The sequence below is a fragment of the Pongo pygmaeus genome, chromosome 6 (genome assembly GCF_028885625.2).
Source record: "Pongo pygmaeus isolate AG05252 chromosome 6, NHGRI_mPonPyg2-v2.0_pri, whole genome shotgun sequence".
NCBI classification, from domain to species: Eukaryota; Metazoa; Chordata; class Mammalia; order Primates; family Hominidae; genus Pongo; species Pongo pygmaeus.
This window is the reverse complement of record NC_072379.2, coordinates 12,788,099-12,898,199: the sequence shown is the minus strand read 5'-3', so window position 1 is coordinate 12,898,199 and position 110,101 is coordinate 12,788,099. Positions and strand designations below refer to the sequence as shown.

The 110,101-nt window shown below is 49.5% G+C and overlaps 3 protein-coding genes across 4 annotated transcripts; 1 reads left to right on the top strand and 2 right to left on the bottom strand.

Moving 5' to 3' along the window:
- Nucleotides 1-26,337: 26,337 nt before the first annotated feature.
- On the bottom strand, nucleotides 26,338-40,314 carry LOC129041213 (inactive peptidyl-prolyl cis-trans isomerase FKBP6-like). Its single transcript, XM_063668240.1, has 6 exons — nucleotides 40,083-40,314; nucleotides 39,702-39,823; nucleotides 38,956-39,044; nucleotides 38,061-38,263; nucleotides 36,633-36,752; nucleotides 26,338-26,791 (listed from the first exon to the last, which is right to left on the bottom strand). Exons 1-6 carry the CDS (start codon nucleotides 40,122-40,124, stop codon nucleotides 26,645-26,647), a joined length of 723 nt encoding a protein of 240 aa, XP_063524310.1. The 5' UTR covers nucleotides 40,125-40,314; the 3' UTR covers nucleotides 26,338-26,644.
- Nucleotides 40,315-43,534: 3,220 nt separating this feature from the next.
- On the top strand, nucleotides 43,535-61,619 carry LOC129041212 (28S rRNA (cytosine-C(5))-methyltransferase-like). The gene is given in 17 exon segments (XM_063668239.1): nucleotides 43,535-43,611; nucleotides 43,613-43,946; nucleotides 48,237-48,332; nucleotides 49,501-49,734; nucleotides 49,847-49,869; nucleotides 55,000-55,234; nucleotides 55,378-55,498; nucleotides 56,181-56,354; nucleotides 56,435-56,482; nucleotides 56,485-56,539; nucleotides 59,770-59,908; nucleotides 60,005-60,120; nucleotides 60,476-60,654; nucleotides 60,815-61,025; nucleotides 61,110-61,250; nucleotides 61,326-61,385; nucleotides 61,387-61,619. Coding segments are annotated over 17 exon segments (2,298 nt in total). The 5' UTR covers nucleotides 43,535-43,543; the 3' UTR covers nucleotides 61,451-61,619.
- A 3-nt stretch (nucleotides 61,620-61,622) lies between these two features.
- Nucleotides 61,623-109,293, bottom strand: POM121C (POM121 transmembrane nucleoporin C). 2 transcript variants are annotated; one of them, XM_054496585.2, is made up of 13 exons: nucleotides 109,201-109,293; nucleotides 86,436-86,651; nucleotides 85,979-86,140; nucleotides 84,166-84,246; nucleotides 82,530-82,701; nucleotides 71,520-71,611; nucleotides 70,795-70,868; nucleotides 70,238-70,359; nucleotides 69,689-69,791; nucleotides 69,212-69,388; nucleotides 66,672-68,366; nucleotides 64,167-64,289; nucleotides 61,623-63,740 (listed from the first exon to the last, which is right to left on the bottom strand). In XM_054496585.2, the coding sequence occupies exons 2-13, from the start codon at nucleotides 86,498-86,500 to the stop codon at nucleotides 63,643-63,645; spliced, it is 2,964 nt and encodes a 987-aa protein (XP_054352560.2). In that variant the 5' UTR covers nucleotides 86,501-86,651; nucleotides 109,201-109,293; the 3' UTR covers nucleotides 61,623-63,642. The 2 variants fall into 2 exon arrangements, with proteins under 2 accessions (XP_054352560.2, XP_054352559.1); XM_054496584.2 differs by lacking the exon at nucleotides 109,201-109,293 and adding an exon at nucleotides 87,145-90,672.
- Between the last annotated feature and the right edge of the window lie 808 nt (nucleotides 109,294-110,101).

Sequence of the window (110,101 nt, the reverse complement as noted above, 5' to 3'; positions counted from 1 at the left end):
GGAAGGCTGAGTGAGGAGGACTGCTTGAGTCCAGGAGTTCAAGACCAGCCTGGGCAACATAATGAGACTCCCATCTCTACAAAAAGTAAAAAAAAAAAAAAAAAGTCAGGTGTGGTAGAGTGTGACTGTAGTCCCAGCTACTTGGGAGGCTGAGGCAGGAGGATTGCTTGAGCCTGGGAGGTGGAGGCTGCCATGAGCTATGATTATGCCACTGCACTCCAGCCTGGGCAGTAGAGCGAGACTCTGTCTCAAAATAAAATAGTCATTATGTTGAACAATAGATTTCTTGAACTTATTCCTTCTGTCTACTTGAAATTTTGTATCCTTTGACCAACATCTCCCCAATCCTTTCCCACAGCCTGTGGTAACCACCATTCTACTCTCTGTTTCTATGAGTTCTGCTTTTTAAAATTTTACATATAAGGGAGATCATGTGGTATTTATTTTTCTGTGCTTCTTTTGTTTCACTTAATATAATATCCTCTGGGTTTACCCAGGTAGTCACAAATGATAGAATTTCCTTTTATTTATTTTATTTTAATTAATTTATTTTTTTGAGATGGAGTCTTGCTCTTGTCGCCTAGGCTGGAGTGCAATGGCCGAATCTTGGTTCACTGCAACCTCTGCCTCCTGGGTTCAAGTGATTCTCCTGCTTCAGCTTTCTGAGTAGCTGGGATTATAGGCGTGCACCACTATGCCCAGCTAATTTTTGTATTTTTGGTTAGAGACAGGGTTTCACCATCTTGGCCAGACTGGTCTCAAACTCCTGACCTCAGGTGATCCACCCACCTTGGCCTCCCAAAGTGCTGGGATTACAGGCATGAGCCACTGCACCCCGCCGGATTTCCTTATTTTTAAAGGCTGAATAGTACTTCACATTTTATTTATAAGACACTATTCTGACTCCTTCTTTTTTTTTTTTTTGAGACAGAGTTTCACTCTTGTTGCCCAGGCTGGAGTGCAATGGTGCGATCTCAGCTCACTACAACCTCCGCCTCCTGGGTTCAAGCGATTCTCCTGCCTCAGCCTCCTGAGTAGCTGGGATTACAGGCATGCACCACTATGCTCAGCTAATTTTGCATTTTTAGTAGAGATGGGGTTTCTCCATGTTGGTCAGGCTGGTCTCGAACTCCCAACCTCATGTGATCTGCCCGCCTTGGCCTCCCAAAGTGCTGGGATTACAGGCATGAGCCATCGCACCTGGCCGACAGTCTTTTGACTTCTAATGTTGCTATTGATGAATCTACTGGCAGAATAATTGTCATTTCTTTGAAGGCAATCTTTCTTTTCTTTCTTTTTCTTTTTCTTTTTAAAAATACACACAAGGTCTTGCTATGTTGGCCAGGTTGGTCTCAAATGCCTGACCTCAAGTGATCCTACCTCAGCCTCCCAAAGTGCTGGAATTACAGGCATGAGCCACTGTACCTGGCCAGTCTTTTCTTTTTCTTTTCTTTTCTTTCTCTTTCTTTTTTTTTTTTTTTTTTTTTTTTTTGAGACAGCGTCTTGCTCTGTCTCCGGGTTGGAGTATAGTGACAGAATCTTGGCTCACTGCAACCTCCACCTCCTGGGTTCAAGTGATTCTCCTGCTTCAGCCTCCTGAGTAGCTGGGATTACAGGCATGCACCACCATGCCTGGCTAATTTTGTATTTTTAGTAGAGACGGGGTTTCTCCATGTTGGTCAGGCTGGTCTTGAACTCGTCACCTCCGGTGATCCTCCAGCCTCCTCCTCTCAAAGTGCTGTCATTACAGGTGTGAGCCATCATGCCCGGCTTGTCTTTTCTTTCTGATTGCCTTTTAGGTCTTTATGATGTTTGGCAGTTTCATAGTGATGTGTTTAGGTGTGGATTTATTTATATTTACTCACCTAGAACCAGTACTTTTTGAAACTGAGGACTGATATTTTTCACAGAAGCTGGGACTTGGTAGACATCATCTCTTTGGGTATGTTCTCTCCATCATTTGCCTCTTCTCTCTTCTATGGAACTCCTTGTAGGTGTATGTTGGACCTTCTCATTCTATTCATGTCTTTTATTCTCTCTGTATCGCAAGCTTTTGCTGTGTAACAAATCATCCAACATTTACAAGCTTAAAATAACAATTGTTTATTTAGCTCATGATTCTGTGGATCATTGATTTGGGGTAGACTCAGCTGGGCGGTTCTTCTGTTCTTGGCTGGTTAGCTGTGGCCACTCATGCATACACAGGCAGTTTCCAGGTCAGCTGGGAGCTGGCTGGTCTAGGATGGCCTCAGCTGGCATTTTCTTTGCTTCACATAGTCTCTCATCCTCCAGCCGGCTTGTCTCAGTGTACTCACTAAGGGTTTCAAGAGAGTGAGCAGAGTTGTGCAAGGCCTCTTGCAGCCAAGGCTCAGAAAGCAACATTGCTTCTGTTTCTTTCTTTTTTTTTTTTTTCCTTTTTTTGAGACAGGGTCTCACTCTGTCACCCAGGCTGGAGTATAGTGAATTGAACACAGCTCACTGCAGCCTCAGCCTCCTGGGTTCAAGAGGCCCTCCTGCCTCAGCATCCCCTGTTGCTGGGACCACAGGTGTGTGTTGCCACATCTAGCTAATCTTTTTATTTTAATTAATTAATTAATTAATTTTTTAGACAAGGTCTTGCTCTATTGCTCAGGCTGGAGTGCATTGGTGTGTTCACGGCTCACTGCAGCATCAAACCCCTGGGCTCAGGTGATTCTCCCACCTCAGCCTCTTGAGTAGCTGGGACTACAGGCACACGCCAGCATGCCCAGCAAATTTTTGTATTTTTTCTAAAGAGGGGTTTTGCCATGTTGCCCAGGCTGGTCTCTAACTCCTGGTCTCAAGTGATCCTCCTGCCTCAGCCTCCCAAAGTGCTGGGATTACAGACGTGAGTCATCATGCCCAGCTTTACTTCTGTCACTTTTATTGGTCAAACAAGTTGCAAAGTGGTGGAGAAGACTCTATTTCTAGATGTTAGAAGCATTAAAATCACATGGTGGAAAACTGAATTTAATAAAATAAGAAAGTGACATATATTACACCTTTGTGTTGGTGGCCTATATGTGACAGTGGTTTAGATCATAAACTCTGGGATCAGGCTGGGCACGGTGGGTCACAACTATAATCCCAGCACATTGGGAGGCCTAGGTGGGTGGATCACCTGAGGTCAGGAGTTTGAGACCAACCTGGCCAACATGGCGAAACACCATGTCTACTAAATATACAAAAATTAGCCAGGTGTAGCAGGCGCCTGTAATCCCAGCTACTCAGGAGGCTGAGGCAGGAGAATTGCTTGAACCTGAGAGTTGGAGGTTGCAGTGAGCCAAGATTGCGCCACTGTACTCCAGCCTGAGTAACAGAGCAAGACTCTGTCTCAAACAAACAAACAAACTAACTCTGGGATCAGAGTGGAATTTTGGCCATTTTTGCATGCAATCTACCGTACGCTCTGTCATGGGTACTTTTTTTTTTAACTCTGTACTTCTTCGTGGAGAAATCATGTCATATCTGTCTTCTAGTTCACTAAATCTCTCTTCAGCTTTGGTCGATGTGGTGTTTAACCATGCACTTGGATGTTTAATTTCAATTACTATATTATTCATTTCTAGAAGTTCCATTTGATTTTTCTCAAATCTATTCTTTTTTCTTTTCTTTTTTTTCCCCTTGGGATGGGGTCTCACTCTGTTGCCAGGCTGGAGTGCAGTGGTGTGATCTCAGCTCACTGCAACCTCTGCCTCCCAGGTTCAAGCGATTCTTCTGCCTCAGCCACCCAAGTAACAGACTACAGGCATGCGCCATCATGCCCAGCTAATTTCTGTATTTTTTGTAGAGACGGGGTTTCACCATGTTGCCCAGGCTGATGTTGAACTCCTGGACTCAAGCAATCCTCCTGCCTTGGCCTCCCAAAGTGCTGGGATTACAGGCGTGAGCCACTGCGCTCGGCCAAATCCATTCTTCTTTCCTAGTGTTAGTTCTCGCTCTTGTGTTTTTGATTTCTTTGATCAGTTCATTGTCTCTATGAGATTGTTCTTGGGTCTTTATTTTGCTGTCAGTGTACCTCCCGAGTTTTCATCATGCCTGCTTCCTTCTGTCCACATCAACAGGGCTTTATCAGTGGTAGCCCCACACAGATATCATTAGTCTAGGATCAATACTTAATGTTGATCTCTGAGTTTTAAGATGAAAAGGGTGGAGTTCATTTGAATCTGAAATGTGTGAGCACTGGCCCATGGTAACAAATCCTCAGGAGAGATTTCTTTCTTTTTTAATGTGGGAGAGTTTTTATTTATTTATTTTTTTTGAGATGGTGTCTCGCCCTGTCACCCAGGCTGGAGTGCAGTGGCACGATCTCGGCTCACTGCAGCCTCCGCCTACCGGGTTCAAACGATTCTCCTGTCTCAGCCTCTTGAGTAGCTGTGATTACAAGCTCCTACCACCATGCCTGGCTGATTTTTGTATTTTTAGTAGAGATGGGGTTTCACCATGTTGGCCAGGCTGGTCTCGAACTCCTGACCTCAAGTGATCCATCTGCCTTGGCCTCCAGAGTGCTGGGATTACAGGCGTGAGCCACCGTGCCCAGCCTTTTATGGAAGAGATTTTTTAAAAACAAATTCCACTAGCTCAGGTTGAGACAGGCAGATTTCTTTCTTATCTCTCTGTGCCTAAAAATCTTCTTTCTCAAGCATTTGTTTCACTGAGGGGATAGCTTGGACAGCCTCATTTTAGTTGGCGTCACCATTTCAATCCCTACTTTAGGTTTTTTTGTTTGTTTGTTTGTTTTGTTTGTGTGTTTTTTTGAGACAGAGTCTTGCTCCGTCGCCCAGGCTGTAGTACAATCTGGTGCGATCTCGGCTCACTGCAAACTCTGCCTCCCATATTCAAGTGATTCTCCTGCCTCAGCCTCCCAAGTAGCTGGGACTACAGGTGTGCACCACCACGCCTAGCTAATTTTTGTATTTTTAGTAGAGACAGGGTTTCACCATGTTGGCCAGGCTGGTCTCGAACTGCTGACCTCAAATGATCTGCTCGCCTCGGCCTCCCAAAGTGTTGGGATTATGAGCGTGAGCCACCGTGCCTGGCTTCTTAATTTTTTTTGAGATGGAGGTCTCATTGTATTGCCCAGGCTGGAGTGCAGTGGTACGATCATGGCTCACTGGAGCCCAGAACTGCAATCCTCCCACCTCAGCCTCTAGGGGAGCTGGGATTATAGGCCTGAGCCTCTGCTCCCCAGCTGCATTATTTTAAATTAAGAAATAAGTGGCACGTGCTTGTTATCTCAGCACTTTGGAAAGCCGAGGCAGGAGGAATGTTTGAAATTAGAAGTTTGAGACCAGCCTGGGTAACAGAGCAAGACCCTGACGCTGGAATTAAAACAAAACAAAACAGGATGTGGTTGGTGTTTTGTAACTAAGATGTTTAGAGCAGGATGGTTTTCAGGTTATCTAACTTACTGCTATATTGCTTACACTAGAAGTCCAAATATACACATAAATTAAATATATTTTTTTGAGATGGAGTCTCACTTTGTCACCCAGGATGGAGTGCAGTGGCACAATCATAGCTCACTGCCTCCTCCAATTTCTGGATACAAGGGATCCTCTTGCCTCAGTCTCCCGAGTAGCTGGAACTACAGGCATGTGCCACCATGGCCATGCCCAACTAATTTTTTTTTAATTAAAGAAGTTGGTTTTTTTTTTTTTTTTTTTTTTTTTTTTCCCTGAGACCGAATCTCACTCTGTTACCCAGACTGCCATGCTGACCTCGGCTTACTGCAACCTCCTCTTCCCAGGTTCAAGCGATTCTCCTGCCTCAGACTCCCGAGTAGTTGTGATTACAGGTGTGCACCACCACGCCAGGCTAATTTTTGTATTTTTAGTAGAGATGGGGTTTTGCCATGTTGGCCAGGCTGATCTCAAACTCCTGACCTCGGTGATCTGCCTGCCTCAGCTTCCCAAAGTGCTGGCATTACAGGTGTGAGCCACCACACCTGGCAGAAGTTACTTTTGTAGACGGGGTCTCACTATGTTGCCAGGCTGGTCTCAAACTCCTGAGCCTGAGCAGTACCCCCACCTGGACCTCCCAAAGTGCTGGGATTACCAGCATGAGCCACCACGCCTCGCCCTATATATATTTAAATAATTAGAATCATACATTTCCCGGACCCCCAGTATGAACAGAAGCTCTGCAGAAAACTGTTTGAAAACCAGGCATCCAGTGGGGAGAACCTGGGCTTCTCATCACCCGCTTTTTCATCCCTACCCTAGCACCCTCATGCTCCACAACTTGGGGACAAGCTAGTTGTCTTCTCTGAGCCTTCTTTTTCCCTTCTGAGGGGATAATCTTACTTGGCTTCCTTGGCCACAAGAGACTTGCCTGGGAACATGCATGGAAAGCTCTGTGATGAGCCCTGAGATGTTTGAAGTGAGAACTCTCCAAACAGCCACCGTGGGTATAATCTGGAAAATTCCCTCAGGTGTAACGCTCCTCTGTCCAGCAAGTGAACAAAGGGCTGACTGGTGACAGTTTCTGGACCCTGTGGCAGGCTGTTTAAGCCCAGAAACAAGCATCAGCACAGAGTAGGTCTAGGGCTGGGCACGGTGGCTCATGCCTGTAATCCCAGCAATTTGGGAGGCCAAGGCAGGAGGATTGCTTAAGGCCAGGAGTTCAAGACCAGTCTGGGCAACATAGCGAGACCCCATCTCTAAAAAAAAAAAAAAAAAATTCAAAACATTAGCTGGGCATGGTGGCACTGCCTGGAGTCCTAGTTACTCGGGAGGCTGAGGCAGGAGGATCATCTGAGCCTAGGAGGTAGAGGCTGCAGTGAGCTATGATTGCACCACTGTACTCCAGCGTGGGTGACAGACCAAGACCCTGTCTCAGAGAAAAAAATAAAAAAACAGTAGGGTCTTTCCTAGCAGGACTGATGTCCTGTTTCCCTTCCTACCCGCTCTGGGAGGGCAGCACCAGCTGGCCACACCTGGTGACACCATTCTCTGACCAGCTCCGGGGAGGGACCCCTGGAGGAGGCGCCCACCCCTCCCTGCTGACCCCGATTTCCAAAAAGCCTGTTCATTCATCCCGGGGTTGGGGGTGTGGGGGTGGTCGGAGGAGGACCCCCATCCTGTCCTACACCCCCAGTCCCCGGGGGGGCACAGGATGGGGGACCCTCAGCGGCGACCCCGAGGAGGCCCGGGCACAGGAAGAAAGAAAGACATTTCTGTCTCCCTCCCTCTCCGCCTCGGGTTTCGCCCTTCCCTTCCCAGGGACAATCCTTCACCGTCAAGGCCTTTTGCAAACACACACGCACGCACATGTATTTTTGGAAGAAGGGGAAAAATTCCAAGAGAACCTCCGCTGGGTTAAAAATGAAGTGAAGATTATATTAAGAGTGAAAGGCGAGCGGGGCGGCTGAGGCGCAGACAGAGGCCCCTTTCATGCGCCCGGCCGCGCGCCGCGGGCCGCTGCCAACACAAACGCGGGCGGAACCGAACCCGCGGAGCGCCGGCCGCGCTGCCAGGCCCCATCCAGCCCGCCCCGGCTGGCGCCGCTCCGCGCTTCCGCTCTGCAGACGCGCAGGAATCGCGGGGCGGCCGGGAGGGCGGCGGGGACCCCTGTGCGCCCTGAGCCCCCGGGTGGGGGCTGCACCCCTGCCCGTCTCCCCTCCCTCTGCTCCTGTGCCATCCGTTTTCTTCCAGGCCCTGGCGGATCATGGGTGCCCAGGGGCTCGGAGGCCACCTCCTCCGGGAAGCCCGCCCAGGTTCCGCTGGATTCCCACAGGTGATACCCCTGGGCCTTCCTCGCGGCCCCTGTTGGCCGCAATTCCCCCACCCCCTGCAAGGTCTGTGCCTCTCCTGCAGCCCCGCCACCAACTAGGGCGAGAGGAGCTCGCCCCCACCCAAACGTATTGGTGTGGTTCTGCCACTGGCCCTGGACACCCAGCGCTGGTTCCCCGTGGAAGTCCCCTGGACTGAGTGGAGGCTGGGTGGTCTAGTGATTTGCGACCTGGGGCCTCTGACTCTCATCACGTTGGGAGAGTCGTTGAACCTCACCGGTGAAATGGGCACAGTGAACTCATTTCCCCGAAGTCTCAGGACTCTGTGTAAGGCTGGGGACAGGGGCTGTGGGGGCCTAAGGGCACCTTGGGAACTGCAGGAGCCCGTCCTGCCTCCATAAGACACTCACTCCTGGCAGGGTCCCCTGTCCGGGCACAGCCCAGATCCGCGGCCATCATCCCTCTCCATCTGTAGCTCCCTGCCCCTCACAGAGGATTCATCACTCTGTTCAGAATCCCCCGGACTCGCTGGGGGAGAAGGTCCCAACCTGGCCTCCCAAGACCCTGCCTCCCCAATTCCAGGACCTCCTCACGTGGCTCCTACCTCCAGTGCAGAAGGAGCACTAAACCAGGTGGTCAATCAGGGAGCACCACCGAGCTTCTGATTGGTCCAGGGATGAGCAGTGATGCCTCAAGCTAAGCCAATCAAAGCCTTCCCTGGGAGTGTCTCAAGAAGTCCGCAATGAGATTCTGGGTCTCAGTAGTGGGAAAGGGTGAGGCTGAGGCTGCCCGCTGTCCTGGGGGCCTCACCCTACCGCCAACAGGAAGCCACACGGAGGGAAGCAGAAATGAGAGGCAGCCAGTGAGGGCAGGGAACAAAGGCGAGATCCCGGAGAGACAGATGCTGGGACATCATCCTTGGGTACTGGATCCAACAGTGCCTTCAGACGGAGCCACCCTCGGACAGTCCACAACAGCAGCCAATCCATTCTGTGCGTGTCTGAGCTACTTTAAGTTGGGTTTTTGACTGTGAGAATGAGAGTCCCATCTTGGCTAGGCATCATGGTGCAACAACTGGGGAGATGGAGGTAGGAAGATTGCTTGAGGCCAAGAGTCCCAGAGCAGCCTGGGCAACCTATCAAGACGCTGTCTTTTCGAAAAGAAAAAAAACTAGCTAGGTGTGGTGGTGCGTGCCTGTGGTCCCAGCTATTGGGGAGGCTGAGGTGGGAGGATCGCTTGAGCCCGGGAAGTGGAGGCTGCAATGAGCTATGATGGCACCACTGTACTCCAGCCTGGGTGACAGAGCAAGACCCTGTCTAAAAAAAAAAAAAAAAAAAAAAAAAAGAAGTCTCACCGAATACCGAATACCTTCACTGCGTGAAGGTCACCCCATCTGAAAAATAAAGCCTGGGAACTTGGACTTGGTATTGGTGGCCTTTGCAAGGTGTAAGATGCGTTCCTCTCCTTGGGCCCCCCTTAAGCTTGTGCTGCACATTTCATTTACAAAGGACTTTCCCAAGCATGAATGGAGGTGACCCCACCATACCCCAGGTTTGGGATAAGGAAACTGAGGCTTCAGTAGGAAGTACTGTACCCCACGTCACGCAGGCAGTGGGGGATGAGAATGAACTCAAGCCCGTTATCTGACTCCACCTCTGGCTCTCACCTTCACCCCGCTGCTCTCCCTCTTCCCATGAGGACTGACTGTTCCTGACCTCCGCACTTGGGCGTCTTCACCATGCAGCGTGGCTCAAACGCTTCCTTCTCCTCTCTGCTGATTCAGACCAGCTCAGTGTGTGCCACCTCCCCTAGACGCTTTCTGCAGAAGCCCGTTCTCCTGCCCTGGTCCTGCACCTGCCTCAGGTGTTGACACCTGAGCTCCCGATGCTTAGGGCTGGGTGGCTGCCACCGATCTTGTTACCCAGTGTGCAGAATTGGGTGCTGGAGGCACGAGCCTGCTCGATACCTCTTTTTAAAATTTTTAAATTATTATTATTATTATTATTTGAGACGGAGTTTTGTTCTTGTTGCCCAGGCTGGAGTGCAATGGCACGATCTTGGCTCACCGCAACCTCAACCTACCAGGTTCAAGCGATTGTCCTGCCTCAACCTCCCGAGTAACTCGGATTACAGGCATGCGCCACCATGCCTGGTTAATTTTGTAGTTTTAGTAGAGACGGGGTTTCTCCATGTTGGTCAGGCTGCTCTCGAACTCCTGACCTCAGGTGGATCTGCCCGCCTTGGCCTCCCAAAGTGCTGGGATTACAGGCGTGAGCCACCGCGCCTGGCCAATTATTATTTTTTGAGACGGAGTCTCAATCTGTTGCCCAGGCTGGAATGCAGTGGCACGATCTCGGCTCACTGCAACCTCCGCCTCCTGGGTTCAAGCGATTCTCCCTGCCTCAGACTCCCTAGTAGCTGGGATTACAGGAATCCACCACCACGCCAGGCTAATTTTTGTATTTTTTAGTAGAGATGGGGTTTCACCATGTTGGCCAGGTTGGTCTTGAACTCCTGACCTCAGGCGATTCGCCCGCCTTGTCCTCCCAAAGTGCTGGAATTACAGGCGAGAGCCACCACGCCAGGCCCCTCTTTAGATCTGCTTTTTTTTTTTTTTTTTTTTTTTTAAAAACAAAACAAAACAAAACAGGATCTTGCTCTGTTGCCCAGACTGGAGTGAAGTGGCACGACTATAGCCCACTGCAGCCTTGAACTCCGGGCTCAAGTGATCCTCCCGCTTCAGCCTCTCCAGTAGCTGAAACTACAGGCACACACCACCACGCCCAGCTAATTTTTATTTTTATTTTGTAGAGACGGGGTTTCACTATGTTGCCTCGGCTGGTCTAAAATTCCTGGCTTCAACCAATTCTCCTGCCTCCGCCTTCCGAAGTGCTGGGATTATAGGCTTGAGTCACCACCGTGCCGAGCATAGATCTGCTTTCTGGATGTTTGACAGGCGGAAGGCACAAGGCGTGACAATTGATGGGATTTGGGAAGTAAAGAGCAAGAGAGGACTCAAGCACAGTAGCCTCGAGGTTTCTAGCCACGGTGCTGTCACCAACCACTCTCAGGAAGGTAGGCGGAAGGTTACGCAGGAGAAACCGGAAGGGGTAGTTCTGCGGCCCCGGAAGGGGTAGTTCTGCGGCCCCGGAAGGGGTAGTTCTGCGGCCCCGGAAAGGGGTAATTCTGAGGTCCCAGGGGTGCAGAGCTGAAGGTCCAGGGAGGAGCGGTGAGGCTGGAGGAAGGTGAGGCTGGAGGTGGAGGTTCAGGAGGCTCTTAGGTAAAAGGTGGAGGTTGGGGCTTTGGGAGTCGAGGAGTTTACCCAAGACGAAGCATCTGTGTGGAAGAAAAGATGAGGCTGGGCGCAGTGGCTCATGCCTGTAAACCCAGCACTTTGGGAGGCAGAGGTGGGCGGATCATATGAGGTCAGGAGTTCGAGACCAGCCTGGTCAATATGGTGAAACCCCTTCTCTACTAAAAATACAAATATTAGCCGGGTACAGTGGTGCACACCTGTAATCCCAGCTACTCGGGAGGCTGAGGCACGAGAATCGCTTGAACCCGAGAGGCAAAAGTTAGTGAGCCGAGGTCATGCCACTGCACTCCAGCCTGGGTGACAGAGCAAGACTCCATCTCCAAAAGAAAAAGAAACTACAAACATCATTGAAAGAAACTAAAGAAGACCTAAATAAATGGAAGGAAGTCATGTTCATGGATTAAAAGACTTAATATTATTAAAATTTCAATACTTCAGAAGTGATCTACAGATTCAACACAATCCCTATCAAAATCCCAGCTGTGGCCGTGTGTGGCAGCTCACTTCTGTAATCCTGGCACTTCAAGAGCCAAGGTGGAGGATTGTTTGAGCCGAGAAATTTGAGACCAGCCTGGCAACATGATCTCTACAAAAAATATAGAAATTAGCCAGGCGTGGTGGTGCCAGCCTGTAGTCCCAGCTACCTAGGAGGCTGAGGAAGGAGGATCGCTTGAGCCCAGGAGTTCGAGGCTGCAGTGGGCTATAATCACGTCACTGCTCTCCGGCATGGGCAACAGTGCAAGGTCGTGTCTCAAAAAAACATCCCAGCTGGCTTTTTTTTTTTTTTTTGAGATGGAGTCTCGCTCTGTTGCCCATGCTGGAGTGCAGTGGCGCAATCTCGGCTCACTGCAACCTCTGCCTCCCGGGTTCAAGCGATTCTTCTGCCTCAGCCTCCCAAGTAGCTGGGATGACAGGCACCCACCAGTATGCCCAGCTAATTTTTGTACTTTTAGTAGAGGGGGGTTTCACCATATTGGCCAGGCTGGTCTTAAACTCCTGACCTCGTGATCTGCCCGCCTTATCCTCCCAAAGTGCTGGGATTACAGGTGTGAGCCAAGCCCCTAGCTGCCTTTTTTGTTCGGCAGAAATTGACAAGTTGATTCCAAAACTCGTGGAAAAATACAGTGAACCCAGAATAGGTGAAACAAAATTGAAAAAAAAAAAAAACAAAAAAAAAAAAACGAAGTTGAAGGACTCACAATTCCTGATGTAAAAGACTTACTACAAAGCTACAGTAATCAAGACTGTGGTACTGGCATTATAAGAGACACATTGGTCATAGAAATCGAACTGGGAGTCCAGGAATAAACCCATACATCTATGGTGAATTGATAATAGAGCAAGAGTGCCAAGATCATTCATTTGGTCTTTTTTTTTTTTGAGACAGAGTCTTGTTCTGTCACCCAGGCTGGAGTGTAGTAGCAAGATTTCGGCTCACGGCAACCTCCACCTTCCAGATTCAAGCGATTATCTGGCCTCAGCCTCCCAAGTAGCTTGGGACTACAGGTGCCCACCAATGCTCCCAGCTCATTTTTGTATTTTTAGTAGAGACGGGTTTTCACCATGTTGGCCAGGCTGGTCTCGAACTCCTGACCTCGGATAGTCCACCCGCCTAAGCCTCCCAAAGTACTGGGATTACAGGTGTGAGCCACCACGCCCGGTCTGAAAATAGGTGTTTAAATAAAAACATACACAAATGTTCATAGGAGCTTTATAAAAGGCAAAAAGTGGAAACATGCCAACTGTTCATCAACGAATGAACAGATAAACAAAAGATGTTGAGTAGCGCCATATAATGCAATATTATTCAGCCATAAAAAAGAATGACAGGCTGGGCGTGGTGGCTCACACCTGTAATCCTAACACTTTGGGAGGCTGAGGCAAGCAGATTGCTTGAGGCCAGGAGTTGGAGACCAACCTGGGCAACATCGGAAGACCCTGTCTCTTCGAAAATACAAAAATTAGCCGGGCGTGGTGGCACGTGCCTGTGGTCCCAGCAACTTGGGAGGCTGAGGCAGGAAGATGGCTTGAGCCCGGGAAGTCGAGGCTAGAATCTGCTATGATTGCATCATTGCACTCCAGCCGGGGTGACAGAGTGAGACCCTCTTAAAAAAGAAAAAAAAAATAGGGTGGGGGTGGGCGCGGTGGCTTATGCCTGTAATCCCAGCACTTTGGGAGACCAAGGTGGGTGGATCACAAGTCCAGGAGTTCAAGACCAGCCTGGCCAGCATCGCGAAACCTTGTCTCTACTAAAAATGCAAAAAATTAGCCGGGCATGGTGGTGGGTGCCTGTAGTCCCAGCTACTCTGGAGGCTGAGGCAGGAGAATTGCTTGAACCTGGCAGGCAGAGGTTGCAGTGAGCTGAGATCGCACCACTGCACTCCAGTCTGGGCGACAGAGTGAGACTCCGTCTCAAAAAAAAGTAAAGGAATGACAGAATGACATATGGACATGGATGAACCTGGACAGTATTGTGCTAAGTGAAAGAAGCCAGACCCAAAAGTCTACATATTTAATGATTCAATTTTTTTTTTTTTTTTGAAACAGAGTCTGGCTGTGTCACCCAGGCTAGAGTGCAGTGGTACAATCTTGGCTCACTGAAAGCTCTGTCCTCTGGGTTCAAGTGATTCACATGCCTCAACCCCCCGCGCCCTGCCTCAAGGTAGCTGGGATTACGGGCGCCCAACACCGCACCCAGCTAGTTTTTGTATTTTTAATAGAGATGAGGTCTCACCATGTCGGTCATGCTGGTCTCGAACTCCTGACCTCAGGTGATCCACCTGCCTCGGCCTTCCAAAGTGGTGGGATTACAGGCATGAGCCACTGCATCTGGCCAAATATGATTGCATTTCTATGAACTATAGAAAAGGCAAATCTGGGCTGGGCATGGTGGCTCATGACTGTAATCCCAACAGTTTGGGATGCAGAGGCGGGCGGATCATTTGAGGTCTGGAGTTCCAGACCACCCTGGTCAACATGATAAAAACCCTGTCTTTACTACTAATAAAAAATTAGCCAGGCATGGTGGCGTGTGCCTGTAATCCCAGCTACTCGGGAGAGTGAGGCAGGAGAATCGCTGGAACTCAGGAGGCAGAGGCTGCAGTGAGCTGAGATTCTGCCACTGCACTCCAGCCTGGGCGACAGAGGGAGACTCTGTATCAAAAAAAAAAAAAGGTAAATCTGGAGTCAGAAGTGGGGAGTGACTGTTGTGGGGCAAGGGTTTCTTTTTGAGTTGATGAAAATATTCTGGAATTAGATAGGGTGATAGTTGCACTGTACTTAAAAAACACACTCCCTGAATTGTATACCTTAAAAGAGTAAAATTCAGGGGATGTGAATATCTCATTTTATTTATTTATTTGAAACAGAATCTTGCTGTGTTGCCCAGCTGGAATGCAGTGGTACAATCATGGCTCACTGCAGCCTCGAACTCCTGGCCTCAAATGATCCTCCTGCCTTGGCCTCCCAAAGTGCCAGGATGATAGGTGTGCGCCACTGTGCCCAGCCAGTATCTCAATTTTTTTTTAAATAGGGAAGAATATATAAAGATATTGTCATGTAAAAATGGCTCACTTTCAGCTGGGTGCAGTGGCTCATGCCTGTAATCCTGGCACTTTGGGAAGCTGAGGCAGGAGGGCTGCTTGAGGCCGAAAGTTTGAGACCAGCCTGAACAACATAGCAAGACCTCGTCTCTCCAAAAAGTAAAATAAAATAAATTAGCCTGGTGTGGTGGTGCACATCTCTAGTCCCAGCTACTTGGAAGGCTGAGGTGGGAGGATCACTTGAGCCTGGGAGTTTGAGGCTGCAGTGAGCTATTATTGCATCACTGCACTTCGGCCTGGGCAACAGAGCTAGACTCCATAAAAAAAAAAAAATTGGCTGGGCGTGGTGGCTCACGCCTGTAATCCCAGCACTTTGGGAGGCTGAGGCGGGTGGATCACCTTAGGTCGGGAGTTCGAGACCAGCTTGACCAACATGGAGAAACCCCCTCTCTACTAAAAATACAAAAAATTAGCTGGGCGTGATGGTGCATGCCTGTAATCTCAGCTACTCGGGAGGCTGAGGCAGGAGAATCGCTTAAACCCAGGAGGCGGAGGTTGCGGTGAGCCGAGATCACACCATTACACTCCAGCCTGGGCAACAAGAGTGAAACTTCGTATCCAAAAAAAAAAAAAGTCACTCACTCTTCTTGAGGCATGACTAAGAAAATGCTAACAGTGAGAAGGGCCTAGAATGGGTGAGACACAAGGATGGGTGGGAGGGCACTTGTTGAACCTCAATTTTGAATTGTGTGAATGGATTACGTTTTCAAGACATAGAGAAGTGGAATAAAATGAACGTATCTGGCTCTGGGTGAGAGGAGGAGGCAGGCTTGGAGGACTGTCGCGTTTGGAAGGAGGCACAGGGCTGTGCTTGCGGGTAGAGGATGGTAATGGAGCCCGTGGGGCCAGTGTCACTGGCACAGAGGAAGAGGCATGTCTGCCCTCGAGGACCCAGAGGAGGCAGTGAGGGTGGGTGAAGATTCAGGAGTTGGAGGAGGTGTGAGGGAAGGGGTCTTTGGCCCGTGGGAGGGCTTATTTCCTGCCTGGTGGCTTTTATTTTCCCTGGGCCTGGAGAGAGGCGTGAGGATGCCTGGAAGGGAAGGGGGATCTGGGCGTCAAGGGGGAAGCTGGGAAGGGCCTCCTCGCGGAATCAAAAAGGAGCCAGTGACGCAGGGAAGGGCTGCTGAGTAATTCTGAGGTTGGAAACGCACCTCGGTGACTTTCACGTCTATTCCACGGAGCCGGAGTGAGGCTCTTTGTACGCACCGCGGAACACTGTGCTATTGATGGCTGTGAGCTATCGACTGTGTCCACACAGGGTTGCCCATCTAGGCGCCTGCTTTATAGTCCAGATGCCAGCTGGTGTGGGGCAAGTGGACCTTCCAGTGCCCTTTGAGGAGCGGATGCCAGGAGGCAGGGCCACATGTGTGTGTGAAGAGGGGATGGAGGTACCTGGCCCAGGCAGAAGTGCACAGTGTCCATGAGGGCCAGGGGTGCCCCCTGTGATGGCTCCTTCTCTAAACTGGGTTGGGGGCTGAGCGCGGTGGCTCATGCCTGTAATCCTAGCACTTTGGGAGGCCGTGGCAGGTGGATCACCTGAGGTCAGGAGTTCGAGACCTGCCTGGGCAACTTGGTGAAACTGCATCTTTACTAAAAATATAAAAATTGGCTGGGGGTGGTGGCGGGCACCTGTAATCCCAGCTACTCAGGGGGCTGAGGCATGAGAATCGCTTGAACCTGGGAGGCAGAGGTTGCAGTGAGCAGAGATCCTGCCACTGTACTCCAGCCTGGGTGACAGAGCAAGACCCTGTCTCAAAAACAAAACAAAACAAAACAATAAACCAACCTGGGTTGGGAGCCCAAATTGGTTAGGGGACGTAGAAGGTGTAGGTGACATGGCTTAGGGTTTCAATTCTTCCAGTCGACTGTGATTTTTCTTTTTTTTCTCAGACAGGGTCTGGTTCTGTCCCCCAGGCTGGAGTGCAGTGGTGTGATCTCCGCTCACTGCAACCTCCACCTCCCGGGTTTAAGCAATTCTCCTGCCTCAGCCTCCGGAGTAGCTGGGAATACAGGTGCGCACCACCAAGCCTGGCTAATTTTTGTATTTTTAGTAGAGACGGGGTTTCACTATGTTGGCCAGGCTGGTCTTGAACTCCTGACCTCAAGTGATCCACCTGCCTTGGCCTCCCAAAGTGCTGGGATTACAGGCGTGAGCCATCGTGCCCGGCCTCAACTGTGGTTTTTCTGAATATTATTCACAACTATGTTTCAAAACCTCCCTGCATTTCTAGCAAACGGGTTGCCTTTGGAGGCCCTGGGCTCTCCCGACACCCCCTCTGTGTGTCTGGCAATGCGCAGGTGCACCTGAGGGTGTCATCGAATCTGACGGCCACAAACAGCATGAAAGGAGGGAGCCCCGTCGCCCCTGGTGGAGAAAAGCCACAGAGCATGACTTTGTTCACTCCATGTGCCCCCGGCACTTCCCTGGGTTGGTGACTGTCCTCAGAACTGCGGCCTGCAGGCCTGCCTGGGGTCCCGTGGCAGGAGTGTGACCTGGCACACACTCCAGGGGCCACCATCTACCTGGATGGTGGTCAAGGAAGCCTGCCTGGAGGAGGAGGTGGAGCTTCAGCTGGTTTTTTTCTGTCCAGGTTTGTGTGTGTGTGTGTGTGTGTGTGTGTGTGTGTGTGTGTATGTGTGTGTTTGAGTCAGAGTTTTGCTCTTGTTGCCCAGGCGGGAGTGCAATGGCGCAATCTTGGCTCACTGCAACCTCCGCCTCCTGGGTTCAAGCGATTCTCCTGTCTCAGCCTCCTGACTAGCTAGGATTACAGGCCCATGCCACCATGCTGGCTAATTTTTGTATTTTTAGTAGAGATGGGGTTTCATCATATTGGTCAGGCTTGTCTCGAACTCCTGACCTCAGGTGATCTGCCTGCCTCGGCCTCCCAGAATGCTGGGATTACAGGTGTGAGCCACCGTGCTGGGCCTATGCATGTATTTTTAACTACCTTCTATGCGTGGTTTTTGTATAAGGAAATGAAAATATTTCTTTGAAAACATGAGAAAGGAATATTTTAATACCAGGCAAAGAGGAGAGTTCCTGTAGTTTTATTTGGATTGGGAAAGAGTTCACTCCTGTGCTGAGGGGCCCCTTTTCCATGGCTGCTGGGGCAATGGTGCCTGGACTCCTGGGTCCTGCGCCCTGAGGCTCGTGAGCCGTGGGGCCTCTGCTGTTTTGGAAAGAGGTGGAGATGCAGTCCAGGAGGATCGAGCCGCCGGCGGGAGGGCACGGGGTGTGGGTGGCCACTGTGGACATTCAGGACCCGCAGTGATTCAGTGCGGCTGGAAGGCAGAGAGCAGCTGTTGTGGGGGGTAGCGGGGTGGGCTTCTGTGCTAAATAGAGAGTTTGGACTTGGTTTCAAAGGTTACTGAGGCGACTGAAGGACTTCCAGCTGGGGGGAGGCAGCACTGGCAGGTGGAGAAGGGAGGCTGTGGGGACAGTTTGGCAGTAATCAATCTAGGTGAGAAGTGTTAGCATACCATCCGGGCAGGGCAGAGAGATGGAGAGGAGGAGTGGGTACCTAAAGCCACAAAGCCCAAGGCCTCAGAGACCAGTCGGATGGGGCTGCGGGGAGGAGGAGCAGCAGGACAGTGTCTGGCTCAGGGGCTGAGCAGCAGGTGGAGAGAAATGACCCTTTTTTTTTGAGCCAGGGTCTCGGTCTGTCGCCCAGGCTGGAGTGCAGTGACACGATCATAGCTCACTGCAGCCTAAACCACCTGGGCTCAAGTGATCCTCCTGTCTCAGCCTCCCGAGTACCCAGACCACAGGCACACACCACGACCCCTGGCTAATTTAAAATTTTTAAAAATAGAGACAGGGTCTTCCTATATTGCCCAGGCTGGTCTCAAACTGCTGGGCTCAAGTGATCCTCCCAAAGCTTGGCCTCCCAAAGCTCTGGGATTACAGGCGTGAACCACCATGCCCGGCTGATAAGTGACTTTCCTGTACCTTGTGTGGAGGGTACTGAGGTCCACACTGTGTGTGTGGCGGTCTCTCGACCTGTGTAGGAGGCATTTCAAAAAAAACCAACCAACCCAAGTTTGGCGAGCCTGTTCAGGAACAGACCGCGACTCCGGCCACGTCTGAGAGTTCTCCATCTCATCGCCTACCTCAATGTGAGAGCCCACATGAAGGTCAGCGTCGGCGACTTCACACTCCACTGGCACTCCTCGAGCACCCACAGCGCGCCCATCACAGAGTGACAGAAGCTCCCTTGGGACAGGCCTCATGGGCACCACTGCAGTGATGCTGGGGCTGTCACCTGGCAGGAGAAAGTTCAGGGATCTTTCTGGGATGCCATATGGCCCCTTTTCCAGAATCTACCTTTTCCACTGTACTTGCTTTCCAGAGACTGGCCTCCTGGTGCTGCTCCTGTCTTTGAGATTTCTCTAAAAGCAGCTACCAAACCTCCAGCACCCCCAAGCTCTTTCCCTTTTTGGGAGGCGACTGTCTGGGTCTGAATGGTTCTCCTACCTAGAGGGGCTGTTCTGCCTTGACCTGAGCAGTGGGGTAAGCTCAGCAGGAGGGAGCGGGAAGAGGGGCAGCACGGGACAATGGAGATTTGACTCAAGCCCCCCACACCAATGCCGCTCCGCAGCACATTTATATTTTTATTAATTCCATTTTTTTCCCCCAAGATGGAGTTTTGCTCTGTCACCCAGGCTGGAGTGCAGTGGTGCGATCTTGGCTCATTGCAACCTCCGCCTCCTTGGTTCAAGCAATTCCCCTGCCTCAGCCTCCTGAGTAGCTGGGATTACAGGCACCCGCCACCACACCCAGCTAATTTTTGTATTTTTAGTAGAGACGGGGTTTCACCATGTTGGCCAGGCTGGTCTCGAACTCCTGACCTTGTGATCTGCCCACCTCAGCCTCCCAAAGTGCTGGGATTACAGGTGTGAGCCAATGTGCCTGGCCTTCATTTTTATTTTTAACAATATTTTCTGGCCGGGCGCCGTGGCTCGCACTTGCAATCCCAGCACTTTGGGAGCCCAAGGTGGGTGGATCACTTGAGGTCATGAGTTCGAGACCAGCCAGGCCAACATGGTGAAACCCCATCTCTACCAAAAAATACACACACACAAATTAGCTGGGTGTGGTGGCGCATGCCTGTAGTTCCAGCTATGCGGGAGGCTGAGGTGGGAGAATCGCTTGAACCCAGGAGGTGGAGGTTGCAGTGAGGTGATATCGCACCACTGCACTCCAGCCTGGGCCACAGAGTGAGACCTTGTTTCAAAACAAAACGAAAAACAAAAAAAATTTTGTTATTTAAAAAAATATATAGAGATGAGGTCTCACTCTGTGGCCCAGGCTGGTCTCAAACTCCTGGGCTCAAGCAATCCTCCCGTCTTGGCCACCCAAAGTGCTGGGATTGCAGGCGTGAGCCACTGTGCCCTTAGCTGCGCTTTTAGTTTGAATGGTTGAGAATTAAAGAATATCACATATATAAGATGAAACACTTTTTGGTTTATTACAATATTTATTAAATATTGTTATTTATCTGCTGACATTTGACATTTCTGTCTCTTTCTAGAGTGTTTGCCTCCTGGACACACACACACACACACACACACACGCTTAGCGGTCGCCGTGGGTGAACACACACACACACGCGCACACACACACACATTGCCTTAGCGGTCGCCGTGGGTGAGGTCCCTCTGCTGAGCATTACTGCGCCCTTATCACAACTGAGGGGTCAGAACAGTCCGAGTGCTTAAGGGAAGCTTCTTCACCTGCCAGGAGAGAGCGGGTGCCGGGAAAGCAGCTCCGCCTCTTCCCCCGCACCAGCCCAGTTCCTGAGCCCGTAAAAGAAGGGGCCCCTAGCACTGATTTTCCCCGAGGGCTCAGGGCCCCCTAGGGCTCCCCTCTGCAGACAAGAGGGGCTGGCTGCCATCATTTCCAGGCTCCTGCCGCTGTGCCTGGAGGACTGCCAATGACCGTGCCCGCCGCCTTTCCTGCTCTTGGAGGGCAGGGGTGGTCTCTGTGTCAGCCCCCAATGCCCTTTCCTGGGGACTGTGTCTAGCATTTGGGTGGCAGAGAGAGGCCAAGTGCCCTTCTCAGCAGCGCCCTGGCACCCAGGCTCAGGCCATGGGCAGGGGGCCAAAGTGGGTGATGAAGTTCCCCGGGGCCACCAGGCTCGCCCAGAAAGCAAGGAGTGGGTTATGTCGCCACCTATTGCCGGATCTGCTCAGCAAAGGTCAGCCTACCCTGAGCCCGAATCCTCTCTTCAAAAGGACCCAGGTTCGGGGAGGAAAGGACTCGAGGGCCCAGTGGGAAAAGACCGCGGCTCCAGGCTGCAACCGGGGTCTCCCTCAGCGCTGCCTCTGTCCCCCGGGGCAAGTCCTTCCTGCCCAGGGTCTCATGACCTTCCCTCTGAAGTGACCCTGGAGATTCCACTGCGGGGAGAGGTGGTGCGCCACAAGGCAGGCCCCTGGGGCGGACCTAGCCCACTGTGCCCCGGGTGAGGCCAGAAAGGCAGCCCCTGATGCCGGGATCTGACAAGCAGGGGGGCTCTGGGAAGCCTCTGGGCCCCTCTGAGCCAGCCTCCTCCGTCCTTGCAAGGTGCAGACACTTCAGTGGTCTCCAGTGTTGCTGGGGGAATGAAGGGAAGCCCCGGCAGAGGCGCTGTCACTCATTTACTACACCATCCCACAGGCCACTGGGAGGCTGGCTTCAGGACACCCACGGCAGACACGTTTTGCAAGAACTCTCTCAAATACAAAGATGTACACGAAGCACGTGGGCACGGCTGCCTGTAGGAGAGTGTACGGGACTAGAATAATGAGGGTGTCGTGGACGGGTGCGGCGCTGTGCATGACTGAGGGGCGTCGTTAACTCCATGCTCTGCATCTGAGCTTAAAAAGGGGGCACTCAACCCCGAAATCCACCTCAGGGGAAAGGTTGACTGAGAACTGTGATGCGCCGGACAAGGTCAATGCCACCTGGCGGCCACTTCAGTGCCGCGTGCTGCCCGCCCGCCTGCGTGGGGGCCTCTTCAGCAGCTGGTCTATGGACCTCCAGTGTGGAATTTGGTTTCATGTGCTTCAGGGACCATGCGTCTCCTTGGCAGACACGGCACACCACCATCCCACTGACCTCCTGCGCGATGGGTTAGGGGCACCCAGCTTGCCTTCCTCCTTGGTGCTCCCTGCATGTGCCTCCAGCACAAGGCCCGGGCGAGCGGTGGCAGAAGGACCCCACTGCACTCCTGCGCTTCCCAGCTCCAACCCCACAGTCCACGAGGCAGGCAAGTCACATTCCTTCTCATTTCTAAAGTGCACTAACAATACATGGATGCATCTCAAATTGTATAGAAGCACCCAGGAGAAAACACAGGACCTCCTTCCCCTCCCTGTTCTATGCTCGCCATAATGACAATGCATTTGAGCCTGTGTCTTCTGTGTACACACACGAGTCTCCATGTTTTTTTTTTGAGAAAGGGTCTTGCTCTGTCACCCAGGCTGGAGTGCAGTGGTGCAGTCACAGCTCACACAGCCTCCAACTCTTGGGCTCAGGTGATCCTCCCACCTCAACCCCCCGAGTAGTGGGACCACAGGCACGCACCACCATGCCTGGCTAATTTTCTAAAATATTTTCTGTAGAGACAGGGTGTCTTTATGTTGCCCAGGCTGGTCTCAAACTCCTGGCCTCAAGGGATCCTCCTGCATCAGCCTCATTTTTTTTTTCTTTTTTTTGAGACAGTCTCACTCTGTTGCCCAGGCTGGAGTGCAGTGGCGCAATCTCAGCTCACTGCAGCCTCCATTTCCCAGGCTCAAGCGATTCTCCTGCCTCAGCCTCCTGAGTAGCTGGGATTACAGATGCCAGCCACCATGCCTGGCTAACTTTTTGTATTTTTAGTAGAGATAGGTTTTCGCCATGTTGGCCAGGCTGGTCTCAAACTCCTGACCTGGTGATCTGCCCACCTCAGCCTCCCAAAGTGCTGGATTACAGCGTCTTATTATTTTTTAAATGCAACATACTAACTTTATTTAACAAAGGTAACAGAGTAACAGGTAAAGCACTTATCATGAGAGAACTGACTGGAAGAAATGTTTGGAACACCATGCAGCTTCATCTCGCTGGGCACTGGGGCTGTCAAAAGCTCAGCGCAGCGCAGGGCTAGGGGGTCTGTACCTTCCTCAAGTGCTCACCGAATACCCCCCTTACATACACGTGTGTTAAATTTGAAAAAGATGTAATGGGGGCCAGGTGTGGTGGCTCACACCTGTATATAATCCCAGCACTTTGGGAGGCTGAGGTGGGTGGATCACCTGAGGTCAGGAGTTTGAGACCAACCTGGCCAATGTGGCAAAACCCCATCTCTACTAAAAATACAAAAATTAGCTGGGCGTGGTGGCACACACCTGTAATCCCAGCTAGTCGGGAGGCCGAGGCGGGAGAATTGATTGAACCTGGGAGGTGGAGGTTGTAGTGAGCTGAGATCGCGCCACTGCACTCCAGCCTGGGTGACAGAGTGAGACTCCGTCTCAAAAAAAAAAAAAAAAAAAAAAGGGCTATAGAGTCCTCCCCAGGCAGCTGTGCTGGGGTCTCTTTCACCAGTCCCTCTGAAGGCCTCATAGCAGCGTCCAATTTTATGGCCTCATCAGCAATGGCGCAATGAACGAACATCCTCTTAGTCCCACAAGTGTGCATGTCTTTGAAGGCAGAGTCCTACGAGCAGAAGTGCTGCGTGCAGTGTTTTCTTCCATTTTTAATATTCTTAAGTCAGAAGAGTGACTTCCTGAAACACCCATCTCTTCACGGCACTTCTGTGCTGAAGTGCTTCCAAAAACCCTCTTCCAAGGAAAAGTGTAGAAAGGAGGCTGGACAGGGGGCGGGCAGTGACCAGTCAGCTCCCACCACTGCAGGCTGTAGGGGGCATGCCTGTGCTGTGGAGCAGGAGGCTGGGCTGGGGACAGGGAGCCAGGCCACAAGAAATGAGGCAGAGGAGGTCCAGGAAGGTAACCACAGCGCCATTTAGAGATGATGGGGCCGACCTTTAGAAAGACCATTCCGGGGGCCGGGTGTGGTGACTCATGCTGATAATCCCAGCACACGTCGGGAGGCCAAGGTGGGAGGATCGCTTGAGTACAGGAGTTCGAGACCAGCCTGGGCAACATGGTGAAACCCCATCTCTACTAAAAATATTTTAAAAAATTAGTTGGGCACAGTGGTGTGCACCTGTATTTCCAGCTACTCGGGAGGCTGAGGCAGGAGAATCATTTGAACCCGGGAGGTGGAGGTTGCAATGAGCCGAGATTGCAGCACAGCACTCCAGCCTGGGCAACAGAGTGAGACTCCATCAAAAACAAACAAACATACTTTTTTTTTTGGTCCTTATTTACAATTGTGATTTTTTTGTGTTTTTTTTCTTTCCTTTTTTTAAATTATATTTTAAGTTCTAGGGTACATGTGCACTACACGCAGGTTTGTTACATATGTATACATGTGCCATGTTGGTGTGCTGCACCCATTAACTCATCATTTACATTAAGTAGATCTCCTAATGCTTTCCCTCCCCCCTCCCCCCACCCCACGACAGGCCCCAGTGTGTGATATTCCCCTCCCTGTGTCCAGGTGTTCTCATTGTTCAATTCCCACCTATGAGTCAGAACATGCAGTGTTTGGTTTTTTGTTCTTGTGATAGTTTGCTGAGAATTATGGTTTCCAGCTTCATCCATGTCCCTACAAAGGACATGAACTCATCCTTTTTTATGGCTGCATAGTATTCCATGGTGTATATGTCCCACATTTTCTTAATCCAGTCTATCATTGATGGACATTTGGGTTGGTTCCAAGTCTTTGCTATTGTGAATAGTGCCGTAATAAACATACGTGTGCATGTGCCTTTATAGCAGCATGATTTATACTCCTTTGGGTATATACCCAGTAATGGGATGGCTGGGTCAAATGGTATTTCTAGTTTTAGATCCTTTAGGAATCATCACACTGTCTTCCACAATGGTTGAACTAGTTTACAGTCCCACCAACAGTGTAAAAGTGTTCCTATTTCTCCACATCCTCTCCAGCACCTGTTGTTTCCTGACTTTTTAATGATCGCCATTCTAACTGGTGTGAGATGGTATCTCATTGTGGTTTTGATTTGTATTTCTCTGATGGCCAGTGATGATGAGCATTTTTTCATGTGTCTGTTGGCTGCATAATGTCTTCTTTTGAGAAGTGTCTGTTCATATCCTTTGCCCACTTTTTGACGGGGTTGACAAACTTTTAAAAAGACTGTTCTGGCTGTATGGGCATGTTAGAGAAGGCTGAAAAGAGACAGCTGGGCAGGTGACAGTGCTGGTGGCTGATGCAGGGCTCAGCAGCAGGCGGCGTGTGGTGTGGGGTCTGGGCCTTCCTGAATCAGGAGGGACTGAGGGATGTCTCATGCCAGATGAAGCCAGACCGTGGTCATGAGGTCTGGAGGTGTAGATGCGGGAAACATCACCAGGTTCCTCGTGACCTCTGAGAAAGCCACTCTTCTGGAGCCACCACTCCAGCAACGCGGGTTGAAGGGAGCACTGGGGGAGGGCAGGCACCTCCAGGGGAGGTCTTTTGATACCCTGGTCCCCTGGTGGCATCACCCGCCCTCCTCCTCCACAAAGAGAGGCAGTGCAGCCTGCTCCCCCAGGACTTGGTTTCTGCTCTCTAAGCTGATTCTGTCAGAAGGCAAAGCCCTGGAAGGTGGGGGCACAGGCCAGGGGCCTCCTAGGCCAGGCAGCACGCCCAGCCCTGGAGAACGACCCATGGCCTGGATGGGTCCCTTTCCCAGCCCTTCGCCGCTGGGTTACATCTGAAATGCTCTGAAGTGTTTTTGGGGTGGCGGGAGGCAGGCAGTGAAGAGAGTATAACCAATGGGCAGCCTTCCCAAAAGAGGAGTCAAGAAATCCTGGAGCTGGAAGCTTGGAAATTCAAGGAAGATGGTGTCTTGGGGAGGACGAAGTTTCAGAGTAGTAAAGTCAGGTCTGATTGGGACAAAGAAATGCCTGCTGGATCCGATGGCCTGAGCAGATCTGCAGCGAGACGGGATGGCAGCGGGGCAAGGAGTCGCTGGCCGAGAGTGGAGAAGCCAGTGTAGATGGCACCCTTGAGGAAGGAGGGCCCGGGAGGGTGACCAAGGTCAGGGAAGGTGATGAGAGGGGACACGGGGCTGGGAAAGGCTCCAGGGGCAGTGTGGGCACTGTGGGGGAGACCTGGAGGCACAGCTGTGGGTACTCGTGGAGGCTGAGAGGTGGGGCAGAACAGGGGAGGGAAGCCTCCTGCCTCAGCCCCACGAGGGAGCGTGGGACCCTGGGAAAGGCCCAGAGAAGCCTGTGTGCGGGAGGGAGCCCGGGGTGTTGGGGTATGGGAGGGTGAGGTGGCCTCAGGGCTGTGTGGGGCAGGGAGCCCGGGGTGTCGGGTGAGGTGGTCTCAGGGCTGTGTGGGGCAGGGAGCCCAGGTGTCAGGGTGTGGGAGGGTGAGGTGGCTTCAACTTTCCGTTAAGCTGCTGGCATCAGCTCCCCACACTGGGAGCGGGCTTAGGGAACCCCAAGCCTGGTGTGCAGCGTTTCATTATCAGGTGAATCAGAACCGCTGGCTCCAGAGCTTGAACTCCAGCCCCACTGGCAAATGGCCTCCCCCTGCCCGCCTCGGGACTCTGGAAGCTTAGCTGAGTCCACGCAATTCACTTATACTGGATCTTGCAAGGACAAGGAAGTGTTTTATTTATTTACAACAAAAATATGTGTAACATAATTCTCTCTTCAAAACAGAGAACCCTACAAAATACACAAAGCAATCTCTATTGGTGTTGACTCGGGGACATTCACAGCCAGAAGCAGGGCTGGGACTGGGAGGGAAGCCAAGGACTAATTCCGTCTAAAAAAACAAGAAACTGCCTTAAAAAGTAGCAGTTGTTCTCCTTGTCAGTAGCTGCGCCTTCCCTCCCTTCTGTTACCAACACGGAAAACAGAAAACAGCACCTGTAAAAACACATTTCAGCCGTGTCCATCAGAGATGCGGCCGCGGGACATTCCAGCCCCTGCTCCTGGAAGGTGGCTGCCACGGCTGCGCTGGGGAGCTCCCTTCCATTCCTCCAACGATGGAGAACCACAGCTCTCTCCCCTCGTTGGTAGGTGAAGAACCTGGGAATCAAACAGCCATTAAAAACATCTCAGGACTCAGCAGCTGCCACACGAAGTCACAGTCACGTGTGCTGAGGGCTAGCGGCTGAGGTCAGGGAAGGGCATGGCCGGTGACCACACAGGAGCCAAGAGACAGATGCCATCACCGTGTGGCCCTCTTAGATGGGCTCTAGGAAACTTTTTTTTTTTTTTGAGACAGAGCCTTACTCTGTCACCCAGCTGGAGTGCAGTAGCACAGGCTCTGCTCACTGCAACCTCTGCCTCCCGAGTTCAAGTGATTCTCCTGCCTCAGCCTCCTGAGTAGCTGGGATTACACGCACGCACCACCACGCCTGGATACTTTTTTTTGCATTTTTAGTAGAGACAGGACTTTGCCATGTTGGCCAGGCTGGTCTCGAACTCCTGACCTCAAGTGATCTGCCTGCCTTGGCCTCTCAAAGTGCTGGGATTACAGGTGTGAGCCCCCCTTTCCCTTCTTTTTCCTCCCTACCCCAATACAACCAAAGGAGCCAGCACCTGAGAGAGGAAAGAGGAGGTGGGGTGTCAGGAACAGACCCCTTTCCATCCAGACTTCCAGAACCACAGGCAACAGGACAGAAGTAAGTAAAGACTGAGGTGGTGGCCAGGTGCATTGGCTCACACCTGTAATCCCAGCAGTTTGGGAGGCCGAGGCGGGCGGATCACTTGACATTAGTAGTTCGAGACCAGCCTGGCCAACATGATGAAACCCCATCTCTACTAAAAATACGGAAATTAGCTGGGCGTGTTGGTGCGTGTCTGTAATCCCAGCTACTTGGGAGGCTAAGGCAGGGAGAATTGCTTATACCCGGGAGGCAGAGGTTGCAGTGAGCCAAGATTGCACCACTGCCCTCCTGCCTGAGTGACAGAGTGAGACTCTGTCTCAAAAAAAAAAAAAAAAAAAAAAAACCAAACCCAACAAAAAAACCAAACATTTCCGTAACATGATAAGAAAAAAATATGGCTCAGCCAAAGCCAACATGGTGTTTAAAGGTGGAGCGAGCAGCAGCTCCATTATGGTCATGAGGCACGCCCATCGCTACTAACTCTGTTCTGGAAGCATGCACCCCACCATCAGGCTCTGAATAAGACATGAGAGGAGGGCCAGGCATGGTGGCTCACGCCTGTAATCCCAGCACTTTGGGAGGCCAAGCTGGGGGGATCACCTGAGGTCAGGAGTTCAAAACTAGTCTGGCCAATATGGTGAAACCTCGTTTCTACTAAAAATACAAAAATTAGCCGGGCATGGTGGCAGGCACCTGTAATCCCAGCTACTTAGGAGGCTGAGGCAGGAGAATCGCTTGAACCCAGGAGGCAGATGTTGCAGTGAGCTGAGATCGCACCACTGTACTCCAGCCTGGGCAACAAGATTGAAACTCTATCTTGCGAGGGGAAACAAAAAAGATAGAAGAGGAGAAGACAAAATGACCATTACCTGCATATGGTATCACCTGCCTGGTGCATGCAGGGAAGGTGCTGATAGAACTCACAGAACTAACGACAGAGTTATCAAAAATAACTAAAAAACATCAGAAAGGTGTTTGGTTACAGAGAAACTAACAGGCAATTTACAGAAAGGCCACCTCAGTCTGGAAACATGTGAACAGAGACCTGGTCAGGGAACTGCTAATGCTAGTGATGAGATCCTATTTGAGATACACCAACCCTGCAAATATTAAAAAGTCTAGCAATCCAAATGATGGCAAAGCGATGGAATGGAATCTCTGACACTACCAAGGGCAAACTGGTACAGCCACTGGAGAGGTCAGTTTAGCATGACCTAGTTAAGGCAAAGACACACCCATCACAACCAGTGATAGGACTTTGATTGTCACAGAAAAGTCAGGCGTGAGGATAACTCCATGACCATGTTTCTGTGTGTCTATCTAATCCCTATCTACCTACCTGCCTACTAATCACTGTGAAAACTATTTCCATATCCTGACAGGATGGAATGCTATCCAGCCACTTCTTAAAAATGACGTAGTTCTCTTTGTGTTAACTTAGAAAACACTCAAAATGCAATAAAAATGTATTCTAGTACAAAATGTATAATTCTTTTTGTGGACAAGTTACATATACACTCACATTCTTTTTTTTTTTTTTTTTTTTTTTTTTTTGAGACAAAGTCTCGCTCTGTCGCCCAGGCTGGAGTGCAGTGGCACGATCTCTGCTTACTGCAAGCTCCACCTCCCGGGTTCAAGCCGCTTCCTTGCCTCAGCCTCCCGAGAAGCTGGGACCACAGGCGCCCACCACCACACCCAGCTAATTTTTTGTATTTTTAGTAGAGACAGAGTTTCACTGTGTTAGTCAGGATGGCCTCGATCTCCTGACTTCTTGATCTGCCTCCCTTGGCCTCCCAAAGTACTGGGATTACAGGCGTGAGCCACTGTGCCCGGCTGGCATGTGGCATTTTTATAATTCAAAATTAAGTACTACCAAAAAATTGGGGGGTGGGTACAGGAACAGCAGAAAGATGTTCATTGTTGTCAAGCCTGGGTAATGGTACATGGGTAGTGATCATGTTATTTTTTTTTTAACCTTTGGAGACATCTGAAAATGTCCATAATGCTAAGTTTAATAATAATTAAGTGAAAAAAGAACGTTTCAATCTAGGGTGTGTCCCATGAAATGACTTTAGGAATAAACCCTAAAATCAGTATTCTCCGGGCATGAATGCAGATGGGTGGAGATAAACTTCAAGCTCCCTTCAGATGAAAGGATCCCACAAGGTTCAGGTAGTTGAATTTTCAAATCAGAGCCAATAAAAAGTAACACTTTAGCATAAACGAGAATGTGCCAACATAAGAAAGCTCAGCTCACATTTCATTTTGAAAACCCAATACATGTAGCACACAGAGGTGCAAAGTCAGAAAAAAGCTGTATCCGTGGCTCAAGGAGAAATAAGCCCGGAGATCGACAAAGACAACGGCAGTCAGGCTGAGGCAGCAAACACAAAGGTCCACAGCCGACTCCAGCTGAATCCATTCCTACGAACCAGGCTGCTTCCACGGCGGGCGGGCCCCAGGCCTCGGGAAAAGGCACAGGGACCGTGAACTAGAAACCCAAGCAGCAGTGCCAGTGGTGTCCACCATAATCACACAACATAATGAGCAGTAATCAAAGAAGGGTGTGAAATGTAACAGAAGACAGAGGAGTGATGTAATCGTGGAGCCACGGGCTGGAGGCTGCAGAGCCCAGGATGTTTCTGTCGGAAATCTGAGGACAAAGAGCTGAGGATCAAGGCTCAGCAGGTGCCGTTCCCACGGTGGCGGTGGGTGTCGTGTGCCAGCCCTGCCTCGCTGCCCCGGCCTCAAGCACTTCCCTGTACCCTGCAACGGGGAACTAGAGTAAACTCAGCCATGAACATCATCTGGTGAGAAGACCCTGGAACCCTGCATGGGTCACTCAGCCCTTCAAAAACACTGATCAGAGTTATGGCTGCCTCTTCAAAATCCCAGCAGATGAACCAAGGCTGTGCATAGTAAACGTGGAGATTGAAAGACCTTCCTGAAACCATTCAACTGGTTCCCCTTCCCAAAATGCATTACTCAGCCAATCTTAAGAACCTAATCTGGATATCTCCAAAAATATCAACTGAGGGGAAAATTTTTTTGAGGAGTCCTCACCCCTTGGGACTCTGCTGTGACACTCTGGCCAGCCTGCAAGGCGGCAGTCCTCCAGCCTGCTGGGTCCTCCACCCGCCCCTTCCACTCCTGCCAGGCAGCTTCGCAGAGCCAACCCTCACTGCAGGGACTCCCTGACCTGCTTTTCCCCACCCACCCTGCGGCCCTGGCTCTCTGGCAGCCACTCCATGCTGACTGCTGCGCTTCCCGCAGCCGCCCTCGTGCTCCTCCAGGCCAGCTCTCTGCTCCTCCCTTGGCCACATCCCTCTGCAGGGAGTGCGATTACTTCCCCACTGTCACAACTGGCCACCTAGTGCCATGAGAATGTGCATGGAGCTGAGTGGTCTGGAGCCCACCCTTTCCAGGCTGACATGGAACGAGAGCGCCTGCAGGTGCCTCCCAGTTTTGGGGGTGGGCCAGGCCTCACAGCGTGGTTCTGCTGCACTTCCTCCAACAACTGCAGCTCACCACCACCAGCTGCCACCGTGCTGTGATACACGGTCAAAAAAGGGTCAAAGTGCCACCCAAACTGCCACGCTTGTTTAAAAACAAGGTTTAGGGAGGCCAAGGCAGGAGGATCACTTTAGGCTAGGGGTCTGAGACCAGCCTGGCCAACATGGTAAAACCTCGTCTCTACTAAAAATAACAAAAATAAGCCAGGCGTGGTGGTGCATGCCTGTAATCCCAGCTACTGGGGAGGCTGAGGCAGGAGAATTGCTTGAACCTGGGAGGCAGAGGTTGTAGTGAGTCGAGGTCATGCCACTGCACTCCAGCCTGGGTGATAGAGCGAGACCTTGTCTCAAAAAGAAAAGAAGAAAAAAAGAAATACTGTGATAATTACCAAAATGTAAATCAGAGAAATAAATTCAGCACATGCTGTTGGGAAAATAGCACCAATGGACTTGATGCGGGGTTGTAGCAAACCTAGCATTTGTGAACGTAAACAATGCAGCAACCCTCAAATGCAGTAAACAAACAGCAGAAAGATGAGGTGAGCTGTGTCCATCAAGCCCCAGCCACCAGAAGGGAGCACGAGAAAGGAAACGTTCTGAAAGACGGCTGTCAGGATGATCTCATCTGGGATGGAAAGGATTAAGCCGAGAATGCTGAGGATGCAGAGTGCTGAGTTATCTCTGCATTGGCAAGATGTGTAGTCCCTCGCAGATGCTGATCTGTAAGAGGGTATGAGAGATGGGAAAATGCCCCCCAAGATGTCCTTGTTCCAATTCCCGGAACCCACGAATACATTCCCATACACGGCAGAAGGGATTCTGTGGTTAAATGAAGGATCTTGAGCTGGGCGATTATCTTGGTCAGTCCAGTGTAATCAGATCCTCGTAAGAGGGAGGCAGGAGGGTCAGAAAAAGAGGAGGAGACAAAATGACGGAAGCAGAGGGGAGAGAGGCGCTGAGAGAATGAGAGATTCACAGAGAGGGTGAGGGAGAGGGAGAGACAGGGAGGGAGAGAGGGAGAAGTATTGGAAGATATCATGCTGCTGTCTATTGGAGAGACAGGGAGGGAGAGAGAGAAATATTGGAAGATACCATGCTGCTGAAGACAGAGGAAGGGGCCACTAGCCAAGAAATGCAGGCAGCCTCTCTAGGCCATTTCTTGGAGAAGCAAAAGGAAGTTAGTGAAGATTTGCTCACATTCATGGCCATGATATTCAGCTCACCAAAAAAATGACGCTCTATGACCTCAGGATGCCAAACATCCTGGAGATGCCCCTCTGTCTGCCTCTTGCTGCCTTTTCTGTTTGGACTGATGCTGACAATGACTGCTGTGGGTGCACTCACAGTGACAGGGCAGACCACATCCTTCTCACCTTGTGAATGTCTGAGTGACCTCTGAGCTAGAGAGAACTTTTGCTCATAGCTCTTCACTTTTATCTATTAGATTTGAAAACCCTTCTCTGGGTTCTTGAACCTCTGAGGCTCATCCCAATTCATCTCAGCTTCACCCTGGGTTGGTGGCTGCTCGGGAGTGTAGGGGAGCATCAAAAGTATGACAGTCAATAACAGCTACGACTGGAGGTCCTGAGAGCAGGATCAGCACCCGCAGAACAGGGGTCAGCCAGCAAAGCTGGTGGGGACTCCTGCTCTCCCTAGAAGGTACCAGGCACTGGCTTGATGTCAATTCCTTATTGCTTAGGCTCACTTCTTTCACTCTCTGCCTGTACACTTAATTCTCCAGGTTGGTGTTTGGGATTATGTGTGCTTGGAGGTAGGGCTTATGCACCTAATGAACCCAAGAAATTAAAAACAGAATAAGCCGATATCTGACGGTCTTCATGAAGCATAAACAACTCCACAGTGACCTTAAAGATGTGACTGCTCCACGGCTGGGCACGGTGGCTCATGCCTATAATCCCAGCACTGTGGGAGGCCGAGGCAGGAGGATCGCTTGAGGCCAGGAGATCGAGATCAGCCTAGGAAACATAATGAGACCCCATCTTACAAAATAAAAAAAATCAGCAGGGCATGCTGGCACACACTTGTCCCAGCTACTCGAGAAGCTGAGGCAGGAGGACTGCCTGAGCCCAGGAGGCTGCAGTGAGCTATAATTACACCACTGCACTCTAGCCTGAGTAACATAGGAGACCTTGTTTCTCTCTTAAAATAAAAAAGTGATTCAGCTTCACCCTGCAGACAATGAAACCAAGGCCCAGAGAGGTGAAATGACTTGGCTAATGTCATAGCAAGAGATAAAACCGAGGATCCAAATGTTCTGTCTTTCAGCCCCATCATGAATCATAAAGGGCACTTCCATGATTGTGGATGATCAGCAAAAGGAACCCAGTTATCTCCAGGAATTCAACTTAGTAGCTGTCATTCGTACTTCATCCGCAAAGAACACAGAATCCACAACAGTAAATCTTAGCAGGAAGCAGGGTTGAGGCCTATTACGGCTGCCAAGAGAGGATGTGGAGAGGGAATGAAGGGCCAAAGCAACCCTTCCAGAGGAAATGCCTTCCCAGGAAGGGGTATGATGAAAAGGCAGTCACCGAAGTCGAGGTATTTATAGCCACGCAACAAAGGGATGACTTCAGGGACGCCTCCGGAGCTGGGAGAAAAGGCATTTCACAGATACGCAGAAGATCAAGAGCTCAGGTCACAGTTTGCCTGGAACACGGCATGGCCTTCATCTGACAAGAGAATGCCTTCCTGGCCCAGATGCCTGGCAGAAGATGCAACACCATTTAGAGGAGGAAAAAAAAAAAAAAAAAAAGTAGAGGCATAGGGAAGGAAAGTCATAAAATTAATTACAAAAATCGCCAGGTGCGGTGGCTCACGCCTGTAATCCCAGCACTTTGGGAGGCTGAGGCGGATGAATCACCTGAGGTTAGGAGTTCAAGACCAGCCTGGCCAAAATGGTGAAACCCCGTCTCTACCAAAACTACAAAAATCAGCCGGGCGTGGTGGCGCATGCCTGTGGCAAAGGTTGCAGTGAGCTGAGATCACGCCACTGTACTCCAGCTTGAGTGACAGAGCGAGACTCCGTCTAAAAAAAAAAAGGGAAAAAAAAGAAAAATTGCAAAAATATATTTAAACAAGTCTTTTTTTTTTTTTTTTTTTTTTTGAGATGGAATCTCACTCTGGCGCCCAGGCTGGAGTGCAGTGGCACAATCTTGGCTCACTGCAAGCTCCGCCTCCCGGGTTCATGCCATTCTCCTGCCTCAGCCTCCCGAGTAGCTGGGACTACAGGCGCCCACCACCAGGCTGGCTAATTTTTTGTATTTTTAGTAGAGACGGGGTTTCACCGTGTTAGCCAGGATGGTCTCGATCTCCTGACCTCGTGATCCGCCCACCTTGGCCTCCCAAAGTGCTGGGATTACAGGCATGAGCCACTGCGCCCGACCTCTTAAACAAGTCTTTATTCAGGACTCAGAAGTGTCTCACTGATGCACGAAGTAACTTTGAGAGACTCAATACTAGATGGTTCTTAATCTCTTTGGGAAGAAGGGGATCAAATAGATTCCCTGCCTAGATCCAGTCACATACCGAGAGAGATGATGATCTGCTCCCAGGGTTTCCTGGCAACTGAGCAGGACAGCCGGGTCACAGGAAGGCTATTTTGGAACCAGGGAACCCCTGGCCCCAGAGGCCTCTTGTGGCCTCGGCGTTGGCACTGGGCTGAGGGCCCGCTGCTCCGGGGCTCACCTCGGGCCAGCTCTGAGCCAGGACCAAACCCCAGAATCTCAACCGACCAAAGTGTACTCTCCACAACCTCACCTTTACTTCCACTGGGGCCTCCTGGGAGCTGCTCTGACTTTCCAGAAAATACTGTTTTTAGTCTGTTCAGATCCTCTTTCCCCAAGGCTGGCCAAGTAGCAGGGCTCAATCCTCTACAGCCCAAAGGCTTCAGCTTCTCTTCAATGGAAAAAGCAAAGGAGGGGGGAATTTCCTCAACATCTGAGAGAAGGATAAAAGTGCATGGCCGCTCCGGGGTCACGCGCCACCTGAATACAGCAGCTGAATATGTTTAAGGCTTCAGGCATCATCTGGGGCTTAACATTTCAAATCCAATGAAAACGCTCAGTTGTTTATACACACAGAGGCCTCCTCAGGGAAAGGGTCCTGATTCACTAAGCTTTACTCCTTCCCCAGTCAGAGGCAGAAACGATCATTTCTTCCTCCCAAGAATGTCGGGAAAGTTAAGTGGGTTTACAGACATGATAAAGCACTACAGACATGGGATGACACTTCCACTCTGGGCCCACATGACGATGGACTGGACTCTTTATTCATGGCTACATGGGATTCTAGTAATACGCCAGTACCTCTTAAGCTGCACATCGTTTTGCTGTTAAGGGGTCTGTGGCCAGACAGCAGGGGGTGGACTGTGACATAGTCAGAAATGTATATTTGGTCTCTATCCATTTCCTGGCACACAGTTCCTAAAACCCCCAGAATCTCTGAAATGATGGGTGTTTCTTTGTATGCTAATGACATGACTGGTGGCTGGGGATTCTTGGACAGCCTCAGAATGGGGGCTGGTTGCCAGGGAACCAACCATGGGACAAGGGAAGGGCTGAAGCAACCTTCAATTGGCAATCACCAATGGCCAACCATTCAATCAATTGTGCCAGGAAGAACAGGGTTTGGAGAGCTTCTGGGATGCTGAACACGTGTGGGTGCTGGCGCATCCCTTCCCTCACACCATGCCCTGTGTGCCACCCCATGTGGCTCTTCATCTTTTTTTTTTGAGACGGAGTCTTGCTCTGTTGCCAGGCTGGAGTGCAGTGGTGCGATCTGACCTCACTGCAACTTCCGCCTCCCAGGTTCAAGAGATTCTCCTGCCTCAGCCTCCCAAGTAGCTGGGACTACAGACGTGCACCACCACACCTGGCTAATTGTTTGTGTGTATGTGTTTTAGTAGAGACAGGGTTTCACTATGTTGGCTAGGACAGTCTCGATCTCCTGACCTCGTGATCTGCCCACCTCGGCCTCCCAAAGTGCTGGGATTACAGGCGTGAGCCACCGTGCCTGGCGTTTTTATTTATTTTTTGAGATGGAGTTTCGCTCTTGTTGCCTAGAGGCTGGAGTGCAGTGGTGTGATCTCAGCTCACTACAACCTCCACCTCCTGGGTTCAAGTGATTCTCCTGACTCAGCCTCCCAAGTAGCTGGGATTACAGGCACCCACCACCACGTCCGGCTAATTTTGTATTTTTAGTAGAGACGGTTTCACCATGTTGACCAGGCTGGTCTCAAACTCCTGACATCAGGTGATCCACCCACCTCGGCCTGGCATGAAGGTTTTTTAAAATGAGATTTTTCTTAATGGCTGCTCACGGAAAGTGGGGAGAGAGACAAAAATCTGTTTTTTGCCGGGCGCGGTGGCTCAGCCTGTAATCCCAGCACTTTGGGAGGCTGAGGCAGGCAGATCACGAGGCCAGGAGATCGAGACCATCCTGGCTAACACAGTGAAACCCCATCTCTACTAAAAATACAAAAAATTAGCAGGGCGTGGTGGTGGGCACCTGTAGTCCCAGCTACTCGGGAGGCTGAGGCAGGAGAGTGGCGTGAACCCGGGAGGCGGAGCTTGCAGTGAGCTGAGATTGTGCCACTGCACTCCAGCCTGGGCGACAGAGCGAGACTCCATCTCAAAAAAAAAAAAAAAAAAAAAAAAAAATCTGTTTTTTAAACAAGGAAGTTTTCAGGATCTAAACTACACTTAACTTTCAAAGCATTCTTACCATTTTGTATTTCACTTTGGCATCATAGAAACGATTCTGGCGGAAAAGGTAGTTGCCAAACTCCCATTCTGTAACTGCCACTTTCAGGACCTTCTGAAGTGGAAATTGGTCTTGCTGCTCCTGAGGACCAGAGACAGGAATACTCAGCAAGGAAACCAAAAGCTGTAACGCCACAATGGAAGTGTTAGTACACATGAGCCCAGGAGCTCGAGACCACCCTGGGCAACATAGTGAGAACATGTCTCCATTAAAAAAAAAAAAAAAGTAATTGAAGGAAAGGAAGTGTTACTACAGCTGTGAGCTCTTCTTTTTCAGATCATGCACTTCTGTTTACAGCCTTCTGTGTTGGAGTCACCTCTGAATCTGACAGACGCCACACCGGTGTTATAACCAGTCCCATTTTACACACTAGAGCTAGAAGGAAGTCTGCTTCTTCAGTCTTCCCCCGATGTTCTCTGAGGAAGCAGTGTCCCATGGAATCAAAAACTGACGGAACTTGCCAAGCACAGAAGTCAGTGCTCAAAACCACTATTTGGCCACCAAGCACTGAATAGGTCTTGGTTCGCTCAGGGCCCTGGCGGTCTTTATGGTCGTGATTTTCTGCCCTGGCCATCTTCAGAGTCACCCATAGAGCCTCTTGGGTCCCGGCCCCACCCCCCAGATCCTAAATGAGTTCACCACAGGTGAGACCAGGCATCTGCAAGAAACTCGAATCTCGCAAGGATGGAAAAGGGTGAGCTCCCTCACTTGGAGTGCTGACAGTTTAGCTGGGGAGACTCCATGTGAAGATATAAACCCTGGCATGGACCTCTAAGGCCACAGATGGAGTCAGTGTGAGACAGCATGATAAAGACAGTGCCTGTGACTGCTGACAGGGTCAGAAGCCCTGCATCTACGGGACAGGGTTAAGTGAAAGGCTACAAAGAGGAGGCAAGACTTAAGTGGTGAGGACAGTGGCCATACATCCCAGTTTGCCTGGGACTGTCTCAGTTTAAACCCGATGTCATGGGTAACCCCTCCAGTGAACAGCCCCTTTTACTCTCACCTGTGCTGGGCTGGACAATCAATTATTCAGTCACCCTAGTTATGAGCTACCAATGCCTGCCTTGCTGGAAACCAAACAATGATGAAAAGCAAGTGTTCACTGTCTCACAGGAAGAACTAGGCAAAGGGTGACTGGAAAATCAGTTCAAACCACTAATCCTTAAACTCACAGGCTTACCTTGCCCAGCACATTTATCTACACATGAGAGCCGTTACTAAGAAACACAGACTAGGAAGCAGAGGAACTCCGCCACCACCGCACAGGAGCCGCGGGGGACCCTGGAGCGGACAGTCAGCCTCAGGGCAGGCTATCTAGAAGAATTACCAAAACACCAACCCATTCGTCTCCCTATAAAGTGCTGACATCTGTGCTCTGGAACTTACAGCTGAGAGAGCACAAAACTTGTCCGACTCAGCAGAGTTTAGGAAGTCAAGCAGCTCAATCTCGAACAGGACAGTGGTGTTTCGGGGGATCAAGGGAGGGCAGCCCAGCGTTCCATAGGCATAGTTCGGTTTGAACAGAAACCTGGCCAGCTCTCCTCTCCGCATGCTCAGAAGGCCCAGCTCCATGCCCCACAGTGTAATATCTGTAAGAAGGGACAAAGAAGGTGGGTGAAGCTTGCTCAGTATCCTGCTTAATGCTATCAGTTTCTTCCCCTTCTAAGTCAGGGGCCTCCATGTCTCCCTCACACAGTTCCCTCTTCCTGCAATGTCTTCCTGCTGAGCCTGTGCCCAGCTTCTAGTGATAGAAATTTTATTCAAACTTCTGGGCTCAGTTCAAATGCCCCCTCTTCCAGGAAGCCTTCCCTGAACCTCCCAACTAGAATTAATCATGCCTTCATTAAACACACCCACAACACTGCTTTCACCTCCCAGGCACTCATCCGATTCTACCAGGTGAGCTGAATGCAGGTCAGTCTCCTCCACTACATTGTGAGGTCCTTAAGGGTGGAGATGTTCTAATCTTCTGAGTACATCCTCTCTTTTCACCATGTATTGTGGGAAGTAAGCATTCGATCGATTTTTACTTAATAAATGAACAAAGAAACATTCCCAGTGGTTAGTTAAGTCAGAGTGCAAAGATTATACCTTGCCCGTTAAGCCATCTCCCAAATGCCTAGGTCTCAAGGGGAGAGAATATGGCTGTTTTACCAAAACCCAGCCTCAGCAAAGCCAATTCAAAGAACCTGCGCTCTGAGCAGTCTTCCCAGCCTGAGGCATGGTGCCTCATCTCGCCCCTAAACAATCCCTTCTTCTCCAGCTCCTACTCTGAATTTACCCTCTCCAAGTTTCATTAGCCGAGGAGTTTTCCTGAAGTAATTAGAATCGAAGGGTCTGTCCAAGTGTTCCAGGTATCCAGAGTATTCACTAGGATAGAAGAAAGAATGTAAGGAAAATGGACCCAAAACACCCACGCCTCTATAATATGGAGTCTCTCATTATCACACAGAAACAATGGGATCAGATGAGCTTAAGCTGCCCGACACCACGAGGGACAGGAATAAATCTCTGCATTTTCGGAGCCTGCCCTTCGGCTCAGAGGTTCAAGAGCTTCGTGGAAGCATCAGGCAAAGGGGACATAGGGATCCTTAGCTTTCCTCTTTAAAAAACTAATTCAGGCCAGAAGCAGCGGCTCACGCTTGTAATCCCAGCTACTGGGGAGGCTGAGGTGGGAGGGTCACTTGGGACCAGGAGTCCGAGACCAGCCTGGGCAACATAGAGAGTGCCCCATCTCTACAAAAACATTAAAAATTAGCCGGGCATGGTGGATCGCGCCTGTAAATCTCTTGTTTGGGAGGCTGAGGCTGGAGAATCACTTGAGCCCAGGAGGCAGAGGCTGCAGTAAGCTATGATCGCACCACTGCACTCTAGCCTGGGCAACTGAGCGAGACCCCGTTTCAAAAACAAAAATCCACTTCAAACAAAGCATTTCCAACCCCATTAAATGCTTTTTGAAAATGTGGCCTCTCTCTCCCCAGCAGAGAGTGCGATGACATGGATCCTGCGGACAAACCGCCCCAGGGCGTACCTAGCACCGAAGCATCAGGCGCCACTAGGTCTCCACCTCCTTCTCGGATGACGTCCTTCAGCACGCCCCGGTCCCCCGAGATGTCCAGCATCCTCTGACTTAACCGCTCGTACAGGGACTGGGGGAGAATGAAAGCCAGGCCTCAGAGCCGCAGACCCACCCGGCCATCCCTCGGCGTCGACGCCCCGAAGCGTCCGGGCCCTCACCTGGCCGGGGGCGTCGTCCCCTTCCAGGACTCCCTGGTTTAAGGCGCTTCCCCCCATGTCCTAGCTGCCCTCCCTGTGGTGTGAGCCTTCGGCCTGGTGCGCCCCGCTGCCCTCCCTGGCTGTGACTCTGGTGGGGTTCCGAAGGCCCCTTTATGCCCGGCAGACCCCTACCGACGGCGGCATTCCATTCTGGGGCCACGAGGAGGCACTCATCGTTTCCTTCCAACCGCCGCCAACGGCCCTGGCCCTCGCGAGCTCTGGAACTACAGAAGTCGCACAGTGAGGCGCGAGGTGCGGCCCGTAATGGGAGCGCACGAAACATGATGTGACACGTAACGGAACCACGCAGCGCACGTTGGGCACTTGCAGGGGCGTGAGGTGGCGGCACGTAATGGGAGCGCGCCGAGCATGATGGGGCATGTACGGGAGCGCGAGGCGGGGCATGTAACCAGAGCGTGCGGCACATGATGGGGCACGTAATTGGAGCGCGCGGGGCACGATGGGGCACTTGCGGGGGCGCGAGGCTGGGTACGTAACGGGAGCGCGCGGGGAATGATGGGGCACCTAACGAGCACGCAGAGCATGATGGGGCACGGGTGCGAGGTGGGGCGCACAGTGGGAGTGCGTGGGGCATGATGGGACACATGGCGAGGCCGTCAGGGCACAGGGGAGCACTTTTGGAACACGTGAGTGACGGGGCTGCCGCCCTTGAAGGAGCCCTCAGAGTGGCTGCGTGGTGGGGCACGTGGGGCAGGTTCAGGAAGAAGGATGCAGTATGTGATTGCAGGGCAACCTGGTGAGGACACAAGAGCCACCTGCCACCAGCAGGGTTTAGGGATCCCGGCTGTGGGTTACTTCCACCTTCTTTCACTTTCCCTCTTCCATTGTGTTCTAGAGAAATTTAGGCCCAGACAAGACACTGATTGATTGATTGATTGATTGACAGAGGCTCGCTCTGAGCCCAGGCTGGAGTTCAGTGACGATCTCAGCTCACTGCAGCCGCCACCTCCTGGGCTCAAGAGATCCTCCTGCCTCGGCCTCCCGAGTAGCTGGGATTACAGACGTGCACCACCAGGCCCAGCTAATTTATTTTTTAGTTTTTAATTTGCTGGTAAGATGGTTTGTAGCTTTGTTGCCTAGGCTGGTCTTGAACTCCTGGCTTCAAGCGATCTTCCAGTCTTGACCTCCCAAAGTGCTGGGATTATAGGTGTAGGCTACAGCCAACTTTCAATACTGCCCCCATTGGGGGTTAAGTTTCCAACACATGAAATTAGGAGGATACATTCAAACCACAATTGTATATTATGACCATAATAGTCATTAACTGTATAACAGGCCAGGCGCGGTGGCTCACACCTGTAGTCCCAGCACTTTGGGAGGCCAAAGTGGGTGGATCACTCCAGGTCAGGAGTTTGAGACCAGCCTGGCCCACATGATGAAACCCCATCTCTACTAAAAATACAAAAAATTAGCCGGCGTGGTGGCAGGCGCCTGTAACCCCAGCTACTTGGGAGGCTGAGGCAGGAAAATCACTTGAACCTGGGAGGTGGAGGTTGCAGTGAGCCGGATTGCGCCACTGCACTCCAGCCTGGGCAACAAGAGCAAAACTCTGTCTCAAAAAACAAACAAACAAACAAACAAACAAAACCTGTATAACAGAGTGTCATTGAATTTCTATACGTTGAAAGACTTCACATTAAATAAAAAACAACTCACAATTCAATATTTTTGAGTGAAAGAAACCAGACACAAAAGGGTACATTCTATATGATGCCGTTTATGTGAAATTCAAAAACAGGCCACATGACAACATGGTAATAAGGACAGTGGCTCTCCTTGTTAGGAGTTATGACTGGGAGGAGGCAGGAGGGAGCTTTCTGGAAACACTTTACATCTTGTTCTTGAGAGTAGGTGTATATACATCAAGTGTTTATCAAGCTGTGTGGTTAAGATTAGCACACTTGTATATGTTATACCTCGATTTTAAAAATCTAAGTAAATAAAGATACTTTCGAATATCTTAAAAAAAAAAAAAAAAAAGAGGCCAGGCTTGGTGGCTCACACCTGTAATTCCAGCACTTTGGGAGGCTGAGGCAGGAGGATTGCTTGAGGCCAGGAGTTCAAAACCAGCCCAGGCAACAAAGCGAGACCCCTGTCTCTACTAAAATAAATAAAACAATAAAAAAAAAAAATAGAGAGATTGAACCATCATCTGCCAGTTTGTATTAGAAAAAGAGAGAGAGGCGGAAGGCTGGGTGCAGTAAGGCTCCTGCCTGTAATCCCAGCACTTTGGGAGACCAAGGTGGGAGGATTGCTTGAGCCCAGAAGTTGAAGACCAGCCTGGGCAACAAAGCAAGACCCAGTATCTACAAAAAATTTTTTAAATATTAGCTTGGCATGGTGGCATGCACCTGTAGTCCCAGCTACTCAGGCAGCTGAGGTAGGAGGATGGCTTGAGCCTAGGAGTTGGAGGCTACTGTGAGCTGTGACCACGCCACTGCACTCCAGCCTGGGCAACAGAGCAAGACACTGTCTTTCCCCACCCCCCAGCCCCCCCGCCCAAAAAAAGGAGAGTAAGAGCAAGAGATTGAGATTCAGAAAGAACTGTTTCCCAGCACCTGTCTGCTCCTGTCGGGGTCGTGAGGTGTGGACGGTGTACCCTGTCCCTCTGTTTCTGCCCCTCCTCCACAGGGCAAGGCCAGCACCTGAATGTTATCAGAGCAGGCCCAACAAAGGCTGCCTCCCCAGTCCCGTGATGTAACCCACTTTCCACCTGATTCTGGTGACCTTGGGGACACAGGGGTGTTGCTGGGAAAGGGGAGGAGAGAAGGGGCAGAGACCAGGCAGTGGTGCAGGCCTCCAGCTGCGCTTCCCACTTCTGACTCTGTGCCTGCTGTTCCCTGCTGGGAAGAAGAAAAGCCAGTGATGCTGGCTTGAGGCCGTAGTGGGAGGCCCAGCGGATCGTGAGAAGCCAGGTATTCCAATGTCGGGCTCTCCCTGGGGGCTGCTGGTGCTTCTCCTGTGTCATTGACAAGCTTTCGTAGGGGAGCAGGTGGCAGATCAGGGTAGAGGCCTTGTGGGTTCCAGGCTCTCTAGAATTACCTGGGAGTGTCACCTATAAATGTAGAGTTCTGGGTCTCACTGGAGACCCCCTGAAGCAGATCCTTTGAAGGTGGGCCTCTAGAATCTCTATTATACTTTTGCTTTCAACAGTTTCTCGAAAGTTTGGTAACTGATCTAGAAGGTGGGGAGCTTGCCTGGGTTTTGCTGTCCAGTTCTAGGTCCGGATGCCTGCTGGGGCTGGACCTTGCATTATTAGTGTCACTGCAAATGACCCTGCAGATGGTCCCTTTCATGCTTGTCTCCAAATTTGAGTAAAAAATGTAGACACACACACACACACACACACACAGGTATCTTCAAGGGACCAGTTTTTTCACTGCAGTCTTTTGTTTTACAGCTGGGGAAACTGGAGCCCAAGGTCATGTGGGTTAGGACTGGGATCCAGGACTCAGTGTTTCCTCTAAAATTCTGGTGCTCCTTAGGGTTGAGGGTGGTGGGTGAGTGCTGGACAGGGGGAGGGGAGGGGACAGGACTGAGGTCGGATGCCTGTGTTTCAGCCCAGGCAGTGAATGTGGATGGCTTGGCAGGTGAGCCTGCCGGAGCTGGAGGACCGGCTTCAGTGTCCCATCTGCCTGCAGCATCAAGGAGCCCCTGATGCTGCAGTATGGCCACTCCTACTGCAAGGGCTGCCTGGTCTCCCTGTCCTACCACCTGGACGCCGAGCTGCGCTGCCTCGTGTGCCGGGAGGCGGTGGACGGCAGCAGCTCCCTGCCCAACGTCTCCCTGGCCCGGGTGATCGAAGCCCTGAGGTTCCCTGAGGACCCGGAGCCCAAGGTCTGCGTGCACCACTGGAACCCACTCAGCCTCTTCTGCGAGAAAGACCAGGAGCTCATCTGTGGCCTCTGCGGTCTGCTGGGCTCCCACCAGCACCACCCGGTCACGCCCGTCTCCACCGTCTACAGCCGCATGAAGGTGGGGAGCGAGGGTGCAGGGGGGCTGGAGGGGCCCGCGGGGACCGGATCCTGTGCTCTCTGGCGCCATCACCTGGCACCAAAAGGATCCAGCTATCCTCGATTTCCCTGCAGCCCTGCCCTGGCGCATTCATTCCTTAGCGTTTGAGCGGCGGCTCAACCCAGGTGCCAGGGATTGAAGCTACACGCACAGGATGGGAGCTCCCTGGTGTCACATGCTCACCCCTTCCTGTTTTTTATTTGCAGTTCTGGTTTGTTAGTTCTGGTTTGTTTCTTTTTCTTTTTTTCTTTCTCTCTCTCCCGCCCCCTTCCCTTCCTCTCTCCCTCTCCCTCCCCCGCCCCCCCCCCCTTTCTTTTTCTTCTTTCTTTTTGGAGACAGCGTCTCACTCTGTTGCCCGGGCTGGAGTGCAGTGGTGTGATCATGGCTCACTGCAGCCTCCAACTCCTAGGCTCAAGCAATCCTCCTACCTCAGCCTCCAGAGCAGCTGGGACTACAGGTGCACACCACCATGCCCAGCTCATTTTTTATATTTTGTAGAAATGGGGTCTTGTTATGTTGCCCAGGCTGGTGTTGAACTCCTTGGCCTCCAATGAGCCTCCTGCCTGTGTCTCCCAAAGTGCTGGAATTACAGGCATGTGCCACTGCCCTAGGCCCCTTGTTTGTTTCTGGACATTCCCCTGTTTGCACTCTCTGGTGCATGAGGGTGGGGACTTCATTTTGTCCCCTGGTGTATTTCAGTGCCTGGAGCCATGACTGGAACGTTGTAAATGTCCAAAATGCTGAATCAGTGAATTCCCGCCTTTATAGACCATCACCAAACCTAGCAGATCATTCTTTAAGACGAGTAATAATACCTGGCTGGGTGTTATATATATAAAACACCTGTTATAAAACACATGGCTGGGTGGCTTATGCCTATAATAACAGCACTTTGGGAGGTCGAGGTGGGTGGATCACTTAAGTCCAGGAGTTTGAGACCAGCCTGGGCAACATAGCCCCTGCCTCTACAAAAGTTGCAAAATTAGCCTTGTTCGCCAGGTGCAGTGGCCACTCATGTAATCCCAGCATAAAGCTGGAGGGAGCATGGGTGGGGGCGAGATAGGGCCAGCGAGGTAAGCTGCGGCCGGGGCATGGAGAGGCCAGTGCGACCCGGGAAAGGATTTGGAGTTTATTCACAGGATGAGGGAACAAGGTGGGGGCTGGAGGGTTTTAACCTGGTGATGACATGCTCAGATCTCTCTGGCAGAGGGGAGCTTTGAGGGTGAGGCAAAAGGACAGTGAGAGACGAGGGTGCCAGGACCTAAGTCGATGGGAACTGGGACAAAGGTCTGGGGCAGACCAAAGACAAATTTCAAAAAGAAAAAAACCCTGACAACTGTGTGTGGCAAGGAGGGTGAGGGACGGGGAGGTTGACTCCAGCTCTGTAATTCCCCCTTGCACAGATGAAGTGATCGCAGGGGAGGATCTGGCGTGGGCAGGTGGGAGGTGCCTGGGGATGTGCAGTCAGGTCGAGGGGTGTGCAGACCAGGACAGCAATGGGGCTCAGGGCGAGAGGTGTGGAGGGTCCTTCCTCCTGGTGGTCACTGAATTCCCCTTTGGTGGAGAAGACCAACCCAGGAGAGTCTACATAGTGATAAGGGAAGACACTGATGATGACCCCAAGGGGTACCAGGCTTAAAATCTGGATTGAGAGAGAGCCCTGAAAAAAGGAATAGAAAGAATCCTCAGAACAGGAACACCGGCTGAGTGTGGCCCTCCCGGAAATCAGAGAGACAGAGACTGAAGGAGGAGATCACGTGTGTGAAATGTCTGTGAGGACTGAAAAGTGTCAGATGTAGCAGTAAGAACTGATTATCTTGGCAAGAGCAGGTTTAGGGGAGTATGGAAGGTGGAAGCCAACTGCAGGTGGGGAAGCCGAGTTTATGTTTTATTAGTTGATGGGAAGGAGGGAGGGAAACAGGCTGGGAGCTTATCTGTCCTTTGTGGTTAGGATCCAGCAGCCCAGCTTGGGTCCCTGTTTTAGATTTGGGCTTAATTTTTTTTTTTTTTTTTTGTAGAGACAGGGTCTCACTATTTTGTCCAGGCTGGACTCAAACTCCTGGCCTCAAGTGATCCTCCCATCTTGGCCTCCCAAAGTGTTGGGATTCCAGGTGGGAGCCACTGTACTCGGCCAGATTTGGGTTTCGATGATCCCGAGGCTCTTCTCTGTTGCAACACAGAATACAACTAAATTGCACTCCTTTATTGCCCTCTTTTAGGTGTTCCCGTTGCCTCCTGTTTATTGAGATTTTGAGATGCTCCGTTGATGGGTGCATTGATTTGCATAACTTAGTTCCTCTCATGGGGAAGGAATGAGTCCCATCTGTCTGCCTGGGGAGGGTGACGTTGGAATGCCGTTTTTAGGCTGCTGTGAGATGTTCTGATGCCTCGTTCTCCAGAGCAAGGACTCTGTCCGTTTATGCCAGCAAGTGCTTTATTCTTTACCCAGCTGCCTTCCTGAAAGCCCCTTGCAGCTCTCTGGTGCTTGGGCATGATCCAAGCCAAAAATTCTGTACATTGCATGGGTACAAACCGACGGGGGCTCTGGTCAAGTCGTGCAGTAGATGGTGGTCTAGGGGTCCTGGTTGGCACCCCCAAGGCTAGGTCAGATTTGGGGCCAGGGCAGTCCAGGAGAAGTGCATTTATGTCAGCTTGGGGAGGTCACAAATTCGTGCTGTGTCCAAGCCCACCAGGAATGGATTCAGGTGTTCATAGGCGTGGGGATTCACCAGGTTTAACCCAGGCCCATGTGAGTGCCACTGGCCCTAGAATTAGCCTCACCTGGCGCCGGCTTTTTGGATCTGCTGGTGACCACAGAGTTCACCTGGGGGGTCCCCTACAGGCAGCATTCAATCCAGGAAGTGCCAGCATCACCTGGTGACTTCTGGTAGCTGTAACATTTAGTGACTCTCTCCATGTCATGCAGAGGGGTGACACCGAGACCCTCTTATGCCTGAGAAGTTCCTGCTGTCAATGCAGATATTCTCTCTTTTTTTTTTTTTTTTTTTTTTTTTGAGACGGAGTCTTGCTCTGTCTCCCAGGCTGGAGTGCAGTGGCGTGATCTCGGCTCACTGCAAGCTCTGCCTCCTGGGTTCACGCCATTCTCCTGCCTCAGCCTCCCGAGTAGCTGGGACTACAGGCGCCTGCCACTGCACCTGGCTAATTTTTTGTATTTTTAGTAGAGACAGAGTTTCACCGTGTTAGCCAGGATGGTTTCGATCTCCTGACCTCATGATCCACCCACCTCAGCCTCCCAAAGTGTTGGGATTACAGGCGTGAGCCACCGCGCCTGGCCCAGAATATTCTTTAAAAAAAAAAAAATTAGAGATGGGATTTCACTGTGTTGCCCAGTCTGGTCTCAAATTTCTAGCCTCAAGTGATCCTCCCATCTTGGCCTCCTAAAGTGCTGGGATTACAGGCATGAGCCACTGTGCCCAGCCTAGTATATTCTTTTTTTTTTTTTTCTCCTGAGATGGAGTCTCACTCTGCTGCCCAGGCTGGAGTGCCGTGGCGCAATCTCGGCTCACTGCAACCTCCGCCTCCCGAGTTCATGCCATTCTCCTGACTCAGCCTCCTGAGTAGCTGGGACTACAGGTGCCTGCCACCATGCCCGGCTAATTTTTTTTGTATTTTTAGTAGAGACGGGGTTTCACCATGTTAGCCAGGATGGTCTCGATCTCCTGACCTCGTGATCAGCCAGCCTTGGCCTCCCAAAGTGCTGGGATTACAGGCGTGAGCCACCGCGCCCGGCCCTTAGAATATTCTTGAATTATTTTATTTTTTATTTTTAATTTTTGAGACAGAGTCTCACTGTGTCACCCAGGCTGGAGTGCAATGGCGTGATCTCAGCTCACTGCAACGTCAATCTCCCAGGTTCAAGCGATTCTCGTGCTTCAGCCTCCCAAGTAGCTGGGACTACAGGGGTGCACCACCACACCTGGCTAATTTTTGTATTTTCAATAGAAATGGGGTTTCACCATGTTGGCCAGGCTAGTCTCGAACTCCTGACCTCAAGTGAAGTCCCACCTCAGTCTCCCAAAGTGCTGGAATTACAGGCATGAGCTTCTGCGCCCAGAGTATTCTTGAACAATTTAACCTGTTTCGGACTCAAGGGTACCTGGGTGGCTCTGGTTCCTGCCCTGGTTTCCCTGGGAGTGCTTGTGGCCATTGGGATACTCCCAAGAAGGTGATCCAAGGAGCTGAGAAGGGGAAGGATCAGCTGCTCATGGGGCCATGGCCTGTTGCCTCCAGGAGGAGCTCGCAGCCCTCATCTCTGAGCTGAAGCAGGAGCAGAAGAAGGTGAATGAGCTCATCGCCAAACTGGTGAACAACCGGACCCGAATCGTCGTGAGTGCCCCTTCCCTCTGCCCCTGCCTGGGACCGGCCACCTTCACTTTCCTGTAGAGCTCAGTTCTCATTGGTCCTTTACAGAAAATCATGCCTTCCATATAAAGCCAGAACTCAAAGCATTCCGGGGCGGGGTGGGGAAAGCGCAAATCCTCTCAGGGGAATTCAACCCAGTTGTCGTCAGGACTGGCTCCAAGTTGGCTTTTGCTCTCTGCGTCCTTGAGACTGAGATAACCCAGGACTTGAGTCCCAGGGGGTAAACAGCTCAAAGCATGGGCATGACTCCTCCGCCCCTGTGCCACCTGTGCCTGTTTGACCTTGCCAGCCTGTCACGGTGCCCTCCCAGTACCTGGGTGCGCAGGCGTGGAGAGACTGGCAGCCCTGGGCCCTGGCTGATCTCCTGAAATGAGAGGCACATGGGGCTGGGAAGCATGGAGCCCTGGCCCTGGAGGTGGCTGTGAAACAGAAACAGGAGCCGAGCAATATCCAGGAGCAATGGGCATCCCTCATGTACCCTCCACACCCTTGCGCGGCAGGTGGTATCAGCCCTGCCTGGTGGAGGCAGAGCTCAGGGTTCTGCAGGCAGTTTTGGCTCCCTCACAGCAAAGCCTGCTTGCTCAGGGCCTTCCTGCTTTCCTTCAGTTGTGGAACTCTGTGATAAAACAAAATCTTACATGCACATTTAATAGCTGAAATAGGCAAAGTGGGGTGTGGTGACGTGCATCTGTAATCCCAGCAACTCGGGAGGCTGAGGCGGGAGGATTGCTTGAGGTTGGGAGGTCAAGGCTGTAGTGAGCTATGATCGTGCCACTGCTCTCCAGCCTGGGCAACAGAGTGAGACCCTGTCTCTTAAAAAAAAATTAAAAATTAAAACAGGCCGAAGCAGAGCCTCTGCATTTGAAATGGGAGCTGGGGCCACCCTCCCCACGGCCACCGCCAGGGCTCCCCAAGCATGAAATGGGAGCTGCAGCCGCCCTCCCCACAGCCACCGCCAGGGCTCCCCATGCATGGGGTGAACTCCCTGCCTGGCGCCAGACCATGCAGCCTCCCCTGAGACTCAGGTCCCAAGACCAGCCTGGTCAGGAAGGCCCTGGGGACACCGAGGCCAGCCAGACAGAGCCTGGCAGCTCAGCTGTGACTCTGCAGTGACCAGCCCTCCCTGTCCCAGAATGAGTCGGATGTCTTCAGCTGGGTGATCCGCCGCGAGTTCCAGGAGCTGCACCACCTGGTGGACGAGGAGAAGGCCCACTGCCTGGAGGGGATAGGGGGTCACACCCGTGGCCTGGTGGCCTCCCTGGACATGCAGCTGGAGCAGGCCCAGGGAACCCAGGAGCGGCTGGCCCAAGCCAAGTATGTGCTGGAAGAACAGTTCAGCAATGAGGGCCACCACGAGTTCATCCAGGTGAGTGGACAGGGAGGTGTCCCATCCCCATACCCGCCAGGGCCTTCCCCTTCCCAACAGTGCCCTGGCTTCCCACCTTCTAGCCTTAACCTCCCTCTCTCTCGCCTTCCAGAAGTTGCACTCCATGGCCTCCAGGTAATAACTTTGGAGAGAGCTCAGCCAGGGTCTGGTGGCTGCGGGCACGGGCATCTCAGCTCCACTGGTTCCTCCATGCGGTTTAACCAGCGCGTCCCAAGCAGCTGCCCACAGCTGGCACTATAACTGAGCCTGGGGAAAACAGAGGAAAGTCACATCCCTGCCTTCAAGGGTCTCGCAGACGGGTGGGGAGGCAAATGGTGAACTGTGGGTACCTAGAACAGCAGAAGTTCACTCAAGGTACAGAAATACTAGAGGAGGGTAGCTCATGCCTGCAATCCCAGTACTTTGGGAAGCCAAGGCAGGAGGATTGCTGGAGGCCAGGAGTTCGAGACCAGCCAGGCCAATGTAGTAAAACCCCATCTCTACAAAAAATACAAAAATAAAAAAATTAGCTGGGCATGGTGACATGCGCCTATAGTCCCCGCTACTCATGAGGCTGAGGCGGGAGGATTGCTTGAGCCTAAAAGTTTGATGCTGCAGTGAGTCGTGATCATGCTACTGCATGATCCAGCCTGGGTGACAGAGCGAGACCCTGTCTCAGAAAACAAAACAGAATACTAGAGGAAGAGCAGGTGTCTGGGGGGCCTGGCAGAGGGGCACAGGCCTGATGGCTGAGAAGGGCCCAGGACCCGAGTTTGCCAGGCAAGCCGAGGGAACGATCCTGTAAAAGGGGGAGTGGCGTGCAGACTCTGGTTATGAGAAGTTCAGGGTGGCTGGGTGTAAGGCAGGATATCAGGAGGAATGGGAGCTGGGAGAGGTGGGAAATGGCCAGAAGCAACATCCAGGAGCACCGGGCATCCCTTGCTTACCGTCCTCACCCTTGCGCAGCAGGCAGTATCAGCCCTGCCTGAAACTTGCTCTGCAGATTGTGGGAAGAGAGCAGATCCATGTTCTAGACCCAACAAACGAACATGTGCAGTTCCCAAGCCTTCCTCACTCCCTGTTTATGGGAGACTCTGTGTTTCTCACATTTCTTTTAGTCTTAGAGACAATTTGGTCAGGAGACATGGGTTTAAATGAAGGGACAGAGGCTGGGCACAGCAGCTTACACCTGTAATCCCACCACTTTGGAAGGCGAAGGCAGAAGGATGACTTGAGGTCAGGAGTTTAAGACCAGCCCGGCCAACATGGTGAAACCCCATCTCTACAAAAAATACAAAAATTAGCTGGGTATGGTGGCACATGCCTGTAATCCCAGCTATTCGGGAGGCTGAGGCATGAGAATCGCTTGAACCTGGGAGATGGAGGTTGCAGTGAGCTGAGATCGCTCCACTGCACTCTAGCCTGGGCAACAGAGCAAGACTCCATCTCGAAAAAAAAAAAAAAAAAAAGCCCGGGCATGGTGGCTCATGCCTGTAATCCCAGCACTTTATGCTCAAGTCTGGTTTGTTTTTTTTTGAGATGGAGTCTCGCTCTGTCACCCAGGCTGGAGTGCAGTGGCATGATCTCAGCTCACTGCAACCTACACCTCTCAGCTTCAAGTGATCTCCTGCCTCAGCCTCCTGAGTAGCTGGGATTACAGGTGCGCACCCCACGCTCAGCTAATTTTTGTATTTTTAATAGGATGGGGTTTCGCCATGTTAGCCATGCTGGTCTCGAACTCCTGACCTCAAATGATTCGCCTGCCTTGGCCTCCCAAAGTGCTGGGATTACAGGCGTGAGCCACCGTGCTCAGCTGCGAGTCTTTATTTTTAGAGACAGGATCTTGCTCTGTCACCCAGGCTGGAGTGCGGTGGTGCAACTGTAGCTCACTGCAGCCTTGACCTCGCAGGCTCAAGCGATCCTCCTGCCTCAGCCTCCTGAGTAGCCGGGACGACAAGTGTCTGCCACCATGCCCAGCTAATACTTACATTTTTAGTAGAGACGGGGTCTTGCTATGTTACCCAGGCTGGTCTGGGCCTCAAGCAATCCTCCCACCTTGGCCTCCCAAAGCGCTGGGATTACAGGCGTGAGCCACTGTGCCTAGGCTCTCATACCCCTTTGACTCATGACACCCACAGGCTAAGTGGGTTCTGGAAGCTCCGGGGTAGCCCTCTAACCAAGATGCTGGCTCTGGCCACTGGAAGTCAAACTGGGTGCACAGACCAATAAGAGGGCCTGAGGGAGAGTAGCTGGGGCAAACAGCAACCCTCAGCCTCCCCACAGCCCTTACTCTCCTCCCTCCTCTCCTCAGTCTCCTTCGAGGATTCAGCCTCTCCTCCTGGCCACTCATGGCCTGAGGGCCTCCAGGCGCCTCTTCTGGCTGTCTACACCTCCACACCCATGGCTCCAGTCATCCCTTCCACAGGGATGACTCAGAAGTTCCCTCTCCAGGAGACCTGTCCCTTACATGCCACATCCACTAGAGCTCCAGCCATTCAGCAGCTCCGCCTGGACGTCAAGGGCATGTCCAAAACCGCGCTCATTATCTTCCTACTCCCCCATCCCTGAGATTTATCCTGTGGCTGTGGTGTCCTGTGGTTACTGTAACAAATGACCACAAACTTGGTGGCTTCAAACAACAGAAGTTTAATCTCTCGTGGTTCCGAAGGCCAGACATCCAAGATCACGATGACGGCAAGGCCGCGCTCCCTCTGGAGACTGTCGGGGAAAACCTGCCTCTTTCCTCTTCAGCTTCAGGTGGTGGCTGCCACGCCCTGGTGTTTCCTGGCCTGTGGCCGCATCATTCCAGTCTCTGCCTCCATCTTCACGTGGCCTTTTCTGTATGTGCCGGTCTAATCTTCCTCTGCTTCTCTCTTATTTTTTGTTTTTTGAGACAGAGTCTCGCTCTGTTGCCCAGGCTGGAGTGCGGTGGTGTGATCTCAGCTCACTGCAACCTCCGCCTCCCAGGTTCAAGCAATTCCCTTGCCTTAGCCCCCTGAGTAGCTGGGATTACAGGCATGTACTTGGCAAATTTTTGTATTTTTAGTAGCGACGGGGTTTCACCATGTTGGCCAGGCTGGTTGCGAACTCCTGGGCTCAAGGGATCCACCAGCCTCGGCCTCCCAAAGTGCTGGGATTACAGGTGTGACCCACTGTGCTTGGCCTTCCTCTGCCTCTCTCTTACAGGGATACTTGTGATGCTACGTAGGGCCTGCCCAGATAATCCAGGATGACCTCTCCAAATCCTTCCCCTGATCACTCCTACAGATCTCTTCCATAGAAGGTGACATTTCCAGGCTCTAGGAATTAGGACCTGCTCTCTCTGGGTGGCCATTGTTCACTCCACCACCCCAGGTTTGCCCATCCTACCAAAAGACACAGCAGCATTGTGTGAACTGCCCAAACTGAAAACCTGTGAGTTATTCTTGACCTGTCCTTTTTCCTGAGCAAGTTCTGTGGATTTAACTTAGCAGTCACACTGCCAACTTCAACCTAACTCCATTGCCACCAACTCAGTCCAGGCCACCAGTTCTTGTTTAGGTGACTGCCATGACCCCCATTGGTCTCTCCCTGCCTCAAGTCTGCCCCCTCCATCCTATATCCCCACACTGTAACCAGACTGTTTGTTTGTTTATTTATTTATTTATTTATTTATTTTGGGGGGAAAGAAGCTTGCTCTATCCCCCAGGCTGGAGTGCGGTGGCACAATGTCAGCTTACTGCAACCTCCGCCTCCCAGGTTCAAACGATTCTGCCTCAGCCTCCCAAGTAGCTGAGATTACAGGTGTCTGCCACAATGCCTGGCTAATCTTTGTATTTTTAGTAGAGACGGGTTTTGTCATGTTGGCCAGGCTGGTCTCGAACTCCTGACCTCAAGTGATCCACCTGCCTTAGCCTCCCAAAATGCTAGGATTACAGGTGTGAGCCACCGCACCTGGCCAGACTGATCTTTAAAGAAGTATACATGAACACAGCACTCCATGACTTAAAACCCTTAAGAGGACTACCATTTATCTCAAGATAAAAGAACAAAATCCTCGCTGGGCACAGTGGCTCATGCCTGTAATCACTGCTTTGGGAAGACGAGGTGGGAAGATCGCTTGAGGTCAGGAGTTCGAGACCATCCATGGGCAACATGGTGAGACCCCATTTCTACAAAAGATAAAATTAGCTGGGTGTGGTGGTGCACGTCTGTAGTCCCAGCTACTTGGAGGGTGAAGTGGGAGGATCACTTGAGCCCTGGAGTTCGAGGCTGCAGTGAGCTATGACGGTGCCACTGCACTCCAGCCTGGGTGAGAGTGGGACCTCATCAAAAGCAAAAACAAAACCGTTATTGTGGCTTTGAGGCCTGGATCATACCTACATCACTTAATTTGGCCAAACCGGCCCATTTCAGGTACCCAAATACCCCGTGTGCTTTCTTGCTTGGCTCTGGGACTAATGTGGTTACTGGTGCAGGGTGAGTGGCAGGTATCGTGAACCACATTGTGGACCTGGAGTTGCTAGGACCTTTTCTGCCATTACACAGAAAAATCCTCCCTGAGAACACAGCCATTGGAGGACACATGGCAAAGGAAGATAAGACAATAAACAGAGACACATAATTATGGCCAGCGCGGGAGCTCACGCCTGTAATCCCAAAACTTTGGGAGGCCAAGGCGGGCAGATCACCTAAGGTCAGGAGTTCGAGGCCAGCCTGGCCAACATGGTGAAACCCCGTCTCTACTAAAAATACAAAAATTAGCCAGGCGTGGTGGCATGGGCCTGTAGTCCTAGCTACTCCGGAGGCTGAGGCAGGAGAATTGCTTGAACCTGGGAGGCGGAGGTTGCAGTGAGCCAAGATCGCGACACTGCGCGACCGAGTGACTCTTTGTCTGAAAAAAATATATATATATACACATATGTATATATATACACATATGTATATATACACATATATACATATATACTCACATATATACATATATATACACATATACATATATACACACACATATATACATATATACACACATATATACACATATATATACACACATATATATATAAAATGACCAATACACATGTGAAGATATTCAACCCAATAACTGCGGTTAAACAGCAGTAAAATCCCACTATTTATCCATCAGATTGACAAAGACTGAAGAACTAGAGAAGAAGTGGCGAAACTTCTTCTAGAAGTTCTTCTAGAAACTTCTTCTAGTTCTTCTAGACTGAAGAACTAGAGAAGAAGTGGCTCGCAGCGTCGCACTCTCTACCCCGGCAGGTGCGCGATCACACACACACCTTGCAGGTGGACTTCGACCGGTACTTCCGGTCCCGGAAGGGCGTGCCCTTGGACCCCGGAAGTCCGGGCGGGGGCAGAGCCGGGTGCGGTTTGCGACAGAGCCGTAAAGGCGCGCGGGAACATGGGGCTGTATGCTGCAGCTGCAGGCGTGCTGGCCGGGGTGGAGAGCCGCCAGGGCTCTATCAAGGGGTTGGTGTACTCCAGCAACTTCCAGGTAGCGGGCCTGCGCGCCAGAAGTAGGGGTGGGGGGTCGGGGCCGGGGTAGGGTGGAACGGGCCCGGGTGGGGTCGGGAGGTGGGGCCCGGCGAGGAGGGCCGGCAGAGCCCCCGACCCAGCTTGTCTCCCTCGGCCACACAGAACGTGAAGCAGCTGTACGCGCTGGTGTGCGAAACGCAGCGCTACTCCGCCGTGCTGGATGCCGTGATCGCCAGCGCCGGCCTCCTCAGTGCGAAGAAGCAGCTGCGGCCGCACCTGGCCAAGGGGAGGGGAGGGACGGGGAAGTGAACCCCGACGGTCAGCGCTTTGTCATCTGGTCTCAGCTCTGCTGCCGTGCACGGCGGGACTGGAGCAAGTCGCTCATCTGAAATGAGTATGAGCCGACCTTCCCTGGTTTACGAATTGAGATGGGATGAAAATGCTTTAACTTTGAGTGTTTTGAAGGATTAAATAACCGAAGTACAAAGTGGGAGTGGCGGAGACTAAGGAAGTCGGGCGTGGCGGCGCGCACCTGTGGTCCCATCTACTGGGGAGGCTGAAGGGGGAGGATCACTTGAGCCCAGGAGTTCACAGCTGCAGTGAGCTATGATCTGGCCACTGCACTCCAACCTGGGCAACAGAGCTAGACCCCAATTCTAAAAAAAAACCAAAAACCCCAAACCCACACCCACGAAAGGGTAATGTTGGCAAGAAGTTGAGTGCAGAGGTCTACTGGTGAACATCTGTGGGGAAAGGGTCTAAGGCTGGGAAGCAAGACGCCGGGTTCCGATCCTGTTGTGTAGTTAATTTCTGGTGTGATCTTGAGTAAGGTACCCCACCTTTATCTGTAACCATCTAGTCAGGTGATCTCTTTAGCCATTCCAGTGCCCGGGCTCTATTAGAGTTAGTTCTAAGGCATTCATGCTTCTTGCTTAGGGCGTTTTTGTCTTTATTCCCTCATCCCCAGGTGCTAGTGTATGAGTTGTTGGGAAAGGGCTTTCGAGGGCGTGGGGGCTGATGGAAGGCTCTGTTGGGCCGGCACCAGGCGAGGCTCAAGGCTGAGTTGGCTTGGCTCAAGGTTCTTCGGGGTGTGAGCTGGAATGAGGACCTGTTGGAAGTGGGATCCAGGCCTGGTCCAGGTGAGCTGGAAGGAGCTGAGGGGCGGGGGAGGCGGGGAACTTTGCTCCTGCCTACTCACTGCTCATTGCGTCCCACCTAGCCTCCCAGCTGCCTCGATTTGTGCGTGTGAACGCTCTCAAGACCTGCTCCGTTTATGTAGTTATTTCAAGAGACAAGGTTTCACCTATCAGGGTCGGGCTTCCAGGTGAGAGCTTAGAGCCCTGGCTGTCCTCATCTTGGGAGGTGTCTGGGGTACTGGGAAGAGAAGTGGTTGGATAGTTGTGACTTTGGTCTCTGGGCTTTCTTCCTACCTTTCCAGCAGTTTCTCCATCTCCAAGGTTTGTTTTCCTCCCATCCCTTAAACATCGAACTCCTAGGAGCCCCATCCTACATTCTTCTCGAGCTCTCCGTTTTTTCTCTAAGTTTAGCTCCTGCCTCCCACCTGGTGATTCTCACCGCCCAGTGTAGACTTCCCTCTTGCATTCTTCCCTCCTCAGGTTCATATGAATGCACCACAGATGCCACAGTCGCTGCATTCATCTTTCCTCTCAGACTTTACACCTAGTACATCCCCAGTTTAATCTAACAGATGTCACCATCTTCCACCCGTTTGGTCAAGCCAGAAACTGAGTCATCCTAGGTGCTTCCTTCCCCTCCCTCCAATCATTTACTCCTCCACCTTGAGCATCTTTCTCAGCTCCACTCCTTTCTCTCTTTTTTTTTTTAGGACTGAGTCTCGTTCTGTCACTCTCACCGAGGCTGGAGTGCAGTGGCATGATCTTGGCTCACTGCTTCCCGGGTTCAAGCGATGCTCCTGCCTCAGCCTCCTGAGTAGCTGGGATTAGAGCTCCCACCACCATGCCCAGCTAATTTTTGTATTTTTAGTAGAGATGAGGTTTCACCATGTTGACCAGGCTGGTCTCAAACTCCTGATGTCAGGTGATCTGCCCATCTTGGCCTCCCACAGTGCTGGGATTACAGGCGTGAGCCACAGTGCCCGGCCTCCATTCCTTTCTCTTAATTCCCCCGGACACTGCCTAGGTTAAGCACTCATTTCTTATTGGGATGACCACAAGAACTTCCCAGACTGGTCTCTCTGCTTCCAGACTGTCTCACTGCATTTTCGTTGAGGTTGACTGTAGGAAGCTCTAAAGGCAGATCTGATGCTGTTACTCCTCTGCTAAGCCTTTTTTTTTTTTGAGACAGAGTTTTGCTCTTGTTCCCCAGGCTGGATGGAGTGCACTGGCACGATCTCGGCTCACCGCAACCTCTGCCTCTTGGGTTCAAGTGATTCTCCTGCCTCAGCCTCCCGAGTAGCTGGGATTATGAAGGGGTGGCCTGCCCTTCCACATCTGTGGGATATCTCATCAGGTGGGACGAGAGACTGAGAAAAGAAGTAAGACACAGAGACAAAGTATAGAGAAACAACAGTGGGCCCAGGAGACTGGCACTTAGCATACCAAGGACCTGCACCAGCACCGGTCTCTGAGTTCCCTCAGTTTTTATTGATTATTATTTTCATTATCTCAGCACAAGGAATGCGGTAGGAGAGCAGGGTGATAATAAGGAGAAGGTCAGCAAAAAAACGTGAGCAAAAGAATCTGTGTCATAATTAAGTTCAAAGGGAGGTACTATGCCTGGATGTGCACGTAGGCCAGATTTATGTTTCTCTCCGCCCAAACATCTCAGTGGAGTAAAGAATAACAAGGCAGCATTGCTGCCAACATGTCTCGCCTCCCGCCATAGGGTGGCTTTTCTCCTATCTCAGAATTGAACAAATGTACCATCGGGTTTTATACCGAGACATTCAGTTCCCAGGGGCAGGCAGGAAACAGTGGCCTTCCTCTATCTCAACTGCAACAGGCTTTCCTCTTTTACTAATCCACCTCAGCACAGACCCTTTATAGGTGTCGGGCTGGGGGATGGTCAGGTCTTTCTCATCCCACGAGGCCATATTTCAGACTATCACATGGGGAGAACCTTGGACAATACCTGGCTTTCCAGGGCAGGGGTCCCTGCGGCTTTCCACAGTGCATTGTGCCCCTGGTTTATTGAGACTAGAGAATGGTGATGACTTTTACCAAGCATACTGCTTGTAAACATTTTGTTAACAAGGCATGTCCTGCACAGCCCTAGATCCTTTAAACCTTGATTCCATACAACACATGTTTTTGTGAGCTCAGAGTTGGGGCAAAGTGGCTGGGGCAAAGTCACAAATTAACAGCATCTCAGCCAAGCAATTGTTCAAGGTACAGGTCAAAATGGAATTTCTTATGTCTTCCCTTTCTACATAGACACAGTTACAGTCTGATCTCTCTTTCTTTTCCCTACAGGATTGCAGGCATGCAGCACCACGCCTGGCTAATTTTGTATTTTTAGTAGAGACGGGATTTCTCCTTGTTGGCCAGGCTGGTCTCAAACTCCTGACCTCAGGTGATCTGCCCACCTCGGCCTCCCAAAGTGCTGGGATTACAGGCATGAACCACCGCGCCTGGCCATACTAAGTCCTTTCTTGGCTCCATTGTGCTGTCTCTCCTGCTTCCTCTCCAGGTCCATCTGCCACGGTGCTGCGTGCACCAGTGTGCCAGCAACAGTGGCTGGTCCCTGCCCCATGCTTCCTCTCCAGGTCCATCTGCCACGGTGCTGCGTGCACCAGTGTGCCAGCAACAGTGGCTGGTCCCTGCCCCATGCCTCCTCCACTGGGCTCACACCTGTCTCGTTTTGTCCTTTGGTGGCTCTGAGAAGCAGCCTCTGCCCCTTTCCCTTTCCCCCACTCTTTGTAAGATCCTCTTCCTTCTGCCCTACCATGTTGCTTGGACACCAGGGTGGAATAGCAGAGAACGGCTGCTTGCGTTTGAATTCCAGCTCTGCCACTTTGATAGATTTCTGAACTGAGACATGTGACTCTCTAGGCCCATTTCTGCATGGGTCGGGGAGACTGGGCAGGACTCCTTTACTGAGTTACAGTGAATGTAGTTTTAACCTAAGCGCCTCACATGACTAACTCCTCATCCAACAAGAATGAGCTCAGCTCTCACCTCCCTGCATCCCCTCAACCCCCTGTAAAGTAACCTTTCTCCAAGGTTATGCTTCAACAGAAATAGCTGACATGTATTAAATTGTGGCAAGTAAGTATCTTGGATGTATTGGCTCATTGAATCCCCACACCTACTTTTTTAACAGAGATGCCAGTGGGGCTTGAGATTCAATCACTTGCCCAGGCTCCCACTGCTGGCAAACAGTAGAGGAGGCTCCTGACCCATCAGTCTGGCCTGACAACCCATTCCCTCAACTGCGGATTCCCGGATTCCCTTATCACCCTGTTGATTTCTCCGTAGCTGTGGTAACATTTATTGCATGAATGAACCATTGAAATGGGGCCTGGCAGGAAGAAATTTAGGAAATGATGAATGAATGGTTCTTCTTCCCTGGCAGCCTCGACGACTTTCGAGCCCTCAAGGGGAAGCATTTTCTCCTGGACTCCTTGATGCCGGAGCTGCTGGTGTTTCCCGCCCAGACAGATCTGCATGAGCACCCACTGTACCGGGCCGGACACCTCATTCTGCAGGACAGGGTAGGCAAGAGAAATAGAAAAGGGAAGAATGTGTAGGCACGGGAAGGGCCTAGCCTGGGGTCTCTGTTTACCCGGCCTCTGTGCTCTGCCCGCCAGGCCAGCTGTCTCCCAGCCATGCTGCTGGACCCCCCGCCAGGCTCCCATGTCATCGATGCCTGTGCCGCCCCAGGCAATAAGACGAGTCACTTGGCTGCTCTTCTGAAGAACCAAGGGTGAGTGCCACAGGCAGGAGCAGGAGGACATGGGGTTTGATTCTGTGCCTTTCAGTGGGTAATGAAGGCTGAAAGGATGACTTTCGCTTAACTCTTTCCTGCTGCACCAAAGCAGTTAACGGTATTTGCCCCAAGCTAAGCTTCCCCCACCGCAGGTGTGAGATGTGGATCTCTTAGCCCTTGGGGCAGAGGCCCCAGGCCAGTTACCTCTGACTCTGGGCCCTTTAAACGTAGGCCGTTCCAATATTGTGTGTCCTGGCTTAACCTGCATGTTCTGGTTGTCTGTGTCAGCTGTGACAGGCCCTTAGCTGCTCCATGTGTGCTCAGCTCACCCCTGCTCTGCCCTCTGCCCTAGGAAGATCTTTGCCTTTGACCTGGATGCCAAGCGGCTAGCGTCCATGGCCACGCTGCTGGCCCGGGCTGGCGTCTCTTGCTGTGAGCTGGCTGAGGAGGACTTCCTGGCGGTCTCCCCCTCAGACCCGCGCTACCGTGAGGTCCACTACATCCTGCTGGATCCTTCCTGCAGTGGCTCGGGTGAGATGGCGAGAAAGCGTGGCCGAGGAACTCGCAGGTCCACAGCAGCTTAGACCTGGAGTCATTTGTTTTGGTCTTAGTTCTGACACTTTAATGGGCTTGGGCCCCTGGGACAAAAGTTCTCTGTGAAGCTGTGTAACTGAGACACGCTTTTCCTTAGGTATGCCGAGCAGACAGCTGGAGGAGCCTGGGGCAGGCACACCTAGCCCGGCGCGTCTGCATGCCCTGGCAGGGTTCCAGCAGCGAGCCCTGTGCCACGCGCTCACTTTCCCTTCCCTGCAGCGGCTCGTCTACTCCACGTGCTCCCTCTGCCGGGAGGAGAATGAAGATGTGGTGCGAGATGCGCTGCAGCAGAACCCCGGCGCCTTCAGGTACAGGGCGTGTGCCAGGGTTGTGGGTGGAGGGGACGGGGTGAGCTGCTCTCTTACCCAGCATTGGGGCTGTTTCTCTCGCAGGCTAGCTCCCGCCCTGCCTGCCTGGCCCCACCGAGGCCTGAGCACGTTCCCGGGTGCCGAGCACTGCCTCCGGGCCTCCCCTGAGACCACGCTCAGCAGTGGCTTCTTCGTTGCTGTAATTGAACGGGTCGAGGTGCCGAGGTGAGTGAGTGGGGGCGTGCTTGGGAGGCGCAGGATGGCACCAGCACATCTAACATCTACACTTCTCTAGCTCAGCCTCACAGGCCAAAGCATCAGCACCAGAATGCACACCCAGCCCAGCCCCAAAGAAAAAGAAGACAGCAAAAAGCCGCAGCCGGTGCTTGCACACCGCCTTGCACATAGCAGAGGCTCTGGGCTGACTCCTTCCTGGTGGGAAAGGAAGATGCCCGTCCTTTCCGTGGAGGACCCTGGGCCTTCACCGCAGGCAGCAGTTTGGGTTTTGAAAGGTTATTGGGTCCCTTCCCCGGGCTGTGTTCTTGCTGGTGAGCAAAGTGTTGCCTGCAGAAATAAAATGCAGAACGTACTCTATGATAGATCACAGTTTTTTATTCTTAATAACATAAGCAGGAGAAAAATCTCACATTCATACTAAAAATTCCAACTAGACTCAACAGGAATGAAGTCTCTATTTGTAATGGAAAGTCCCAGCCTCCCGCTGCCGTCCAGTGCGTATACTGTACACATCCACACTCACTCAGGGTTCCCGGACCGGCTGTCCTGCCTGCGGAACTGAGGTAAACTAGCTCAGGTACTGACACTAGGAGGGTCTACCTTACGTAAGGTACAGGTAGAAGCTTGATTGCTAGGCCCAGGCCCAGGCCCACCCGACCCTCCAATCCTAACAGGTATTTAGGCTTGAGGTTCACTCCTTCCTCAGCTGCACACGCAGCCGGGTATAACACTCGCCCTCAGTCACAACGGGGAGGGGGCACCGGTTACATCTACATCAATCACATTATTTATAAAATAAGAACTACATTTCATATAACGTCGCCAGAAGGAGCTCTAGTCCCCCAGGAAAGCTGCCGGGGACAGCATTTGAGCCTCTTCTTTGCACAGGTATAACTTAACTATACAGCTAATTCCTAGTTAATAGCATTTATACTTAACCACCTCTATGAACCAAGCTTGAAGGAATTTAAAAGGCAATTTAGCTTAAATACAAAAATAAATTTTTGTTAAAAAATGTTTAAATATTTTTTTCTTTTAATTTAGACACACGCATTCATACTTCTCCCAAAGAGGTTGGGCGTGGCAGCAAGGCGCTTGGGCCTGGGGTATGTGGTTTCAGAAGGACGGAAGGAAAGGATGGGCTGCAGAGGGGGGAAAAATAGGATTTTAAAAATATGGTTCATTAATTTAGGTTTTCTAACATCTACTTTGGGTGATGTAGCCTCCAGTGAGGTCAGTTAAGTGGGACAGAAACAGCAGAGGGAAGAGGTCTTTGCTTCCCCCGGGACCCATTCTCCCGGGCTGCCAGCCCTTGAAGTCAGAACACCATTGGAAAATTCAGGAGTCGGCACTTGTAGCCGTCAAGTGGTGCTACTTTCCACATTCAATTAGCGAGGCCCCAGAAAACTTGAAACAGGAAGTCCGGCACTACCAACATGCCGCCACTCATACAACTCAATTCTTCCTCCAAACTCGATTCAAAGAGCAACACACAGAGCGTCAGACAAAGGAACACAGGACAAGGCTTGAAACATACAATCCTGGAGAGGCAGACGAGGGCCCAATGGGGCCAAAGGATAGCTGGGCGAGGAGGCAGCTGAAGCAGCGGTGGGCATCCTGCCTGCTCCAAGAGCTTCTCCCTCCTGGAGCGAGGTATCTCACCCCTGGCTCTGCCAGGCTAACAGTCTTGAGCCACCAAGCTTTGAGGGGCCAAACTGGCAGAGGATTGGAGATGAAACATTGATTCAGACTTGGCAAGAAGAAAACAGCAGGAGCAGCACCCACTGGGGTTTCCAAGGCAAAGCTAGATTCAAGGGCATTTAAAAAGGAAGGAATCCTGCAAGGAACCGGTGAGGGACACAGCAGCAAGAAATGGGGAAACAGAGTCCCCAGAAGGGACCAGAGGAAGAGAACCACCTCTCACAACTAAGCCAAGCAAGATAAAGCTTTAGGGATAACCCATTTCCCAAATCCCATCAGGTGCACACCAGCGATCCAGGCGGGCTGGACCCTGCACCCTCCAGCGACGACAGCTCTCGGGGAAAGGCGGAAGGGGCGCCTGCCTAAGGGTGTGCTAAGCGGGAGTCAGGGCAGCGGACACTATGTACAGGTGTTTCCTTAGTTCTCCAGCCTCCCCAGTGGAACTGTTCAAGTAGAGGTCCCGGGCTTTGGCCCTCCGCATCCTGCTTCCCCATCCCTGAGGCTTGTGCTTCCTCCAGGAGAAGGGAAAGGGCCCCAGGGCTGCCACTACCCCCTGGCGGTTGAAGCCAGAGATCCGGGGTAGGTTTGCTTTACGCAACTGGAAGGGTCCAAGGCTCTTCCTAGCAGGTGCCAAGGTCCAGATTTAGGGAAGGGGTGGAGCAGGGACAGGGGACAAAGGCTATTTTTTGCGGGTGTGCTGCCTTCGGGCCTGCAGTCGCTGTCGAGCCCCGGGGGTCTTGGATCCCGCACCAATGGAAAATGAAGGGGCCGCCGATCCTGGAAAGATTCAACAAGACCTCATCAGGGCAGCTGCTACCTGAGACTGGCTCTGGGTGCCCGAATCTCTGGAAGGCCAGGCCAGTAACAAAACACAGGGTGCCTCAATAGGGCTTTCCCCGCTGCGTCAGAAACACTGTACGGGAGGAGCCTCCTGAAATGCAAACTCCCAGGGAGTCTCAGAGCGAGGCCCACGAATCCATTTTTACCTGGCTTCCCATGGGAGGCAAACTTCCACCCCGGGCAGCTCCTCTCTGATCTCTGCCATCCACCTCCCATCCCTGGGCGGTGCTGGACTCCTAACCCGAAATGTCTTTCCTGTGCTGAACCTGATCTTCACGGGGCCTCAGAGGGCCAGGAGCCTGCCACCCTGCCCAACCCCTCCTCAGACAGACGAGCAGGGCCACAGGGCGGCTTGCCGCTTACCGAACGGTCCAACGCCAACGAAGCCTTGGGCGGGTGCTGAGGATGCCCCAAAGGAGAGGCTGCTGCCCGATGTGCCCACTCCAGGCGCAGGGGTGTTCTGACCAAAGGTAGGGGTGGCGGTGCCTGGAATGAAGAGAGCAGAGCTGCAGAGAGCTGGCCAGTGAGCAGAGGGCGGAGGCAGGCAAGGAGCCGGGCAGGAGCCTGCGCTCCGCAGGGCACTTCCCACAGGACCCTCAGCCCCACTCCTGCTTCTGGGGCACTCCTCCATCAGCAACTGAGCCAGACAACTGAGTCTTCATGCCTGGTGCCCCAGCTCAGTCTGCTTCTCCCACCTGCTAATGGCCATGCCATGCCAGAGAAAAAGTCCCCCTAGGCAGGGTGCGGTGGCTCATGCCTGTAATCCCAGCACTATGGGAGGCCAAGGCGGGCAGATCACGAGGTCAGGAGATCAAGACCATCCTGGCTAACACGGTGAAACCCCGTCTCTACTAAAAATACAAAAAAAAATTAGCCGGGCGTGGTGGCGGGTGCCTGTAGTCCCAGCTACTCGGGAGGCTGAGGCAGGAGGATGGCGTGAACCCGGGAGGTGAAGCTTGTAGTGAGCCGAGATCGCACCACTGCACTCCAGCCTGGGCAACAGAGCGAGACTCTGTCTCAAAAACAAAAAAGCCCCCCTGCCCCACAGCCACCTCGTAAGCCTCCTGACCATCGCTGCAGAGGGGAGTACTCTGGGGCCCCCGCCTCCTAGTGTACCCGGGTTGGCTACCTCCTCAGGCCTTTTCCCCCTAGCCACTGTCCCCTCCCCTCTGAAGCCTGGTTTGTCCATCCCTCATCTTTTGTGATGTCCTGCGATACCCTCCCTTCCCCGGCCTTGCCCTGACTGGCTCTGGCTGCCTGCCCGATGCCCTCTCTGGCAGCCCCTCTGCAGGGAAGGCTGCTCTCAGGGCTTGGCCCCCAGCCCAGGCAAGGGGAGGCTCCCTGTGCTCCCACGCTGCTTCCACACTGTTTCTCTTCCTTCCCTAAATACCGTAAAACTCAAGTTCAGATCACTTTAATCTGCCATGTCCTCATGTCACCTGTCAACTGCCAGCTCACTCCCTGATTCACAGAGGACCCCTGGCTCACTGGCTTCCTCCCCATCACCACTCATGGTGACTTCGCCCTGTGGGGCTGACTGATGGTCCTCTCAGCCCCTCGACCCTGCCACCCCCATGACCTCCTCTCCCCGACCCCTGCCACCACTCCTGCATCCACACTGTCACCACAACTGCTCCGGCTCCCCAATCTCCTGCAGGCACCACCCCTCCTGCAGCTGACTTTACCCGCTCTCCACTCCTGCACCCCCTGAGCTGCATCGGGGCACTGACCCGCTGCCCCTCCTGCTGTGCTTGCTGGGGTCTCCATGGCCGGGTGGCACCAGCTGTCCACTGACCTTAGGTCTACACCCACAGTGTCGCTGGGAAACGCATGCCATGCAAACTGGCCTCACTTTAACTTCACAATCACAATTTGCCAGCCCACAAACTGCCTGGAAACTGATTACACTTTTTAGTATGATGTTCCTTTCCCCCACTGTCGAAAATGACTATTTCAAAAGACCCCTTTTTTATACACTTTATCCCGACTCTCTCTCCCAGATTTTCTTCCTACTTCACGAAGAAAACAGAAGCCATGGGATCTACGTTCATCTTCCACACGGGAGGAACCGTCACTGCATCCTTCTGCCTGATTCTGCAATGGTTTTCCTGAACACTTAAGACCCAAACACCCAACCCTGGCCACAAACAATCCTCGCCTCTTGGCGTCCTTCCACACCACTGCTTCAGCTCCTGCCCTCCTACCATGCTTGTCTTTGTTCTGCTCTTCAATGTACCAAACATGTTTCTGCCTCTGGGCCTTTGCATGCGCCATCCTGGGCCTGAAAGGCATGTCCACTTGTGCTGTACCCACCCCCACCCCACCCCTATACTCAGTTTGTTTTTTTGAGACAGAGTCTTGCTCTGTCACCCAGGCCGGAGTACAGTGGCATGATCTTGGCTCACTGCAACCTCCACCTCCTGGGTTGAAACATTCTTGTGCCTCAGCCTCCCGAGTAGCTGGGATTACAGGTGGGCACCACCACGCCCGGCTAATTTTTTGTTATTTTTAGTAGAGACAGGGTTTCGCCAAGTTGCCCAGGCTGGTCTTGAACTCCTGGCCTCAAGTGATCCACCCTCCTTGGCCTCCCAAAATGTTGGGATTACAAGCGTGAGCCACTACGCCCAACCTTCAGCTTACAATTGTTAATTACTCAGAAGGCCTTCTTTGACCAGTTAAATCCACAACGGCTCCTCCAGTCATTATTACATGTCAGCAAAACAGGTATCGTGCCCTAGCATTTCAATGAGTTCTATATTCAGTGCCTGTCTCTTCACTGCCACAGCATAAGCTCCCCGAGAACGCAGGCTTCACGGGCACGGCTTTTCAGTGTCCGGCCCGGCAGCCCAAGTCCACGCCCCTCCTTACCTCCAAACACAGGTTTGCTCTCAGGCGTGCTGCCCACGTTGAAGGCAAACGGTGTGCTCTGGCCGGTGGTGCCCAGGGCGTTCTGACCTAAGCCCCCCGTGAAGGGGGTGGAGGTGGCTGTGCTCCCACTCTGTCCTGCTCCAAAGCTGAACGCTCCGGTGATGGTGCTGGAGCCTGGGGTGGCCACATTGATCCCAAAGCTCCCACTGCCAGCGGGGGCTGCCGAACCCCCAAACGTGAAGGGTGATGGTGTTGTGCTGCCGAACACCGAGCTGCTGCTCCCGCTGCTGGCGGTCTGGGTGGTGGCTCCAAAGCTGGAGCTGGTGGCTGCACCGAAGGAGAAGACAGCAGTAGAGCCGCCAAAGGCGGGCTGTGAGCTGGTGGGAGTGCCGAAGGCCGAAGCCGTGGCTTTCAACCCAAACGCCGAGTGCGTGGCACCGCCAAAGGTAGGATGGATGGGCGTAGGCACGTACGCAGGCACGATCTTGATCATGGACGCGGGTGCAGGTGTGGGTGCAGCAGCCGGGGCCGGGGCTGCAGAGTTTCCAAAAGTGAAAGAGCTGCCAAAGCTGGGGGCAAGGGCTGGCTTGGCGGCCCCCGGTGGCTGCCCCTCAGCGTCCCCAAATGTGGGCTGGGGGTTGGCTCCCGGATATGATGGGAGCGGGGACTTGGCACTTGAGCCAAAGGGAATGTTGAACGTGGGGGTGCTCGTGTTACTGAACGTCAGAGTGGCCTGGCTGCTGGTGGCCGGGGCGGAGGTGGTGAGGCTGCTGCCAAAACCGCTAAAGCCGGCAGCGCTGCTGCTGGTGGCCGTTGGCACGGCAGTGGGCAGGGACTGGCTGAAGGTGGTGACTGTGGTGGTAGTGGGCAGGGCAGGAGGTTTGCCAAACTGGAATATGGAGCCCATGGCCGGGGTGAAGCTGGCAGCAGAGGCCTGGGGCGCCCCGAAGAGGAAAGACTGTGAGGCGGCAGTGGCGGTGCTGGTCGTGGTGCTCACACTGCTGCTGCTCACACTGTTTATGCCAAAGCCAAATGCAGGCTTCGAAGCAGAGTCTGTGGATGGACTGGCGGAGGTGACGGGAGCCACAGCAGAGGTGGCGGTGGCCAGGCCAGTGAAGAGCGGGGCAGTTGTGGTGGGAGCAGTGGCGGGAGTAGTTGTCTGCTTGAAGAAGGGAGCAGGCAAGGGCACAGACGCAGGTGACCCCATGCTGCTAAAGACAGGCTGGAAGGTCGGGGCTGTGGTGCTGGTGGTCGTGGGGAGGGAGGAGCTGGAGGGCGCTGTGGCTGTGACTGAAGGGCCAGGCGGTGTGCGGCCTTCCTTCTCACTCTTGGGTGGGGCCGTGAAAATGGGCTTGAACATGGGAGATGCTGAAGATGCAGCAGGGGCGGCAGGGCTGGAAGGTGAGGTGTTGTGTGTTCCAAACAGGAAGCTTTGTTTGGGGGCGAGGAACGGGGCAGATGTGGCTTGGGGTTTGGTAGCCGTCTCTGCCTGAAGGGTTGGAGGTGCCTTGGTGTCAGTGGCTGGTACCGTGCATGGAGCAGGGATCAGCCCCAGCAAAGTGGTCGGGGGTTTGGAGTCTAAGGAGGGGCTGGGGAGCAGCCCTGGAGGCCCTGACTGTGATAAACCCAGCGGGGGCAGGAGGCTGGGTGTCTTTGGAGGTGAGGGGGCCTCAGTGGTTGCTGCTCCAGCAGATTCTGGAAGAAGAATAGAAAATGTGAAGTTGGAATAAACTTCAAAGATGATGGTATTCAGTATTTCAGTGTCCTCCCCATGCCTACCACAGAGCCTGGGATCCAAGAGTCAGTCAATAAACTCAGCTAAGTCTACACTACAGGCCTGTAGAGTAAATCAAGGAAGTGTTCATTATTTCTACCTCACAGATCATCAGACAGAAGGGGATAAAATGGGGCCTAAATGGGGGCCTAATGTGTAGAGACTAAGACAGTCCAATTGTCTGAACTCTGAAGTTCACGTATGAATCTAGATACACTTTATTTGCCTACTAAGCTCACCTGCCAGGCGCTAAGAGCACGCAACTATGAATGGGGAAGTCTCTGCCCTTGAGCAGGGAGGGTGAGTACGAACCCCAGGTTACCGTCTGATAAAGAGGTGTGTGCGCGCAGTGCCATGAAGGCGTGGGCCGGGAACACCAGCAGCCCTCGAAGTGCTGGAGGGAAAGGAAGCAGGGCTGTTCTGGACCGGTGGTTCTGATAGGCAAGGATATCCTGACCACACCACCACATTCACACTTCAGAGGTGCTGCACCGGGAAGATCATTCTCATCTCACAGATGAGGAAGGCGAGGCTCAGGGCAGCTACGAGCCAGGCTTCAGATCCTGAGTGTCGCAGCACCCCTTCTCTAACACTTCCTGATGCAGGCTCCGGTGCTGTTAAACGTGGGCCCGCTCCGGCATGCTGAGCCAGGGTGCGTTCGGCCTGCAGAGCAATCTCCAGCGACTGACAGGCACGACGCCCTTATTCCAACCCAAGCAGGGGATGCTGCTCAGAAGGCTGGATCCACGGCCCCACTCCAGCTTACCTGGGCAGGGCGGCAGGCTCGGGGGACTCTGCATCTTCTTCAAGCTCTCTAACAGTGGGTTGGTGCTTAGGGCCAGGAGGGAGGTGGGTGGGGAGGCAGTTGCAGCAGGAGGCAGGGTAAAGGTAAACGGAGGCTGAGTGGTAGGTGGGGTCTCAGTGACAGAGTTCGAGGCAGCATCTAAGAAACAAAGAAAGGTGAAGCAGTCCTGGCTTGTCTGGGACTTCTTTCCAGGTGCCTGTCGGAGAGCAGGGTCTCAGCACAGCTCATGGAGGAATGCCTGCCCTCAACTGCAGTGGTCCCTGCTGTCCAGTTGCCGTGAAGACCAACATGGATATCTCAGGTGAGAAAGACCACAAGAAAACATGGAATCCTACTTGGGATTTTCCCAGAGAAACCCATTTTTTCAAACACCAAAATAAAACCAAAGAAAACAGACACCTGAAACCTCTCGAGTGTGCAACGATCTGTGCTCCTTACCGCTCTTGTCCTCCAAGGCCTGGTTGAACCACTGTAACGAAGCCTTCTTCTCTAAGTCTAGGTCCTCGGCAGTGATCGAATAGCCAAGCTGGGGAGGTGGAGGCTACCAAAGAGAAAAAGAAGAAGTCAGGCCAATCAGAAAAAACGGGAAGGCTGGGCACGGTGGCTCACGCCTGTAATCTCAGCACTTTGGGAGGCCAAGCCAGCTGGATCACTTGAGGTCAGGAGTTTGAGGCCGGCCTGGCCAACATGGTGAAACCCCATCTCTACTAAAAATACAAAAAATTAGCCAGGCGTGGTAGCGAGCGCCTGTAATCCCAGCTACTTGGGAGGCTGAGGCAGGAGAATTGCTTGAACCCAGGAGGCAGAGGTTACGGTGAGCCAAAATCGAGCCACTGCACTCCAGCCTGGGTGACAGAGGGATGTTGTCTCAAAAAACAAAAACAAAAATAAATTAGAAAAAAAAAACAGAAGAAACTTGTCCTTAGCGTTCCTAAGACTTAGGAGAGCTAAGCCGGGGAGGGCAGGAGTAGATGGACAAGACCATACCAAGGTCAGCTGTTCCCCTCGCCGAGAAGGCAGCAGCTGAACTTTCCGCTTACGCTGCCCAGAGCTGCCAGGTGTAGACTGAGAATTCGAGTTTTGTTTCTTCCTTGGGGTTGTATCTGCAACTAAAGAAAGAAATCAAGACTCATTTGCTTCCTTCCCTCTTCCAGAAATGGATGGTTGTGTCCACCTACTTTGCATTTCACGTTGAGTTTTCAATGGGTATCTCTGAAAAGATTCAATCTTCTATGGTTTGGTTGCTTGGATGGTGTTTGCAAGATTAAGGCGTGCACACAAACCGCTTACTGTGCAGTAATTACTGGGATCACCCACAGGTGACTCAAACGGAGCTTACCTCTATCCAATCGTTAGCCCCTGTCTGTAGCCTTTCTCCCTCATCAGACTATAAACTTCTGAAGGAGAGGAAATCTCTCTTTGTATCTAACATGCCTTAGACATAGCAATGCTCAAGACCTTTTTTCAATAGGTATTAATCTCTACATCCTCCACAAACACCTCCACCACCAACAGCAGCCCCTCCTCCTGGCTCAGCAACCTACCCTTTTCTCCCTGGGACTCCTTGTCTGTCGCCAATGGAGTTGAAGAACTGGAATGATGACACAGCTCCTCTTCTCTGTCGGGAGAAAAGGAACAATTTAGTCTAGAAAGACTTCTTGGCTGAAGTATGAAATAATTTCTCACACCCTCCTAACTACCAAGTGGCCAACATCTAAAACAACCATCATTGAAGATCTCAGCATGCCAGGATGAAAAAAGTCAGAAGGAAATTCCAACAGCATGAAGGGAGGCTGCTCACAGAGGCCATGGAGACAGCTTTTGTCTTGAAACAAGCACAAAACAATCATCTTCAAACCTTACTTACAACCTACCAAGTCCCTGGGAGTTCTAGACACAGATGTGATCCCTGAGGGAGTGGCATTCCAGCCAACTGCAAGCACCCAGGGGGTCAGCTCGAGTCAAGAACCTGAAGGCGACTGCCCGCTGACTTGACTCTCTCTGCTCTCCACTCTGCATGGCCTCTGTGCTTGCACCCGATCCCTCATGCTGGAGTGGGAGGCGACAGCCAGAGGCCACTGGAGTCAGTATCCAAGACTGTAGGGATGATAGTGGTTCAGGTGGGTGCTGCATTCTCCCTCAGGGACTTAGTTTCTTTGATTCTCCAAGTCACAGCAGCACAAAGCCTAAGAGCCAGGTTCGTTTCCCACCCTTCCTCACCCCCGTCTGTCCACGCAGCAAATGAAAACTGCAGGAGAATGCCAAGTACCTTATTTTCTTTGCTGGCCTCTCTGGTGTCTGGGAGCGGGACGAGGCTGGGCTAGAGAAGGGTGATGAACTGGGGCCACTTCTCTTCCAGAGCTAAAAATCAAGAGGGACATGACTGAGTCTGCTGATAACTTAGCATTTGACCCTCAACATGACGAAGTCTCTTTTTAAGTGACTAAAAAAACATTTTTTATGGTTAAATGGTTAGTCATGCCTGTAATCCCAGCATGCTGGGAGGCCAAGGTGGGAGGATCGCTTGAGCCCAGGAGTTTGAGACCAGCCTGGGTAACATAGCGAGACCCCCGTCTCTAAAAAAAATTGAAAAATCAGTTGGGTGTGGTGGTTTGCATCTGTCGTCCCAACTACTCAGGAGGCTGAGCTGAGTTTGCCCCACTGCACTCCAGCCTGGGTGACAGAGTGAGACCTTGTCTCAAAAAAAAAAAAAAAAAAAGAAAGAAAATGAAAAAAATTTGTTTGTGAAGAAAGACCCCTGAAAAGTCAACTGCTAGTATTAATTATGAAAGCAAAAAAAGAAAAGTCTATAAAAGTAATGGAATATGAATAAAGGCAGAAGGGATGGACACACTTTTGCATATATTAGGTGGAACGTTAGCCTCAGTAATGAAGAGCCAGGACACATTCAAACCTGTGCTAGACTGTCTATGGAAAGGATACAAGTAAATTAAAGAAGATAACCCAGTAAACTAATTTAGTCTTGCTTCCATTAAATTTTCGATTTTAGTTTACTAACTTCATTTTTAAAATATGCTGTCATGGGCAGGCGTGGTGGCTCACGCCTGTAATCTCAGCACTTTGGGAGGTCAAAGGGGACGAATCACGAGGTCAGGAGATGGAGATCACCTTGGCTAACACAGTGAAACCCCATCTCTACTAAAAATACAAAAAAATACAAAAAATTAGCTGGGCGTGGTGGCGGGTGCTTGTAGTCCCAGCTACTCGGGAGGCTGAGGCAGGAGAATGGCGTAAACCTGGGGGGCGGAGCTTGAAGTGAGCCGAGATCGCACCACTGCACTCCAGCCTGGGCGACAGAGCGAGACTCCGTCTCAAAAAGAAACAAACAAAAAACAAAAACAAAAAAAAAACCACTGTCATATCATTTATGACTTTTGCAACAATGATGGCATTTATCATCATGTGATGATTATCCATACATCTGCCTCTTCCACCAGGCGAGTTCTTGACAGCAAAGATGGTGTTTTCATCTCTGCTTCCTCCACAGACCAGCAGCAAAGTAGATGGCACTGAGCGGACACTGCAAATAGTCTCGTAAGTGCTGAGCCTAATTACAAAGCCACTAAACTGTCACCTCAGACCATCTTTCCTACTTGAAAAGCTGCTAGTGATTTCTTACCCAGTACCCGCTCCATCATATAAGTACAAACAGGAAGCCAACAATGCTTAACAAGAGTTCAAAAAAGGAAAAGAGGAAGCTTCAGACAAGTGGTGAGCAGCAGAACAGTTCAGTGAGGCCACCATCAGGAAGCCGGGCCCAGGAGGAGCTTGAGAAAACTGCTCACGGCAATAACAGTTGAAGTTATGCTCAAACAGCAAGAAAGGCCAGAGCACAATGGTTTAAAAAACATGGGATTACAGGGATATAAAAGAGCAGAATACAAAAATTCATCAAAGGGATCCAAGGATTGAATATATAAGCGGCATTTTCAATCACTTCAGATCCCTGACACTACCTCGCTGGTTGTTACACGACTGCTCATCAGTCACCTGTGGAACTTTTTTTTTTTTTTTTTGAGACACAGCCTTGCTCTGTCACCAGGCTGGAGTGCAGTGGCGCGATCTCACCTCACTGCAACCTCCGCCTCCCTGGTTCAACCGATTCTCCTGCCTCAGCCTCATGAGTAGCTGGGACTACAGGAGCATGCCACCACACCCGGCTAATTTTTGTATTTTTGGTAGAGATGGGGTTTCACCATGTTGGCCAGGATGGTCTTGATCTCTTGACCTCGTGATCTGCCCACCTTGGCCTCCCAAAGCACTAGGATTACAGGCGTGAGCCACCACGCCTAGCCACCTGTGGAACTTTAAAAAGCACATAGATGGCTGAGTGTGGTGGCTCACGCCTGTAATCCTAGCACTTTGGGAGACTGAGGCAGGAGAACTGCTTGAGCCCAGGAGTTTCAGACCAGCCTGGGCAACACAGAAAGACCCTATCTGTAGTTAAAGTAATACAATTAAAACAAACAAAGACATAAACCTTGCATTTTTGTTCACAATGTGCTCCAGACACTGAGGGATACACATCACTGAGCAAGCAAGGGTCAGAAATGCCAAAGGGGCCGGATGAGGTGGCTCACGCCTGTAATCCCAGCACTTCAGGAGGCTGAGGCAGGAGGATCACCTGAGGTCAGGAGTTCGAGAACAGTGTGGCCAACATGGTGAAACCTCATCTCTACTAGAAATACAAAAATTAGCCAGGTGTGGTGGTGCATGCCTGTAATCCCAACACTTTGGGAGGCCAAGGTGGGAGGATCACTTGAGCCCAAGAGTTTTGAGACCAGCCTAGGCAACATAGTGAGGTCTCTTCTCTACCAAGGAAAAAAAAAGAAATGCCAAAGGTGACTGTAATGATTAGCTAGGATTGGAAGACAACTGGACAACTGGTTTAACAATTAGGGGAAAAAAGTATTACTCCTCTACTTCATTGACTGTACGTACACACTCATTTCAGATATAACAAGACAAGGATGTTTATTATCATGTCTATTCAACTCAAAGTCCTAGCCAAGTGCAGTAAGACATAAACAGAATAAGACTGCAGAGGAAAGGAAAAACTCATTATCATAGACATGTGTATGTACTAAAATCCTAAAGAACATACAGATTTAGCAAATTTTCTGAATACAAAATCAGTTGTATTTCTACACACCGGCACAGCCAATCACAATTTGAAGACACTTTTTATAACAGCATCAAAATCATATACCTAGGGCCAGGCACTGTGGCTCACGCCTATAATCCCAGCACTCTGGGAGGCAGAGGCAGGTGGATCACTTGAGGTCAGGAGTTTGAGACCAGCCTAGCCAACAAGGCGAAACGCTGTCTCTACTAAAACTACAAAATTAGCCAGGTGTGGTGGCGGAGAATCACTTGAACCTGGGAGGTGGAGGTTGCAGTGAGCCGAGATTGTGTCACTGCACTCCAGCCTGGGCGACAGAGTGAGACTCCATCTCAAAAAACAAAACAAAAACCAGATACCTAGAAATAAATCTAATACAAGAGAAGTAAAACTTCTACAGAGAAGAATTAAAGATAATGTAAATAAATGAAAGAGGTGGGACATGGTGGTTCATGCCTATAATTCCAGCACTCAGGGAGGCCAAGGTGGGAAGATTGCTTGAGCTCAGGAGTTTGAGACCAGCCTAGGCAACATAGTGAGACCTTGCCTCTACTGTAAGTTTTTTAAAATTAGCTAGGTGTGGTGATGCATGCCTGTACTCAAAAGGCTGAGGCAGGAGGACTGCTTGAGCCTGGGAGTTCAAGGCAGTAGTGAGCTATGATCATGCCACTGCACTCCAGCCTGGGCCACAGAGCAAGACCCCTTGTCTCAAAAGTTAAATAAAGAAATGAACGATATTCCATGTTCATAGATTAGAAGCAAACAAGGTCAATTTTATAACAATGTTAATTCCATCCAAAGTAATCAGTAGATGAAAGGCCAATCCCAATCAGTATCTCAAAACTTTTTTTTGTGTGTGTGGAAACTGACAAGTTGATCTAAAAATTATATGAAAATGCAAAAGGCCAAGAAACAAGACAGTCCTGAAAAGAAATGAGAAAGTGGGATGACTGTCTCTATCAAGACTTAAAGTATAAGGGTAGGAGTAAAACAAAGACTGGCACAAGGGTAGTAAGAAAAATAGTCCAATGGAACAAAACAGTCTAGAAATGGACCCACATATATACGGACACTTAAATTAGACAAAGGCGGTGCTGCAGAGAAATAAGGATGATCCTTTCAATAAATGTTGCTGAGAGAAATGGGTATTTCTACAGTAAAAAACAAACAAAAAACAACCTAATTTTGATCCCAACCTCACACCATACACAAAAATCAATTTCAGGTGGATTATGGATTTACATATGGAAAGTATTAATAAAATAATAAAACTTCTAGAAGGTAGCATAGAAGAAAATTATCATGACCTTAGGTTAGGTAGGCAAAGATTTCCTAAATACTACGCTAACTACGAGGAAGTAGAATGGCAAGAGCAGGACACTTTTGTTGTAACACATACATGACAGAGAGCTTGTATCTAGAATATATAAAAAGCATATTCAAATCTCTGAGAAAAAGACAACTTAATAGAAAAGAGCCAAGAGGCTGGGCGCGGTGGCTCATGCCTGTAATCCCAGCACTTTGGGAGGCCGAGGTGGGCAGATCACGAGGTCAGGAGATTGAGACCATCCTGGCTAACATGGTGAAACCCTGTCTCTACTAAAAATACAAAAAATTAGCCGGGTATGGTGGCGGGTGCCTGCAGTCCCAGCTACTCGGGAGGCTGAGGCAGGAGAATGGCATGAACCCGGGAGGCGGAGCTTGCAGTGAGCCCAGATTGCATCACTGCACTCCAGCCTGGTGACAGGACGAGACTCCATCTCAAAAAAAAAAAAAAAAAAGAGCCAAGAAATTTGAACAGGCATCTCACAAAAGAGGCTATACAAATAGCCAATAAACAGTTGGTATTTCAGTAATCAGGGAAATGCAAATTAAAACCACAATGAAATATTACTTCACACTTAGCAGAATGGCTAAAGAGACTGGCAATACCAAGTGCTGGTGAGGATATGGAACAACATAAATAAAAATCTCATATGCTGCTGGTAAGAATATAAACTGGGCTGGGTGCGGTGGCTCACGCCTGTAATCCCAGCACTTTGGGAGGCCAAGGCAGTTGGATTACCTGCGGTTGGGAGTTTGAGACCAGCCTGACCAACATGCAGAAACCCCATCTCCACTAAAAATACAAAATTAGCCGGGCATGGTGGTGCATGTGTGTGGTCCCAGCTACTCAGGAGGCTGAGGCAGAAGAATCACTTGAACCCAGGAGATGGAGGTTGCCATGAGCCAAGATTGTGCCATTGCATTCCAGCCTGGACGACAAGAGTGAAACTCCGTCTCAAAATAAAAAAAAAAAAGAATATAAACTGAAACACTCCCTTTAATACATTGCTTAGCAGCTGGGTGCAGTGGCTCATGCCTGTAATCCCAGCATTTCGGGAGGCTAAGGCAGGCAGGTTACTTAAGGTCAGGAGTTTGAGACCAGCCTGGCCAACATGGTAAAACTCCATCTCTATTAAAAATTTTAAAATGTAGCTCAGTGTGGTGGCGCACGCCTGTAATCTCAGCTATTTGGGAGGCTGAGGCATGAGAATTACTTGAACCCAGGAGGCAGAGGTTGCAGTGAGTGCCAACACGGTGCCACTGCACTGTAGCCTGTAATCCCAGCACTTTGGGAGGCCGAGGCCTCACCTGAGGTTAGGGGTTGGAAACCAGACTGACCAATATAGTGAAACCTTGTCTCTACTAAAAATACAAAAATTTGTTGGGCACAGCAGCATGCGCCTGCACCTACAGTCCCAGCTACTAGGGACGCTGAGGCAGGAGAACAGCTGAACCTGGGAGGCGGAGGTTGCAGTGAGCCGAGATCGCGCCACTGCACTCCAGCCTGGGTGACAGAGCGAGAATCTGTCTCAAAAAAAAAAAAAAAAAAAAGGTTAGCAATATCTACTAAAAGTGAACGTACACATACTTTATATATACCAAAAGACTTAGACAATTATCTATAGCAATATTATGTATAATAGCTCCAAACTGGAAACCCAAATGTCCAATGGCAGAATGGATACATTAACCGCGGTTATATTCATAGTGTGGAACAGTATATACATCAATGACAATGAATTACCTACCGCTATGTGCATGAATGTGGACACATCTCACAAGTAAAATGTTAAGTCAAACATCAAAGAATGCATACTCTATTTCCATCTATATAAAATTCAAAAACAGGGTACACTATAAAAGGTGCTAATAAGAAGCAAAGGAGGAGCATGATGGGGAGTGGGCAGGAGGCAGGTTTCTGGGTGATGAAAATGTTTCATTACTTGACCTGGGTGGTGGTTACAATTTGTGTTTTTCTGTGTATTATACTCTAGTAAGAAAGGCCATCTAAAGAATGAGGCAAATTACATGACACAAAATGCTATGCAAGATGTAATGGATAAAAGAGAAAAGAAGATGCTTTTTAAAAAGCAAATATACTGTGACCCTGCTATGTAGAACAGTCCAAAAATTATCTGTATTATCTGTGTTTGCACACAGTAAAAATGTTAACAATGGGTACCTACTGGATGGAGACTCGGATCGCTGGGACAGAGGAATTTTACTTTTTTACTTAAAAAAGCCAAAACCAGGAAAGGTAATATTTGCACGTTACCGATTCCAACAATAAGAATGTACAGTAGGCTGGGCGTGGTGGCTCACACCTGTAATCCTACCACTTTCGGAGGCCAGGGCGGGTGGAATCACGAGGTCAAGAGTTCAAGACCAGCATGGCCAATGTGGTGAAACCCTGTCTCTACTAAAAATACAAAAAATTAGCTGGGCGTGGTGGCCAGAGCCTGTAATCCTAACTACTTGGGAGGCTGAGGCAGGAGAATCGCTTGAATCCAGGAGGTGGAGGTTGCAGTGAGCTGAGATCGTGCCACTGCACTCCAGTCCCAGCGACAGTGTAAGACTCTGTCTCAAAAAAAAAAAAAAAGAATGTACAGTAAAAAGTAAATTTCCTTTTTATCTCAATAACAATTACCAGTTTCTAATATATCCTGTAAGAATTATTTTATGCATATTAAAAGGTATTTATTTATTTATCTATTTTTGAGATGGAGTCTCGCTCTGTCGCCCAGGCTGGAGTGTAGTGGCGCGGTCTCTGCTCACTGCAAGCTCTGCCTCCCGGGTTCACGCCATTCTCCTGCCTCAGCCTCCCTAGTAGCTGGGACTACAGGTGCCCGCCACCACGCCCAGCTAATTTTTTAAAAACGTTTTTAGTAGAGGCGGGGTTTCACCATGTTAGCCAGGATGGTCTTAATCACCTGACCTGGTGATCTGCCCGCCTCGGCCTCCCAAAGTGCTGGGATTACAGGCGTGAGCCACTGTGCCTGGCCAAAAGATTTTTAAAAGCCCGAATAATAGAGGATACTATACAATTCTGACCCTTGTTTTTTATATAATTCCTTTGAGATCATTCTCATGAGTACTTCTTCAGTTGCCTTATTCTTTTTCATAGTTACATAGTATATTTCAACTTACACCAATACTGTAAGTTATTCAACCAGCTCCCTGAAAAGTAACATGTACATTGTTTCCAAGCTGCTGTTATTAAAACAATGTTACATTAAATCCTTGTATCCATTTTCCAGTATATGTGTAGGATAACTTCCTAAAGGTAAAGCTGCTTGATCAAACGGTGCGTGTATCTCTTATGTGGACAATTCCTACCACACAGCCCTCTAGAGAGCTGTACCAACTGACACTCCCACCAGCAATGCAAGAGGAGCCTGTTTCTTGTAACACTGCACTTCTATTTTACGTTCAAAACTTTGCTTCATTTGGAATAGGTTTCTTTACTATAGGAAAAACTCTTGAACGTGAGATTTGGCTGGTAGCCCTTCAGAAAAATGGGTAAAGGATATATGAACTAAGACTCACGGAAACAGAACTGAAAATAATCATTCAACGTATGAACAGATGATCAAACTACTCATAAGAGACAAAAATTAAATACTATTTTATTTATTTATTTTTTTAGATGGACTCTCACTCTGTCGTCCAGGCTGGAGGGCAGTGGCGTGAGGTTGGCTCACTTGACCTCCGCCTTCCGGGGTCGAGCAGTTCTCCTGCCTCAGCCTCCTAAGTAGCTGGGATTACAGGCACACGCCACCACACCTGGTTAAATTTTTTGTATTTTTAGTAGAGATGGGGTTTTGCCATGTTGGTCAGGCTGGTCTCAAACTCCTGATCTCAGGTGATCCACCTGCCTCGGCTTCCCAAAGTGCTGGGATTACAACAATGAGCCACAGTGGCGCTCAGCTAGCTTTTTTTTTTTTTTGAGACAGAGTCTCACTCTGTCACCCAGGCTGGAGTGCAGTGGCGCTATCTCTGCTCACTGCAGCCTCTGCCTCCCGGGTTCCTGAGATTCTCCTGCCTCAGTGTCCTGAGTAGCTGGGATTACAGGCGTGCACCACCATGCCCAGCTAATTTTTATATTTTTAGTAGAGACAGGATTTCACCATGTTGGCCAGGATGGTCTCGAACTCAGGTGATCTGCCTGCCTCGGCCTCTCAAAGTGCTGGGATTACAGGCGTGAGCCACCACGCCCATACTAGGTACTATTTTTTACCTGTCAAATTGGTAAAAGCCCAGAGCTACAATAACCAAATCTGCTGGTAAGGCCATAGAGAAATGGTCCCTTTCATACAATGCTGAGGGGAATGCTGAGTGGTACATGCCCTGTAGGGGGATTTAACAATACCCAGCAAAATTACATGCGCATTTAACCCTTGACTGGAATCTGACTTCTAGGAATTTTTCCAGAGGCAAAACTGCCAAGGGTGAAATGACATATGAACAAATGTATTCTTTGCAGCATTATTTGTGATAGCAGAAGACTGAAACAACCCAACGTTTGTCAACAGAGGACGAGAGTACCTATGCAGTTGTAAGACCAAAGATGAGTTTCTGTGTACTGCTATGGAATGACCTCAACTGTCTATTATGTGAAAAAGCAAGGTTCAAATCTATACATACTGTCTACTACCTTAAATGTTAGAAGGTGGCGGTTTTCAGATACACTGATATGCATATCGTTTAAAAAACAACAAAGGATAATCAAAAAATAATAAAAATGGAGAGGAAGGAAAAATGTAGAGTGGAAAGGGATGGAAATTGAATTTTTGAGTGTATCTTGTTTTAGTGTATTTTTTTTGAAACAACTTAAGTATTTTACATAATTTAAAATAGACCTATTTCAAAAAGGAAAACATAGAAATCCCTGTAACTTTCAAACATACTGAACAAACGAACCTCACTGTATATAAAGTTGGTATACCCAAAGGACAGTTAACATTACTTTAAAACACAATATATCGATTACATGTCCCTAGGATTCACAGAGGGATATAAAGACAAAATGAATCACAATTCTTAAACTGACTTCAGCAGTCTTAATAATGACAGTGTTAATAATGACACTGATATCGCTATTTTGAAATTGCATGGCCAGGCATGGTGGCTCACACCTGTAATCCCAGCACTTTGGGAGGCCAAGGTGGGTGGATCACCTGAGGTCACGAGTTCGAGGCCAGCCTGGCCAACATGTTGAAACCTCGTCTCTAACTAAAAATACAAAAATTAGCTGGGCGTGGTGGCAGGCGCCTGTAGTCCCAGCTACTTGGGAGGCCGAGGCAGGAGAATCGCTTGAATTCAGGAAGCAGAGATTGCAGCGAGCCAAGGTCGCACCACTGCACTCCAGCATGGACAACAGAGTAAGACTCTGTCTCAAAAAAAAAAAAAAAAAAAAATTGCATGAACTAGGATCAAAGTAATTATAAACCAACATTTTTGGTGTAATACATAAAAATATAAAATCAAATAGATTACATAAAAAATCCTGCCACCATAAATTTGAATTTGGAATATTATGAATTAATTATTTACATTCCTCTTTCTAGAGGATCTGTCTATCTTATCTCTCCTAAAACTTAAGACTGTAGTCTCTACAGTTCTAACTGGAAGAAACCAAAGCTTTTAGAAGAAACAGCCAACTTCAGTATAGGCTAAAAATGGACTTTGGGAAGGTGGGCAAAAAGCAATGAAGCTATCTGTCGAAGACTGCTGGGATCAAAATAAAGGATACAGGAGCCAGTTTGGCTCCCATAGGCCAAAGCTGGAAAAGTTTGCATATCAAAAATAATAATTAGATATTAAATAATATTAAGGTTAATAATTTAAGAGGGATAATGGTATTATGGTTATTAGTGTTCATTTATATGACTGTCAGAGCCTTCTGGGCTGATAAACTCATCTCAAAATTTTCCTCCTCTCAAAAACATTTCTCCTTACATGCTTTACATCTTTTTGTCTGGCTGCTGTATACTGGGTACCCACTTACTGACAGCCACTGTAATAGGTGCTTTTTAAATATTACCCTCAATCATTGCAACAGCACTTCAGAGATAAGAAAAAGAGATGTTATGTGATTGTCTGCCCAAGACCTTATAGCTACTAGATGTTTTCCTTTTCTTTGAGACACAGTCTCGCTCTGTTGCACAGGCTAGTCTTGAACTCCTGGGCTCAAGAGGTTCTCCCACCTTGACCTCCCAAAGTGATGGGATTACAGGCATGAGCCATCCCGCCCAGCCTCAGAGCCAAGATTTGAATATCTAAGTCTGTCCAGCAGCAAAGCCTGCTCTGTTCCTTATACTATGCGATAATCCCCTTTCCAAAAAATCATGACCGCTTGTTTAAAAACCCTGCACTCAATTCTAAATGCCTATAAATCTCTTTTATGACCCAACTCAGTCTACCTTTCGAATCACCCTCTGTCCGTTTATCTACATCACAGCTCTGGCTCGAATCAGCTCGCACACATGCACTGCTTTACATTCCGGGCTTTCTACTCCGTTCCGCTGGCCTATATTCATCACTCAATGATCTGTATTTTCTATTAGTTAAGAGACAATCCTAATGTCCAACAGATAGAAGGTGATTAGTAAACTTTTGCTAACCAATTACTTTATTTAAAAAAATTTCTTTAAAGATTCTTTTGTACAGACAAGGTCTCACTATATTGCCCAGGCTGGTTTGGCCTTCCAAAGTGCTGGGATTACAGGGCTAAGCTACCACGTCTAGCCCTAATCAATGAATGAATGCTGGGAATTCATGTCCCCCACATTACAAGAGCTGTACTTGTACCTGTGAGATGCCTCGGGTGGAGCTGTAGGAACTGGTAATGGCATTGCGGCTGGAGCTAGGGATGCCACTTGTGTAAGCGCCTGTCAAGGAGCTCATGGAAGAGCTTCGGGATCTCTTATTCAAGTGGTCATCTGAGCTCTGAGAATTGAGGCCTCTCTTCAGAGACCCAGGCCTAATAAAAGAGAAGAAGACAGTTAGATGCTTTATTGAAGGCAACATTCTTTTACGGTTTCATCCACGGTCATGACATCTTTCTTAATAACATGAAGGGAAGAGAATAATGCTTTTAATTTTTACTGCTAACAATCTGGCCAAATCTATCTGACAAAGTCAGTAAGAAAAGCCAAATATTTAAAACTTAAATGTATGATTTATAGAATATTCTGGAAAATGCATACCTATCTACAGTGACAGAAGACAGATCAGTGGATGCCTGGGGACAGGGGTGGAACTAAAGAGAGGGATTACAGGCATGTGGGAACTTTTGGAGGTGATGGATGTTTATTATCTTAGTGGTGGGATGGTTCCACAGGTGTATGCGTGTCAAAATGTCACATGCTTTAAACAATTTATTGTATGTCAATTATACCTCCAAAGCTGTTAAAAAAAATCACAGTTAAAGAGGAACTCATCATTTTTCTAAACCTCCAATGGAAACAGAAATCTCCTACGCATCTTTTCTGTAGGACAGTCATCCAACCTGTTAAAATATAGACAACTCTCTCCTAGAGTGACCCACGTCAACCATGAACCAGTTTATTCTCACAGTGGATTACAGTCTATTTCCTGTAACTTTCACCCACGGATCCTATTTGAAGTCAAACAGAGCAAGTTATTTCGCTTCTTTCAAGGGACAGTCCTTTGGTTTTTTGGAGACCATTGTCCTTCCCTCACTTATTTCTTTATTCCCCCTGAGACTTTTCTCCTCTGGGCTAATACTTCCATACCTCCAAAACCCCATCATCCACCACCACCCCTTTGGGCTGCTGCAAATCTCCTTAACATCTTCACTGCTTCACTGGGAATGAATTTCCGTTTGTGTACACCCTCCCTTGCAGTGTAGTACACTGATCTGCCCACAGTGCTCCACGGACAGTGAGCACAACTACGGAGGCAGGAATACCATCCACCTGCCTCATTCTAGTCTTTCTTCTAACAGCACAGACCAGGAGCACTTTAGCTTTCCTGGCGGCCACATCACACTGCTGACTCAGATGAGGTACCTAAGGTATCCTAAGTCTTTCCACACATACTTTTGAGCCACTTGCCTTTCCACCCAATTCTTCCTCCAATTTGTTTGTAAACTGACATGTAGAAATTTAACATTTAAGTTTCATACTGTTTTATCCACTGCACAAACTTTGCAATCCTTGTGTGTACGTGCTTGGTTATTGAATATATTTATAAAACCTCTAGTCTCAGCATATTTCATCCATATTAATGCAAGAACATTAAAAGGAATTAGACAGAAGGCAGTTAATTGTGGCAAGTTACTCAAAATGTTCCTAATTTCAAAGACGTGAACCTGAACTAATTAAGCAATGCAAAAAACAAAGAGGAAAATCTATAGGGCAACAGCTCTCATCAGGCCTTTTTCCAAACAGTTGGTATTTCATCCGGATGGACTCGCACTTACTTAGGCACAAAAGAAGCGGGGACTCCATTGGCCACCAGGGGCTCAAATGCTGAATGTCCACTGCCACTGCTATCATGGCGCCTGTGACAAATCAAAAAAGTCTCAGTGAAATGACATGACTTTTTTTTGTCCCTTTAAAGTGTATTCTCACATTTCTGGGACCTTATACTATCTCTATGGAGCACAGATTCCATGCTAGACCAGAAAATGGTTGTTTAAAATCCCTAAGCTTCTGAAAGGTAAATTTTTTTTTTTCAGACGGAGTTTCGCTCTTGTTGCCTAGGCTGGAGTGCAATAGCATGATCTTGGCTCACTGCAACAAACCTCTGCCTCCCGGGTTCAACCGATTCTCCTGCCTCAGCCTCCAGAGCAGCTGGGACTACAAGCATGCACCGCCACACCTGGCTGATCTCTTAATTTTTTGTAGAGGCGAGGTCTCACTATGTTGCCCAGGGTGGTCTTGAGCTCCTGGGCTCCAGTGATCCTCCCATCTCGGCCTGTCAAAGTGTTAGGAGTACAAGCGTGCAGCACCACACCCAGCCTTATAAAATGGTGTTTCCCTCAAGAGTCCCATGAGAGCAGAGATTTTGTCTTGTCCACTGCTCTATCCACAGTACTTGCAGTAGGGTCTCATACACAGTGGGTGCTCAATAAATGCTCAGCCACTTCAACTTCTTTTCTTTCTATAATTAGAAAACTATTCCATTTTCATTAGGTTATTTTACAAACCACATAAGGAATTTTTTTTTTTTTTTTTGAGACAGTCTCGCTCTGTCACCCAGGCTAGAGTGCACTGGCAGTCTTGGCTCGCTGCAACCTCCGCCTCCTGGGTTCAAGCAATTCTCCTGTCTCAGCCTCTGGAGTAGCTGGGACTACAGGCGCCCGCCACCACATCCAGCTAATTTTTGTATTTTTAATAGAGACGGGGTTTCACCATGTTGGCCAGGCTGATCTCGAACTCCTGACCTCAGGTGATCCATCCGCCTCGGCCTCTCAAAGTGCTGGGATTATAGGCCTGAGCCACCTTGCCCCGCCAGGAAATTGGTTTTAATCTCATTATTGATAAAACTACCAAACTCTAGTTTTCATTTTTCTTTCACAAGCATTTCCTTCAGCACGATTAAGACACTAGAACTGGTGGGCCGGGCACCGTGGCTCAAGCCTGTAATCTCAGCACTTTGGGAGGCCAAGGCGGGAAGATCACAAGGTCAGGAGTTCAAGACCATCCTGGCCAACATGGTGAAACCCTGTCTCTACTAAAAATACAAAAAAATTACTCGGGCATGGTGGCATGCGCCTGTAGTCCCAGCTACTCGGGAGGCTGAGGCAGGAGAATGGCTTGAACCTGGGAGGCGGAGCTTGCAGTGAACTGAGATCGGGCCACTGCACTCCAGCCTGGGGGACAGAGACAGACTCCGACTCAAAAAAAAAAAAGAGACAGAGAGACACTATAACTGGTGGTTACCCAAATAACTGAACACCACAAAATTCCGACGGGAAGACTTAGAGCCTTCTTTCTTGAAAATAAACTTTAACACATTAATACAGAAGCATGAGGCTAACATGGCTAATACCTGTCAGCTTATCTCTACTACTCACAGAAAAGGTAAATTATAACATCGATCTAACCTGTGCCTTGAAATGAACAGCATTAAAACCCTTGTTATTAGGTTCTTTCATGAAAGCCAAAGAAAGGGGGCCTACGAAGGCTCACAAACTGGAGGTGGCCTCTGTATCTTTACGGGAATGTCTACATCTCATCCCATAGGAGTCCAAGCGGGAAACTGGCTTAGTACTCTCCTGAGCCTGTTACCTTCTTTTATTTTCCTGGCCATCAACGAATATTTGGTCTTCTTCCTCCACTGTTCTTTTCTTCTTCTTCTCTTCGAGGGCACTCAGTACAGTCTCCTTTGCACATGGGTCTGGGGCATTACTTGATGGTGAGGACAGTGTTGAGCTGATTATCTGCTCTGGTCTATAATGAAAGACAAGATTCTAGCCGTAAGATATTTTAATTCCCATGCCATATCAGAAACGGAAATCAGAAGCTAACCAACAGGCCAAAGTATAATTTATACACTCACAACAGTTCCCCTTAGCAAGGGCAAAAAGTGAAAAACAAATGGTTTTACTAGAATTTGGTATTTCTCATTCAAATAAGCAGCTTCGTCCTTTCTTTTTTGCGTTGTAGTCATGTTGTCATAGGAACAACTGGAGAAGAATAAAGTGGACACGAAAAGGGAGAGTATTCTTCCAACGATAATACTCACATCGCAGAACGCGAAAATCTTCTGTCAGGAGGGGCGATCCTCACAGTCACTGGGCTACACACCATCCTGGAGTTGCGAGGGGATAGCACAGCCTTCTTGTGATAACCATTCCAGCACACTGTGGGAAGTACCCCCAGACAGGAATATTGGGCCTGATGGATCGGATAGCGTCTTCGAGGTGTTATTACAAACCGATTTGGTAAAGTCCCACAATCCCTGCAGAGAATGCGAGACAAATCATGGAACCAAAGCATAAAAGAATGTCAAAATTTTAGACGGTTAAAAACCCACCAGTTCAGACATTTTCCAAAGAACTTAAGTCTCTTTCTAAACAACACAGAACACGTTGTTTTTATGGCAACTTTCCCCTATTCCATCTAAGGGCAAAGAGTGACAGCCGCTTAACAGCTGTCTCAACAATGGATTGCAACAATTTGAGAGGGAAAATCTAAATCTAGACTAAATCTAGACTGCACTAAAATTCGGGGAGTTTTCAGAACTGGAAAGAAGGGAATCGTTTTGGCAACACATCTCATTCCAAGAGTCAGAGGCCAGGAGACGGCTGGCACACACCAAGGTGTTAAGGAGGGCAAAAGCACACACCATCCCCTTCGGATTTGATGAAAAAGCAAATCGGATTTAAAAGTCAAGTCCTCGATTTCAAGCCAGCCAAGCCAGAGGATGATCTGGGAAAATCAGCGCATCTCACCGTGGGGAAGGCCTCCCGGAGGGTCGGAGAAGAGGAGTGGAGAGAGAGGGGTAAACGTGGTGAACAAAATGGGTCGGCGGGGAGGACGGTGGGGAGCGCGACGCCAGGCGGGCGGGTGGGCGGCGGCCAGGCCTATCCCGCAGGTCCTGGCCCTCCGGAGCGGGGGCGGGCTGCGGCGGCCCGGGCTTGCCCAGGTAACTGCCCATGAGTAGCAGTTCGGCAGGGTCAGGTCCTTCGAGTAGGGTCCGCGGCTCTAGGAGGTTTCCGTTGGCTGTAGACTTGGCCGGAGGCGAAGCGAACAGTGTTCTACGATGTCGCGCCTTCCGAACGAAGGAGGACAAGGGGCGCGAACCTCGGGGCTCGCGGCTCAGTCCCCACCAGGCCGCGGTAGTCCCCACGGCCAGCCAGGCCAGCGCAGCCGCAGCAGGCACGAGGTACAGTAGGAGGCCGACCAGCGACAGGCCGAGAAGCGCCGCCCCGGCCGGCCCGCCGCAGCCCCGGCCTCGGCCGTCCCTGACAGTCGCTATCGGCCGCCGCCGCTCGCCTGCTCCAGCCGCCGCAGCCGCCGGAGACATCGCGGCTCCGCGCCGCGGAGGAGACTTAAATATCCCAGCGTGCACCGCGCCACGCGTAGCGTCATCGCGCGCCCGCTACGTCATGCGCGCGCGACTCGGGGAGACGCTACAGCCCGGCAGCTCCTGAGACCCAGCTGGTTTAGAAAAGGCCGCCTGCCTTCAACGCCTGTTTTTGACTCTTGCGGTTTCCTGCATGGCTCCCAGCGCGACACCCATCCGGAGGCGATCCCGTGAAAGGATCGCGTCCAAAATAAAAGGGCCCGAGACCTATGCTTACCTAATTCCTAATCCGTGATCTTTTCTAGGGGCTGAACTCCCCTCCAGCACAGCCTGTTACCAGGTGCTTTTCACAAACGCCACTGGCGGCTGAGTTTCCAGCACCCAACCTCCATTTCTACGTTACAAGTTGATAACGTGGGACGATTACCAACCAAATTTCACATCATGGCCCAGATATCGGGTGGATTTTGAGGCTCTGGGATCGATTTATATCTATGCTAAAGTTATCGGTCTGAGAAAGTAGATTAGTGGTTGCCTAGGGCTAAGGAGTGGGTTTGGGGGTGGGGAATAGGAAGTGACTGCTTATGGTTAAGGCTTTCTCGTAGCAGCATAAACACAGTTTAAAATTAGATTGTGTTGGCGGTTGCACCACCCTATGAACTGTATGGTATGTGAATTATATCTTAATAAAGCTGTTTAAAAAGTCTCGTAGTCTGCCAATACATTTGGTGTAGTTAAGTTTCCTCAGACATTCATTCACTGATTTATTCATTCCATTGTTTATGTACATTAAAGAGATTAAGGGGGAAAATAGAGGATCTCTGATCTTTATAAGCTCTGTTTAGTAAGGAAGATGTGTAAGTAAAAGATTGCAATTCAATGTTATCAGTGTGATAACGGGAACAAAGAAAGAGGCCAGACGCAGTGGCTCATGCCTGTAATCCCAGCACTTCGAAGGCCAAGGTGGGCGGATCACCTGAAGTCAGGAGTTCAAGACCGGCCTGACCCATATGGTGAAACCCCGTCTCTACTAAAAATACAAAAATTAGCTGGGCATGGTGGCGCGTGCCTGTAGTCCCAGCTACTCGGGAGGCTGAGACAGAAGAATTGCTTGAGTCCGGGAGGTGGAGGTTGCAGTGAGCCGAGATCATGCCACTGCACACTCCAGCCTGGGCGACAGAGCAAGTCCATCTCAAAAAAAAAAAAAAAAAAAAAAAGTTCTGATAAAGGGGAAGGAAGGCAGGGAAGTGCTCCTGGAGCTGAGAGGGCTGGCAGGTTCAAGGCAGATGAAGGAGCACTGTGCAGAAGTCCAGAGATGGAATTGTTCAGTATTGCTGGAGATTAGGGTGTTTGGGGGATAGAAAAGTTGGAAAGGTATAGATGCCTCTGGGGCAACTCAGGGATGAGAAGAAGGTGCAGTTTGGGTTCCAGATCCTCCCCAACCCAGTGCCAAAGTAATTTTTCTATTTAATATACTGTGATTTCACATAAGACTTAATTTGAAAAAAAAAGGGGGGGGGGCGGAGGGGGGACTGTGTTGCTTAAGAAAAAAATCTCATCAGTAGAATAGTGGGACAAACTGGAAGGTGAAGAAATGGAGGCAGTGACTGCAGACTCCCTACTCAAGAAACCTGGGTAATAGGGGAAGAAGAAACATAGTACCGAGGTCAGTAGGGGATCTTTAAATTATTGTATATGGCTGGAGTTAAGTGGAGGAGCTACACATAAAAGCCATCAGGGTACAGATGTCCTGAAACCAAGCAAGATGATTGAGAATTAATGTCAATAGAGAGGTCCATAGCCTGAGCCCTCTGGGCACTCCTGTGTTTAGAGGTTAAGAGATGAATACATAAAGGGCACAAATCATTTAGGAAATATAGATAAATATGACTACATTAAAAGTTAGTAGTTCTGGGCCAGGCGTGATGGTTTACACATAATCTAGCACATTTGGAGGCGAGGCTGGCGGATTGCTTTGAGCTCAGGAGTTCGAGACCAGCCTAGGCAACATGGTAAAACCCAGTTTCTACTTAAAAAAAACACAAAAATTTGCCTGGTGTGGTGGCACGTGCCTGTAGTACTAACTACTCAGGAGGCTGAGGCTGGAGAATCGCTTGAACCCAGAAGGCAGAGGTTGCAGTGAGCTGAGATTGCACCACTGCACTCCAGCCTGGGCAACAGAGTGAGACTCCATCACACACACACACAAAGTTAACACTTCTGTATGGGAAAAGACAAGATATGCATCTAAAAGACAAGCCAAGACTGGGAAAAACAACGTAACATATATAACCAAAAGAGGATTCATAAGTAGAATTTATAAAGAACTCTAAAGAATCAATAACAAAAAGATGACCCAATTTTTAAAAAGGACAATTGATATAAAAAAGCTATTGAATGGGAAACACAAATACCTAATAATATATACATATGTGCATATACGTACATACACATATACATTTAATCTCACTAGTAATCTAGGAAAGACTAACAATATTTTGCACTCATTTACACACTAGAAAAATTAATTTAACAAGATCAAGTCTTGGTATGGATGTGAAACAAATAGAACTCACGCCGTTATGGATATATGAAACAGTACAATTTGGAAAGCAATTTGGCAATATCTAGTAAAAAATAAGGGTGAAGAAGTATGTATCCTATAAACCCGCAATCCCATTCTGGGTAGATAGTCACTGAAGCATTATTTGTATCACAGACAATTTGAACACACTTCATGGGTAATGTCTATCAACACAAGGATGGGGAAACTGGTATAATTCATATAATAAAATACTATAAAGCAGCTGAAAATTAATCCTTCCAGCTGTAGGTTAGTCCTTCCACCATAAACAACTGTAGACATGGACAAAAGGTATTGATTAATAAATTTGTTAAAAAAAAATCTGGCAGTCTGCTGATCCAGACTTTGGTTTAACTCATGCTGTTGTGGATATATAAAACAATACAACTTGGCAACTACTTTCAGGCAGAGGACAGCAGGAAGCAAAAGACTGATCCCTAAGTGTAAGGGAACTTGGGAGATGAGCCCCAAAGTCACCTAGTTCCTCCACCTGGGGATCATTTCCCAACTGCAGTGCAGAGAGCTGGAGTCTGAGCACAGTAGGGAGATCCCACTGGGCTGAAGAGGCAGAGATGAGGAGGCAGAGATCAGGCTGAGACAGCTGAAATGGCAGAGAAACGGGGCAGAAAAAAGAAAGGAGGGCACTATGCAAAGAGGGAGTTCTAGAAATCTATGCATGACACAAACCCACGGCTGAAGGCTGGAGTGATGGGTAATTTCATGTGTCAACTTGAAGGGACCATGGGGTGCACAGATACTTGGTTAAACATTTATTTACGGGTGTATCTAAAAAGGCATTTCTGGATGAGATAATCTTTTATTTATTTATTTACTTATTTTTATTTTTTGAGATGGCGTGTTGCTCTTGTCGCCCAGGTTGGAGTGTAGTGGCGTGATCTCAGCTCACTGCAACCTCTGCCTCCCAGGTTCAAGCGATTCTCCTGCCTCAGCCTCAGTGGAGTAGCTGGGATTATAGGCACACGCCACCACACCTGGCTACATTTTTGTATTTTTAGTAGAGACTGGGTTTCACCATGTTGGCCAGGCTGGTCTCAAACTGCTGACCTCAGGTGATCTGCCTGCCTCAGCCTCTCAAAGTACTGGGATTACAGGCATGAGCCACCATGCCCAGCCTCTTTATTTTTTTGTAGAGATGGGGGTCACCACAAGTCAGACTGGAAAAACTCACAATTTATAGGGCTCTGCGTGGAGTACTCAAGCACCCCAGGAATGGGAAAGAATCAGTCTTAGATTGAGCATCGCTCTGGACCCACCTAATGAATCATCAAAACAAGACCTGAAAGGATCCAACTTTCCAATGATCTTAAATACATCCCAAAACAAAGTTCAAGAAAATGTATATAGGAATAAAAAATTGGCTAGGCGCAGTGGCTCACGCCTGTAATCACAGCACTTTGGGAGGCTGAGGCGGGCGGATCATGAGGTCAGGAGATCGAGACCATCCTGGCTAGCACGGTGAAACCCCATCTCTATTAAAATACAAAAAATTAGCCGGGCATGGTGGCGGGCACCTGTAGTCCCAGCTACTCGGGAGGCTGAGGCAGGAGAATGGTGTGAACCCAGGAGGCGGAGCTTGCAGTGAGCCGAGATGGCGCCACTGCACTTCAGCCCGGGCAACAGAGCGAGACTCCGTCTCAAAAAAAAAAAAAAAAAAGATCATTACTCAACAAGGTAAAATTTCCAATGTCTGGCATCCTGGCATCCTATTACTAGGCATATAAATAAGCAAGAAAACACAGCCCATAATAACCAATCAATCCTTATTTTGATCCAAACTAACCCCAAACTGACACATATTAAAATGAACAGAGAAAGACATTAACATTAATTTTAACTATATCCCATATGTTTACAAAGTTGAGACATGGAAAAATATTAGAAGAAAAATGGCCAAAAATCTTCCAGACATAATAAAAAATATAAACCCACAGACCTGAAGCTCAATGTCAAGTACAAGGAATACAAAGAAAACTGTAACAAGTCACATAATCAAATTGCTCAAAACCAATGATATAGATCAAACCCTGAAGGCAGCTGGGAAAACAGTACATGTTATTTACACAGGAACAAAGATAAGAATGATACCAAATTTCTTGCCAGAAATAGTGCAAGTGAGAAGACAGCAGGGCAACTTGATCTTTAAAGTGCTGAAGGCAAAAACTGCAAACCTAGAATTTTATGCCTGATGAAAATATATTTTAAGAAAGTTAAATAAACATATTTTCAGACACATAAAAGCTGGGAGACACTTTGAGAGGCTGAGGTGGGCGGATCGCTTGAGCCCCAGAGTTCGAGACCAGCCTGGGCAACATAGTGAGACCCTGTCTCTAAAAAAAAAAATACAAAAATTAGGCCGGGAGCGGTGGCTCACGCCTGTAATCTCAACACTTTGGGAGGCCGAGGTGGGCGGATCATGAGGTCAGGAGATCGAGACCATCCTGGCTAACACGGTGAAACCCCGTCTCTACTAAAAATACAAAAAAATTAGCCGGGCGTGGTGGCGGGTGCCTGTAGTCCCAGCTGCTCAGGAGGCTGAGGCAGGAGAATGGCGGGAACCCAGGAGGTGGAGCTTGCAGTGAGCCGAGATCGCGCCACTGCACTCCAGCCTGGGCGACAGAGCAAGACTCCGTCTCAAAAAAACAAAACAAAACAAAACAAAACAAAATTAGCTAAGCGTAGTGGCACACGCCTGGAGTCTCAGTTACTCGGGAGGCTGAGCTGGGAGGTTCACTTGAGCCTGGGGGATTTCCTTGAGCCTGGGAGGTCGAGGCTCCAGTGAGCCATAATTGTGCCACTGCATTCCAGCCTGGGTAACAGAGCGAGACTCTGTCTCAAACAAATAAATAAAAAGCAGAAAGAATTCATCACCAACAAACACTATAAGAAATGTTAAGGGATGTCCTTCAGGCAGAAGAAAAATACCAAATGGAAATCTGGATCTACACAAAGGAATGAAAGGCATTGAAAATGGTAATTACATATATTTATATGTGCCTGTTTTTCCTTATTATTTAAATCTCTTTAAAATATAATTGAGGACTGATATCAGCAAAAGGGCAGAGTAGACAGCTCCAAGCTCCCATCATCCAACAGAAACAGGAAAAAAAAAAAAAAAGGCCAGGCGCAGTGGTTCACGCCTATAATCCCAGCACTTTGGGAGGCCGAGGCGGGTGGATCACCTGAGGTCAGGAGTTTGAGACCAGACTGACCAACATGGTGAAACCCCATCTCTACTAAAAATACAAAATTAGCCAAGTGTGGTGGCACATGCCTGTAATCCCAGCTACTCGGGAGGTTGAGGCAGGAGAATCGCTTGAATGGGGAGGCGGAGGTTGCAGTGAGCCGAGATGGCGCCATTGCACTCCAGCCTGGGCAACAAGAGCAAAACTCTGTCTCAAAAAACAAAAACACAAATAATTATTAGATACAACTCTGAAAAACAGCCAAAGCCTTACAACAACCAAATGAATGCTGAATCAAGAAAAAGGCAACTTAAAAAGGAAAGGTAGAAAACCTTTGTGGCAATGTTTTTTAAGAGACAGGATCTTGCTCTGTTGCCCAGGCTGGAGTGCAGTGGCGTGATCGTGGCTCACTCTACCCTTGAACTCCTGGGCTCAAGTGATTCTCTCACCTCAGCCTTCCAAGCAGCTGGGACTGCAGGCGTGAGCCACCGCACCTGGCTTCTATGGGAGTCTTGAAGACAGAAGGCTGCATTCCCAGTGTGGGGCCTCTTGGCATTCCACAGGGATGGGGCAGACCTTACCTTCAAATTACTGGTAAATGTGCTATCGCACGTCTGAGGGCTACTGAGGGAATGATGTAGACGCCTGTCTATTTGCTGAAGTTAGAATTCACTGAGGCTGGAAAAGTGGTGAGCATTGCTCAAAAACATTGCAAGGCAAACAATCTATACAGTACTGGGGCAAAACCTGACGAGACTCACAACACTCCACTGTTCTCTCTCTCTCTCTCTTTTTTTTTTGAGACTGAGTCTCACTCTGTCGCCCAGGCTGGAGTGCAGTGGTGAGATCTCAGCTCACTGCAACCTCCGCCTCCTGGGTTCAAGGGATTCTCCTGCCTCAGTCCCCCAAGTAGCTGGGACTACAGGGGCCTGCCATCACGATCGGCTAATTTTTGTATTTTTAGTAGCGATGGGTTTTCACCATGTTGGCCAGGACGGTCTCAAACTCTTGACCTCAGGTGATCCGCCCACCTCGGCCTCCCAAAGTGCTGGGATTACAGGCGTGAGCCACCGTGCCTGGCCTCCACTGTTCTTTTTTTTGTTTTTTTAATGTGGCCATTCTTGCACTGCTACAACACTCTACTGTTATGCACTTGATTGTGCTCCCCAAATGCGTATGTTGAACTCTTAACCCACATGACCTACCTGGAGATAGGGTCTTTAAAGAGGTAATTAAGGTTAAATGAGATCAGAAGGGTGGGACCCTAAGCCAGTATGACTGGTGTTCTTTGTTTTTTTTTGGGATGGAGTCTTGCTCTGTCGCCCAGGCTGGAGTGCAGTGGCACAATCTCGGCTCACTGCAGGCTCCGCTTCCCGGGTTCATGCCATTCTCCTGCCTCAGCCTTCCGAGTAGCTGAGACTACAGGCACCCGCTGCCACGCCCGGCTAATTTTTTTGTATTTTTTAATAGAGACAGGGTTTCACCGTGTTAGCCAGGATGGTCTCGATCTCCTGACCTCGTGATCCGCCCACTCGCGGCCTCCCAAAGTGCTGGGATTACAGGTGTGAGCCACCACGCCCGGCAACAGTAGGGGAAAGAGCTAAGTTCCATTCTCTGGTGTCCTTAAAGAACAGGAAGAAATGCCAGGGATGGCCAGGCACGGTGGCTCATACCTGTAATCCCAGCACTTTGGGAGGCTGAGGCGGGTGGATCACCTGAAGTGAGGAGTTCGAGACCAGCCTGGCCAACATGGCAAACCCCGTCTCTACTAAAAATACAAAAATTAGCCAGGCGTGGTGGCAGGTGCCTGTAATCCCAGCTACTAGGGAGGCTGAGGCAGGAGAATCGCTTGAACCCAGGAGATGGAGGTTGCAGTGAGCCGAGATCGTGCCACTGCACTCTAGACTGGAGACAGAGCGTGACTCCATCTCAAAAAAACACAAAAGAAACAAGCAGAAATGCCAGAGACGTGCAGAGAAAAGGTCACATAAGGACACAGCAAGAAGGCAGCTATCTGCAAGCCAACGAGAGAAGACTGAAAAAGTCAGCCCTGTTGGCACCTTGATCTTTGACTTCTGGCCTCTAGAACTGTGAGAAAATAACTTTCAGCTGTTGAAGCCACATAGTCTGTGGCATTTTGCTATGGTAGCCCAAGCAAACTAATAAAGACTTCCTAAATCTGAGAAGGAAAGCTGGGGAGAATTCCTCTGGGAAAGCAGGAAAGCTGGGGAGAATTCCTCTGGGAAAGCAGGAAAGCTGGGGAGAATTCCTCCGGGAAAGCAGGGCAGTCACAAGCACTCAGGTGTTACACGGGCTTTTCCCAGGGCAGGATGTTTGCTCAGAAACACCTGACAAAGACCTACGTTTTCACCTTGGCCTGATCACGAGGGTCAGTGCAGGCCTAGCTAAGTGCTGAAGAAAAGCTGTGGTGCGAAGGCAAACTTCAAAGACTGGGAGACATGTTTTCTTCCATTTTTAGCTCCTAGTATTCAAGGAAATCTCTATCAAAATGTTAGCTTGAGTTGAACACAAGCTAAAAGAATCAGAGACTTCAGTGACCACACATGAAAATGATAAATCTTTGCAAAAATAGTTTGGAAGTCACTAAACGTATGTACTACTATAGCCTTCAATGATTAAAAACAGACACACTGACAAACACATAGAAAACACAATGAGAAGAATCATCTAAATGCCAGAGTGACTACCTTGCAATATTCAAATGTCCATGTTTCAATGACAATCACAAATCATGCAAAGACAAGGGAACGTATTCAAAGTAACAAAACAAATTGATGGAAATCAGCCCTTAGGAAGCCCAGATATTGGACTTAGCAGACAAAGACTTTTTAAAAACTCTATAAATCGTGAAGGACCTCTTCAAGAACTAAAACCACTGCTCAAGGAAATAAGAGAGTACACAAACAAATGGAAACACATTCCATGCTCATGGATAGGAAGAATCAATATTGTGAAAATGGCTACACTACCCAAAGTAATTTACAGATTCAATGCTATTCCCAACAAGCTACCAACTGTCTTCACAGAATTAGAAAAACTATTTTAAATTTCATATGGAACCAAAAACGAGCCCATATAGCCAAGACAATACTAAGCAAAAAGAACAAAGGTGGAGGCATCACGCTACCTGACTTCAAACTACACTACAAGGCTACTGTAACCAAAACAGCATGGTACTGGTACCAAAACAGATATATAGCAATGGAACAGAACAGAGACCTCAGAAATAACACCACACATCTACAACCATCTGATCTTCGACAAACCTGACAAAAACAAGCAATGGGGAAAGGATTCTCTATTTAATGGTGCTGGGAAGACTGGCTAGCCATATACAGAAAACTGAAACTGGACCCCTTCCTTACACCTTATAAAAAATTAACTCAAGATGGATTAAAGACTTAAATATAAAATCCAAAACCATAAAAATCCTAGAAGAAAATCTAGGCAATACCATTCAGGACACAGGCATGAGCAAAGACTTCATGACTAAAACACCAAAAGCAATTGCAACAAAAGCCAAAATTGACAAATGGGATCTAATTAAACTAAAGAGCTTCTGCATAGCAAAAGAAACTAGCATCAGAGTGAACAGGCAGCCTACAGAACAAGAGAAAATTTTTGCAATCTACCCATTTGACAAAGGTCAGATACAGAATCTTGTATATTCTTGTAGATCCAGAAACTACAAGGAACTTAAACAAATTTACCAGAAAAAAACAAATAATCCCATCAAAAAGTGGGCAAAGGGCCAGGCATGGTGGCTCACGTCTGTAATCCCAGCACTTTGGGAGGCCAAGGCGGGTGGATCACCTGAGCTCAGAAGTTCAAGACTAAAAATATAAAAATTACTAAATTACTCTACTAAAAATACAAAAATTAGCCTGGCATGGTGGTGGGCACCTATAATCCCAGCTACTTGGGAGGCTGAGGCAGGAGAATCTCTTGAACCCAGGAGGCGGAGGTTGTAATGAGCCGAGATCGCGCTGCTGCACTCCAGCCTGGGTGACGGAGTGAGACTCCGTCTCAAAAAAACAAAAAGCCTGCGGCCAGGCACGGTGGCTCAAGCCTGTAATCCCAGCACTTTGGGAGGCTGAGGCGGGTGGATCACGAGGTCAGGAGATGGAGACCATCCTGGCTAACACGGTAAAACCCCATCTCTACTAGAAATACAAAAATTTAGCCGGGCGTGGTGGCGGGTGCCTGTAGTCCCAGCTACTCGGGAGGCTGAGGCAAGAGAATGGTGTGAACCCGGGAAGCAGAGCTTACAGTGAGCCGAGATCGCGCCACTGCACTCCGGCCTGGGCGACAGAGGGAGACTGTCTCAAAAACAAACAAACAAACAAACAAACAAAAAGGCTGGGCGCAGTGGCTCACGCCTGTAATCCCAGTGCTTTGGGAGGAGGCCAAGGCAGGCAGATCACCTGAGGTCAGGAGTTCAAGACCAGCCTGGCCAACATGGGGAAACCCTGTCTCTACTAAAAATACAAAAAATTTAGCCGGGTGTAGTGGTGCACACCTGTAATCCCAGCTACTAGGGAGGATGAGGCAGAAGAATCGCTTGAACCTGGGAGGTGGGAGGCAGAGGAGGAGCCGAGATCGTGCCACTTGCCTAGGCAAGTGAGACTCGTCTCAAAAACAAAAAACAGTGCATGTTGGCTACTTTGTTAATCAATGTTAGTTAGTTATTAGCTCCAAATAGATGCCAGGTAATATGGCAGGCAGTGATGACATACTCACGACACAAAGCTGGTCCCAATGCTAGAATGATCTTTGTTCCTGAGATCCAGGTTGCTGCTGCCACTACAGGGCAGCCGAAGCTCATCCGTAATGGCGCAGTAATGGTTAACCCCGACAATCTAACATTACCAGGGAAGAACTGTCCTGAAGGGCAAAGTATCAAGCTACCTAAAGTTTGTATTGATTCTCTCAAGATTGTTGCTAACAAAATGGCAAAATGGGTCAAGTTTGTGTTTGGAACCCCTAGCCTCTCATTTCTTCACCCTCTTCCCTGCAGAGGTGGAGGGAATAACACAGGTACCACCTGTAAGTAAAAAATGTGGCAGAAACAGTCAGTTGCATCTCTCACCAATAGGTGGGTCAGGGTGGGGAGGGAGAGGAGATTCCTGGAGAGGAATGGATCAAGCTGGGAAGCACAGAACTGCAGGCCAGAGACAACTCTGGAAGCAGAAACAGGTGTGTGCTTCCAGGCGCACAGACACCAACTGTGACACCCACACGAAAAGGAGAAACACACACCTTCTACTCACAAACTCATTATTGACGGTGCACCTACTACCACCACCTGCTTTGTGCAACACAGGAAACACCAACAAACACTGAAGACAGTGTCAGGCCAGGCATGGTGGCTCACGCTTGTGCTCCCAGCACTTTGGGAGGCTGAGGTGGGAGGATCGCTTGAGGCCAGAAGTTCAAGACCATCCTCAGCAATACAGCGAGACCCTATCTCTACAAAAAGTTAAAAAAAAAAAAAAAAGATACAGGCCAGGTGTGGTGGCTCACGCCTATAATCTCAGCACTTTGGGAGGCTGAGGCAAGCAGATCACCTGAGGTCTGGAGTTCGAGACCAGCCTAACCAACATGGAGAAACCCCATCTCTACTAAAAATACAAAATTAGCTGGATATAGTGGCGCATGCCTGTAATCTCAGCTACTCGGGAGGCTGAGGCAGGAGAATCGCTTGAACCCAGGAGGCAGAGGTTGTGGTGAGCCGAGATCACACCACTGCACTCCAGCCTGGGCAACAAGAGCAAAACTCAGACTCAAAAAAAAAAAAAAAAAAAAGACACAGTCTCATTCCTTAATGAGTATAAAGAAGTCAAGTCTGTTTCAGTTACTAATTGTACAAGAAACCAATCCAAAACATAGTGGCAAAAAACAATCATTATCATCACGGATTCTGTGATTCCAACAGGCCTGGCTTGTCTCTGGTCTGCGACATGTGGGGCCTCAGCTGGGAAGACGTGGAAGCTAAGTGTGATCAATGGGAGGGGGCTGGAATCATTTAGAGGCATCTTCATTCACAAAACCAGGAGCTGATACTGGCTGTCAGCCAGGACTTCAACTGACCTATGTGGAACCTGTCCATGTGGCCTCTCCTTGCAGTCTCCCCATTTGGGCTGGTTTGGGCTTCATCACAGTCCGGCAGCTTACTTCTAAGGGCAAGCATTCCACAACAACACAGCAGAAGGGCATGACATTTTTACAGTGCAGCCAGGCTATCTCATAGTGTCGCTTCTGTCCTACTTTATTTATTGGTCAGGGCAATCACAAAGATGTGCATAGGCTCAAGGAAAAGAGACATATCCCCGACCACGCGATGGAAGAAGTGACAAGGTCATGTTACGAGAGGAGCGTGTGGGATGGGAGATAGGGCTGTGGCCACCTGCAGAAAACAGCATCTGCCACAGGCTGTCATGGTAGCGCAGGATGGGGATTTAGCCTAGCTGAGGGGCCAGTCAGCAAAGGCCTCTGGGAGGAAGTGAGATCGGCTGAGGATGTAAGGGGCTAAAAGGAGACTGAGGAAGAGTTTCAGGGAAAGGAATCAATGAGACTGGATTCCAGAGAGAGGCTGGTGAGTTGGATGGTTTGCTTCAGTGTGATGACAATACAGAGGACAAGGAGACTGGTGCAGGAGGAGAGAGAAGGTGCCATGTGCTCTGGGTTGTGCCTTCTCTGCCGGACCCCCTTAGAAGAGGAGCAGCCTCCAGTCAGCGGTGTCCCAGGAACACAGAGGCTGGACAGGACAATGGCAGCCAATCCCTGCTCCCAAACTGGTGACAGTGGGGAAAAGCTGCATGGTCTAGATCCACCCTGCTCCCTGGCCCCAATATAGAAGATCAAATTCAATCTGCCCAATCTTATCCAGATAAAGTAAAGGAAGACTGGAAAAAAGAACTAATCCATGGCTCCATCTGCCCATGACTTTCTCTGCTGATGCCGGAGGCAGCTATGGATAAAGAGACAGCACACGGCATGTCCCGATGCAGTGGAGGTGGGGAGACGCCACAACTCCACAGGAAAAGAGTGAAGTTGCTGCCACCTGGGCATCTGCTATTCTCTGCTCTTCTGCCTTATCCTCAATTCAGACCATGATGGAGCTGATTTTCCCCCATTTTATACCTTGGATTGAATGTGTCTCGAGCTGCTGGTCTTGTCTCCAGAGTCACATCCAAGAGGTTTGTCTTTCAAATAAATGTTGTGTATCAGTGTGCAGTGTATATAATAATTAATGCATGATATCAGACTAAATTATAGATAAGACAAGAGATGAAATTAGAGTTAAGTAGGGACCCGATGATGAAGAGCCTTGTAAATCAGGGAGAGTCTGGCTCATGTGCTTCTCCAGACACAATTTCAACACGGCTGTAGGCATGTACCACTGATGACGCGGACACTGAATTACCCGCTGCTGGTCTGTGGCTCTCAAGTTTTGCTCATTCTGCTTCTGCGGGAAATGCCTGGACTCACCTTGGGAAAACCCACTTAGATCTTTTTTTGAAATGGAGTCTCACTCTGTTGCCAGGCTGGAGTACAGTGGCGTGATCTCAGCTCACTGAAACCTCTGCCTCCTGGGTTCAAGCGATTCCCCTGCCTCAGTCTCCCAAGCAGCTGGGACTACAGGCAAGCACCACCATGCCCGGCTAATTTTGTGTGTGTGTTTTAGTGGAGATGGGGTTTCACCATGTTGGCCAGGATGGTCTCGATCTCCTGACTTCATGATCCACTCGCTTTGGCCTCCCAAAGTGCTAGGATTACAGGTGTGAGCCACCACGCCCGGCCAGAAAACCCACTTGTCTTTTAAGATTCAGCCCAACTGTCACCACCTCTGGGAACCTGTCCTCAGCCCCAAACATATAGCCACTCTCCCTGTGGGGTCCCTGCTCTCCCGTGTCTATTTTCATTGCATTCCTATCAGTTTACTGCACTGTGCTGCGTGTCTATTTCTCTTTGAAGACATGGGCTGTATCTCGCCTATCTTTTGATCCCTCACATAGGATATGGTGCATGGTGAGCACTCACTAAAGGTGTGCAGAGTACTGCGTGAAGAAAAACTTCATCCAGGCCAGGCACAGTGGCTCACGCCTGTACTCCCAGCACTTTGGGAGGCCAAAGAGGGAGGACTGCTTGAGCCCAAGAGTTCAAGACTAGCCTGGGCAACATAGCAGAGATCGTCTGTACTAAAACAACAACAACTAGCTGGGCATGGTGGCGTGAACCTGTATTCCCAGCTACTCAGGAGGCTGAGGCAGGAGGATCCCTGGAACCCAGGAAGTCAACGCTGCAGTGAGCTATGATCGCTCCACTGCACTCCAGCCTGGGTGAGAGTGCAACCCTGCCTCTTAAAAAAAAAAGAAAGTTCATTTATAAACAGAAGTGAACAGGAATCTGACTCTTGTACTTTGGTGGGAGTTTGGGTTATCTTTTACCTGAGGCTGAGGCTATGCCAAAACTGAGGGCTATAACAACCAGCACCATGTACTGAGTGCTGCTTCTGTGCCACAGGCTCTCCTACATGCTTGACACGCATTCGTCTATTTCATCCTCCCAATAATCCTACTCCATGTCCAGCAAGGAGGGAAAAGGCTGAGGCGAGTCACATGGAGAAGAGGGCCCCAGTGAACAGACGAAATGAGGAAGAAGATCTGGAGAGGTCGCATGAGCCGGAGTGCAAAGGCACAGTGGCTGCGGTGCAGGCTCTTTAGCAAGGTGCTTTGGGCTGGAGATGCGGTTTTACTGCCTGTTGCGAGACGGGACATGAGACACAATCAACATGCAAATGGGTAGGATGTTTCATCACACGGAAGCAAAATGTATTGCTGCTAAAATCAGAAGTAACACCCTGAAGGTTATCAAGACAACAATTTTCAATGCCAAATGTTGTTTCCAGTTCCATAGGAGATGGAGTAAACACACCCATTATATTTCTCTTCTAATTACAACTAAAACCCCTATTCAAAATACATGAAGCAGCTGAGTGCGGTGGCTCATGCCCGTAATCCCAGCACTCCGGGAGGCTGAGGCAGGTGGATCACCTGAGGTCAGGAGTTTAAGACAGCCTGGCCAACATGGTGAAACCTAATCTTTACTGATAATACAAACATGAGCTGGGCATGGTGGTGGGTGCCTGTAATCCCAGCTACTCGGGAAGCTGAGGCAGGAGAACTGCTTGAACCCAGGAGTTGGAGACTGCAGTGAGCTAAGATCGCACCATTGCACTCCAGCCTGGGCAACAGAGCCAGACCATCTCAATTAAAAATTAAAAATAAATAAATAAATAAATACATACATGAAGCAACGTTCCAATCAATCAAACAAACAAATTTTGGAAAGGTAGAGAAGAGAAGGGCTGACCCAGTGGTGAGTTCCCAGGGTGGTTTGATGGTTTGTTCTTTGGCCTCCTATATACTCTGTCTGATCAGTTAGAGCAGAGTCTACAACCAGGAAATCCCAGTGCCCCCTCCAGCCCCCGCCCCCCACAAAAGGAGCCTCATCTTTCAAACCAAATGAGAGGGAAAAGGGCGGCCCTGCCGGACAGTGCCCTTTTGACTACACACACACTACTCTAGGAAAACAGCCTGAAAAAAGCTGCACCTTCCCTTGCCCCAGATACTATAGAGACTGTGGAACAAAGACCTGTTGACCCTCCCCACCTTGGGCCAACACAAGCAGAGGTGGCATCTCTCCCCTCTCCACCAAGCACTGGAAAGACTGTGGAAGGGCCCTGTTGACTATCCACAACCTGCACAAGATTGAATCACAGTAAGAAGGTGGCACCCCATCCTCTCTCAAAGACAGTGAGGAGCTGGAAGAAAGGATTCTCCAACCCATTTCCCGTTCCCCGTCCCACCCGCCGCAGAATATTCCTCTCTAATCCTAATATAACGTCGTGTACATTTCTGTTACATTAGGATTAAAGACAAGTTCTGTTTAATAATAACTCCAAGAACAGTTTATATATATATATTTTCTTTTAGAACAGGAGTGAAAGTTTATTAAAAAGCTTTAAAGCAGTAAAGAAGGGAAGGAAGGGAAGGAAAGTACACTTGGAAGAAGGCCAAACCCAGTTTTCATATTTTATTTTCATATTGAAAATCAGTCAGATTTACTTCAGCCTCAAAAGTGTGTTTATGTAAAATTAAATGAGCGCTAGCAGCAAGCTGCACTTTTTTTTTCCTAAATGGGAAACGGGTTAAATATGTGTAGGAAGTCCTGGCCATGCCCTCCAAGTGCCCATGTGTGAAAACAACCAGGATCAACACAGCAAAAGCTTTGAGAGCTCAACGGCAATGTGGAATACTCTGAGGTTTCAAATTGGCCTCCAGGGCTGGGTGCGGTGGCTCATGCCTGTAATCCCAACACTGTGGGAGGCCGAGATGGGAGGAACACTTGAGCCCAGGAGTTCAAGATCAGCCTGGGCAACAGAGTGAGACCTTGTCTCTACTAAATATAAAAAATTAGCTGGGCGTGGTAGTGTGTACCTCTGGTCCCAGCTACTCAGGAGGCTGAGAAGAAGGAGTGACTGAGTCTGGGAAGTTACAGCTGCAGTGAGCTATGACTGGGCCATTGCACTCCAGCCAGGGCAACAGAGCAAGACCCTGTCTCCGAACAACAACAAAATCAAAAACAAACTGGCCTCTGGGTTGCACACAGGTGTGGGAGGCCAGAAGAGCTCTGCAAAAAGTTTGAAAACTAAACTGATCTTAGAACCAGAGCCCTGCTGGCCACAGAAAGTGCATCCGGAATCTAAACAAGTTGAGTGCCTGCTAATACAGAATATTTAAACAGAAACTACAGCCTCATAACATAACACTCAAAGTGTCCAGGATAAAATTAAAACTTATTCCTCATACTAAGAACCAGAAAAATCTGAACCCAGAAAAATTACTCCTCATACTAAAAACCAGAAAAAATCTGAATGAGGAAAGACAATCAACAGACGGTAATACTAAGATGACAAAGATGTTGGAATTATTGCATAAGGATTTTAGATGAGCTATCTTATAAATGGCGCAAGAAGTAATTATGAACACTTTCGAAACACACTGAAAAATATAAAGTCTCATTGAAGATATACAGAAGAACTACATTGTAATTTCAGAACTAGAAATTACAATAACTAAGTAAAAAACTCAATGGGTGAACTCAATAGCAAAATGGAGATACAACAGAGAAAAAAATTGGTGACCTTGATGATAGAGCAGCAGAAATGATCCAATCTGTATCATAACAATCTTGCCATAAGAAAAAAAAATTACATAGAAATAATCCTGTTTGACCAACAGAGAGAAAACAAATAGAAAAAAAAAAAATGAACAATGAGACAACAGCAAAAGCTCTAACATTCATGTCACTGAATTCCCAGAAGGAGAGGAAAAAGAGTGCAGTGCCCAAAAAACATCTGAAGAGGCTGGGCGTGGTGGCTCACGCCTGTAATACCAGTACTTTGGGAGGCTAAGGCAGGAGGATCACTTGAGGTCAGGAGCTCAAGACCAATTTGGCCAACATGGTGAAACCCCATCTCTACTAAAAATATAAAAATTAGCCAGGCATGGTGGTGCATGCCTGCAATCTCAGCTACTCGGGAGGCTGAGGCAGGAGAATCACTTGAACTAGGGAGGTGGAGGTTGCAGTGAGCTGAGATCACACCAGTGCACTCCAGCCTGGGCGACGGAGTGAGACTGTCTCAAAAAAAAAGAAATGAAGAAAAATCCAGAGAGACTTTTTTCAGAAGAAAAAGTATAAAAATTAAATTTAAAAAAAAAGAAATTTAAAAAAGCAATAAGAGGGTAAATATCTGGGTGAATATAATCTCGAATTTAAAAATTATATTTGATGGGTGAAAGCAAAATCATAACATTATCTCACGTGGTTCTCAATGTATGTAGAGGTGATACTCAAGACAACAATACCATAAAGAAGGGCAGAGGGGCCTAGAAAGCGGTAGAGTTTCTACATTCCACTTGAACTGGTAAAAGGTTGATACTAGCCAATGATCATAAGTATGTATAATATAATCTCTACAGCCACCTATAAAATCCTATACAAAAATATATACTAAATGGCATACTGAATTAAGATTTAGCATGGCATATGAAGTTAAATGGCATACTAAGAAATGTCCAAGTACCCCATAAAAAGGCAACAAAAGGGAAACAGGTATAAAAAAACCCAGAGGGAACAAGTAGAAAATAGATAATAAAAACCCGTCCAAAATTAAATATAAATCTTCTAAACACAGCAATCAAAAAGGTTGTTGGAATCTGTTTTTTTAAAAATGACTCATGGCCAAGTGTGGTAGTTTACGCCTGTAATCCCAGCACGTTAGGGGGCTGAGGCGGGGAGAATCACTGGAGCTCAGGAGTTTGAGACCAGCCTGGGCATGATAGCGAGACCCCATCTCTACAAAAAGAATAATAAAAAAAAAAGATTAGCCAGGCATGGTGGCACATACCTATAGTCCCAGCTGCTCAGGAGGCTGAAGTGAGAGAATCACTCAAGCCCAGGAGGTCAAGGCTGCAGTGAGCCGTGACTGCACCACTGCACTCCAGCCAACAGAGTAAGACTCTGTCTCAATAAATGAATAAATAAATAAATATCAATAGTCACATAAGATGGCAGAGTAGGAAGCTGTAGTGTAGAGATCAGTCCCTTCACTGAAGCAACCACTGAGCTAGAAAGAGTGATTGGAATCAGCTCTTTTGGAACTCTGAAACATGACCAGAAACTCCTAACAACCAGAGACATACTTAAACAATGAAGGGAGAGCTTGCTGATCTTCACGAGTGAGTGGCATGTGCCAACCAGCCAACACTCCCCCATTCCTGAGCCTGAGTTCCCGAAGCAGCTGGCTGATGCCAGGGCGAGCAGCGGAACTCTGTCCTCCAAAACCGTGGGTTCTGCACTTTGGTGGGTCCGATGGGTCTCTGAGGACCAGCACAGATGCTTGCCTTGGTTTATTTGGCCCTCTCAGCAACAGTGGCTTCCCCAGGGACATCCTTCAGAAGATTTTATTAAAGAGACAAAATCCTCCTCTGCCCCACCCCATTTAAAGCCACCTATTTAAGGAAATCTATGTTAGGTGGCTGGCTGACTGCAGAGATAATGAAACAAATTTCAGTGACCACACAAGCACAAGGAAGAAACACTTTGCAAAAATAGTTTGGAAAAGTAACAAAAGGAGAGCTCCAGACCTCAACAAGCAAAACCCAGCAATCCCAGGTGACTGAGAGAATCACATTTTGAGGGTCATTACATTGTAACACTTAAAATGCAACGTTCTCAACAAAAAACTATAAAATATATAAAGAAACAGGAAATAGGAAGCTTAGACCATTCACAGGAAAAAAACAGCAAAGAAAATCAGCAAACAATACAATAACTGAACATCATTATCAATCAATGGAACCTGACATTTACAGGAGACTTCACACACCAACAGCAGGGTACACATTCTTTGCTCACGGAAGATTCAGCAAGATTTACCAGAACCTGGGTCATAAAACAAATCTTTTTTTGAGATGGAGTCTCTGTCCCCCAGGCTGGAGTGCAGAGGTGCAGTCGGCTTACTGCAACCTCCGCCTCTGGGTTCAAGCAATTTTCCTGCCTCAGCTTCCGAGTAGCTGGGATTACAGGCATGCACCACCACGCCTGGCTAATTTTTGTGTTTTTGAGACGGGGTTTTGCCATGTTGGCCAGGCTGGTCTCAAACTCCTGACCTCAGGTGATCCACCTGCCTCAGCCTCCCAAAGTGATGGGATTACAGGTGTGAGCCACCATGCCCAGCCAAAACAAATCTGAAGAAATGTAAAATAATTGAAATCATACAAAATACATTCTGTGACCGTAAAATAATTAAACTAAATCAATTTAAAAAAGAAACCAGAAAATCCCTAAACACATGGAAATTAAATACACTTCTAAATAATTCATGGGTCAAAGAGTGAGTCACAAGGGAAATTGGAAAACATATTGAATTATGTAAAAGTGAAAATATAACATGTTGACTGATATCAGCAAAAATGGCAGAGTAGGTAGCTCCAAGTCCCCATCCCCCCACAGAAACATTGATAAACCAAGCAAAACTGTCTGAATGAACTTCATGAGAACTGTAGAAAAATAATCAAAGGTTTACAATCACCAAATCATCTGATGTGGCTCTTTGTCCCCACACACATCTCATCCTGAATTGTAATCCTCAGGGGTCAAGGAGGGACCTGGTGGAAGGTGATTGGATCACGGGCGCGGTTCACCCCATGCTGTTCTCGTGATAGTGAGGGAGTTCTCACGAGATCTGATGGTTTTTAAGTGGCAGTTTCCCCCGCACTCTCTCCTCTCTCCTGCCACCCAGTGAAGAGGGTACTTGCTTCTCCTTCGTTTTCCACCATGATTGTAAGTCTCCTGAGACCTCCCCAGCCAAGTGGAACTGTGAATCAATTAAACCTCCTTTCTTTATAAATTACCCAGGCTCAGGCAGTTCTTTCCAGCAGTGTGAAAACTGACTAATACTCCAAATGAACACTAAATCAAGAAAAAAGCAACTTCAAAATGGTAGGAAAACTGGGTTTTTTTACTTGCCCTTGCCCCACAGCCTTCCATAGTTCAGTGGGAGCCTTGAAGATGGCAGCCCACATTCCCAGTGTGGTTTCTGGTATTGAAGGCAGCAGAGCAGACCTTATTCTCAAAGCATTGTGTTTTCCTGTTCTCAGCTGCCCGAGGGCTGCCAAAAGAACTGATACAGGGCAGCTGCTTTTGTTTCACCTAACCCAGAACTCACGCAGGGCAGAAACGTGGCTACACAGAGGGTATTCCTTGAAAACACTGTAAATCAAATGCATACCCTGCTGATGCCTAGGCAAAAGATTACAGTTGAGGCAAACTAGAGGTGTGCTGACAGCATGGGAGAAGAAGCTGTGGAGAGTTTTCATGGAAAATTTGGGTACTGAAATTCGGACCTGCCCATGTGTACTATGGAATTTCAGTAGCCATGCACATGCTGAGTGCAGAGCACATTCTCAGAATAGACCTGAGAAAGGATGCTGAGCTTTCATCTGTGGCTTCTCTCCATCCTCCCTGCAGGCAGGGAGTAAAGCCTAGGGCAAAGCTGTACAGACTGGGCCGGGTGCGGTGGCTCACGCCTATAATCCCAGCACTTTGGGAGGCTGAGGCGGGCGGATCACTTGAAGCCAGGAGTTCGAGACCAGCCTGGCCAAGATGGTGAAACCCCGTCTCTACTGAAAAGACAAAAATGAGCCAGGCACGGTGGCGGGCACCTGTAATCCCAGCTACTCCGGAGGCTGAGGCAGGAGAATCGCTTGAACCCGGGAGGTGGAGGTTGCAGTGAGCCGAGATCACACCACTGCACTCCAGCCTGGGCCACAGAGCAAGACTCCGTCTCAAAAAAAAAAAAAAAAAAAAAAAAAAAAAATTAGCCTGAGTCCTAGCTACTCAGGATGAGGTGGGAGGATTGCTTGAGCCCAGGAATTAAAGGCTGCAGAGAGCTATAATCACACCACTGCACTCCAGCACAGGCAACAGAGTGAGACCGTCTCAAAAAAAAAAAAAAAAAAAAAAAAAAAGGTGTGTGACTTTCACCTCAATTAAAAAAAAAAAAACATATAAAAACCTGTCAGCTGGGCATGGTGGTGCATACCTGTAGTCCCAAGTATTTGAGAGACTGTGGTGGGAGGATTCCTGGAGCCCAGGAGTTTGAGGCTTCAATGAGCTATGATTGCACCACTGCAGTCTGACCTGGGCAACAAAGGGAGATGCCATCTCTTAAAAAAAAACGCCAAATCATGTGAGATGCAGCCAAAGTAAACTTTAGGTAAATTCGTAGCCCTAAATGCTTAGAGAAGCAATGAAAAAAAAAATTTTTTTAAGAATCTGAGCTTCTACTTTAAGAAACTAGAAAAAGAAGAGCAAAATAACCACAAAACAAGCAGAAAGAAGGAAACAGAATTAATATAAGAGCAGGCTGAGGTCAGGCACAGTGGCTCATGCCTGTAATCCTAGCACTTTGGGAGGCCGAGGTGGGCAGATTACCTGAGGTCAGGAGTTCGAGATTAGCCTGGGCAACACAGTGAAACCCCGTCTCTACTAAAAAAATACAAAATTAGCCAGGCGTGGTGACACATGCCTGTAATCCCAGCTACTTGGGAGGCTGAGGCAGGAGAATTGCTTAAACCTGGGAGGCTGAGGCAGGAGAATCGCTTAAACCGGGGAGGCGGAGGATGCGGTGAGCCGAGATCATGCTGTTGCACTTCAGCCTGGGCAACAGGAGTAAATCTCCATCTCACCAAAAAAAAAAAAAAAAAGAGCAGGCTGGGAGTGGTGGCTCACGCCTACAATCCCAGCACTTTGGGAGGCTGAGGTGGGCATATCACTTAAGGCCAGGAGTTCAACACCAGCCTGGCCAACATGGTAAAACTCCGTCTCTACTAAAAATACAAAAATTAGCTAGGTGTGGTGGCATGTGCCTGTAATCCTAGCTACTCCTGAGCTGAGGCAGGAGAATCACTTGAACCCAGGAGGCGGAGGTTGCAGTGAGCCAA

Excerpts from the sequence above, each read along its gene's own strand:
- LOC129041213 (XM_063668240.1), bottom strand. The coding sequence starts at position 40,124 with ATGAGTGCCTCCTCGTGGCCCCAGAATGGAATGCCGCCGTCG. Across the intron at positions 39,824-40,082 it reads AGAATGGAATGCCGCCGTCG|TCCCTGTACGAGCGGTTAAG; the intron begins GTAGGGGTCTGC and ends ATTCTCCCCCAG. Across the intron at positions 26,792-36,632 it reads CCAAAGTGAAATACAAAATG|GTTCTTCACCTACCAACGAG; the intron begins GTAAGAATGCTT and ends TTTGATTCCCAG.
- POM121C (XM_054496584.2), bottom strand. The coding sequence starts at position 87,719 with ATGTCTCCGGCGGCTGCGGCGGCTGGAGCAGGCGAGCGGCGGCGGCCG. Across the intron at positions 68,367-69,211 it reads GAGCCTGCCGCCCTGCCCAG|AATCTGCTGGAGCAGCAACC; the intron begins GTAAGCTGGAGT and ends TTCTTCTTCCAG. Across the intron at positions 63,741-64,166 it reads CGTTGGCGTTGGACCGTTCG|GATCGGCGGCCCCTTCATTT; the intron begins GTAAGCGGCAAG and ends GAATCTTTCCAG.